This window comes from Ptychodera flava, chromosome 4 (assembly GCF_041260155.1).
Source record: "Ptychodera flava strain L36383 chromosome 4, AS_Pfla_20210202, whole genome shotgun sequence".
Taxonomy (NCBI): Eukaryota; Metazoa; Hemichordata; class Enteropneusta; family Ptychoderidae; genus Ptychodera; species Ptychodera flava.
In genome coordinates this window covers 35200060-35344238 of record NC_091931.1, presented here as the reverse complement: position 1 = coordinate 35344238, position 144179 = coordinate 35200060, and the positions used below count along the sequence as shown (strand labels likewise).

The 144179-nt window shown below is 37.4% G+C and overlaps 6 protein-coding genes and 1 long non-coding RNA gene across 10 annotated transcripts in view; 1 reads left to right on the top strand and 6 right to left on the bottom strand.

Annotated features, from left to right (window-relative positions):
• Positions 1-1426, bottom strand: part of LOC139131573 (dual serine/threonine and tyrosine protein kinase-like) — a 6343-nt gene extending 4917 nt beyond the window's left edge. The window contains exon 1 of one of the 4 annotated variants that reach the window (XR_011552156.1): positions 550-1426. The gene's annotated coding sequence lies outside the window, so the exon portion shown is untranslated. The remainder of the gene's footprint in view (positions 1-549) is intronic. The other 3 variants (XR_011552155.1, XR_011552154.1, XM_070697682.1) reach the window with 3 other exon arrangements.
• Positions 1427-5607: 4181 nt separating this feature from the next.
• Positions 5608-16648, bottom strand: LOC139131569 (dual serine/threonine and tyrosine protein kinase-like). Its single transcript, XM_070697679.1, has 5 exons — positions 16431-16648; positions 15281-15918; positions 13221-14572; positions 7998-8265; positions 5608-7535 (listed from the first exon to the last, which is right to left on the bottom strand). Exons 3-5 carry the CDS (start codon positions 14195-14197, stop codon positions 7053-7055), a joined length of 1728 nt encoding a protein of 575 aa, XP_070553780.1. The 5' UTR covers positions 14198-14572; positions 15281-15918; positions 16431-16648; the 3' UTR covers positions 5608-7052.
• Positions 16649-33397: 16749 nt separating this feature from the next.
• Positions 33398-36401, bottom strand: LOC139131568 (beta-1,4 N-acetylgalactosaminyltransferase 1-like). The gene is made up of 2 exons (XM_070697678.1): positions 34733-36401; positions 33398-34591 (listed from the first exon to the last, which is right to left on the bottom strand). The coding sequence occupies exon 1, from the start codon at positions 36322-36324 to the stop codon at positions 34798-34800; it is 1527 nt and encodes a 508-aa protein (XP_070553779.1). The 5' UTR covers positions 36325-36401; the 3' UTR covers positions 33398-34591; positions 34733-34797.
• Positions 36402-39856: 3455 nt separating this feature from the next.
• On the bottom strand, positions 39857-42625 carry LOC139131567 (beta-1,4 N-acetylgalactosaminyltransferase 1-like). The gene has a single exon (XM_070697677.1). It carries the CDS (start codon positions 41948-41950, stop codon positions 40877-40879), a length of 1074 nt encoding a protein of 357 aa, XP_070553778.1. The 5' UTR covers positions 41951-42625; the 3' UTR covers positions 39857-40876.
• Positions 42626-64025: 21400 nt separating this feature from the next.
• LOC139131566 (uncharacterized) lies at positions 64026-118660 on the top strand. Its single transcript, XR_011552152.1, has 3 exons — positions 64026-64183; positions 117067-117120; positions 117802-118660. It is a non-coding gene; the product is annotated as an uncharacterized lncRNA (long non-coding RNA).
• On the bottom strand, positions 84526-87566 carry LOC139130500 (beta-1,4 N-acetylgalactosaminyltransferase 1-like). Its single transcript, XM_070696279.1, has one exon. It carries the CDS (start codon positions 87445-87447, stop codon positions 85990-85992), a length of 1458 nt encoding a protein of 485 aa, XP_070552380.1. The 5' UTR covers positions 87448-87566; the 3' UTR covers positions 84526-85989.
• On the bottom strand, positions 112392-115538 carry LOC139131565 (beta-1,4 N-acetylgalactosaminyltransferase 1-like). The gene has a single exon (XM_070697676.1). The coding sequence runs from the start codon at positions 115512-115514 to the stop codon at positions 114015-114017; it is 1500 nt and encodes a 499-aa protein (XP_070553777.1). The 5' UTR covers positions 115515-115538; the 3' UTR covers positions 112392-114014.
• Positions 118661-144179: the final 25519 nt, after the last annotated feature.

The window sequence follows — 144179 nt, the reverse complement described above, 5'->3', positions numbered from 1 at the left end:
TCCATTACAAGGACATATTATCTCTCATACACACATGCTGTAATAATTAGTCAACACAACTAATTATGCTAATCCGTGGACTTATCAGGGATTTTACGGGTTGGTCAACATCGCGAAAGATAGGAATGGTTACTAAAACTCCTTTTTCATTAACATCACTATCTTTCCGATGTTGACCAACCTCTGATAAGTCCACGGATTAGCATAATTAGTTGTGTTGACTAATTAATTACAGCATGTGTGTATGAGAGATATACGTCCTTGTAATGGAGTGTAAAATAAATAAAGAGTCACAGAGGCTAGGTTAGGTTATATAAACCATTTATTTTATTTATTCCGATCATTCAGAGCATGAAGAAAGAAGAGAAAATGATAGAGAAAACAGTGTGAAAAACTCAGAACTTATTGGGTCGCCTATGGTTGCATTGGACATCTATTCTATGAAATGGCTCTGTTGATCATAATTGAGTGTTCTGGACAAGAGTATCAGATGGTCGTTGAGGGAAATACTGGGATGTAAAAATGATTGCATGTACTAAAAGTACCTACCTGCTCAGTGAACTGATTTTTTCCGTCAAGGACATACACGACGAATGGTACACTATTGGTTAACTCGTTCTGAACAAGCTCATCAAGTTTTTCATTTTCCTGTAGCCCTGGTGAATCTACTATTTCTATCCCACTGGCGAGGAATTCGTTGTCTAATTCTGCGACCACATAACTTCCTATCATTTTCGGATTTCTTCGCTGTTCATCAGTGAGTTCAACCAGTTCTCTTGGTATTGTCTTCTTCTTCAGTTCCTTTACTTCTAAATTCCGCCCATCTGGTGTCTTCACCATTACACGCTGTGGCTTACCATATTTAACTTTGACTAATCGAGCAGTACACGGTATTTGCCTCATGGCAAGTACACTGCCACGTAGAAGCTCATTAATGAGGGAACTCTTTCCTGAGTTAGTTTGCCCTATGACGACGAGATTTGGCTTCTGCCGAACTTTGTCAATCTTAGATTGGTCTTCGCCGCTCAGAAGATTGACCTTGTACTCGTTAAGTGTCTTTTTGAGTGAACCAGAAAGGGACTGCCTCATGGACGTGTATTCTGAAATGGTTTTATCCTTCAGCTGTAAAATTCCTTTTGAATCGCGAGAATATGCTGCGAATTCATCTTTTAGCGATTTTAGATTCACTTCAGGGTTGTTTGCAACAGCAATCGGCAATTCGTCAGGTTCTAGGCTCTTCCAGGAACTCGGTATGGTTGAGGTAGCCATATTGTGATCCTTGTATGATTTCACCTCTGCCTTTGTAAACACCAAACCCTCGATGTGTTAGTGGTGTACTGACTCCGTCAAAAATGGTAGAAAATCGTGCGATCTATCTGACAACAAACTATGGCAACTAGTACTCCCAGGTCACTTCGAGGAAATCATTTGCATGTCACCTGATAAAGGTTGTAGTTCAATTCATTTGCATGGCTTCCAGACATGACTAACTAGGTCGTGTTATTGCAAACAGATCCACACGAAAACGAAAATGCTCATCCCAATTCAAATTTAATCAAGTGAATCGAAAACAACATTCAGAAATGCATATGTCCAAGTCCAAACACTGAAGCAGGAGGTTTTACTCTTTACCAGATACAAATGTATCTGCTTTAGTATACAGTTAATACTTGGCTGGCGGGGTCAGTATGTCTGGGTACTGTGTTTTGGGTCTATAAAATATGGAGTGACAATGTTGGAGTTGACCGATGAAGTAAATCATGATTGCGCCTTATTTTACTATGCAATTTACTGGTATAAATTTAAATTCTAATGTGTCTTAAAATTTTTAATATATGCTTATGATCATGATTAATGTATAAGTAGTACTTGTTTCAACTGAAACACACTTTAATAAAAAGAGCAAAAATAAAAAACAAAAAACAAAACACCGAGAACACTGTTTGGATGCTTGATATAATGCCATCGCTATCAATAAGACGTATCTATAATCTTGGTTAAACAAGTTGACATACGCAGTGTTTTCTCTGCATGTTCAGTGAAGGTGCAATTTCTGCCCCATTCATCAAAATTAGGGGGACTGACTTGCCATTTTAGAAACAGAAACAACAGCAAAATTCACAAGTCTCTACACCACGCGCTTGGGTCACCATCACATGGGCGTATTTGCTTGCTGTGTTCTGTGCGCGATTTTCGCTGTCAGTAACTTTTAAGGGCAGAAAATGGCTGAAATGCGCAATTTACGCAATTACACAGTCGAGAGAAAACCTGCACAATTTGGCATGGTTTGTGCATTATGGAAATCCCTGTATTTCGTGCATTTAGTTTATATTGCCGAGCGATAGCCCTTATTGTCTGATAAAAAAATTAATTTATAATACTAAAAGATGAAAAGGGTTTAGGGCACATTTTAAATTTACACTCTCCTTTTGTCGATTTACAATCAATGGCACCTGAGAAAAGGGAAAGTCTTATCTCTCTTCATTTTCATTGTGAGGGCTAATTCATTTTTGTCGGCATTTAGTAATCGGCGCAATCTGCGCAATACACAACTTTGCGCCAACGAACTCAATACCTTTTGCTACGTGCCACGGCGCCAAACCGAGTTGGGAGATACTATGAATGATGCGGTTGGCAGCTTGATAGAAAAAGTGTGATGGAGGCTTAATGTTAAATAAGTTCATAGTATTAATAGAAATGGAAATTATGAAATCGAATTTAGGACGATTGGTGTTTTTTTTAAGTCTCTGTATGTAAAGTAAACCATTCCTGGTCTGCCCTGTGTTCAGTGATTACCGAGAAGCAACATCGGAAAATCTCAGTCCTGTGCACCCGCAACCTTCGAGAGTATACTCTTTACAAATCAAAGTAAATTGCTCTAAACTAAATACATCGTTATCATTGTACATTATACCACAGCAGGGCTCGAATTAATTTTTTCCTCTAGTAGTCCACTTGGGTTACCATTTTCTGAAGTTGGTAGCCCAGTGACAATGGCTGGTAGCCCATGCATATTTTAGTTCAGGGATATCTTTTTTCATTCACCAGACAAGAAAAGGTTGTTTTCAAGATTCTGCTGATGAAGTAAATATTCCAGTCATTTGATTGAATATTGCACGCCTTTAATACCCAAGGAAACAGGTATAGTGGACGATAGTGATACTCAAAAGGTTTGTGATCTATTTGACAACCCGTTTCACTCTGAGTTGTATGCAAATTTTGGACGTCATCACAACGACACGACCTTCTCAGCACTGAGACATACTGTAGCAGGGCTATATTAGACCAGGGCTTTCTGTAGGGAGGAGGCATAATTTCCGTGTAATTGTGATTGATAAATTATTATTATCAAAATGCAACGAAAATGCGTTTTCATTGGCTATTATTTCGTGCCTGTCATTTAAGTCCGTCAGTTCAAATATTAAAATTTTGTTTTTTTGCAAAGTTCCACCGCATGGCTGGTCGTCTTCGTAATTTGCATAACAAAGTCATAGTATGGCCTATCTATGTTCAGCTGACTTGGGGTTTGCCTGCATTTTGCTCGTCCTAAAATGACATGGCATGCCGATTACTGACTGAATTTCAGGTCCTAGGCTTTAAGGCTTTGGTAGTCCATGTGGGCTACCTCTTAATGGATTTTGGTAGCCCAAGAGAAAAGTTGGTAGTCTGTGGACGCCACAGGTTTCAGGAATTGTCAGTTTAGAATGCATAGAAAGAAGGGGAAGGTTTGACACGACTTCAAAATCCACGTATATCAACGCATGCAGTAAAAAACTACCGTCCTTCGATAGATAAATACCCTTGACGTTCAATGTCTACCTGAGACGCGCTTATCGTTATTAAGTTCCACTTTTGGCCCCAAACTCCTGGTCACGTACATTATCAGGGTCTTACGTACGTCAGACATTTTGAATGGGGCAAATTACCCATTACCCATAGTTAAACGCGGATTAATTGGTGTTTTATTTGAACTCGTGACATTTACTTAAATATTTTCTAAAATACTTACCAACTAACAATGGTAAACTTTTCCATGACTTGGGTTTGTTCGAAACGCAAATCTGGACGTTGTACACCAGTATGTAGCCCGTTTGATAGCCAATTTAAATTTAGCGGTTGTGGGGTCACGGGTTCATGTGGAATGCTAATGAAACCGCGATGCTGCTGTACGTGTAAGAGCCTGATGACCGACCGGGGTGACCAGAGAGTTTCGGGCCGATATTGAGACTACATGTTTGTTTGCCAACTTGCGTTAAAGGCAAGAGGCATTTCGCTATCGGCGGAGACCTTTATTTGACTCTGAACTCCATATTTTACTGGATTCACGGTCGGGAAGGCAAAGTCGTGTCAAACCTTCCCCTTCTCTATATACTACACGGCAACACCAGGCATCTGTGGTGGACGCGGGACTACAGCTAATTTCGAGCCCTGCACAGGCGTTTTGTGAACTGGGTAGTTTTAATAGCATGAATAGTGTAGAGTTTACATGCTACGTTCCGAAGTTCTGATACGTAGACTACATACCAGAACGTCGGAACATAGCATATAAACTCTGAACTACCCAGTTCACATCACGTCTGTGGCATAATGTACATGTACAATGATAACGATATATTTAGTTTAGAGCGATAGACTTTGCTTTGTAAAGGGTATACTCCTGAAGGTCAATAAAAGTTGCAGGTAAACAGGACTGAGATTATCCGATGTTGCTTCTCGGTAATCTGGGCAGACCAGGAATTGTTAACTCTAGAACGGAGACCTCCAAGCACCGATCGTCTTAAATTCGATTTCATAAACTTAATTTCTATTCATAATTGAACTTATTTAATATTTAGCTTACATCACACTTTTTTTCTGTCAAGTTGACAAGTGATTTGGTTGTTATTCTGTGCTACATTGAAAAATACGCCATGGGACAGCCAAATTGCCAACCCCATCATTCATAGTATCTCCAACTCCGTTTGGCGCCGTGGCACGTAGCAAAATTATTGTGTCCGTAATGTTGCGTATTGTGCATGTTGTGCCGATTACTAAATGCCTTTTCTATCAGACTAAATCACGGACGTTTTGTATGTGATGGAGTCCCCTGTTGCGTAATTGGCTTCTGACCCAGAATCAGATTTGAAAAATGATATGCATAGAATCAGATCATTAAAATAATCTCATACCATGGAAAATGTTGGTCTTGTCATTCAAAAATTAAGCTTACTTTCCAACGTACTGAATTAGTATATGTAAACCGATATTTTCCCACCAAAAATCATGCATTCTTAAAACCTCAATATTCCAGTAACTTAGCTCATATCTCAAGATGTGAACAAATTTATTTTTTTTAATATACAGGAATGTACTTTGGCTAAATTTTACATATCTAAAAGCAGAACTTTCCTGGAAATAACATCCAAATTAGATTACAATGCCAATGTCCTAGAGACATGCCTTAACGTATATAGGATTTTTTGCTCTGTGAACAGATCATAAAAATGTCATAATTTTTAAATGGCAATTGAAAAAAGACAAACATTAACCAATTTGATCTGCAACGACAATGTCAATCAATCTTTTTATTAATAAATTTAAAACGAGGGAATGAGAACATGTTCAGGTAACTAGATTTTAATTTCATTGGTTTGAAAAAAATGGTTTCTGGAAAGCTTATTTAGCAAAAGAGTCGATACATTAATCACCTCAATGATTCAAGTTATGTAGTTAATAATTTGAACAAATATTAATAAGGTCATTACAAGCTATGACGATTGGAATACAAAGACTATACGTCAAGCAGTTTCAAAAAGGATTGTTCATTAACACTTAAAAATATCCAGAATATTATTTGAAACTATAACAAAATGTGGTTTGGAAAAGCTGAACAAGATTGATTTGACAATTGACAAATACAATTTTTAATACTACATGCGTCATCATTTTTCATTGAGGCAATTTTATGAAAAAATGACAGAAACAGTGTAAAATATGATATTGTTAATTGAGTTCTAATTCACAAAATTTACATCTGATCTACTCACTACCGAAAATAGACTTGCAACCTGTTGTCACACTAGTTTTTTTCCAAAGACGATATGACTAGAACTATCTTTGTATTCTGGTCATGGACAAAAAATACCTCACACAAGCGATTGGATCAGCAGTTTCTGAGGAAACAATGCTTTTAACACAGATGAGGGAAATCCCAGAAACTTCAAGTACGTCATTTTCACTCTGATTCCATCTTCCGATAGCACAATTGCATTCAGTCGTTTAGCTTTGAGATTAATGGATATTTTGACAATATTTGGGGGAATAAAATTCTTTTACAAGAAGTTAAATTTTCAAAAATAAGAAATGACATGCATTAAAACAATGCTTTGTCCGTTGCAATTCAAACTAAAATATAAAAAGCTATAGGGATACAATAATAAGACAACACCCTGTTGAGACAATGATATCGTGATCTGCAAAGAATGAAATACATTTCTAAAATATTGCCATGAAATTATGAAAATTTACAATGATAAGTGGAGATGTATCAAGTTGAAAAGCTTAGGCAAGTGAATTTGTTTAATGATCAGACTATTTGCGAGTTGTTAATTAATAGGTTGTTTTTAGTCGTTCCTTTTGAGTACCTAAGGCACATATTGAAATTAGAAAATTACAATGATAAGTGTCCAACGTCGTCCTTACCGACAGAGCTGCAAGTTCTTCTTGTGTAGCTATGTTTCTCTTTTTCAGTCGAAAAAAGGAATTGTGTTACACGCTTCTCTGATCATGTTTTTGTCGACAATGAACTCTTTAATTTCGTGGCCACAATTCGCCCACAAGGGGTTACTGCAACTAGCGGTTGGGAGGTGTCACCACTAGCAATATTTACAGTACGGAAGTGCAATCTATAGAATTTAGCTTTTCAACTGGACGATGTTATTGACCTATCAATATTATTTGACTTAGATACTTTCCTTCACAAGGAGACAGCATGTAAAACAACAAATGTCGGTTTTGAAAGTCGACTAAACAAAAATTTCTTGGTCATTACACATTTTCTTTTCCCTGCTGTGTTAAGGAAGACCTTTCTGTGGTGAAGGGTTTACATGTGGCTTACATGAGCTGCGGGTTAAATCTTGAATTATGTCATCCCAAGACGGTCGCTCTGATTTGTCATACGACAAGCATTTAACGATCAGCTTTTCATATTTTTCACTGATATTAGCTTTGAAATTTTGAATTTCAGCGCGAACTATTTTAATTGTCTCCGCATGTTCATCTTCTTTGGGACCCTTTCCCCGCTGTGGATGTGGAAGCTGCACGATCTTGCCGACAAGAAGCAGCCAAAGCAAAACACCAAAGGCATAGACTGTGCTACAATTATTTTCACTTCGGTAGCACATGTTATCGCATTGCTGATTGGAGTCAGTGTAGTCCTCAGGAGGAATATGAAACGGTGGTATGTTGTCGGGGTACGGGATGCTGTCGTTACGTGGCTTCAAAGTGTTGACAACTGCCCGCCATTTGGTACCGTGATCACTGCAACGTTGCTCGATCTAGAAACGAAAATGTGAATACTGTATCAGGCCAAGTATGTATACCGTTCATAAGTTCATGTATGATCGGTTGAATACTGGGCGACTTTGCAATAAACGCCCACTTCATGAGTAATTGTGGTTACCACTGGCCAGTGGACGTTTTGTACACATTAGGTTCGAGTTGTACTCGGCATATTTATCTTATTTTTGTGGCGGTTTAACCTAAAACTGCCTGCCTCTTCTTCCTGCTACCCTTCCATTCCTAAGGTTATTGCCTCCTGCAAGATATGTTTGATGGCGTCGGCTTCTTTGTGTCGCCCGTTGAAGAAAATCAGATCAATATCATTGAGGCTCAGTTAATTATATCATTATACGCCCTACTATTTTTTTGTGTGCAAAGGGATTTAAATTACAGAGGTTATGCTACATGTACACCGTAACATTGTATTTATAAAAGGGAGTTAAAGACGAGAGACTTACCAGAATATTTGTGACACGGAGGTCTTGAACAGCAAGACCAGAAAGTGAGAGTGTTTTACAAGTCACTGCTATTTCCAACCCGAAAGCCAACCTCTCATCAATGCTCAGACATATGTCCCTATCCTTCAATTCAGTCCATAGATCACTGTACTTCTGTGGAACTTCGCAAGCACTACTCAGGCTCATGGTATTATCGTTGTTATGAATCTCCACCGTTACGAGAGCGGTCGCCTGTAGAATATTTGCTTGCACAGGCAAGGTCAGTACTCTGCAAGTTAAGAATTAAAAGCTTGGAACAAATAATAATCTATGCAATCAACACTTAAAACCATTCGGGCCGTTAAATTATGTGTTAACTTAATAAATTGCATTGAGATGTTGCCTGTGTTGATTGATCTGAGTAAACGTTTTACAGGTTTGTGAATAACTATGTTAACAACTAGCCCACTGATTGACCAGCTAACCAACTAACCATCTACTTAATAGCAGCTAGTCAACCAATATATTAATACTTAACCAATTAATTAATTATTAACCAACCAACCATTTAACGATGCGGACTCAGGTTCGAAGGTCAATTTTAGCAATTTTTTTTTTTATTTCAAATTTCGAAACACTGACACGTGGCCTTTCTTTTGGGGAAAGGTGTTGGGTCACATCGTACCGGGAAATTGCTGAAATATTACTAAAATGGCAAACTATCAGCTACACCGCGTGCCATTATCTCCCTTTTGTCTTAACGGTCGCGAATTACCGACCACGATATCTTTGATAAACACGCAGAGATTATGTATAGGCTTGGCGGTATAGTGCGCATGCGCTATCTTCAAAGTTATGCTCAGCGTTTTGAACTCAGCATGTATCGGTACGGCAAACACGTCGAGCAGACAAAAGCCGGCGCTCGCGCTCAGTACCGTCGAAAAGTAAGCGAGGTCCACAAAAGCGGACCTGAAAAAGACGGCAACGTGCGCAAAGGTCGATTTAAATGTAAAACAGTCCGACTTTGGCTCATACTCCCTGCAATAACCGATCAAGAATGCAGTGAAGAGTCAGATTTGGCCGATCCGAGGACGCAGACGTTAACGGAGACGTGCTCAGTTCAACAACTATGAAAGTATTTGACACACTGCTTTTCGAACATATTAGGCTATGCTGATTACATACCCGAGTCCAAAAATTAGCCTGAGCGAGATGAAACTTCTGTTAGTTGCGATAATTTTATCACTCTTGCTGTACATGCTTGGTGTTAGTATCGTGTTCTTTTATATTTTTAAACTCGAAGTTTCATCTTTCTATCGTGCAGCCTTTTCGTGTCTGCTGAGAAACCTTGAACAACACCGTACCCGACAACACGCGACATTTATGTCAAGGAGTTTCCCAAGCGAGTGCAAGAGTTCATACACACATTATGCAGATTCACAAGAGCAAGTTCACCGATCTGCTAATTTTTCGAAACGAAATGCAAATATTTTTTATTTCATGCCTTTTCTTTTTTTAAATATAACCCAAAAATTAAATTACATCGAACGTGGATTGCGAGGTTCACAGACTCCACAGCTGCTAGCTGGACCTCAACACTGAACGTAAAACAAACCCGGCTCAACTTCTAGAAGTGCTGAAACTAGCAATTTTTGCTATATGAGGTCAGTCATCAAAAGTTTGATTAAAAGTAAAAATCTCCGAAATAATTATTTGTGCGCTGGTATTGCGCAAGTCGAGTGACTCCACTGCAGACAAGTCGATACTCTGTGTCTCGGAATACGCTGTCGATGACAGCCTGCACTGTTCTACACGCTACGGCGTGATTATTATTAGTTTGATAAAATCGGTACAAGAACACATATAAATAAAGTTTGAAAAAATAACACGAGTCAATCTCTCCCGTCGTAACGAAGGGCGACAAGTTTGCAGTGCGGTGCAAAAGCTAAGAAAATACAACAGACATTTTATGTTGTCAAGAGTTACATGTGTTCGTCTCATCTTGAGGTAGGAAAACTAGCAACTGACGTCCCGTTTTTCACAAAGAACATGCATAAATTGCCGATCGCGAGACAGGAAGTAGACAACTTGAGTCAAGAACAAGTGAATGCCCGACGCGATCGCGCGACAACAGCACACAGGTCTCGATCGGATAGACTTTTACACAAGTTTCGACGTCTCAGTTCGTCTTGACTGTGAACACTGGTAACCAGATTGTAACCGTTGAGACAACAGTATACAGTTAATCTACTAGTTAAACGTTCCAAAAATGGATTAAATCGCTAATTACCCCTCAGTGTTTGTTGTGTAAATATCACCCACTGCTGGCACTAAGCATTTGCCAGTTCAGTGTATAATTTCTTTCTATTTTCACACGATCTGCAATCCTAAACATATTCTAAATTCCCAAAACTTACTCTAAATATTTCAACTTAGTCCTGGTGTAAGAAAATTCGCAAAAAATGGTGCGCGACTCGGACTTCTTGGCCACAATGTGTGACGCATAGGTCGTTTACACAAATCGTCGATTTTCTCAGTTCCGTTTTTGGCAGTGCGTACATTATTCAAATAAGTATAAGTCGGCGGCGCCTGGACAGATTAGCCTGATTTTTCACCTGTGGACAGTGAATGAATATATCTGAAAGACAGTGTCTCAGATTTCCGATAAAAGGCCTGGAAGTGAAGATATCCTGACAAACGTGAACAAAGGCCGATAATTTATGCAAAAAACGTCAAGTTGACACTTTGAAGGCGCATTGTGCGAAAACAAAAGCGAATTTCAAAAATCCGGGACACGGTTTTTTGCCCAGTATACCCAGCCGTCGATTGCCGTAAACAGATCACCAGGGTCGATTGGAGATTTGTACTTACACTTTTTTGAGTAAAAAACTAAAAACACGTGTTTTTGAGTAAAACAGCCGTATGCGCTCTGTTTTTGAAAACTAACAAATTTTCTGAACTCTTCGGTGACCGAGCAGATAAAAAAAGTACCACATGTCGGGTGTGTGACCACTTCTTCTTTGTGGAAATGAGGATTGAAAATAGTGACAATGAACCTGAGTCGCTACCTTCACTAACCATCAAACTAACCAGCTGGCCAACTAACTAAAATCATATATAGTGGAATCTACTTAAGCTTTATAGTAAAAATGCGAAAGATGATACCACCAGTTGACTTTAGACGGAAGCACGTCAGGCGTGAATTTCTCGCTTTAAAAATAAAGGTTTCTTAAAGAGGCACTCCCACTTGGTAACAGTTTTAAAACACATTTTTAATGCCAACGGTCGGTATTTGACGTCGCAACTGCGCGCTGATCGCGAGATATTGATGAAAACATGTCCTCAAAAAAGTATTTTTCACATCCCGAAGTTTTACGATCGTTTCTGATTATGACCCGAAACCCCCCGAAAGTTTGTCATCGTGCTGATTGACGATATTCTAGGGAGTCCATAATAAATTCGAACGACGCAATTTTACCTTCCACTGCGAAGACTTTAGGCCTATATACGTTTACAGCATTATGCCTTCACTTCAGGTATTTTTTTTAGCTTCTCCTTAGTTTTTGTCGTTTTCATTATTCTTAGTCAGTGCTATTATATTTTTAACAATACCACATAGATATCAGTTTTTACGTCTAAAATATTAGCCGCCTCTGATCAGTTCGTGTACACTCTAAATTAGGAGACGTTTAAAATATATCCCCAAACCCCCATGTGACTAAAATAAACCAATCACCGTGTCGATAACGTCATGCGGAACACCGCAGCCATCGTTGAGACGTACGTCTGTGGTCTGACACATGCGCATATCGGGACTGCTCAAACTCCGCCTATCGAGGAAATCAAAGTTCTTGCCATGGACGGACGGAAGACACTTTCACATCGTCTTCCAAACGTTTTAGCTGAGGACTCACAATTGATGTAACCATCGGATAGCCAGTCATTTCATGTCTTCCTCCACGGTCCGGACCGTGCTTCGTCGTTCCGGCCGTTAATGATCGGCATCGTGTCGTGACCAAAATGAAAAAGAACGCACCAGGGCCACGGCTGGAATACACTTCTGTACTAGTCAGCGACTGGCGATCAACAATGCTTCCCGTTTTCAAAACCGCGCACCGTTGCGCACCTTTCCGTGGCACCCACGTGTTAGGCAGCGTTAGAAAGCTGGTTTTCTGCCCCTTCCAATGATATAAGAAATAACTAAGTAAACTAGAACTACGATCGTAACACGCCGGCAAAATGAGTCAATTGTCAACCTTAAAATCGCGGACAAGTGTAATGGCGATTTGCGTATGTCAATGACTAACCACAAAATGATGTAACGAGAAAAATCTCGCACACGCTGCCCTCCAAAGCTGCCATTTTAAATTGTAGATCATTTTGGAGATATTTTCATCCGAAAGACACCGAATATCTGTCAACTAGGGTTAAACATGGAGGTAGTCTCTCTACTACCTCCATGGGTTAAAAAAACCCGCCGAAAGTTGCCAATGGGCTCGTTCCCGCAAAATCGTACGTTCACTTCCGCATTCACAATTTAAATATTCATGAAACATGCCCGTCTGCGATTGGCCAATACAAAGGTCATGACTTCAGCAAACGTCTCCTATTTTAGAGTGTACACGAACTGGTGATGACTACATTTTGTCATCTGCCACACAGTTACGCGTGGTTCGATACATAGCGGCCACCGCGTGGTATGCGTCCATACCACGCGGCGGCCGCTATGTATCAACCATACCTATCTGTGCTAGTCACCTATGTGAATTTTAGTGGAATCAGCAAACTTTGTTTTCCGTTTTTTCTCCTAGTCAGTAAGACTCGGCTTTCCCCCACAGGGCATGACCGATCACCGACGCAAGTGGTACGTGGCGTCACGGTCCCTCCATGGAGGGACCATGGTGGCCTACAGCAGCGTTAGCGTACACTCTTACTCTATAGCTTAGTTGACAATGGCCTCTGTGCCGAACGTTCGATGTTCGGAAGCTGAATTAGGTGGGCCACCGGAATTCAAACTTTTTCTTTTCTTTAGGACATGTTTTTATCGATATCTCGTGATCCGCGCGCAGTCGCCACGTCAATATCGACCGGTGGCATTAAACAATGTGTTTTAAAAATGTTACCAAGTGGGAGTGCCACTTTAAATGCATTGTAAGCGCATAAGACTTTTCTCTTTTTGATTGAGCAACGGACATACTCCCTTTCATTTATGAGAGCGATAGTTTCAAAACTATTCACATTTACCTTACTAATGCGATTAAAACTTCGGCGGTGCTATCATTCGGCTCGCGTTGTTTCTTTACCCTCAGAAAGGTGTTAGTTCCATCCCTGATGTACACGTCAGTGCGTTCACCACTTTTAAATAGGTGCGTTTTCCTATTCAGTTTCACCTTTTCTCGCTTGACGTAATCAAGCAGCGCATCAGTACGGCAGAGACTCCCACAGATAACCGGTACAATTTGTGAAATATCGGCGTCTTGGCTATTTGTTTTGAATCCTGCAAGGTCGTCCAAGCATCGAATGAATGTTCGGATCTCCTCTGCGTATTCTTGAACTTTCAGTCGTATTTCATCGCAGACTATCTGCATTACCATTTGCGGGGTTACATGGTTTAGCACCTCCTTTGCGATCCCTTCTCGCCACTTCGCATCGACCGTTACTGTGCTGAAGTAATGTCTTACTTTCTTATAGATATGTTGAATGTTCAAAGTCATCACGCGTTTACTAATACCCCATCTGATTTCTTCCTGGAGACTCGTAAAGTCGATCTCCATGGTGAATGTTTGCAGACCTGCGACGTCCAAATCATCCATTATTTTTGCGATTTTGTCGTAGAGCTCCTTTATTCGAAACTTGTTAATGAGGTGGTATTTGATGTGTCGTGTCAGTTTCATCGCGACTACACTACGGACCTGGTCAGCAAGTTGCAGAGTCATTTCATCTCTGCGGACAACGTCTCCAATTTCAATCGGGCTGTACTCCATCTCTCTGACAGTTGTGATAACATCTTGTTTAATGTCTTCGATTGCCTTCGCAATTGACTTCTTCATTTCACTTCTACGACAGTTAATCAAAATGTCAACCTTTTCAACGTTTCCAACAAGTCTGTCTCTATCGAACTTTGATTCCATTCCTCCATGTTTTTCTGACAGTCTTTGCAAGCTGGGGACGAGTATTGACTTGCAACAGAGCACTTGTGCACTGTACAGGAGCCAACACATTTAACCGTGTGTTTCTTAAGCGTTTCGCCTGCGGTGGCAGTGAAACATTTCATAAATCTTCCAAATTCCATAGTGCTGTTGATAGTGTCTTTCTGGTGTTTGTCTCTTCCATGGCGAAGTTCCCTAACAGAAATTCCAAAGTATGGCTTTCCTTCCATTGTACCCTCTTCACCTAAGAAACCAAATTTGACCAGTGATTGGTATGTCCGCAGTTTTTTATCCATTGAACTGCCGTCATCACGTTCATTTTCCTCGCCGCTTTCATCAGAAGCCTGGTCCATTGTACAGCCTGAAAATCTACATCAATCTTGTTACAAACATAGATGATCTTCAGTTGTGGGGATAACGTGTAGAGAGTGGACACCAATCCTGGTCCTTTGTGAATATGACAGAAAATAAAATAAAATAGTTATAAAAATATAAGATACATGCATTAATAACCCATGATGCGTTACATTGAGTCTGCAAAAACAAACAACTAAAGAAATACGACTTTACGACTGGAAAGAAACACTGCATTCTAGAGAGGTACCTAGTGTCAATGCCAGATCATAAAATTTTATTCCTAGCACAGTAAAGCTGTTTGGTCACTACACTTTTGTGCACGGGTGTAAAATTCAAAATGGTAATTTACGAATTAAAAGATTTTGTGCATCGGTGTAAAATTGCAAATGGTGATTTAAGAAGGTTGGTTTTTACCCATTATATAGCTTATCACTGCTGACAATAGCACCCTTCAAACAATTATCACTCTGCTCTGCACTACACTAGACTACACTAGACTACACACACAATCGACGAAATCAACATTACCAAGATGATGATGATGATGATGGCGATGATGACCATCATCATCATCATCACCATAACTACCGCCACCATCAAGCTTCCACCATCACGATCGACACATTTCCATCAGCGGCATCGAACAAGATCACCATCAGCGTCACCAATAAACCAGATGGGAACAACACACAAATCCCAAAAGTGGGTGACCATTGCGTACATAATCACTTTCCTAATTAATCCGACCTTAGCTCAGCTGCAGGCAGCAATGTATCTATACTGCAAGGCTCCACTTACCCTTAGTCGAAACCCATAGTTTCCATCCACGACATACAATAACAGTGGCATCACGCTGTCGACGCATTCACGCTTAACCATGTCAACTATACGTTCCTTCGCGAAGAATGGAACGTCGAATAATTCCACACCACTTTTCAACAAAGGGTGGGGGAGACCGATTTCGACAGACGCGGTAATATCTTCACTCTCGGATGACTCTTCCTTTGATATCGTTATGTACTTAGACGAAACCGTTGCACCTTTCTCAAAGATCCCCCTTTTAAGTGTTTTATTATTGGCATCGATTATGTTGATGTATCGCTTCCCGTTGTACTTGATTTTCACCACTCTGCTCGCCGTTGTTGAATCTGACGTTGGAAGAAGCTGACACTCCAGTAATTCGTTTATGAAAGACGTCTTACCGGAGTTATTTTGCCCCAAGACCAACACATTAGGAACATTATCTTCTCGAAGAAAATCTTCCAGTGGTTTTCTATACTGCAGGAGAGCTGCTTTGATTTTGTGTTTCGAATTTGGAGTGCTCAATTTGACAATTTGATCGAAATGCGGCACTGTTTCTTTAAAAGCTTGCCCTAAAGTTGACTTCCAATACTTGAATTCGTTGAATACCTCCACAAGGGAACTCGTCGCTGTTGCTAAAACGGAGGAAGAGAGGATGTGAAGATAAATAACCAAGACAGCTAAAAGGCCTTAATCTGTATGTCCTTTCTTTATGCACTCAGAGCAACGTTCAAACGAAACCTATTAATTACGACTTGATTTAGTTGGGCTTGAAGTACATGTGTTTACATGTCACAACTCTACCACTTACAAGCAAACCCTGCGTACGCTGCTGTGTGTTCTCGGCGTTGTACGGCCTCTCGTACAAAGCGTACAACGCCAGGAACACATAGCATCGTACAGAGGGCTACCTACAAACCACCATCGCTCATTGGTTGGTTGTCCTTATGGTGCATTGATCTCACGTTGTCTTTCAACCCACATTACATGCACAAGAAAGCGTTGGTTTTATGTTACTGACATCTTCGTTGATTGTTACTTTTTTCAAAAGTGATGATAAAAACATGTAGTACATCATGTCTGGGCTAAACTGTACAGCGTTGTGGACGGAAACAAGAAAAGGTGGTGTTTGTAAAGTAATACTAACCTGAATGAGAAGGACAATCCTTGGCAGCCATGTTGGTGTTCATCAAAACACGGACGAAACGCCTCAGTTTATGGCCTCACGTGCGACCAATCAGCCTAGAAGAGGGCAAGAAATCTTTGCCTCTGTTTTGTATCGTGGTCAGACTCGACCCCGGAGTACCGCTTCCTGGACACCTCGCTGTACTACGCAGGCACAAAAACTAGTTTCATGACATGAACTATGAACCCTTGCCACCAGCTTGTTCCACTACTCAGGCAGGTAGGTAGCATGGTTAAAACGCAAGAAAAACGAATCCTAAAAATCCTTGTTAGGTTTGAACTTATTTTCCCCACATGGTGAAATTGCACGACATTTAATAAAATGGACCATAATTTACTTGGTAACAAAGTGACAAGTTTCTGCTGTCGAAATATCTGTTGTCTCTATGCAAAAACGTTTTCAATAGCTCCCATAGATGGCGCTGTGTTCAAGTTTACGTTGGTAAGAGAGTCATATAATAAGGTTGGAACTAAAATTTGCAAATTGGTGAGAGTTGGTGCTAGGATATCACAGGAAATAAATGTCAGAGCTTTGATTATGCACATTATTGCAACCTGTACTTCAGGAAACCCTTAATTTTCATGTAAATGCCCCATGCAATAGCTGCGAATTTTATGCATTATTTTCTTGATTTCAAACCAAAGTTGGTTCGTGTAAATGTGCTAACTGAAGGACATGTATAGAAGTGTCACTGCTCGCTACGCGTCTTAACAGGTTGAAAAATGAGCGGGTTCCACACTCATAAAATGGCGCCCAGCGGAAAGTACAAGAAATGCAGCATTTCTTGCACATGCACATCATGATCATAAAGGAAACAAGCATGATGCCATTTATTGAATGCAAAACACACGAAGGCCAACATTTTCTTGTTGTAATCTTTATTGTCTCTGTCACATGCTTAGTTTTGAAAATGGCAGGAAATCTAAAATCAAGTTAAAACGTTTGAAATTACATGCCATTTCGACAATTATGACAGTGTTATACACTTATTCAGCCCTTAATGGGTCTATTCAGAGAAAACTCTTGAAAAACAGGTTACTTTGAGATCACTTTATTTCACATTTGCAGTTATTGGGGCTTTAATGTATTGTAGGCAAGTGTTATTGTTTGTTTGCATTGCATTCAAATATTAGGAATATTCACTAGTAAGGGTGATCTGTTACGGTTGTGTCATGTCGATGAGCTATGTCAAGGACATTTGCGATTTTTGATCGATTACACTTGACTTTGGTGCTTTGATCAACAAGCTACAAAATTTTGCAGTTCTTGACTTTACATTGTGAAGGAAAGTTGTCTGTGTGATATATGATGATGTGGTTCGCACGGATAAATATTCGATCTTGAAGCTATGAAAGTCAATGAGCAAGAAATTCTGCTTTGTCTCCAACATTAAGATATCTCGTTTTGGTAAAGCCTCAAAGAAAATTTCAGTGCGTTTAGCTGTAATAAAAGCAGATATGAATTGAAAATGGTCACGTGTTTCAGCATATGTTGCAGTTGTCTGTAAATTTCAACTTTTGCCACATGTTTGCCACATGAAGGTGGTATGATCAACATCATGAACAATATTCATCACAAATTAATTCCAAAGGTCATTGCATATACAAATATGTAATAAGTTGGAATAAAGATGCTTAATTTCTTTGAATGCTGTCATTTTGATTTCACGCAGGAAAGAAAACTAAAAGACAAGTAAAATCAGATGAAAACACCTTCAGCAACTTTCAATAAAGTCACTGTAGCTTAACAATTCATTGACAGGACACTTGTTAATATTTCTCAGTATAGGCCAGATATCTGTCACTTTCATATATGCAGCAAGTGTAATCAGATCTGGTACAGTAATTTTTAATCATATCACTACTTACAAAAGGTCATTAAATATGCAAATCAGTCATTAATTGACACGGCTAAACGCTTAACAGAAGATTAAGATATCTGTAAGATCAATATCTGCAACAGCTTCCATCGAGTTTGGTAAAATCGTTTTGGAGTCAAATTACTAATCAAAAAATTCATGACATATGCAAATGATACATTTCTCAATGTGACACTGCTCAGTGCTTCACAGTTCAATCAGACATCTACCAGATCAATATCTGTAGCAACTTTCATCAAATTTTGTGTTGTCATTTCGTAGGTATATGCAAAGGAATTATGAATTAAGTTGACACTGCTAAATGCTTCACAGAACAGTCGATATCTGTAGCAGGTTTAATCTTATTTGGTGCTTTAATTTCGGAGGTATATTACTAAATACAAAGTTTATCATATATGCAAAGAGCCATTAACACTGCTAATTGCTTCACAGAACAATCAGATATCTATCAGATCAATATCTGTAGCAGGTTTCATCAACTTTCGCAAAGTACTTTCGGAGTTAAATCACTAATTACAAAACTTAATTTAGTATGCAAATGAGCTGCTTCATGGGACAATTGGATATTTATCAGAGCAACATCTGTAGCAAGTTTCATCAAATTTAATGTTAAATCACTACTGACATAGTGAATTAAATATGCAAATGAACCCTTAATTAACTTGACACTGCTCAATGCTTCACGCGACAAGTATATCTTTATCAGAGCAATATCTGTAGCAGGTTTTACCAAATTTGTGCCATAATGTCAGTGTTATATCATTTATCAAAAAGTTCATTAAATATGCAAATGAACTCCTAATTAACTTCAAACTACCACATGCTTCGCAACACAGTCAGATATCTATCGGACCAGAATCTGCAGAGGATTTCATTAAATTTGGTGTAGCTTTTTCGAAGTTATATAACTAATTACAAAACTTTACTTAATATGCAAATTGAATGTTAACTTGACACTGTTCAATGCGCCTTAATGCAATTAGATATCTATCAGATCAATATTTGTAGCAGTTATAAAATTTGTATGAATTGTAGAGTTATACCGCGACTACAAAAGTTCATTAATTATGCAAATGAGCAGACAATTGACATGACACTCACGGTATTATCATTACGTTCTGAGATTGTCATCAATGAAAACTTTCGAGAAATTTTGTGCAGTATTTCTTGATATATGTCGAAACTGTCATTACTGTCTGCATAGGAAAACATTATATGAAAAAAGAATTATATAACTTCATTAATCTGAAAGTCACACTAACCAAAATCTAATCAGTTCTTGCCATTGGCATATTGTACTTTTCTACTAATCTGACTGGATACCGTCTAGGCGTTCTTGATTTATCGTGTAGACAAACAGACAGACAGACAGACAGACAGACAGACGCGCACACACAAATCTGTACGATATCAGCTCACGTGCATGAACATGTGAGTTAACCAGATATGAAACAAAAATGCTCACGTGTTCCATTTTATATTGCAATAGTGAGTAAATTTAAACTTTTGCCACATTTTGCAACTTCAATGAAAGTGTTATGATCAACATCATAAACAATATTCACAACAGATTAATGCTAAGGGTCATTAATTATACAAATGTGTAATTAGCTGAAATAAAAATACTAAATTTCTTTGACTGCTGTTATTGTATCTCCACTTTATATAGCAAGTGTAATTGCCTTTGTTAAAGTCCTTCAAGCTATATATGCCTAACTGTGAAAACCAATTCGATTTGCAAATTAGGCATTGGCTGCAGTAAAATGCTTAATGACTTTCAATAATGTTGTATCATAGCATCTTAAACGTACATAGCAAGTTTCATAAATAAAATTTTGGTCAAGTCGCCTCAGATATATATTCCTTATTAGGAAAGTTCATTATATATGCAAATTACTACCAAGTTTCGTTAATTTTTATGACATCAATTCAGATATATGCCTAATTAGGAAAGTTCATCAAATATGCACATTAGCAATTTACTTTCATGTCACCCATTTATGTCTGTCATGGCGGATAAACCCTTGTGTGATCAACATTTGTAGCAAATCTCATCCAATTTTGTGCAGCCGTTCTCAATGTATGTCTGTTTTTTCTAAAATCAAACATTGTGCAAATGAGCATAAAATATGCAAGCCACACTCATCAAAAAACTAACAGTTCTTGCCATTCTCAAACAAATTTATGTACCAAATCTGACTTGAATCCGTTCAGGCGTTCTTGAGATGTTGTGTAAACAGACAAGCAGACAGACAGAAACTCTCGTCTGTGAACACTAAAAATGACATCTGAAAATGCAATGATTGTTTTACGGCCATACTGAACTGAGGGCTTTTTGATTTGTGGAAGTTCACTAGGTCTAAGGTTGCATTCAAACAAACGTCTGGAGAGGGCGAAAATTGACGAGGGGTTGACAATATCAAGGGTACGTTGGAGCTTTTGAAGATTGGGGACTTAAAGGGGGACAAGAAACGAAACTGTTTCTGGTTGATATGAAATATGTTTTGGGTTGTCTCTTAAATTAAAAGTCATAAAAGTAAATTGTATGGGAAAAACATTATCTGTAGTGTACACAAGCATACAGGTACTTTGTCACATAATCATAGACACCAATCCAGATCACATAGAATTGCTCTAGCCTCTTTGGTCTATGTGTCAACAGAAGCAGTAATTATTAGATCTGAACTAAATGTGCTCACGTGTTTTAGTACAGGTTTATTAATAGTAGTACGCTTCACAGAACAATCAGATATCTGTTATATCATTATATGTAGCATATTTCATTAACTTTCGCACAGTACTCTCAGAACTAAATCACTAATTATAAAACTTTATTTAATATTCAAATGAGCTGTTTATTAGCCTGACACTGCTCAATGCTTCATGGGACAATTAGATATCTATCAGATCAACATATGTATCATGTTTCATCAAATTAAATGCTGCATGTTTGGAGTAATATCATAATAAAAAAGTTCATAAAATATGCAAATGAACTCTTAATTAACTTGACAATGCTCAATGTTTCATAGCACAATTAAATATTTATCAGATCAATATCCGTAGCAGGTTTCACCAAATTTGGTGCCGTAATTTTAGAGTCATATACCTAATTACAAAGTTCATTAAATATGTAAATGAACCTTAATTAACTTTACACGTCTAAAGGCTTTACAACACAGTTAGATATCTGTCGGATCAGTATCTGCAGCAAATTTCATCAAATTTGGTGCATTTATTTCGGAGTTATGTGACTAATTACCAAACTTCATAAAATATGTAAATGAGCTTTTTTTAAATATGACACTGCCAAATGTTTCTCAGTACAATAAGTTATTTATCAGAAGAATATCTGTCGCAATTTTCACCGAATTGGGTGCCATAATTTCAGAGTTATATACCTAATTACAAAGCTCATTTAATATGCAAATGGCCCCTTCATTAACTTCACACTACTAAATGCTCTACACCACAGTTAGATATCGGTCAGATCAGTATCTGCAGCCAATTTCATCAAATTGGGTGCAGTTATTTCGGACTTATATGACTAATTACAAAACTTCATAAAATATGCAAATGAACTATTTATCAACTTGACACTGCCCAATGCTTCTAAGTACAATTAGATATATATCATATCAACATTTGTTGCAGGTAACATCAAATTTGGTGCAGTAATTTCAGAGTTATGCCACTAATTACAAAAGTTCATTAAATATGCTAATGAGCAGATAATTAACATGACACTCACAGTACCATCATAATGTTCTGAGATTGTCATCTGTGAAAAGTTTCATGAAATTGTGTACAAGTATTTATACAATTTAAATGTTATGCCTAACTGTTTTTGAACTGTTTTGATCCTGTAAGTGAAAGTATCATATTGGGACCATTACGCATTAATGTGGCACTCCCACTTGGTAACGTTTTTAAAACACATTTTTTTAATGCCAACGGTCGATATTTGAGGTGGCGACTGCGCGCGGATCTCGAGATATCGATAAAAACATGTCCTAAAAAAAGTAAAAGTTTAAATTCCGGTGGCCCACCTAAACTCAACTTCCGAACATCGAACGTTTGGCACTGGGGCCATTGTCAGCAAAGCTATGGAGTACGAGTCTAAGCTAACGCTGCTGTACGCAACAGTATCACTGGCGTCGGTGATCGGTCATGCCCTGTGGGGGAAAGCCGAGTCTTACTGACTCGGAGAAAAAAAGGAAAACAAAGTTTGCTGATTCCACCAGAATTCACATCGGTGACTAGTACAGATACGTGCGGTTGATAAATAGGGGCCACCGCGTGGTATTCACGCATACAACGCGGCAGCCGCTATGTATCGAACCACGCGTAACCGTGTGGCAGACGACAAAATGTAGTCATCAGAGGCGGCTAATATTTTACACGTAAAAACTGATATCTATGTGGTATTGGTCCAAAATATAATAGAACTGACTGAGAATAATGAAAATGACAAAAACTAAGGAAAAGTTAAAAAAGCTTACCTGAAGTGAAGGCATAATGCTGTATATAAAGTCTTCGCAGTGAGAGGTATAATTGCGTCCTTCGAATTTATTATGGACTCCCTAGAATATCGTCAATCAGCACAACAACAAACCTTCGGTGGATTTCGCGTCATAATCAGAAACAATCGTACAACTTCGGGATGTGGAAAATACGCTCGGGAAATGACATGTTTTTATCGATATCTCGCGATCCGCGCGCAGTCGCCACGTCAAATATCGACCGTTGGCATTAAAAAATGTGTTTAAAAAATGTTACCAAGTGGGAATGCCTCTTTAATATACAATTTCCATTGATGATGCCGAGCCAGATCATTTTGTTTGTGCATTGTTTTTGTTTGGGGGGATTGGGTGTTTAAAATAATATGATTTTACGAAAATGTTGAAAATTACATTGAATGGGAAATACATTCATTTTTTCCACATGTAAATTCATTTTCTTGTTATGCAGTCGTCATTTGTAAACAGGTGATGTATGCAATGTCTCTCATTTATTTCAGTTCAAACAAAAACCTCCCGCTGCACCCATAATCGTAGAATTGAAATCGTAGAATTGCATTTGCAAATGACATTGACCTGTTCGGCACTACTCTTCAGAATCATCGTTGTCTTAAAACATTCGTGCCAAATTTTCCTTATACCTGGTTTTTGTACCCAAACAAGAAAAACATTTGGTTTAGGTTGTACAGGGCTTATGTACCAAGGGTGATGATGTAGGTCTCAGAGGAACTCACAGTCCTGAAAAAACGTTGGGGCTCGCTTATGCAGATATCAAATATTAAGGTCATGTTACCACTTGGCAACTATCAATCTGTATAATCTTTGCAAAACACGGTAAAAACTCCCCTGTCCTTTAGTTTCGAACCGTAGTTCATTTTGCCGCTTGATTAATCATAAGGATGTGATACTAGTTTTGTTAAGCCAGTTTTTCAACATTTTAAAAAGAACCCTTAAAACTATCGAAAAGTAAACCGATTTTAATGCAAAGGGGGAACTGAAACTGTTTAAACGATGTCAAACTGGTCACAAAGTGTCATTGAAACAAAGTAAAGTTTTGATCCTTGCATGAATCACCCTTCATTTGAAAACCGTAATGGAGGAGCAGTCTACATTCATAAGCGTGTTGAGTTTTCACTTTCCCTATCAAATATGATTTTGTTGTTTCTGAAATTATCTATGGCCTGATGTTTAAGCTAGACAATACATGGTTTCATTTACTGTTACGTATAATTATAATTGCATGAAGCTGAAAGCATACAATACAACAACAAACAAAACAAACACAAGACCAAACAAACATATGTTCATGCTTTGGTGCAAACTTTATTTCCTACAGCGTAAGTACATTTGACACAGACTCGTCAATTGCATCCCGCCTCCATATTTATAAGTGGGCTTGTTTAAGTTTTTGACGGTTTTTATATGTTTTCCCGGTCAATAGTACGAAGAGGAAATGGAAATTCCATCTGCGATGTGCTTGTAGTGCCATGTTCGTGGCCAATATTGTAGACACATTACGGACAGATGAGAAGACACTACCCAAAAAGGGGTCTCATACTTCCACGTTAGTTTTGTCGATTGAAAATCAAGCTCCTTGTATCCCGATGTAATATCACTGTGACACTATGTTTGGAAATATATAGTTGTCACAAGTTATAAAAGTGACAAAGAGACTGATAAATTCTACAACTCGTATCAAAAATGTTTTCCGACCTTTCGTAAGGTAAAAAGTGGAATAGAGCCGACTTGATCGGGAGATATAGTGAGGCCAGCCATTAATGACGTTGTGCAGAGTGACGGCACTGATTGAAATGTGCTGGTGCTAATTGCCGAGTTTTCTGATGGCTTACATGTTTTCTTTTAAGAGGCAACTTCCTTAAAATGGAAAACTGATATTATAGTTTATGATGAACAATGCGAGGGTATTCATAGAAAACTAAAGGTCCCTTCGTGTAGAGGCAGAGGTAGTTTGTTAAGGACACCATTTGTGGAAAAATATGTGAGTCTCTTATAATATTATCCTAACACATATTTCCTGCATGTAAGCTTAAAGTGTTTAGAGATCCAGCCTTTCCATATTTACGGAAGCTGTATACATAGTACTGTTTCATATTCCCACATTTCCCATTTTATACCGACAGGACATTAGTCGGGTCGGAAGGTAGGGTTCCCATGCACCCCATGGATATATTTTTTTTTACCCTAACCTACATTTATATAATCCTTAGGGTCTATATTTAATGAATTTTGATGTTCCCAAAGTCAAATATTGTCCCATGGGGTTCATTTGGCGCCATCTTGGCCGCCATCTTGGATTTCAACAATGGGTAGGGGTCACATATTTACCGCTCGACGGAAACAGAAACAATAAAATACTATAAACGTTACATTTTTAGAAAGCCCAGATCATGGCCTTTTCATTGATATATAACTTAATGGGGATAAATTAATATTCGAACGTCGATTAGACTTTATATCGGCCATTGACCGTAAATCGTAAAATTTGCTAAATTTCACACCCAATAATTAAGTTCCCGTTCCTCCAAACAATTTTTCATAAGGTATTTATATATTTTTTGGAAGAACTCTGTGCAATAACAACAAAAACAACATTAAAAGTATGTGTCTTGAGATTTAGTGGGTGTATGAGCTTGTTTTCTTAATACGCGGCAAGCCATATATTCGTGTGGAACATAAGGGGTAGGGGTAATGTTTCCCTTTCTGTTTCGAATCATGAATCTTGAAACCATAAAAATGTTACATTTTTTGAAAGTGCTGCATCAGGCCTTTCTAAAAATATATACTATTTAGATTTATGGGGTAAAGTTGCATATTTGAAAGTTACAAAGCTTAAACTTTTCAGTTTGTGTCGATTTTAAGTGATTTTTTAAAAACAAAATTATAATATATGGGGTAGGGGTAATGTTTCCCTTTGTGCCTCGAACCATGAATGATGAAACCATATAAATGTCATACTGTTTAAAAGCTCTGAAAAGGGCCTTTTCAAACATGTAGTTTTATTGGGAAAAGTTGTATATTTTAAAGTTACAAAGCTTATGCCTTTCAGTTTGTGTCGATTTTAATTGATTTTTGAAAAACAAAATGGTAATATAATAAGTATGTGTCTTGAGATTTAGTGGGTGCATGAGCTTGTTTTCTTAATAAGTGGTATGGCATATATCCGTGTGTAACATAAGGGGTAGGGGTAATGTTCCCCTTTCTGTTTCGAATCATGAATGATGAAACCATAAAAATGTTACATTTTTTGAAAGTGCTGCATCAGGCCTTTCTAAAAATATATAGATTTATGGGGTAAAGTTGCATATTTGAAAGTTACAAAGCTTAAACCTTTCAGTTTGTGTCGATTTTAAGTGATTTTTTAAAAACAAAATTATAATATATGGGGTAGGGGTAATGTTTCCCTTTGTGCCTCGAACCATGAATGATGAAACCATATAAATGTTATACTGTTCAAAAGCTCTGAAAGGGTGATGAAACTATATAAATGTTATACTGTTCAAAAGCTCTGAAAAGGGCCTTTTCAAACATGTATAGTTTTATTTGGAAAATTTGTATATTTTAAAGTTACAAAGCTTATGCCTCTCAGTTTATGTCAATTTTAAGTGATTTTTTAAACAAAATTATAAAATATGGCGTAGGGGTAGTGTTTCCCTTTCTGCCTCGAACCATGAATTATGAAACCTTACGAATGTTATACTGTTTGAAAGATCTGAAAAGGGCCTTTCTAAAGATGTATAGTTTTATTGGGAAAAGCTGTATATTTTAAAGTTACAAAACTGAAGCCTTTCAGTTTGTGTCAATTTTAAGTGATTTTTTTAACAATATGCACAAAACAGTTAGTCCGTTGGCCAGGTATCGAAATCATCCCCTCTTAGGCATTTTACCCACTATGATTTTCTGTTAGCTAGTATTCTCAGCTGTCATAATCTGTTTATTTGCCATTTAACTGATGGTGTGTAAGAGTGTAACGACTTGTTTTGTAGGGGGCTGTCACGCCCTCACTAGTAAAATAGGAATGGGTTAGGGGTAACATATTTACCGCTAGTCGGAAACAAAAACAACAATTTGAAAGTACCATAAACAATACATTCTTAGAAAGCCAAGATAATTCCCTTACCATTGGTATACAACTTAACGGAGATAAATCAATATTCAAACATCGATTAGGTTTTATATCGGCCATGAAATGTAAATTGTAAAATTTGCTAAATTTAAAACCCAATAATTTAGTTCTTTTTCCTCCAAACAATTTTACAAGGTATTTTATGTTGTTTTAAAAAAACATAAAGCAATAAAGAAGAAAAATAATGTTGAAAGAGTGTATCTTGGGATTTAGAAGCATGCATAACATGTAGTACGTCACATACCTCTCTGTAATAGACTTATGGTTTGCCTTGCGTTGAGGAAGAAAATGCTAACAAGAGTTAACCATAGCTTCTAGCTAATTTTTGTCTTGTGCTTCCTGTGTTGTTTGTGGAGTCCCTGTCGACTTGTGTTTGAATTTTTTTTCTGAGTTTTCTGAGTATTATGTATCGGAGTCTCATTCCCATTATGAATTCATTTGTGTCTTCTAGGAGATTGATTCTGTTTGGACCTTTTGGTGTTGGAATTAATTTCAAGCCTTTGCAAAGAGCGTTCATTTCTATAATTGTTAGATTTGTGTGAAGAAAGATTCTTAGTAAATCCATGTTTTTTGTTGGTCACTGTGTTTCGTTTATGTTTGGTATGTTGTAATATTGTGTTTGAGATATTTTGTTTGTCATTTTGTGCAGTTAGTTTTGCTTTTTTAGTTTTATTACGCTTTCTGTTTCTGAGTTTTTAACACAATGTCGTGTGTGATCATGTTTTGCCATTGTGTTACGGTAGTGCTATTTAAACCGGTGTGTGGCTATAAAAGGCCCCAATTCATTGAAAATTCAGTAATGGCGCTTGAGTGACAACTGGCAACAGCTAGGTAGACCGCTCCGTTATAATCAGCCTAAACGATTCTCAAACACAAATTATTAGCAAACACCTAGGCCATACAGGTATCCGCAAAGTTTCACAAAGTTTTCTAAAACTACTACGACTTTGGGAGAAATCGCTTCTGAACAAAGGGAATGGCCCTCAAAAGACAGTTTTTCCATGATTCAAACAATTGTCAATCATTCGGTGACGCGCAGAGGTGTAAACTGGTCAAACATTTGCTGTGCATACGAGAACAATTACGATGTAAACAAACCGTAAGTATACTTAGAGTTATATCAGCGGGCAAAAGATGCGAAAAGCGCGTCAACTTTTAAAAACAAAACTGTAGGCAGAGTCTGTAGTTTGCACCGACAATGCATCGAAAAACCCTCAAAACATGATGGTATAGCCTCCATGATCAATTTAATTATAGTCAGTCGAAGAGATCCACGTTTTGAACAACTTCCAAATCTACGGTCGAACTTGACGTTACCGAACAGTTGTTTTGGATATATATGCTGGCCACGAAAACGGCCGTTTTTACACGTGGAAATGTCGTGTCCGGAGGCTGGTAAGGTTTTGACATACCAGTTTCTACGAAAATAAACATAACTCGTGATGAGTTGTCGATGTCACCCGCCAAGCAACCGAGCAGCCGACCGTTATCGCTATTACAGGTATCGTGGTACACGAGATTCAAGGAAGTATCGACCCGTACGTGATGTTTTGAACTTCTTGTATTTTCTGATTTTAAAGAGGCACTCCCATTTTGTAACATTTTTAAAACACTTAAATCATGTCATTTCCCGAGCGTATTTTTCACATCCCGAAGTTTTACGATTGTGTCTGATTTTGACCCGAAATCCCCCGAAGGTTTGTTATTGTGCTGATTGATGATATTCTAGGGAGTCTATAATAAGTTCGAACGACGCAATGAATTCACTTCCCACTGCAAATACTTTATATACAGCATTATGCCTTTACCCCAGGTAATTAAATTCTCCTTAGTTTTTGTCGTTTTCATTATTCTAAATCAGTTGTATTATATTTTTAACCAATACCACATAAACATAAGTTTTTACGTGTTAAATATTAGCCGCCTCGACTACATTTTGTCGTCTGCCACACAGTTACGCGTGGTTCGATACATAGCGGCCGCCGCGCGTGGTATGCGCATACCACGCGGTGGCCGCTATGTATCAACCGCACGTATGTGCTTGTCACCCATGCGAAATCTGGTGGAATAAGCAAACTTTGTTTTCCGTTTTGTTTTGTTTTGTTTTGTTTTTCTCCGAGTCAGTAAGACTCGACTTTGCCCCACGGGGCATAACCGATCACCGATATGGACCTGGTACTTTGGCGTACTGCAGCGTGAGCGTAGACTCGTACTCCATAGCTTAGTTGACAACGGCCCCAGTGCCGAACGTTCGATGTTCGGAAGCTGAATTTAGGTGGGCCACCGGAATTCAAACTTTTACTTTTTTGAGGACATGTTTTTATCTATATCTCGCGATCCGCGCGCAGTCGCCACGTCAAACATCGACCGTTGACATTAAAAAATTACGTTTTAAAAATGTTACCAAGAGAAAGAGCCTCTTTAATAGCGATCGGTCATGACGTCGCCTATTTCTTATTTCCTACCATTTTCCTGACATGTTCCTCCTTCCATGTTCAGATGGATACAGTTTAGTCAACATTCATCGGTAATTCACCATACGAAATTGCCAATTTCGGGTTATTTGTAATTTTTCTATAAGTTTATTACTTTTTTGATAATTATTCGACTTTGTACGGCGCCAATATTCCGTATGTACATGGCGGTCAGTAGCCAAATCATTCGCATAATGAACGTTGATATGGCCTGAAAACAGTATAATATTTATTTGGTTTCATAATTCATGGTTCGAGGCTGAAAGGGAAACATTACCCCTACCCCATATATTATTATTTTGCTTTTCAAAAATCACTTAAGATCGACACAAACTGAAAGGCATAAGCTTTGTAACTTTAAAATATACAACTTTTCCCGATAAAACTATACATGTTTGAAAAGGCCCTTTTCAGAGCTTTCAAACAGTATAACATTTATATGGTTTCATCATTCATGGTTCGAGGCACAAAGGGAAACATTACCCCTACCCCATATATTATAATTTTGGTTTTAGAAAATCACTTAAAATCGACACAAACTGAAAGGTTTAAGCTTTGTAATTTTCAAATATGCAACTTTACCCCATAAATCTAAATAGTGTACATTTTTAGAAAGGCCTGATGCAGCACTTTCAAAAAAATAACATTTTATGGTTTCAAGATTCATGATTCGAAACAGAAAGGGAAACATTACCCCTACCCCTTATGTTCCACACGGATATATGGCTTGCCGCGTATTAAGAAAACAAGCTCGTACACCCACTAAATCTCAAGACGCATACTTTTAATGTTGTTTTTGTTGTTATTGCACAGAGTTCTTCCAAAAAATATATAAATACCTTATGAAAAATTGTTTGGAGGAACGGGAACTTGTTTATTGGGTGTGAAATTTAGCAAATTTTACGATTTACGGTCAATGGCCGATATAAAGTCTAATCGACGTTCGAATATTAATTTATCCCCATTAAGTTATATATCAATGAAAAGGCCATGATCTGGGCTTTCTAAAAATGTAACGTTTATAGTATTTTATTGTTTCTGTTTCCGTCGAGCGGTAAATATGTGATCCCTACCCCATTGTTGAAATCCAAGATGGCGGCCAAGATGGCGCCAAATGAACCCCATGGGACAATATTTGATTTTGGGAACATCAAAATTCATTATACTTTTCATATGTGTCATATATCCGATCAATTTGTTCTGACGAGGTAATGTTCCATATCACTTTAAGTTTCCTGAACATCAGTAAGAAGGATTTGCTGTAACACTCAGAAGTGAGTTATGATAGCCTGAAATAATTTCAGTGGTCTAGCATTTTAAACTAGAACATCACATGTTGTAACATAGGTTTACAAAACTGTTTATGTTATCCATGGATCTGCTAAGACCCGGTGAATTAAGACAAAAGAAAGTTTCAGAGCCTATCATTTTCCTGAACATTGATAAACTAATTTGAAATGACACTTAACAAGTGACTTGATGATAGATAAGTCTAAAATAGTCTTTAATAGTCATGTAATATACAAAGACAATGTGTGGTAACAGTTTGTTTGTAATTGCAAGCATTTATTTGCTGCTCTGCAAACAAGCAACCGGACGGGGTGAATTTGTCAATCGAGTGTAAATTTTGTAATTTGCGTTTGCTTTTAAATGTTATCAGTAGGCCTCGCTTGCAAAAAAAGACATACCATCTTATTCAATAGGTCTATTAAAGAGGGGATTTTTCCTGATATCTGGAAACGTGCAAACATTATCCCTATTTTCAAATTAGGAAGTCGTTCAAAAGTTGAACATTACCGGCCGATTTCCATTTTACCAAGTCTGTCTAAAATCTTTGAAAAGATAGTTCACAGACAACTCTCACATCATGTTCCCAATTCCATATCTACTAATCAGCATGGCTTTGTTTCAGGTAGATCTTGTATCACTAATTTATCTATTCTTATGAAAGATCTCCTCTCAGCAGTTAACAGCAAATCACAATGTGATATCATTTATACCGATTTTGCTAAAGCATTCGATAGTATAAATCATAAACTATTACTTCATAAGTTGACTTCTTTTGGTGTCCAGGGCACTTATCTGAAATGGTTTAATTCATATCTTGATAACAGGCTACACAGAGTGATTATAAAAAATGCTTTTTCTGAGTGGACTCCCGTCCTTTCGGGCGTTCCTCAGGGTTCTCACCTTGGTCCACTTTTATTTATTCTTTTCATGAATGACATCTCTGATAATCTTGTGCCGGATTCGTTACTTTTTGCCGATGACATGAAGATTTATCGTATCATTGATTCGGATAATGACTCTTTTTATTGCTGCAATCTGATATCGATAGAATTGTCAGCTGGTCCGAAACTTGGTTATTGAATCTTAATCCTACTAAATGTAAAGTTCTTACTGTTTCATTGAAAAGAAATGTTCATATTTTCCCTTACAATTTCGACACTCATACATTGAGTAGAGTCAGTAGCATGAGAGATCTCGGTGTTATTATTGACCAAAGATTAAATTTTTGTGACCATGTAAATTACATGATTCAAGGTGCTAGAAAAGCTCTCGTTTTATTATGAGGAATAGCCATTGTATTAACAGTGTGCACGTTTTAAAATTATTGTATTTTACCTTGGTAAGGTCTAAGCTTGAATATGCTTCTGTTATTTGGAACAGTATTAGTAAACACCAGTCTGATAGAATTGAAAGAGTACAGCAGAAATTTTTAACATTTCTTCATAAATGAATTACTGGTTTTTACAGTGATGACATTGACTGGTTGTGCAATATTTACAATTTACAGTCATTAAAATCAAGGAGGACTATTTTTGATTATATATTTTTATACAAATGCATAAATGCAAAGTTTAATGTTAATGCTTTAGCTTCATTTTTTAGTCTTCATGTACCAAGGTTTTTACTTCAATGATGTGCTCTTGCCATATAAATCATATCAGTGGCTATTGGAATGTATTTGTTTTCTTTATTGGGCGACGATACTATTTGGTATTTTGCAAGACAGGCGTAAATGAAATTTTAGTATGCGATATCCAGTAGAATGAGTCCAAAACGACGATAGGAGGGCATGGTCATCGACCGCGTTTTGATGTGAGGTGCGTCAAGTACAGCTTTCCCATTGAAGTAAACATCATTTTAGTACCTTTCCTTGGTTTTAGGAAGGTGTTAGGGAACCCATTTTCAATTTGAATAAGTATGTATATATCGAAGAATATCGAAACGATGCATTTCATGCTATATAATTAAAATCACAGCAATATAAAGTTATTGGGGTTTGTTTACAATTGCTTTCACCAAAGGTAATTAAGCGTCTCTCAACGTAAATTCCACTCTGAACAATAATCTAATAATGCTTTAATGGTTAGTTATGACATTTATAGAAATATAATTTGAAGAAATACAGTCAGGTCAGCCATATTTCCTACTTTGTGATATTTATTAACAATTTGTATTCAAATCATCGTATTTAGTGTTGTTTTGTTTTAACCTATCAGAGACACAACTCAATTGATAATGGTATAGCCAGCAAAATAGTAGTTTATTTCTAAAACAGGTTAAATTTAGGGTATTGCCTTGAGACTATACCTCTTATAAGACAGCGCCTCTCATATAGTCTTAAGTATGTGGTTCAAAGTATCAGCTTGAAAACAGTCTATCTAGAACGTGTCTACATGTCTTTTTGTTAATTGGAATGAAATTCGAGGCCAGAATAATGATTATTACGCCCATTATATGTCGACTACATTTTTGTAAAGGCAAGGACAAATTTACAGCATTTATTCTCTGCAAAGGCCATGACCCTTGGCCCTACATCACTGTTGGTGATGCGGTGCCCCGGCCTGCTAAAAACACTAATAATAATGAGGAATACCCAAGTTCTGTCTTTATGGGTAAATAATATCCATATGTATGGTCAACTGCGGTGGTAAGGGGAGGGATTGGCATTTTACAAGCTCAGATGAGGTAGAGCGGCATGCAGGAATGGTAGTCGTGCTTGGAGGACTGTCTAGGGTAAAAGAGGATCAGTCACAGGTGGCGTTATATGAACATTTGCAGTCAGATCAAATGACTTACTTTATAACTCCTTTTATCCTCTGCAAACGCCATAACCCCTTGCCAAGGCCCCACATCACTGGTGACGATTCAGTGACTTGGCCAGCAGCAAACACTGATGAAAATAAGGAATACTCGATTCATGTCTTGTGGGTAAAAATGGACCACCAAATGGTTGACCGTTTAATGAAAAACTGTAACTGTGAAAATACATTATACAGGCCACACAATTCATGACAAATAAACTATAACCCAAACATATGTGCCCTTACAATAACTAACCTGCTCATGCCAGCATTAAAATTGTAATGGTCAAATACATCATGAAGGTCACAAAACTGGTGACTATTAAACTGTCGCACAAAACATTTTCCTACCAATGATAATCATGTTGATAACTGTAAAATACATGAAGTCGGCCACAAAATGGCTGACCAATTAATAGTCTAACAAAGAATTCACCTACATAGACAACTCATTTAATGTTGCCCCAAGACACACTTTGTGTCGGCCCCAAAAGACTATTTTCACTAAACACAATACAAGATAACGCACCCAATCGCGGTTTTCATATTTATCCTTCACTTGTGTGGACAGAAATGTCGTTTCCATAATTTTTCAATATTATCCCAAAACTTTTCTTTAATGTTCATGACTCTGTGTATTTATTACAATGGTTTCTTTTTATCAACGTGCAAAGTGAACTAAGGCTGGGAGAGAAAGTGCTTAAAGGAAGCGGAAATAATAACAATACAATCATATCAAAAATATTCGTTATCTTAGTCTCGAAAAAGTTTATAAAATGATAGAATACGTTGATGAAGGGCTTAAATCCGGCGCAGCCTAGAAATATTCATACTATAAATGTCTTTACGTCGCACATTTTTAAATAATATTTTCGATGATTCGCAGAAATCTATGCGTCACTGAGTTGCTAAAATAACAGGCAAAAGTGAGTATTATCACGTACATAAACAAGCGAAAAAGTAATTATAAGATAAAAGACCGACAACACTAAAACATATCAAGTTGTTTTGAATCTAAACAAAATGTATTAAAACATCTGAAGAGATCTACTGATAAAAGTGTGACCAAGGATTGAAATTTAGTGCACCCTACAAAGATCCATGTCTTAGAGATTCAATGCTGCACGATAGGTTTATAATTACACCCCACAGTACGAAACTAAGTGTGCAAATGTAAACATAGACAAAAATATATATAAAGGGCTATATAATAGACAAAACTAAATACATTTCAAATTGTTTTTGAATGAAATGTGCTCTAGCTTATATTTATCGGCACGGCGATTTATTTTTCTGAACTTGTTGTATTTGTGATTTGATCGACCGGATTTATGCACTATGTTGACATCTGTACACCCCATAATCCGCAGCTTTCCTAAGGTATCGATAATATATCCGGAATGCCCCGATCTTTCAAAGAATGGATCAAAACCAATTTTTCTCACAGAATTGGTTCTTGCCATGAAAAAGTTAGTGGTACCATCTGCCCAGAAACACTGTGGAAACTCTGACACCTGGTGATATTTTCTTTCTACCCTTATTGCAAGACAATCGCCTTCCTCATCGCCATATTGAAATTCTAGAACTCGACAACCCAAGCATTTTGATTTGCCACTCACTCTCCCAAATTCGTCTCCAAATGTTCCGCCAATGTGATCAACAGTCACATTAGGATGTTCAAACTTCTCGACAAACCTTTCAAGCCGAGTTCCATTGGTAAACACAAAATCGTCATCCACCCACAGAAAGTACTTTGTCCTGACTTGACTAACCAACAGGTTTCTGCCTGCAAACCACCCATCAGCAAATGGCATGATGTAGTGTTTCACATTAGGAAGTTGGATTTTCTCTGGAAATTCAGAATCATCAGCGATGAGAATCGTGATGCCCGGGTAAAACTTATGCACACTTGATATCAACCTCTTGACAGCCGAATAACGCTCAAAGATCTTTGTGATAACTGTTACTTTTGAATTAATGTTTCCAGACTCACCCGGGTCATACAACCATGGCCTCTGTGGTCGTTTAATATGCACATGGATGGAAGCAAGATGAGACATCCAGGCTACGTCGATGATTTCCCGGGACTCAATGTTATAAATTGTGCTCCGATAGCCTATTTCTGAAAGGATTGCATTCATTTTATCTACATCAGCAACCACGTTCAGAGTCAATTCTGCTGTGTTATTTCCGCTGAAGGTGCGAAGATAATCTGTTTTTGTGACATATAACACACCCTGAGAGTTGCGACAATGTAGTTGAATTTGACTCACATCGGACGAATTGCTTAGTATTTCAGAGGCAGCAGTGTTTAAAGACAATCCATACAATTTGGTATGTCCTAATGGTTGCACATTTATACCGCTACTGATGTACTGGAAAGGTGAAAATGCTGTGCATTGTACAAGTGGCTCATCTGAACTCGCATGTAATCGTTTCCAATCCTGCAGCTCCAGACTACGACGTCGATTGGCGGATTTATCCAGTGTTATCTCAGATTTTGGCCTGCACTGACAAGCGGTGCTAGACCTGTTCAGTTCCTCGGTTCCTCTCTGGATTGGCATCATATTGTACTCTGCTGGCGGGTTAGTGTTCAATGCAAGTGACGTAAAAGGGTTCTGGACATTCCTCTTCCAGGACATTGCCAGCAAATGTGTTGGCGATTCGATGAGATGAAGACCTAGAATAAGTGCAATGGCTGCAGCTGATAGCAGAAAACCTGCTACATATACACGGGTATGTTTCATGATAGTTTTAAATTAGCATTCCGTGTCTACGTGTTGCGTGTACGTCAAACAATCGAACCCATTCTAATTGCTTCAGTGCTTTCCCTGTCACGTTTTTTTTCGGGGAAGTTTGCAACAAAAATGGCTAACGAGACACAGTGAGTGTTTGGGGCGGGGCATACGTCATTCTTCCTCATTACAGTAAAGCTAATTGGATAATCAACCTCGCAAATGTCGATTTTGCTGACCCGAGACTCGAGAGGTAATACATTAACACGTGAAACTTTTCTGTGTTATGGGCTACTTAATTTGTAAAATACATAATTTTCATTTGTACATGTCGGAAACGAACAAAGTTACAGATACGAATGTATGTCGAGGTTTTTAAACCTGGCGAATAACAGTACAACTTAATCTCTAACGTCCGAAATCATCAGTAATTTCACTCCTTTACAATCCAATTAAACGATCTGAACGAGTGAAAACGTTTATAGTCGAGTCCGTTCTGATCACCATATACTGCAGAAATTTTGCAGCCTGTTGTTTCGACGGCTTTGACGTTATAAAATTAAATTTAAAATTCATGAATGTTTACTTGAAACTGCAAACGATTAACTATAACTTCAAGCATTTCCGAGACTAGAAACTGTCACAGAAAACACTTCAAAGCAATCCTTACACCCATATTATGTCATTTATACACACTCACATATTTAACTGCATCGTAACATATAAATTTCATTATGGTGGTAGCGTATCATTTACAGGTGTTCTGCCTTCAGTTGTAGTCCTTTTTTTCATTGATGGGATATTAGCTGTTTAAAATTCATGATGAACGAAAAGCATTTTACATGAATTATTCACTGTCCTGGCGTAGCTGTCTAAGACTGTGGTTTAAAACGTCACTGTAACATAAAAGGCTACAAAAGAATGTTCCCTCAACAGGTACCCTACAAAAAAAGGGCATTTCGTGGACTTTCAGTAGGACAGAGAGTTTCAATATAGTATTGCTGAAAACCAGACGACAATTACAGTAGTTTTTTCAATAACCACTATTTTACTATTTGATGTGGAAAGCTGGCGGGAAAGATGGACAAAATTTAATAGAGGGAGTGTTGTGATTGGTTAACCCGTATGTGCGAATGCTGTCCGGGAAAAAAATTCAGCTGCTGTAACATTCGTAGATTTTTTAACGATTGAGATGTCTTTTACAGTACAACATTGTCTACAAGCCAGCGAAATTCGAAATTCAGAGCTAAATTACTAGGATTTCTATATATTTACGCATGAAAGTGACTTTTAAACAAAGGAATTATGATAAAATAAAGGAATATTTTAAATACTCTCTTTGTTATCTCTCGAGTCCAGATGAACAAAATTACGGTTTTGGTTTTACGGTCACAAAATTGTTAATGTAGTGTTTAACATATCAGTTTACTTGGCTGTTGCGGCTTACTTACAGTATGTTCCTGTTTTTTTTATTCTGGAAATTCCATTCCGTTTGTGTTTACTTTGTTTTTGACTTTCGCTGTCATTACCATACCTCTTAGGATTTTACTCGCTCCTTCCATATGCTGTAATTGGTTTATCTTGAAATAGTGCGGCCAGGGTTTGGTAGCTTTCTATCGTTTTCCACAGTTTGGTTTCAATGTAGGTAATAAAAATCACGAGTTTCGTGATTACCACATTACCATTATCTTTGTTAGACAGGCATAGCTGGCGTTTTGTAAGATCAACTTCTCTAATGACACGATATATTACTGATTTTTTTTGTGATCTCATTTATTTAGTGTTTGGGAGAAGAATTTGATTTTTTGGTGACGGTCACATTATTGTAACACGTGCAAGCATATCTTATGAATCCGCCTTGAAAAAAAAAACATATTGTGTTTTCGGGTGTTGTTACAACAACTACTGTGTTTTCCCTCATATGCGCGACTGCTCAAAGTTATAGCAGGCATCTTGCACTAAACCACAAACCCTAACCATGTATTAAATGCAAGTAAACGCGTCTGTCCAAATATGTTACATGAATCAAAGTGTAATTACCTATGAATATCCTGTTGTTACTAGATAAAGTGATATCACTCCTTCACAATATCGCTTGCCATTCTGATTTGGTGACATATTTGAGATGGAGCGTACGCACGCAAATAGAGCAGCCGATAACGTCTTGTGGTTTGGTCTCCATTTACACTATAGGGAAGATCATTAAGTTTGAAAATTGCATGACAGTGTATGTTCCCTTTCCGATTTTGTTTAGGACATTCAATTCGTGTACATAACAAAGTATACAAAGATCAAAAGAATCGACTCATTTCTCTGTTTAGACAGAGCACACAGGAGAAGTGCCGAGTTGCGTATCAAATGGCATGGATGAGAATTAAATTTATCGCACCACTGCTGTCCTAATTTTTTGCAGAAACGACACAATTACATTAATGTGAGAACAATGTGGTGTCTACAATTACATGAATGTAAGAGAGGTCGTCGAAGGTTAAAAGCCACAAGTTTCTCATATTAGTGTCCAGCTTGTAGCTGAGTCATTCTCCTGTTGAAAGTCGTGGCTGTGGAGAGAAATAGCATGTGACGTTATCCCTCGCGGTCAGAAAAGCAAAAACGGGCCGAGAGGAAAATTGTACGCTCCAAGGAAAGCCTGACAGAAAGTCCGCATGGCTAAATGCCAGAGTGGGATTGAACACAGTCCGAGATTGTGGATATATAAAGACAACGAGAGTCGAAAAAAAGGAGTTGAAAAGCTGAAGCAATGAGATACATTTATCTTAGCAGAGACACATTACACAATATCTATCGTTAAGCATCCTAAGTGATTGAAAGAGGTTCCCATTTGTACGAAAGGTCAATATTAATTCTGGACACATAACGAAATTCTATCTTTAGCATTGCAAGCGCGTAGAAACTTGCAACATTTAGGCATTGAAAGTGATTAATATTTACAAAAAACTAGTGCAGGCTTAAGGCAGACCCTAATGGCGAAGGAAAATCGTCCATGTTGTTTTTCAGGATAGACTTACGAGTTACAAGCAACTATCACCTAAATTTGCTCAACTCAGATTTAGATTTAGACATTCTAATTCAGCTTTCTAAATTCAAACTAATTTTCTTAACCTGGATTTCAAATTTCGACAAATCTCAAGTATCTTTCTAAGCTTCCAGCTGAAAGTTTCTAAATTGAAAACACACAATGCCGCACCTTAATCTATATTAAGTGAGCCTTCATTTTGACTCACGTTGGAGAGGCTGTCAGTTTGGGTTTTAATAATGAGATTCGAAATAGAGTTGTATGCAGTGATTTACAATCGTAGTGAAGTGTGTGTACCAAGCTACAGCATATGCGGAAGTCACCGCGGGCCACACTTTCCGAACCAATTATTTTGCTTTTGTGTTAATGTTCATTACTTGCATAGAGTCGATCTTTGGCAGCACAATAAATTTGCAGCAAGCACAGTATTATGGGACAAGCTGTTGTCCCATACGCTGTCCACGTGCTAAAACATTACGAACTCCCAACATCAAGGCGTGGAGTCATTGGTACGAAATATCATTCTTTATTTGTAAAATCTATGAATAGCATTACGAAGCCTGGCAATGTGAAACTGAGTACATGCCGCAAACTAGCCCATTATACTGAAACAAACAAATCATAAATTGCGATTTATAAAGGTGTAAGAAAAATGATAACAACTTAAAGATAAGCAGCTGCAAAATAAATCATTAAAACTGTCATTAATTTTTTTCAAAAACAAACTTTTCTAACTATTAGTCGAGTACAAACATTTTAACAAATTGGCCAAAGGAAAAACAATAACTGACAAAATTCCCACGGGTAAAGTACACAAAAGTTAAGAGATGGGCATGGGTAGATCCATGACCACTTATGAAGACATAAGGGTGATTCGTTCCTGAAAATGAAAAAGTCGATGCAATTCCATGGTTGAAGACATATGGACTTTCATTGCTCATACAACCACCATTAAATTCCTGTGCCGATGCAAATGTTTGAATCGTAGAAAAGCACATTTTGAATACTTAGTGGTTGTCATTCTGTGTGTTATTTGTCTTCAACAAAATAACAGAAATACTGTAAAAATTATAGTCCTTTACAATCCCGAAACGTGAGTCCAAATGAACAGTTAAGAAACATAAGACTAATGTGGTATCAATGTAGATCTTCTCGAGTAAACTGTTGTATTATTTCTTAAGTGCAGCTCATCAAGGCTCATTTCTTGAGTATTTTTAGTCCTGTATTTGAGTATATTACAAGATGGTAACTTAGGTAGAGAGTAGATAAAGTCCATTCGACGAAGCATGAAGGATTAGATGGCTGAAATCTAAAACCAAAGAACATGTCTATACTGAAATTATATTTCGGTACTGTTGGTTCTGCCATACTGGATTACTTATTTTTAAACATTGACAACACCATAAAATTTAACGCTGCCTGCACTATTTAGAATGAGTTCACATTAGCCGTTAATGTTATGCTTAACGTGGCTGTGTCTGTCTTGGTTTTTGTTCCTGTTTGTTTATATGTGAAGGAATACGCCATCAACTAATATGAAAGACATCTCAAATTGTTTTTGAATGAAACATGCTTTAACTTTTCGGCTTCGGCATTGTTTCCCCTAAACTTGTTGTATTTTGGATTAGATCTATCCGACTTGTGCATTATGTTCACATCTGTACAACCCATCATCCGCATTGTCCCCAAGGAATCGATAAAGTATTCAAAATGTCCTACTCGTTCAAAGAATGGATCAAAACCGACTTTTCTTACAGAACTGGTTCTTGCCATGAAAAAGTTATCAGTACCGTCTGCCCAGAAGCACTGTGGAAATTCTGCAACCTGGTGATAATGCTTCCATTTTCTTATGGCAAGACAATCCCCCTCCTCGTCGCCTGGTTGGTATTCCAAACGTCGACAACCATAGCAATTCGATATCTGATTCGCTTTACCAAACTCATCTCCAAATGTTCCGCCAATGTAATCAACGGTTACGTTGGGGTGCTCGAACTTCTCCACAAAGGTTTCAAGCCGAGTTCCATTTGTAAACACAAAATCATCGTCAACCCACAAAAAGTATTTTGTCCTGACTTGACTCACCACTAGATTTCTGCCAGCAAACCAGCCTTCAGCAAATGGCATGATGTACTGTTTTACATTCGTCACTCGGATTTTCTCTGGAAACTCAGAATCATCAGCGACAAGAATAGTTATGTTAGGATAAAAATTATGAACACTTGATATCAACCTCTTGACAGCTGGGTAACGCTCAAATGTCTTCGTGACGACTGTTACCTTGGCATTTATGTCTCTAGACTCTCCTTGATCATACAAAAAGGGTCTCTCTGGTCGTTTAATATGTAAATGGATCGACACATTGTATGACATCCAGGTAATATCGATGATTTCCCGAGACTGAACATTATAAATCGTACTCCGATACCTTACCTCTGAAAGGACTTCATTAGTTTTATCAACTTCAGCATCTACATTTAGAGTCAAGTATCTTGTATTGTTTCCTGTACTGCTACGAAGATAATTTGTCTTACTAATATGCAACACACCAAGAGCATTGCGACAATACAGTTGAATTTGACTTACGTTGTGTACATCACTCAACATTTTGGAGGCAGCTCTGTTCAAAGCCAGTCCATATAGTTGGTAGATCCCAACGGTTGCACTGTAATACCACTACCAATATACTGAAAGGGTGAAAAAGATTTGCATTGTGCCAGTGGTTCTTCTGAACTTGCGTGCAATCTTCTCCAGTCTTGTAATTCAACATAGCGACGCTGTTTGGAGGATTTATCCAGAGTGATCTCAGATTTTGGCGTGCAGCCGCAGGTTTGGCTAGGTGTAGAGTTCCTCGAAGGCCGATGTATCAGCCAATGTGTCTTGAAAAGATGAAGCCATAGAATTAGTGCTATAGGTATGACTGAGAGAAGAAGGCCTGCTACAAATATACGACGAGGTTTCATGATCATTCATCCACTTTATTTGCCAGGCAGTTGAGTAAACGTTTAATGTTTGCAGCACTAAACGGAAGTTCTCATGCCCCGTTTGTTACTATGGTTACACAGTCAGCAACTGGAGCTGATGAAACATCTAGAAATTCAGAACCTGGCACGTACCAATTTTGATGTAACATTATATGTGAAAGGCAGAGTTGTGTTTTTCTGTGTTTTAACTTCCCTTGAGTTGCAATCAGTCTACTTCCTTAAAGTGGGCGGTTATATATACAGAACGAAACAAAGCTACCTACTTATTGAAACTTGCGATTAAAATAAAATTTATCTCTTGTCTCCAGTGAGCTTCCAGCAGATATGCTTCACCTCATTAAAGAGAAAAGAAAATTGAATTGAATTGTAAACCTTAGCTCTCTTTCTTTCAACACACTGAGCTCTCTTCTAATGTCATTCCATTCATTGGCAAGTGCATTGATTTTCAATGTACTTTTATGCCTTCCAGTTTGAAGTGGTTCATTGAGAGAACAGTAAGAAATTAAGATACAGCAGTGTTCTTATTATACATGTATAGTATACTAAAAGCAGATACTTCCTTACTCCAATAAAGGTTGATGAAATCACATGAAACAGATCCATCAACTTTGTTGCGTCAAAAGATTTGCTAGTTTAAAAACAGTACAAACACGCTGATCTAGTGACCCACACATCTACTGTAGAATGATCGGGAATTTATGTTCACAATCTTTACACAATTCTTAGACTCCGACAGGGATATGAAACCAAAGGCGTGTGTTAAGTTGCAAGACTGGTCCGCTCCTCCCTAATCCACACTGGATGTCACAGTAAATATAAGGTGAACAGTATTATACAGATATTGACAGGCCAGGGGTCATTAGCTGAACTTTTAGACTCCACTCGGCCTGAGTCATTTAAATCAATGCTCTTATTTACCGAATTTTTCTACGCTTGGTTGATAGCTTTGTTGGGGGAAAGAATTGTCCCTAGGCCGTTTTTCGCCAGTTAGGCGAAAAACGACAGGGACATGAAACCAAAGTTATTCGTTTCTTTGATAACGTTTGTGATCCATGCGGGCAGAGTGTGTGTGTGAGAGCGCCAGTGCTTCGTGAACTCTGCAGCGAGTGGAGGGGTCCCAGTCAGACCAGATATGAACTGAAAATGCTCACGTGTTTCATACAGTTATGTGTAAATTTGAACCTTTGCCACATGTTTGCAACTTCATTGAAAGTATTATGATCAACATAATGAACAATAATCACCGCTGATTAATTCTCAAAGGTCATGAAGTATACAAATATGTAATTAGCTGAAATAAAAATATTAAAGTTCTTTGACTGCTGTCATTTATATAGCAAGTGTAATTACCGTTGGCCAAGTCCTTCAAGCCATATATGCCGAGCTGTGAAAGCTCATTAGATATGCAAATTGTAAATTAGCTGACATGAAATGTGAAATGACTTTCGATATTGTTTTAACCAGGTATAATCATCAATGTTGTCATGTTTTGCCAACTTTGATCAAGTAAATCCCAGTATATATCCCTAATAAGCAAAGTTCATTAAATATGTAAATTAGGAATTGACTTAAGTAAAAATGCTTAATGATTGTCAATAATGTTGTATCATGGTATCTGCATATATGTAGCAAGTTTTGTCAACTTTGGTCAAGTCAATTCAGATATATATCTCTAATTAGGAAAGTTCATTAAACATGCAAATTAGGAATTTGCTGAAGAGAAAATGCTTAATGACTTTCAATAATATTGTATTACAGTGTCTGAAATGTACATAGCAAGTTACATCAATTTTGATCAAGTCAATTCAGATGAATATCCCTAAGTATGAAAATTCATTTAATATGCAAATTAGGAATTGGCTGAAGTAAAAATAGCGTCAATGACACTGTAGCTCCCATCCTGGACTATTTAGTGTTTGTTCTCTGGTCAGATATTTGAACATGTGTGAAAGGGATAAAGTGCATGAAGTGAAAATACTTAAATGAAATGTACTGGAGACAGTGAAATATGTTTAATGTAATTATTCAGAATATAAAATGGAAAAAATACAGAATTAGATATATCGAATACTGTGATACAACCATTAACTCAACAAGTCATTTACAATGACATAGTCCCCATTGGTAATAGGAGTACTAGTCTTGATTGGGCAGGAAAATGTGGTCATTAAGAAGTATCATTGGAGTGTATATGTTGAGATCTATGGGCACATAGGTTTATGTCGTTGTTCCCAATTTGAAACACATGAGGCATGTCTAAGTTACGGTTCTAAATCGGGAAAAAAGATCAGACCTCTAGCAGTATTGGCCAGCCAAGAAATACATATGCGCATTATAAATGAGGTACAAGATGTGACATCTTAAGGTCTAATATCCTATCAAAATTGGAGGGTATAGAACTTGTGGTTACTGAAATATGCATATATATGTATAATCAAGGTCAAAGGTCATCAAGGTCACATGACATTTTCAAAAAAAAAAAATTATATTCCTAATTAATCCCTATATGCCAAAAAATCAGATCTCTAGGACATAGCACTTGTGGTTACTTATTTATTGACATAAACATATATTTTAGGTAAAAGGTCATCGGGGTCACATGACATTTGGTCAAAAAATTTCTCTCCTATAGTTATCCCTATATACCAAAAATCAGACATCCAGCTCTATTGGCTCGCTCAGAATGAGATATGCGCATAATTACTGAGGTACAGTATGTGGCGTCATAACGTGTCCCATCATACCAAACATGAAGGGTGTAGCACTTGTGGTTACCGAGTTATGGAAAAATATGTATATTGGAGGTCGAAGGTCACCGAGGTCACGTGACATTTTGTCAAAAAATTGTATTGCTAAGTTATCCCTATATACCAAAAATCAGACCTCTAGCTCTATTGGCTCGCTCAAAATTAGATATGCGCATAATTAATGAGGTACAATATGTGGCGTCATAAGGTGTTTCATCATACCATACATGAAGGCTGTAGCACATGTGGTTACTGAGTTATGGACAAATATGTATATTTGAGGTCAAAGGTCACCGAGGTCACGTGACATTTTGTCAAAAAAAAATTGTATTGCTAAGTCATCCCTATATACCAAAAATCAGACCTCTAGCTCTATTGGCTCGCTCAGAATGAGATATGCGCATAATTAATGAGGTACAATATGTGGTGTCATAAGGTCTCCCATCATACCATACATGAAGGCTGTAGCACTTGTGGTTACTGAGTTATGGACAAATATGCATATTTGAGGTCAAAGGTCACCGAGGTCACGTGACATTTTGTCAAAAAAATTGTATTGCTAAGTTATCCCTATATACCAAAAATCAGACCTCTAGCTCTATTGGCGCGCTCAAAATTAGATATGCGCATAATTAATGAGGTGCAATATGTGGCGTCATAAGCTGTCCCATCATACCATACATGAAGGCTGTAGCACTTGTGGTTACTGAGTTATGGACAAATATGTATATTTGAGGTCAAAAGTCACCGAGGTCACGTGACATTTTGTCAAAAAAATTGTATTGCTAAATTATCCCTATATACCAAAAATCAGACCTCTAGCTCTATTGGCTGGCTCAGAATCAGATATGCGCATAATTAATGAGGTACAGGATGTGGTGTCATAAGGTCTCCTATCATACCAAATATGAAGGGTGTAGCACTTGGGGTTACTGAGTTATGGACATATACTCATATTTAAGGTCAAAGGTCATCGAGATCACATGACATTTTGTCAAAAAATTTGTATTGCTAAGTTATACGTGTTGAAAGGTCTCAGTCAGAATAATGTAACAACTTAGCCGGCTATTGAACCACTCTTTTTTGCTCACGTGTTCACACACGTGAGCATATGTCGCAGCGATGTCTGTCTGTCTGTCTGTCTGTCTGTCTGTCCGTCTGTGTGTCTGTCTGTCTGTGTGTCTGTCTGTCTGTTGGTCCATTTTCTCAAAAACGGCTGAACGTATTTCAGTCAAATTTGGTAGACATCTTCAGAATTCAAATGGCTAGAACTGAAAAGGTTTTGGTGGGCGTGGCTTACATATTAATGAAGTTATCACAGTTTTAATTTTTCTGATACATGGTAGTCTATGGGAAGCCGGTATCTGTGGTTTGAGGGCGCTATCCCCACGTTACACTCTGGCTAGACGATGCTGAAATTAGACTCGGTTTCGGATTCGGTTTCGGATTCGGTTTCGGATTCTAGAGACTGAAAGAAATTTATATTTTCAGCCAATTGTTACACTGTGGAAACTGGATTTTCCTTACTTTCCTGGACCCTTTTTTCAGCTAAAATAATATCTAATCACACTAAACAAAGTGAAAATAAGTATATAGGGATAACTTAGCAATACAAATTTTTTGACAAAATGTCATATGATCTCGATGACCTTTGACCTTAATATGAGTATATGTCCATAACTCAGTAACCACAAGTGCTACACCCTTCATATTTGGTATGATGGGAGACCTTATGACATCACATCCTGTACCTTATTAATTATGTGCATATCTAATTGTGAGCCAGCAAATAGAGCTAGAGGTCTGATTTTTGGTATATAGGTATAACTTAGCAATACAATTTTTTTGACAAAATGTCATGTGACCCCAATGACCTTTGACCTCAAATATACATATATGGCCATAACTAAGTAACCCCAAGTGCTACACCCTTCATATTTGGTATGATGGGAGACCTTATGACACCACATCCTGTACCTCATTAATTATGCGCATATCCTAATTCTGAGCCAGCCAATAGAGCTAGAGGTCTGATTTTTGGGATATAGGGATAATTTAGCAATACAATTTTTTTGACAAAATGTCATGTGACCTCGGTGACCTTTGACCTCAAATATACATATTTGTCCATAACTCAGTAACCACAAGTGCTACAGCCTTCATGTATGGTATTGCATTATGATGAAACACTTATGACGCCACATATTGTACCTCATTAATTATGCGCATATCAAATTTTGAGCGAGCCAATAGAGCTAGAGGTCTGATTTTTGGTATATAGGGATAACTTAGCAATACAATTTTTTTGACAAAATGTCACGTGACCTCGGTGACCTTTGACCTCAAATATACATATTTGTCCATAACTCAGTAACCACAAGTGCTACAGCCTTCATGTATGGTGTGATGAAACACCTTATGACGCCACACATTGTACCTCATTAATTATGCGCATATCAAATTTTGAGCGAGCCAATAGAGCTAGAGGTCTGATTTTTGGTATATAGGGATAACTTAGCAATACAATTTTTTTGACAAAATGTCACGTGACCTCGGTGACCTTCGACCTCCAATATACATATTTTTCCATAACTCGGTAACCACAAGTGCTACACCCTTCATGTTTGGTATGATGGGACACGTTATGACGCCACATACTGTACCTCAATAATTATGCACATATCTCATTCTGAGCGAGCCAATAGAGCTTGATGTCTGATTTTTGGTATATAGGGATAACTATAGGAGAGAAATTTTTTGACCAAATGTCATGTGACCTCGATGAACTTTTACCTAAAATATATGTTTATGTCAATAAATAAGTAACCACAAGTGCTATGTCCTTTGTATTTAGTAGGATGGGAGACCTTATGACAACACACGCTTTACCTCATTAATTATGTACACATCTAATTCTGGGCAAGCGAATAGAGCTAGAGATCTGATTTTTTGGCATATAGGGATTAATTAGGAATATAATTTTTTTTGAAAATGTCATGTGACCTTGATGACCTTTGACCTTGATTATACTTATATATGCATATTTCAGTAACCACAAGTTCTATACCCTCCAATTTTGATAGGATATTAGACCTTAAGATGTCACATCTTGTACCTCATTTATAATGCGCATATGTATTTCTTGGCTGGCCAATACTGCTAGAGGTCTGATCTTTTTTCCCGATTTAGAACCGTAACTTAGACATGCCTCATGTGTTTCAAATTGGGAACAACGACATAGACCTATGTGCCCATAGATCTCAACATATACACTCCAATGATACTTCTTAATGACCACATTTTCCTGCCCCATCAAGACTAGTACTCCTATTACAAGTGGGGACTATGTCATTGTAAATGACTTGTTGAGTTAATGGTTGTATCACAGTATTCGATATATCTAATTCTGTATTTTTTCCATTTTATATTCTGAATAATTACATTAAACATATTTCACTGTCTCCAGTACATTTCATTTAAGTATTTTCACTTCATGCACTTTATCCCTTTCACACATGTTCAAATATCTGACCAGAGAACAAACACTAAATAGTCCAGGATGGGAGCTACAGTGTCATTGACGCTATTTTTACTTCAGCCAATTCCTAATTTGCATATTAAATGAATTTTCATACTTAGGGATATTCATCTGAATTGACTTGATCAAAATTGATGTAACTTGCTATGTACATTTCAGACACTGTAATACAATATTATTGAAAGTCATTAAGCATTTTCTCTTCAGCCAATTCCTAATTTGCATGTTTAATGAACTTTCCTAATTAGAGATATATATCTGAATTGACTTGACCAAAGTTGACAAAACTTGCTACATATATTGCAGATACCATGATACAACATTATTGACAATCATTAAGCATTTTTACTTAAGTCAATTCCTAATTTACATATTTAATGAACTTTGCTTATTAGGGATATATACTGGGATTTACTTGATCAAAGTTGGCAAAACATGACAACATTGATGATTATACCTGGTTAAAACAATATCGAAAGTCATTTCACATTTTCATGTCAGCTAATTTACAATTTGCATATCTAATGAGCTTTCACAGCTCGGCATATATGGCTTGAAGGACTTGGCCAACGGTAATTACACTTGCTATATAAATGACAGCAGTCAAAGAACTTTAATATTTTTATTTCAGCTAATTACATATTTGTATACTTCATGACCTTTGAGAATTAATCAGCGGTGATTATTGTTCATTATGTTGATCATAATACTTTCAATGAAGTTGCAAACATGTGGCAAAGGTTCAAATTTACACATAACTGTATGAAACACGTGAGCATTTTCAGTTCATATCTGGTTTGGGAGTGGAGATTTAGCCGACTGGTTCTGTCTCAGGCCTCTCAGCTAGGCGACTGATGCCGTATGTTGTGGGTTCGAATCCGATTGAAAACTATCCGTATTTTCTATCCTGGGTCGGTAACACTGCTGGTGGACATAATTGTCCCCGAGGTTATCGTTCGCCCAGTTAAAGCGTTGAAATTCGTTTCTTCGCTTCGATAAAGTGTGTATGTGCGATGTATGATAGTGAGCATGCGTGCGTGAGTTCTTCACGAATTCTACAACGTGTTGAAAGGTCTCAGTCAGAATAATGTAACAACTTAGCCGGCTATTGAACCACTCTTTTTTGGGAGTGGAGATTTAGCCGACTGGTTCTGTCTCAGGCCTCTCAGCTAGGCGACTGATGCCGTATGTTGTGGGTTCGAATCCGATTGAAAACTATCCGTATTATCCCTATATACTTATTTGCTCACGTGTTCACACACGTGGGCATATGTCGCAGTGATGTCTGTCTGTCTGTGTGTCTGTCTGTCTGTTGGTCCATTTTCTCAAAAACGGCTGAACGTATTTCAGTCAAATTTGGTAGACATCTTCAGAATTCAAATGGCTAGAACTGAAAAGGTTTTGGTGGGCGTGGCTTGCATATTAATGAAATTATCACACTTTTAATTTTTCTGATATATGGTAGTCTATGGGAAGCCGGTATCTGTGGTTTGAGGGCGCTATCCCCACGTTACACTCTGGCTAGACGATGCTGAAATTAGACTCGGTTTCGGATTCGGTTTCGGATTCGGTTTCGGATTCTAGAGACTGAAAGAAATTTTATATTTTCAGCCAATTGTTACACTGTGGAATACTGGATTTTCCTTACTTTCCCTGGACCCTTTTTTCAGCTAAAATAATATCTAATCACACTAAACAAAGTGAAAATAAGTGTATAGGGATAACTTAGCAATACAAATTTTTTGACAAAATGTCATGTGATCTCAATGACCTTTGACCTTAAATATGAGTATATGTCCATAACTCAGTAACCACAAGTGCTACACCCTTCATATTTGGTATGATGGGAGACCTTATGACATCACATCCTGTACCTTATTAATTATGTGCATATCTAATTGTGAGCCAGCAAATAGAGCTAGAGGTCTGATTTTTGGTATATAGGTATAACTTAGCAATACAATTTTTTTGACAAAATGTCATGTGACCCCAATGACCTTTGACCTCAAATATACATATATGGCCATAACTCAGTAACCACAAGTGCTACAGCCTTCATGTATGGTATGATGGGACAGCTTATGACGCCACATATTGCACCTCATTAATTATGCGCATATCTAATTTTGAGCGCGCCAATAGAGCTAGAGGTCTGAGTTTTGGTATATAGGGATAACTTAGCAATACAATTTTTTTGACAAAATGTCACGTGACCTCGGTGACCTTTGACCTCAAATATACATATTTGTCCATAACTCAGTAACCACAAGTGCTACAGCCTTCATGTATGGTATGATGAAACACCTTATGACGCCACATATTGTACCTCATTAATTATACGCATATCTAATTTTGAGCGAGCCAATAGAGCTAGAGGTCTGATTTTTGGTATATAGGGATAACTTAGCAATACAATTTTTTTTGACAAAATGTCACGTGACCTCGGTGACCTTTGACCTCAAATATACATATTTGTCCATAACTCAGTAACCACAAGTGCTACAGCCTTCATGTATGGTATGATGGGACACCTTATGACGCCACATATTGTACCTCATTAATTATGCGCATATCTCATTCTGAGCGAGCCAATAGAGCTAGAGGTCTGATTTTTGGTATATAGGGATAACTTAGCAATACAATTTTTTTGACAAAATGTCACGTGACCTCGGTGACCTATGACCTCAAATATACATATTTGTCCATAACTCAGTAACCACAAGTGCTACAGCCTTCATGTATGGTATGATGAAACACCTTATGACGCCACATATTGTACCTCATTAATTATGTGCATATCAAATTTTGAGCGAGCCAATAGAGCTAGAGGTCTGATTTTTGGTATATAGGGATAACTTAGCAATACAAATTTTTTGACAAAATGTCACGTGACCTCGGTGACCTTTGACCTCCAATATACATATTTTTCCATAACTCGGTAACCACAAGTGCTACACCCTTCATGTTTGGTATGATGGGACACGTTATGACGCCACATACTGTACCTCAATAATTATGCGCATATCTCATTCTGAGCGAGCCAATAGAGCTGGATGTCTGATTTTTGGTATATAGTGATAACTATAGGAGAGAAACTTTTTGACCAAATGTCGTGTGACCTCGATGACCTTTTACCTAAAATATATGTTTATGTCAATAAATAAGTAACCACAAGTGCTATGTCCTTTGTATTTAGTAGGATGGGAGACCTTATGACAGCACACGCTTTACCTCATTAATTATGTACACATCTAATTCTGGGCAAGCGAATAGAGCTAGAGATCTGATTTTTTGGCATATAGGGATTAATTAGGAATATAATTTTTTTTTTGAAAATGTCATGTGACCTTGATGACCTTTGACCTTGATTATACATATATATGCATATTTCAGTAACCACAAGTTCTATACCCTCCAATTTTGATAGGATATTAGACCTTAGGATGTCACATCTTGTACCTCATTTATAATGCGCATATGTATTTCTTGGCTGGCCATACTGCTAGAGGTCTGATCTTTTTTCCCGATTTAGAACCGTAACTTAGACATGCCTCATGTGTTTCAAATTGGGAACAACGACATAGACCTATGTGCCCATAGATCTCAACATATACACTCCAATGATACTTCTTAATGACCACATTTTCCTGCCCCATCAAGACTAGTACTCCTATTACAAGTGGGGACTATGTCATTGTAAATGACTTGTTGAGTTAATGGTTGTATCACAGTATTCGATATATCTAATTCTGTATTTTTTCCATTTTATATTCTGAATAATTACATTAAACATATTTCACTGTCTCCAGTACATTTCATTTAAGTATTTTCACTTCATGCACTTTATCCCTTTCACACATGTTCAAATATCTGACCAGAGAACAAACACTAAATAGTCCAGGATGGGAGCTACAGTGTCATTGACGCTATTTTTACTTCAGCCAATTCCTAATTTGCATATTAAATGAATTTTCATACTTAGGGATATTCATCTGAATTGACTTGATCAAAATTGATGTAACTTGCTATGTACATTTCAGACACTGTAATACAATATTATTGAAAGTCATTAATCATTTTCTCTTCAGCAAATTCCTAATTTGCATGTTTAATGAATTTTCCTAATTAGAGATATATATCTGAATTGACTTGACCAAAGTTGACAAAACTTGCTACATATATTGCAGATACCATGATACAACATTATTGACAATCATTAAGCATTTTTACTTAAGTCAATTCCTAATTTACATATTTAATGAACTTTGCTTATTAGGGATATATACTGGGATTTACTTGATCAAAGTTGGCAAAACATGACAACATTGATGATTATACCTGGTTAAAACAATATCGAAAGTCATTTCACATTTTCATGTCAGCTAATTTACAATTTGCATATCTAATGAGCTTTCACAGCTCGGCATATATGGCTTGAAGGACTTGGCCAACGGTAATTACACTTGCTATATAAATGACAGCAGTCAAAGAACTTTAATATTTTTATTTCAGCTAATTACATATTTGTATACTTCATGACCTTTGAGAAACAAGTCATCGTTGATGACACAGTCCCCACTTGTTAATGGGTACTTTGATTACAATATGTCCTCAGAGAGGATAGAGTCCTCTTTATTAATTAGGTCTGTGATAAAAATACTTTGATACAGATGGCGCTCAATGGCCAAGAATGAGTTCCATGGTGATGAAAATATAAAACCAATGTAGGCAACCATCCTAAAGTTCATAAAATGAGTTAACTAGGAATTAATCAACAGGATGTTGCAAAACATTTTTGCATACAATTCTAACACTTAACAGATTATCACTGATACCATATTTCATAAAGTTTGATGCAGTATTTACAACACTATGAGATCAACATCTGTATCAAGTTTCATCAAATTTGACGTTGTATTAATTTGTGGCTATATCACCCTAATTAGGAAAGTTCATTACTTATGCAATTACAAATTAATAAACATAGGGCCAAAGTCCCTGAAGCTACTATATAGACATGGATACAAAATTAAGTATTTCCTGACTGTATGAAATTATCTCACTAAGGTCATCCTAGGGACATGTAAACCAAATATTAAAGCTGTCTGACCAGCAGTTTTGAAAAAACAAGCGACTCAACAGTTGACAGAGCTCTGCTGTGTTATGTAGAGAATAACCTTTTGTGACACATGTATTGATGAAGAAGGTGGATATCTTTGATAGCTCATTTCAGGATGGCCTGACCAAAAATGGAAAAAAATTCCGTAAAAATACAGATTTGCATATTTCATCAGACTATATTAGTCTATAATAGCAAATAAACAAGAGTTAATTACATTCTAATTAAAGTAAACAAGACTTGCTTAAATCAAGATTTACGTCATAAAAAAACAGCATATCTGTCAGGTTATAAAGAATCTTGAGCTGGTTATCTTTTAATATCAGTATATTCATCCTATTAACCAAGCACATTTTAACTTTCAAATTAACATTGTAAGTAAGTTCTGTTGAATAAGTTGAGACTGTACCTACTCAGAGAAAGCACACTGAAGAGACAAATGTTTGAAACTTAAGAAGTTCAAGGTCATCAAAAGCATTATAAGGAATCATGTTACACTTTCATTGCACTGTTTACACAGATTGCATAATTGCTGTAAATAGCATATGAGGAATCTTACAGCCCAGCTTTACCATAAAAACCCTATCACTTTGACCACTCTTTTAATTGACCACTCTATTTTTTTCCTCGAAAAGTAATTTTATTTTATCCTTACCAAGTCAACCATAAATGGAAATTAGAACTTTCTCTATCTCTATTTATTTGACCACCCTATCATGACAAACTATTATAAGCAATTTCTTTTAGATAACATAAATGGTGGTTCAGAATATATCAAAGTTGGGATTCAGGAAAGTTGCTTTTACATGTTTTAATCCTCAATTCACTATGAACTGTCAAAAATAGTTGAACTTTCTGATAATTCCACACTAAAATTATTTTGGCTTTGATGATTTCCTAATTAATTCAATTATTTAAAATCATATTAATTATTTTTTTCTGGGTGCATTGATAGGGTTTATACAGTACAAGAATTACATACAATGTAAGTCAAACTTTGACCAAAAATGAAAAAATTCCTAAAAAATACACATTGGCATATTTCATTACAATTTGAACAAATCTAAGTTGGGTTATCCCTAGGGACCTGTATACCAAATAACAAAGCTGTCTGACCAGCGGTTATGAAGAAGAAGATTTTTTACCAAAAACACCTTTTTTGGCATTAATTTGCCTATTTTTAACAATATCAAAAATTTAAAAAAAACAGTTTCTCAAAATCATATTTTTCATCTACACAACAAATATCAAATCAGTAAGTACTGCGGTTCTCAAGATATTTGAGTGGACGGACGCCTCACAAACGGACATACATACATACATACATACATACATACAGACTGACGACGGACGACGGACGGATACCCATCCCAATAGCTTCTAAGACTATAGTCTATAGTAGCTAAAAATGACACTGATAAATGTCTGTTTCAATGTTAAAGCAATGTGAGCTTAACATCAGTTAACATCTGTATAAAGTTTCATGAATTTGATGCAGTCCGTATTTCTTGACATATCAGCCTACTTACGAAACTTCAATAATTGACATGTTACTGCTACATGACGTGAAACAAATTGACGAGCATATGTATTAAATAGGTCAATGTCCTTGTACCAACTTTGAATGATACTGGTGGAAATATGTCTGATTATGGCTATGTACATTTGAAAATTGTAACAAAATCACCGCCATGCAGCGATATTTGATCTTACTGTTTAAAAAATCAACATGTATATGTATGACGTATGTCAATGTACATGTACCAACTTTGAATAAGATCAGTTGAGACTTGCCAGAGTTATGGCTCTCGGCATGAAACAACCATAACAAAATTGCTACCATGTGGCCATATTGGACCATCTCGTGAAACCAATCGACATACATATGTATAAATAAGTCAATGTCCTTGTACCAACTTTGAATAAATTTGCTTGATACATGGCTGAGTTATGGTTCTGGACATGAAAAAATTGGAAAAAAATGGCCGCAAGGCAGCCATAATGGATCATATCACATAACAAACTGACATGCATATCTATGATATTAGTCAATCTCAATCGTACTTTGAATAAAATCGGTTGAAACATGTCTTAGTTATGGCTCTGTACATGAAAACATCGTAATAAAATGGCTGCCTAGCGGCCATATTGAATCGTATCACATAACAAATTGACGTACATATGTATGACATAGGTCAATGTCCTTGGAACAACTTTGAATAAAATCGGTTGAGATATGCCTGAGTTATGCCTCTGTATATGAAAAAATCGTAACAAAATGGCCACACAGCAGCCATATTGGATCGTATGACAAAACAAATTGACGTGCATATCTATGAGACTGGTCAATGTCCTTGTACCAACATTGAATAAAATCGGTTGAAACATGTCTGAGTTATGGCTCTGTATATGAAAAAATCGTAATAAAATGGCCGCCTGGCGGCCATATTGGATTGTATCACAAAACAAATCGACGTGCATATCTATGAAATTGGTCAATGTCCTTGTACAAACATTGAATAAAATCGGTTGAAACATGTCTGAGTTATGGCTCTGTACATGAAAAAATCACAATAATATGGCCACCTGGCAGCCATATTGGATCGTATCCCAAAACAAATTGACGTGCACATCTATGACATTGGTCAATGTTCTTGTACCAACTTTGAGTAAAATCGGTTGAAACATGTCTGAGTTATGGCTCTCTACATGAAAAAATTGTAATAAAATGGCTGCCTGGCGCCCATATTGGATCGTATCCCAAAGCAAATCGACGTGCATCTGTATGACATATGAAGTAATCCTTGTACTAAGTTTGAATGAAATCGGTTCTTGCATCTCTGAGATATCTGCGTGAACGGACGGACGGACGGACGCACGCACACACGCACGCACGCACGCACACACGCACGGACATGACCAAACCTATAAGTCCCCCCGGACGGTGTCCGTGGGGACTAATAATCAGCGGTGATTATTGTTCATTATGTTGATCATAATACTTTCAATGAAGTTGCAAATATGTGGCAAAGGTTCAAATTTACACATAACTGTATAAAACACGTGAGCATTTTCAGTTCATATCTGGTTTTCACTTTGTTTAGTGTGATTAGATATTATTTTAGCTGAAAAAAGGGTCCAGGGAAAGTAAGGAAAATCCAGCATTCCACAGTGTAACAATTGGCTGAAAATATAAAATTTCTTTCAGTCTCTAGAATCCGAAACCGAATCCGAAACCGAATCCGAAACCGAGTCTAATTTCAGCATCGTCTAGCCAGAGTGTAACGTGGGGATAGCGCCCTCAAACCACAGATACCGGCTTCCCATAGACTACCATGTATCAGAAAAATTAAAACTGTGATAACTTCACTAATATGCAAGCCACGCCCACCAAAACCTTTTCAGTTCTAGCCATTTGAATTCTGAAGATGTCTACCAAATTTGACTGAAATACGTTCAGCCGTTTTTGAGAAAATGGACCAACAGACAGACAGACAGACAGACAGACAGACATCGCTGCGACATATGCCCACGTGTGTGAACACGTGAGCAAAAAATCAGACCTCTAGCTCTATTGGCTCGCTCAGAATGAGAAATGCGCATAATTATTGAGGTACAGTATGTGGCGTCATAACGTGTCCCATCATACCAAACATGAAGGGTGTAGCACTTGTGGTTACCGAGTTATGGAAAAATATGTATATTTGAGGTCAAAGGTCACCGAGGTCACGTGACATTTTGTCAAAAAAATTGTATTGCTAAGTTATCCCTATATACCAAAAATCAGACCTCTAGCTCTATTGGCTCGCTGAAAATTCGATATGCGCATAATTAATGAGGTACAATATGTGGCATCATAAGGTGTTTCATCATACCATACATGAAGGCTGTAGCACTTGTGGTTACTGAGTTATGGACAAATATGTATATTTGAGGTCAATGGTCACCGAGGTCACGTGACATTTTGTCAAAAAATTGTATTGCTAAGTTATCCCTATATACCAAAAATCAGACCTCTAGCTCTATTGGCTGGCTCAGAATTAGATATGCGCATAATTAATGAGGTACAGGATGTGGTGTCATAAGGTCTCCTATCATACCAAATATGAAGGGTGTAGCACTTGGTGTTACTTAGTTATGGCCATATATGTATATTTGAGGTCAAAGGTCATTGGGGTCACATGACATTTGGTCAAAAAAATTGTATTGCTAAGTTGTACCTATATACCAAAAATCAGACCTCTAGCTCTATTTGCTGGCTCACAATTAGATATGCACATAATTAATAAGGTACAGGATGTGATGTCATAAGGTCTCCCATCATACCAAATATGAAGGGTGTAGCACTTGTGGTTACTGAGTTATGGACATATACTCATATTTAAGGTCAAAGGTCATCGAGATCACATGACATTTTGTCAAAAAATTTGTATTGCTAAGTTATCCCTATATACTTATTTTCACTTTGTTTAGTGTGATTAGATATTATTTTAGCTGAAAAAAGGGTACAGGGAAAGTAAGGAAAATCCAGTATTCCACAGTGTAACAATTGGCTGAAAATATAAAATTTCTTTCAGTCTCTAGAATCCGAAACCGAATCCGAAACCGAATCCGAAACCGAGTCTAATTTCAGCATCGTCTAGCCAGAGTGTAACGTGGGGATAGCGCCCTCAAACCACAGATACCGGCTTCCCATAGACTACCATGTATCAGAAAAATTAAAACTGTGATAACTTCATTAATATGCAAGCCACGCCCACCAAAACCTTTTCAGTTCTAGCCATTTGAATTCTGAAGATGTCTACCAAATTTGACTGAAATACGTTCAGCCGTTTTTGAGAAAATGGACCAACAGACAGACAGACAGACAGACAGACACACAGACAGACAGACAGACAGACATCGCTGCGACATATGCCCACGTGTATGAACACGTGAGCAAAAAAATTCAGTTGTTACAATTATAGCTCGGTTATTAAACCACTCTTCAAGCTTGGGGATTTAGACGAGCACTTTTTTGCTCACATGTTCACACACGTGAGCATATATGTCGCAGTGATGTCCGTTTGTGCGCGTGTGTGTGTGTGTCCGTCTGTCTGTCTGTCCGTCTGTCTGTTGGTCCGATATCTCAAAAACGGCTCATCAGATCAGAATCAAATCTGGTACATAGATTCAATTTGCAAATGGCAGGAACTGATTAGTTTTTGCGGGTGTGGCTGGCTTACTTTTTTCTCATTTGCATAATTAATGATTTAAGAAAAAAAGGGATACACATTGAGAATGACTGATTTGCTACAAATGTTGATCACACCAAAATGTATCAGTCGTAAAAGATATTAAAGGGTTGACATGGAAGATATTTGCTAATTTGGGTATTTAATGAACTTTCCTAATTAGGGATATATATCTGAATTGGCTAGATTAAAATTGACGAAACTTGGTATGTATATTAAAGATACTATGATATTAACATTATCGAAAGTCATTAAGCATTTTCACTTCAGCCAATTCCTAATATGCAAATTTAATGAACTTTTCTAATAGGGGATATATATATATGAATTGACTCGACCGAAGTTGATGAAACTTGCTACATATATTGAAGATACTATAATACAATATTCTTGAAAGTCATTCAGCATTATTGCTTCATCCAACTCCTAATTTGGATATTAAATAATCTTTTGAAATTAGGGATTTATATTTGAATTGACTTGATCAAAATAAATGAAACTTGCTATGTACATTATAGATACTATGATATAACATTATTAAAAGTCATTAAACGTTTTAATGCAGCTAATTTCTTATTTGCATATTTTATGAACTTTCCTAATTAGATATATATATCTGAATTGACTAGACTAAAGTTCTTGAAACTTGCTATGTACATTGAAGATACTATGATATAACATTATTGAAAGTCATTATTTAATTTTACTTCAGCCAATTCCTTGTTTGTATATGTAATGAACGTTTCAAATTAGGGATATATATCTGAATTGACTGATCAAAGTTGATGAATCTTGCTACATATACTTAAGATACCATTGTACAACAGTATTGAGAGTTTAGGCATTTTTACTTCAGTCAATTTCTAATTTGTATATTTGATGAACTTTCTTAATAAGGGATATTTATCTGTATTTACTTGACCAAAGTTGACGAACCTCTCTATGTACATTAAAGATACTACGATACAACATTATTAAAAGTCATGTAACATTTTTATTTCAGCCAATTCCTAATTTGCATATTTAATGAGAACATTTCAGTCAACTCCTAATTTGTATATTTAATGAATTTCTAATTAGGGATATATACTGGGATACACTTAATCAAAGTTGGCAAGATATGCTATGTAAATTGATGATTATACCAGCTGAGAACAATTCATCAGTCATTTCGCAATTTCATCGCAGATAATGTATAATTTGCATATCTCATGAGCTTTCACAGTTTGGCATATATTGCTTGAAGTACGTGCTAAATTAATGGTGATACAATGACAATACTCCAATAAATTAATTATTTTTCTTTCAGATAATTACATTTTTGAATACTTAACGAACTTTAGAATTGATCTGTGGTGAATATTATTCATTATTCTGATGATAACACTTTCAATGAAGTTGCAAACATGTGGCAAAGGTTAAAATTTGTACATAACTGCAATATATAATGCAACACTTTAGCATTTTCAGTCCATATCTGGTAACTGTTATGTCTTCTGTAGTTGACTGGGTTCCGTACTGAGTTTGAATCCCATCGGAAATTTACCGAATCGTATATAGATGGTGTCAAGAAACAGATACTTTTTGTGCATATTACCTTGTGACACAGGCCATAGGCGAACGAAAGGGTGTAATGTTACTGCCTGTTATAACTGCCATCACTTAAATTTTGCAGGCTACTTTTCGAGGTAGTTTCATAACTGCTTATAATGTAGCTAGTGTCTTCCTGTTTTGCCAATCTAGACTACGCAACAGCCAGAGATCCTAGGAAAAAGGAAGTTTCCTGGGTTTTATGGACTGAAGTACACGTGAAGTTGTTTGGTAAGTGTCCTTCGGCCATTCTGGAACGTCTGGAGTAAAGTTTGTTATGATTATAGCCTGGATCTTTATGACTATATTCGTCAATACAAGCAAACGAGCTGTCTTTTCAAATCTTTAAGCTTCAGGTATAAAATTTCATCCAAACATGTTAAAAGTTTCAAAACGTTTCTCACTCAGAGAAAGGGTATCACCCTCCTAACCACCCTCCACTCAGTAGCAAGCTAGCAGTGTTTTGTCTCCTAATAACAATATTTTAACATTTAAATACCATCTTTGCTATAGTTGTAACATATGATCAATTAAAGTTGTTTTGAAAGGTGTGGACAAGTAAGACAGTTTCAATTTGCTTCCCATGATGAGATTTGCTCTTTTCATAAGAAAGGGTGACACGTGTTTTGCCCTGAGCAAAATTGAAATGTGCAACCCGCCACCACGTCTGTAACGCTTCTGGATGTCTTATTCTTCCAAAGAAATGATCAAAACCTGTTTTCCTACACGAAATTTTTTCTTGGCCATAAAACAAATGATCGGTACCGTTCGCTCTCTCACGATCCTTCGTTCACTACGCAGCCCTGATCTTCTACTGCGCCCTCAACTGTCTTCAAAGAGAGCGAGGTTTCGTGAGCCGGGCTTCACTCGACTCAACTGTTCAGGGCAATAGGCTAGGGGCAGGGCTGGCATAGGATCTACTCTGTCGTCTGCCCAAAAGCACTGTGGAACCTCCCTTTATTATCGTAAGTAAGACAGTCCCCCTCCTTCTAGCCAAATTGGAATTCTAAATGTCGACAACCACAGCAATTTGATTTTTGATTGGCTTTCCCGAACCCAATTCCAAATGTTCCACCAACATAATCAATGGTCACATGAAAGTCGGGTGTCACCGGTAAACATGAAGTTATCGTCCGTGCATAGAGTATTTGGTTGTACCTTGACTGAAAACGAGATTACTACCCGAAAACCATCCTTCAGCAAAAACAGTGATATGTAGTGTTGTACTTTTTTATCTGGAAATTCAGAATCATTGGTGAAAAGAATTGTGAAGGTCTAGTAAAACTTATGGACAGGTGATATACACATATGTACAGGTGGGCAACGCTCAAATATCTTCTTTGTAAATGCTATCTTTGATTTCATGTTTCTGGACTCAACAGGATCACACAACAATGACATCTTTGTATTTTAATATGCACATTCATGGCCTTATGAAAGTACACGAATTGATATCAATGACGTCCTGAGATATAGAATTATTAACGTTTCTTCCGTAACCTATATTTGACAGTATTGCGTTGGTTGTTTCGACCTCGGCATTGCCCAGTAAAGTCAAAGCAGCTGCGGTGATTAAAGTAAAGTTTTGAAAATGGTCAATGCGCGTAATATACAATACGCCGAAAACATTCAACAATTCAGTTGATTATCAGATAAAGGGCCAATGACTGAATGAAGACAGTCCTGCTTAAAGTCCTAACAGCTGCGAATGTTTAATAAACCGATGTAACAATATCCTCAGTTTTCCAATAGGTTTCTATGAATAAGACCAATTAAAGACCGAATAGGTTTATAACACTGTCATAAGTGTCGAAAGTGGCATGTAAATTCAAATATTTTAACATCATTTTAGATTTCCCGCCATCTTTAAAAACTAACTATGTGTCAGAGGGAATAAAGATTACAACAACAAAATGTGGCCATCGTGTGTTGTGCATTCAAGTAAATGGCATAATGTTTGTTTCCATTATGATCACGATATATATTATGTATAATATGTACGTGCAGGAAATACTGCATGTTTTGTACTTATCCGTAGGGGCGCCATTTTATGAGTGCGGAGCCCGTTTATTATTTAACCTGTTATGACGAGTAGGCATGGTCCAGCGGAGCATTGATTCTTCTATACGTGTCCTTCAGTTAGCACATTTACTCAAATCAACTTTGGTTGAAAATAAAATGAAAATAATGCATAAATTGTGCAGTTGTTGGGGCTTTGACGCAATTTCAAGTCAGTGAATTTCTGTCGACTCTAATCGTTCAACATCAGCAATGAACCGAAGTGGCGACAGCACTGGACGTAAAATGCAAATTTTCGAATCTTCCATGTTAACACGACGACATTACTCGCTGGGTTTATTCATTTGTCGTTTAGACTAGCTGGCTTCAACAGTGCTGTAATTTAGTTGTCCAGTATTGTTATCCTAGCATGAATAGCTGTCAAGCTTGATCGAGGATAAGTTAGTATTTCTACTGTGCATAGCAAAATTTCTCTGTAAATTGTTCGACTCACGACGTACATCCCAATCAGCAATACATTGACGAAAGTTGATGACATGACTCAACGCTGCCAGGTTACTGTTGATTGCTGCGATCATGAGTATCAGAAGTCATGGTATCGATACGCGTGAAAACGCTGACTTGTGAACAGGTTTCATAGATTATAGGTCATATGTTAAAGGTGATAGGTTTCTGTTATTTAGTAGTTCTCCTCCAAATAGGTTAACACCTTGCTCACAAATATCGCAACATATCTCCAGTATATCATTTAGATGAGCTTGTGTTTCTTCCTGCTTTCATCGGTAGGATCGTTTAGGTGAAAGGGCAATGCTTATAATGGTTAAAGGTAAATTCTTGGGCGAGAGGTTCACCAGGTTGCACAGGCTGCATGGTATTACCAATCATTTTATGAGGAAACTTAGAAGGATGAATTATGTTTTGCTGAAAACTTCGAATTCAGTGTTGTAGCCAAGAATTTTACACCAGGGACCATTCTTTTCCCCCCATCGTTTATTTTTAGGGACATTTTGCACATTTTGGGGACAACATGCATCAGTTGTTAATCAATCGTATTTTGTAAAAATATTGTTTCACAAAACCAAATTCAAGCTACCTGGGCCAATTCACTATGCTTGAATTTCTAGCAAGTACTTACATTAATTGTACCAGATAGTAAACCATATCTGCCGCGCCGCCAATTAGAGCGCTCAGTCGGACTTGTAGTCCGACAAATTATAACATAAAGTGCAGCGTTTTAATTACTTCTAATCACAGATCGGGAAGTACGAAAATAAAACCCTTAAAATTATCACGCAAAACAAAGGTTATCGTCAGTATATTACTCACAGACAACACTCGAAACTATCGACTCGTGAGTGTGTCCAAGGTGACCTGCAATACGCGAAAATGTGGGACAACGGGTTCAAATTTTGAGAAATTGCTGCAACACTGCTACTCTGGACAGATGAACACGTGGCTCATGAGCAACACGGCACATCTCAAGCACCTCGAACAACGTCGCAAAATGACGATCTTTCTACTTAATTGAAGGGATTCTGGTTGTGAACGGGCGTAGAAAGATTTGATGGTGAAATTTATGGTCAAGACCAGCATTAATCAACTCAGGAAGGTTAGTAAGTGCAGTTCTCTATGAGATTGAGACATGATGATAAGCACAATGTGGTCTACGAGTACAAGTAGGCTTCAAACTTTGCAACGACGTTATGTCTGTGTAACATGTCAGGAATGCCAGGCTTGGGTTTTACGGTTATGGTAACACGAGAGACATCCACTGAGTAACAAGTATATAACCTGGTTTGAGACCAGTAATGAAGAGCGCTCATTTGGGGTAAATTTGTTATAACAAAAAGTCAAAATCAGATCGCAAGAACAAAAGTCTTGCTGAGACATTTCAATTCCGCGTTCTGTACACCGTGTGTACATATAGTTATCCGTTCAACCGATTATTAAAGCCCTCGTCTTGTTTTGACTCGACGAACATGACGATACCAATGTGTACACCTGGAAGATATCAGAATAGACGGTCATACGGTCTTCTCGATCTGCAGGCGCCCTTAAGCTATACAGGGTATTTAAAACTTTAAAACCTCTGATTTACTAGTAACACTATTGGAACTAATTTGAGACAATTGGATCTTTATATTTTCAAATTCCTCAAAAGTGTTAGGTGCCTTGTAGCTGAATGTTGCGAAATTACAAATAAGTCATGAAAACAAGTGTGTAACTTAAAAAGAAAAGCAGATGAGGTTACATTTGCAGATGAAATCGGCATTACTTTGTAATCAAATTATCCCAGTTCCGATCGTGTTTGATTACTTTTCGAATGCGGTAGGATGAAGCTTTACGCCTCTATGTTAAATCTGGTCGTGTCAGAAAAAAAAACACATTTTGTAGAACACAGAGCTGTAATAGTTTTGGACAACGTGGCGCAAAGCGCCAAAGCTGTCCTATGTCGCTGCAATATATCTGTGTGTTCATCTGTCTGTCTGTCCGTCTATCTGTCTGCCCGTCCGTTCGTAGACGTATTTTTCCACTCATAACTTATGAACCGTTGGGTCAAATGTCATATTATTTGCTATTTGGCATTGCCATGATTAGATCTAGATCTTGACGGGCATGGCTTTCAAATTAATTGCTCATCAGCATATTTTGAGGAATTTTATAATTAGGCCATATCTCAAGAAGTACTCAACCGAATTTGGTGTGACTTTGTATATAATTCGATTACCCTAACGCATTAATATGCCGAAATTTAAGTGGGTTTGTCTTGATTAATTTTCAGTTGAATATTAAATGAATTTTTGTAAGAAGGCTATATTCAAGAATTTCTCAAAGTGACATACATTGAGAACGGCTGCACAGAATTGGATGAGATTTGCTACAAATGTTGATCACACAAGGGTTTATCCGCCATGAAAGACCTAAAGGTGTGACATGAAAGTTAATTGCTAATTTGCATATTTGATGAACTTTCCTAATGAGGGATATATCTGAAAGACCTAAAGGTGTGACATGAAAGTTAATTGCTAATTTGCATATTTGATGAACTTTCCTAATGAGGGATATATCTGAATTTACTCGATCAAAATTGTCAAAACTTGGTATGTACATTGAAGATACTATGATGTAACATTATAGGAAGTCATTAAGCATTTTAACTTAAGCCGATCCCTAATTAGCCTATTTGATGAATTTCCTAATGTGGGATATATACCTGGATTCACCTCATCAAGCTTTGCGAAACATGATATTTACATTGATGATACTAGGTTAAAACAATATGATATATAGCATTTTCACTTTATCTTATAACTAATTTGCATTTTGAAAGAATTTTCACGAATACGGATATATCTGGATTAGCATGATCAAAGTAGATGAGACTTGCTGTTTATATTTGAGATACACTGATATAACAATCGCGAAAGTTGTTTTAGCAGAATTAGATAAATTTGTTACAAATTTGCATACTGAAATTACTTTCCTAATTAGGGATATGTATCTGAATTGACTCGATCAAAGTTTAAATACTTGTGATAGATACAAAAAACATTATTGCAAGTCATTAAGCACTTTTACTTCAGCTAATTACTAATTTGCATATTTAACGAACTTGCCTTATTAGGGATATATATCTTAATTGACATGATCAAGGTTGCAAAACTTGCAATGCTTCAGCTAATTACTAATTTGCATATTAACAAGCTTTCCTGATTAGCGATAAATATCTGGATTGACGTGATCAAAATTTACGAAACTTGTTTTGTACATTGACAGAACTAGAATGTCCAAAAGTCGGTTTATCGTTTTAAGGACTTTGCGAAGATTATGAGAGTGTATGGTACTGAAGAACACGAACTATTTCTGGTAATTTTAGTCAAATACGAGTAAGGTGGCCAGTGCTAGATGCTCCCCCTCATGTCTGCAGGTATTGGGACTGTTTGGAAACAAGTACTTGTTCTGGTACAATAATCAACGCAGCGTGTTCAAATTCATTATCCCACGCATCCTATGGGATATACTGATCCACCTATAGCATGATTTATTACACTGAAGCAAGCAGATATAACGCCTTTGAATTCATTTTTATTTCTTGTTATGCACAAAAATACCAATAACCTGTAAAACAGTCACAACTGTATAAATGCGCGTACATGCACACTGCCTGTAAAATTTCTTATTTATAAGTAAACATTTTCTTTCAAAATAGAGATTTTCATTACTCCTCAGAAGTCGATAGTTATTCTCTTTCAGTGTGTTGTACTATGTTTATTTGTCGCAATGATTGCTCTTTATGAACATGTCCGTTCACAAAGGCAGGTAGGCAATGCGCTTTTAAAAATGAACATAATAGCCTCACAAAACCATAAATTTCCTTCACCTCAAATCTAAACAAAATGTTTGAAAACACCATATTAATAAATGTGTGACCAAAGATTGAAATTTAGTGCAACCAACAAATATCTATGTCTTAGAGTTTTATTGTTGCACGATATTTTATAATCACACCCTTCAGTACGAAACTACGTTTGCAAATGTAAACATAGACAAATATATAAGAGAAAATGCATTCGACAAAACTAAAAACATTTCAAATTATTTTTGAATGAAATGTGCTCTAGCTTATATGCACTGCGATTTAATTTTCTGAACTTGTTGTATTTAGGATTTGATCGATCGGATTTATGAACTATGTTGACATCTGTACACCCCATTACCCGCAGCTTTCCTAAGGTATCGATAATATATTCGGAATGCCCCGATCTTTCAAAGAATGGATCAAAACCAATTTTTCTTACAGAATTTGTTCTGGCCATAAAAAAGTTAGTCGTACCGTCTGCCCAGAAACACTGTGGAAACTCATGCACCTGGTGATATTTTCTTTCTACCTTTATTGCAAGACAATCTCCTTCCACATCGCCATGTTGGAATTCTAAAACTCGGCAACCCCAGCATTTGGATTTGCCACTCGCTCTTCCTAATTCGTCTCCAAATGTTCCGCCAACGTGATCAACTGTCACATTAGAATGTTCAAATTTCTCAACAAACCTTTCAAGCCGAGTTCCACTGGTAAACACAAAATCATCGTCAACCCACAGAAAGTATTTTGTCCTGACTTGACTCACCAACAGGTTTCTGCCTGCAAACCACCCATCAGCAAATGGCATGATGTAGTGTTTAACATTAGGAAGTTGGATTTTCTCTGGAAATTCAGAATCATCAGCGATGAGAATCGTGATGCCCGGGTAAAACTTATGCACACTTGATATCAACCTCTTGACAGCTGGGTAACGCTCAAATGTCTTTGTGATAACTGTTACTTTGGAGTTAATGTTTCCAGACTCACCTGGGTCATACAACCATGGCCTCTCTGGTCGTTTAATATGCACATGGATGGAAGCAAGATGAGACATCCAGGTTATGTCGATGATTTCCCGGGACTCAATGTTATAAATTGTGCTCCGATAGCCTATTTCTGAAAGGATTGCATTCATTTTATCTACATCAGCAACCACATTCAGAGTCAATTCTGCTGTGTTATTTCCGCTGAAACTGCGAAGATTATCTGTTTTTGTGACATATAACACACCCTGAGAGTTGCGACAATGTAGTTGAAGTTGATTCACGTCGGACGAATTGCCTATTATTTCAGAGGCAGCAGTGTTTAAAGACAATCCATACAATTTGGTATGTCCTAATGGTTGCACATTTATACCGCTACTGATGTACTGGAAAGGTGAAAATGCTGTGCATTGTACAAGTGGCTCATCTGAACTCGCATGTAATCGTTTCCAATCCTGTAGTTCCAAGCTACGACGTTGCTTGGGGGATTTATCCAGTGTGATCTCAGATTTAGGCCTACACTGACAAGCTTTGCTAGACCTATCCAGTTCCGCGATTCTTCTCTGGATTGGAAACTTGCTGTACTCGGACGGGTTAGTGTTCAATGCAATTGACGCGGCAAGGGGGTTTTCGACATTCTTTTTCCTGGACATTGCCAGCATATGAGTTGGGGATTCGATGAAATGAAGACATAGAACAATTGCAATGGATGCAGCTGATAGCAGCAAGCCTGCTACATATACACGGGAAAGTTTCATGATCGTTTCAATTCACTCACTGTATCATCGGCTCGATTGAACTTAAAGTGATCAGATCAACACTATACACTTTATCTTACTATTACGGAACTTTCCGCATCACGATTGTCAGAAACATCATGCACAACGTTTTTAGGACGGGGCATATGTCAGCGTTAAGCAATAAATTATGTCAAGTATTGTATGTTTACTCGACAACTGAGATATAATAAATACCAGACATGACGGTTTAGTCACAACCAGCTGACTCCTATATAAAGTGTAAAGACAGGTACCGCTTATGCTAATTGGGTTGAGCGAGTAGAATATGAAACCAGATAGAGAAAAATAATGAAAAACAAACATAAAAGCTGCGGCTGCTTAATTGTTTGAATAAGCACTCAATAGGTTTCTGTGTTTTCGTCTAATTACAAAGGGAACATTCCTTTTTTGTTTGTAGTCTCCGGTGACATGTCACGCAGCATGCATTGCAATGAAAATGGCGAGTATGAATTGTAAAAAGCTTTCGATTGCCATATCTGTTGCTTTGCAAGAAAATGTGAAGAACAATATGTTTGTGCCTGGCCTTCCTAATTGCCTTTAGCGCTTTGGTAAGCTTATGATAACGCGGAAGACATAATGCCTGCAATCCTCTTGATTTCAAACAGTGTTTCACTTGCTGTGAACACGACTTGTAAAGACTCTTTCGGGGAGCAAAATAAGGCGACCTAGTAAATTCTACAAATTCATAGCAAAATATAGAGTAAACAAGCTCGTACTCTGAGGTTTACGAAATTAAGTTATACAGTGTTTATTTGAACTGTACAGTTTATGGCTGTACGCTTTAGAATATAGTAGAATATGAAACCAGATAGAGAAAAATAATGAAAAACAAACATAAAAGCTGCGGCTGCTTAAATATTTGAATAAGCACCCAATAGGTTTCTGTGTTTTCGTCTAATTACAAACAGAACATTCCTTTTTTGTTTGTAGTCTCCGGTGACATGTCACGCAGCATGCATTGCAATGAAAATGGCGAGTATGAATTGTAAAAAGCTTTCGATTGTCATATCTGTTGCTTTGCAAGAAAATGTGAAGAACAATATGTTTGTGCCTGGCCTTCCTAATTGCCTTTAGCGCTTTGCTAAGCTTATGATAACGCGGAAGACATAATGCCAGCAATCCTCTTGATTTCTAACAGTGGTTCACGTGCTGTGAACACGACTTGTAATGACTCTTTCGGGGAGCAAAATAAGGCGACCAAGTAAATTTTACAAATTCATAGCAAAATATAGAGTAAGCAAGCTCGTACTCGGAGGTTTACGAAATTAAGTTATACAGTGTTTATTTGAACTGTACAGTTTATGGCTGTACACTTTAAAAAAACTTCAGGATCTACACAACTATAGACTTGAGAGCCATCTCCATGTTAATCCCAAATATTTCGGTACTTTCCATGTGACCTTCATCAGACGTAATTCTGAAACGTCTACGCACGCCATACGATGTTCCATTATTTTAACTGTAATTTTAAGTTGTATATATATCTAGGAAAGGACTCTTCACAATTTGAAAATGAATACAATAGTGTGCAAATGTAAACATAAACAAATATATAGGAGAAAATGCATTCGACATAACTAAATACATTTCAAATTATTTTTGAATGAAATGTGCTGTAGCTTATCGGCACGACCATTTACTCTTCTGAACTTGTTGTATTTCGGATTTGATCGATCGGATTTATGCACTATATTGACATCTGTACACCCCATTACCCGCAGCTTTCCTAAGGTATCGATAATATATTCGGAATGCCCCGATCTTTCAAAGAATGGATCAAAACCAATTTTTCTCACAGAATTTGTTCTGGCCATAAAAAAGTTAGTAGTACCGTCTGCCCAGAAACACTGTGGAAACTCATGCACCTGGTGATATTTTCTTTCTACCCTTATTGCAAGACAATCTCCTTCCTCATCGCCATGTTGGAATTCTAAAACTCGGCAACCCCAGCATTTTGATTTGCCACTCGCTCTTCCTAATTCGTCTCCAAATGTTCCGCCAACGTGATCAACTGTCACATTAGGATGTTCAAATTTCTCAACAAACCTTTCAAGCCTAGTTCCGTTGGTAAACACAAAATCATCGTCAACCCACAGAAAGTATTTGGTCCTGACTTGACTCACCAACAGGTTTCTGCCTGCAAACCACCCATCAGCAAAAGGCATGATGTAGTGTTTTACATTAGGAAGTTGGATTTTCTCTGGAAATTCAGAATCATCAGCGATGAGAATTGTGATGCCCGGGTAAAACTTATGCACACTTGATATCAACCTCTTGACAGCTGGGTAACGCTCAAATGTCTTTGTGATAACTGTTACTTTGGAGTTAATGTTTCCAGACTCACCCGGGTCATACAACCATGGTCTCTCTTGTCGTTTAATATGCACATGGATGGAAGCAAGATGAGACATCCAGGTTACGTCGATGATTTCGCGGGACTCAATGTTATAAATTGTGCTCTGATAGCCTATTTCTGAAAGGACTGCATTCATTTTATCTACATCAGCAACCACATTCAGAGTCAATTCTGCTGTGTTATTTCCGCTGAAGCTGCGAAGATAATCTGTTTTTGTGACATATAACACACCCTGAGAGTTGCGACAATGTAGTTGAATTTGACTCACGTCGGACGAATTTCCTAGTATTTCAGAGGCAGCAGTGTTTAAAGACAATCCATACAATTTGGTATGTCCTAATGGTTGCACATTTATACCGCTACTGATGTACTGGAAAGGTGAAAATGCTGTGCATTGTACAAGTGGCTCATCTGAACTCGCATGTAATCGTTTCCAATCCTGTAGTTCCAAGCTACGACGTTGCTTGGCGGATTTATCCGATGTGATCTCAGATTTAGGCCTACACTGACAAGCTGTGCTAGACCTATCCAGTTCCGCGATTCTTCTCTGGATTGGAAACTTGCTGTACTCGGACGGGTTAGTGTTCAATGCAATTGACGCGGCAAAGGGGTTTTCGACATTCTTTTTCCAGGACATTGCCAGCATATGTGTTGGGGATTCGATGAAATGAAGACATAGAACAAGTGCAATAGATGCAACTGATAGCAGAAAGCCTGCTACATATACACGGGAAAGTTTCATGATCGTTTCAATTCACTCACTGTATCATCGGCTAGAGTGGACTTACGGTGATCAGATCAACACTATACACTATATCTTACTATTACAGAACTTCCCGCATCACGATTGTCAGAAACATCATGCACAAGTTTTTAGGGCGGGGCATATGCCAGCGTTAAGCAATAAATTATGTCAAGTATTGTATGTTTGCTCGATAACTGAGATTAATAAATAACAGACATGACGGTTTTGTCACAACCAGCCGACTCATATGTAAAGTGTAAAGACAGGTACCGCTTTTGGATAGCAAATTGATACCTGGCCCTATTTTAGGAATGACTAGAAATATGCTATCCAAGATCACAGCCCTCCATTTTAACTAATATGCTAATTGGGTTGAGCGAGTAGAATATGAAACCAGATAGAGAAAAATAATGAAAAACAAACATCAAAAGCTGCGACTGCTTAATGCTTTGAATGAACACTCCATAGGTTTCTGTGTTTTCGTTTACTTACAAAGGGAACATTCCTTTTTTGTTTGTAATCGCCGGCGACATGTCATGCAACATGCATTGCAAAGAAAATAGCGAGTATGAATTGTAAAAAGCTTTCGATTGCCAGATCTGTTGCTTCGGCAGAAAATGCGTAGATCAATATTATTATTATTATTAACATTATTATTATTAAAAATTGTTTAAAATGCACTACACATACGTCTCAGCGCATTGTACATAGCTTGATAAAATAATTGAAAAAGTACAACCACACAAGAAAATTGAAACAGAAAATTACACATAAAACTGAGTAAAAAGGTAGGTTTTCAAATTGCCCTTAAAACTATCTACACTTATTGCGGTCTAAATTTCAAATGGCAAATCATTCCATAGTAAGGGTGCACATACTGAAAACGCTCACTGTTCATACGTCTTGTTGAAGTTGCCACGGGGTTGGGTTAAACATAATTTGTCACTCGATCGCAGGTCTCTGGCTGGTACATATAAATCTAATTAATCTCTCAGATAAATAGGTGCATTTCCATGGATAATTTTGAATGTTAGTAGCAGAATTTTAAATCTTATGTGGGCCTCTACCGGTAACCGATGTAAATCTTTGAGTACGGGTGTGACATGATCGAATTTGCGCGTACGAGAAACTGACCTCGCCGCAGCAGTCTGTAGAGACTAGTCGAGCAACTTGTCGTCTAGGGATACCAAATAAAGGACTATTACAATAGTCTAAATGGGACGTCACAAACGCATGGACTAGTTTTTCAGTAGCAGATCTGTCAAGGAGTTTACGAATCTTAGCTATTCTATGCAAAGAGAAGAAACCATTTCTGCACAACGTAGTGATATGGTCAGACATGCTACCATCCCGACTTAAAGTAATGCCAAGATTTCTGACTGAAACTGAAGGGATTATGTCGCATTGACCAATTCTCACACTGCCTAGCTTTGTCACATCAGATTTTAGACGTGATGAGAAGTGAATAACTTAAGTTTTGTTGTCATTCAGTACAAGCATTTTAGATTTCATTCACCTGCGGACGTCGTCGACACACATTTCAATGTTATTCCGAATATCGTCAGGTCTATTGCAGATGACATAAATTTGCGTATCGTCCTCGTATATCATGCAATCAATCCTATGGTGTACGAAGATGTCTTCCAGAGGTGCAGTGTAGAGTGTAAACAAGAGAGGGCCTAGAATAGATCCTTGCGGAACACCGTATTTCATGCAAGAGATTGGGGATGATGCAGATCCAACCTTGACGCATTGCTGGCGATCAACGAGGTACAAACGAAACCAAGATAGAGATTTGCCCGTTCTACCGAAACGAAATTGTAATCTCTGAAGCATAATTTCATGATCAATTGTGTCGAACGCCGCTGATAGATCTAACATGATGAGAATAACATCGTGTTCGCTATTCAAAGCAAGTATTATGTCATTTTGAACACTGAGAAGAGCAGTTTCTGTGCTATGGTTAGCACAGTAAGCGCTTTGAAACTTTGTGAAAAGACTAAATTTGGTGAGGCGATGGTTCAATTGCTGAACAACAGCCTGCTCGAGGACGTTCGATAAGAAAGGGAGGTTTGAAACCGACCTGTAGTTCTTCAGAATTTTCTGATCAAGATCGACTTTGTTTAACAATGGACGAATTGTCGCCGACGTGAAATGACTCAGAACGATGCCAGTTGTGAACGAATTGCTGAATAGATCCGCAAGGAAAGGTGCCAAGATGTGTATACAATTCTTCAAAACTCCATGTGGTAGAATATAATGTCGAGCTCACAAGATTTCGGGTGATGACTGTTTCATGAACACGATTATATCCCCAGGTGACACCGGGTCAAATTCAGCTAAAGTACGGGTCGGCATAACATTGTGAACATCAATCTCACAGCAGTACGTTTGTAGACCAATCTTGTCACGAAGTTGTAACACCTTGTTTTCAAAATAATTCATGAATACTGATGGAATCTCTTTCATTGGGATGTAGTTTGGCATGGCGTGAGATGAAGCTGTTCTCGAATCAGATAGTTCTGCAACAATGGCAAACAATTTCTTGTTATCTGCGTCTTCAATTCTAGTCCGATGATAGGCTGATTTTACTGCATCACAGCGGCGTGAATATTCCCCGCGCTTTAATATGAACATTTGACGATCGATTTCTAACTGTGATTTGCACCAATTTATTTTCAGTCGACGAACCTCTCTTCTCAAAGTCAGTAGATCCCCAGAGAACCATGGTGCACGCACTTTATTTAACACCGATTTGCTTTTGACAGGGGCGACTGTATCAAGAGCATCGGTAACAACATCATGGAAATAAACATACAAATCCTCTGGGTTGGTATCGCGTGGACGACCATTGTGGATGGATTGGATTTTGGACGGCTCATTTTGGATGAAATAATATCAATCATGTTTTTGCCTGGCCTTTCTGGTTGCCTTTAGTACTTTGGTAAGCTTATGATCACACGGAAGACATAATGTCAGCAATCCTCTTGATTTCTATAAGTGTTTTACGTGCTGTGAACACGACTTGTAACGAAACTTTCGGGGAGCGATATAAGGCGAGCTAGTAAATTCTACAAATCCGTAGCATGATGCAGTAAGCACGCTCGTGCACGGAGGTTTACGGAGTTAAGTTATACAGTGTTTACTTGAGCTGTACGGTTTATGGCTGTACTCTTTAACAAAACTTCAGAATTAGACAACTATAGACTTGAGAGCCATCTCCATGTTAATCCCAAATATTTCGGTACTTTGCTTGTGACCTTGATCAGATGTAATTCTAAAACGACTACGCACGCAATATACGGTTTGTTCCATTATTTTAACTGCAGTTTTAAGTTGTATTTATCAGCTGGGAAATGAGTCTTCAAAATTTGAAAATGAATAAAATAGCTAATTTGAGTTCATACCATGTTCTTGGTCCCGTTTAAACAGATCCTGTGTCTGTCAATTCTTTTGTCTCTCAAACGAGGTAACAGTAAAGCAAACATACCCTAATTTGTCAACATTCGCCTTTCGATAAAGTCACTCTTAAACAAAACAATCTCATATAACAAACATCGAATTATAAATTATGAGGATGTTTGTCTGATAAGAATTCCTGCATGTCGGTTGTAAGCAATAACGATTATGTCATGAATTTAATACCGTCTGAAATTTGAAACCGGTAGCCATAGCTAAACGCCCGTGTATGAACAACTTCGTGATTTGTGTCGAAATAATGAAATTCAAGATAAATATCACTTTATCATTACATGCCCTAAAGAACAAATTAGGATCCATTTATTTGCAGCAGCGGAAAAGCTCTGCACTAATTTCAAGTCTTTGACAAATAAGTTTAAATTTATTATGGAAAAGGAGACCGTGGGAATCAATTTGGCCAAATATATGTTATTATGCAAGTTACGGAAATAACATAATAAGAATGGTCACTGACTGTATTCTTGATCTCTTTTTTATGTAGTGTCTCCCTTAAGATTTTTTCCTCGTATTTTCAGTGCGATTTCTGAGGTACTGTGTATTTTTATCTTTTCTTGGTGGTTTTCAGTAACCCTTTTCATCCCTGCCATAGGATGATGTGTGTTACCTGTGTTTAAATCTGACCGCTGTAAGTTCTATTCATCTTTAGGTTGATACATTGGAACAGTTGGTACCTCCACGATTGGAAAAATATTACCACAAAATTGCCCGTGCATTTTATATTTTGTCTATTTTGTCCATGAACAATGACAGTATACCCCGGTTTCGGATACGCATCCGCCATAAACTCGAACAGGCCACTATTTTTAAACTTGGTACTTGTTTTTAACGCGTTTGATCGTTCCCTTGTTTGATTGGCTGTTTTTCTTTCTTTTGTTTTCACGTTTCTCTAGCGAGTTTTAGTACTGACGAAGGGTTGCACCCGAAACGTCTGCGCATTTTAGTCTCTGCTTTGCAATTGTTTAATTTCCCGCTGTTCGGTTAGTATTTTACTGTATTTGTTTACACTTTGAAGTCTTTATGTTAACGAGTATTGTATTTCCCGCTAGTCGGCCAATTTTTGACATGCACATGTACTTGCACATGTTATTTGTTTCGCAGCTTATTTGACTCATCGTATTGTTTGCACGGTCCCTCTTTTTGCGAAAATAGACAAATGCTTTATTTATATTTTATTGAGTGATTAAATGTTAAATAGATTGATTGATACATTTATTTATTTTTTACAAATTAAACATTCGAATCACGGCAAGTGTCAATCTGTTATATCACTCCATTGTTACCGCTGATTTGTTTTACTTTCGATCATGGAAGGGAATAGTTTCGGCCAAGACAACCATATGCATATGAATTATATTTTTTACTATAACCCAAACGGGATTCGAACCCCCACACACTCACGGCAACATCGCCTAGCTGCTGGGCCTCATACAAAAACCAGTCGGCTACCGTTTCCAACCCCAAAAAGAGTTGGTCACAGCAACCGACTTACATGTCACAATCCTGTGCGCGACCGAGCAACACAGTGTGCATGGAGCAGACGACACACAGACACAGTACAAACACACACATATAGTAATCGGAAAAGCACGAAAGCTTTTTACTGAGCTATCAGACAGACTCGGGGACAAGTAAATATCCACCAGCAGAAAGTGTCCACTCAGGTGTATTTTACATATATATATATATATATATATATATATATATATATATATATATATAATATATATATATATATATATATATATATATATATATATATATATATATATATATATATATATATATATATTATATATTTCGTATGATTTGTCATTTCAAATTAAGCTTCTTTGGCTTTTCATCATTGATCCTCATTACCAATAACCGATTCCTAAGTTGGTTACTGTGTGCGAGACTCTCTTGAATCCTGCAGGATCCTTAGGCTGAAAGGTTAGGTGATGAGTTTAGTCGTCTTACTCACCATCCATGCACGATAGAATGAAGAGCCCCATCTAAGATACAGGACCGCCCACATTGTGCCAACTGATCCATTAGCTCAGTTCGTAGAGCAACCAAAATATATTCTGGGTGTGGGTTCGAGTCCCGCGGGTTCGGGTCACTTTTCATTCGTCAGTGTATATATATATATATATATATATATATATATATATATATATATATATATATATATATATATATATATATATATATATATATATATATATATATATATATATATATATATATATATGGTAATTTAAGCAATTATGAAAAGTTAGGAAAATTACATAAGGTTAACAAACGACTATATACGCATATCTATTAGACCTGTCGATCATATTTTAAGTTACGCTCAATCACAAGCAGATGAAAAAGTTTCATATATATGGCCTTAGTCGACTCATTCGTACATTAGTTGACCCTAGCACGTGTGCATCAAGCTCTGAGGGAAATGCAGTCTACACTGACTACTCCAGGGGAGAGCCACCAGACAAGTAAGCCTCGGATGGATAACTGCTACTTGGGACTTTGCCCTCCGTCACTCGACAAATTTTAATGTTCAACTTTAGTTAATGTTATTGAAACGTAGCGTGGTTTAGTGGAGGGGAAGCTATGGGTTGTTTTGATACGTACACTCTGGGGGTGGCACGTTGGAGTAGAAGAGCCGGCAACAGGTACGCAGAAATACTCTAAGTCGTCGTGTTTCATTAGCTGAGTAACACACAAGATACACTGTAAAAATCTATGACTATGCTTGTCTAACAATAGTCATCAGGTCATGATCGTCTGTCGTCTGGGGCGTTTTCAAATCGATCTCCCAAAGTTCTCCTATAAAGTTCTCCAAATCGGTCTCCGGTGTTCTCTGTCTAACACAGTAAAATGCACAGTTTATATCGAGTGAGAATTCACATTCTGTCATGACTTTGGTATGCGACTATACTTAACTAAAGACAGTCGGCAAAGTGAAAGGCAGGAAGGTCGCTTCCTTTAGAGTGCACCTGTCAATACAAGTAGCAATCAACGTAACGTCCGGTTAATGTTGAAACAATAATCGGCTACTTCAAAGGTCACGAAAATAATCAAGGGAGATCATTCTCACTAAGCACCACGTGCAGGAGGGTTACTGTCGGACACAGTTCATTGTCAGTGGTTACAAAATATATATAAATTCAAGGGTAAAAGTCTAAGCAATCGTCGGGCTTTATCACACCTCAAACCAAGATCGAAAGGCGTCCTCGCTCAATCGCTCAATCAAAGTCGAAAACCAATAAACATCAAACAAATCAAATCAGATATTATACTAAAAATTATATAGAAAAATAATGCAAAGTTCTAAGTGCACTAGTCTAGAGTTCGTTCATGTCCGAGATTCATAATCAGTTTGATTATCAGGCGGTTCCCACATGTCATGTTTCAGGTGCCGTCAACGAACAATGCACTTTTAAAGGGGTCCCTATCATGATAAGATACATTGTGCAGGACAAGTAATGTGAACTGACAAATTTTAAGTCCCTAGGGTAATTAATCAGCTTTTCATAATTTACTCTCCAACTGAAAATTTTTCGACTTACCTTCCCGCACCACTCAAACTTCATTTTACCCACTCCCCACACTTTGCCTGTTCCCCTCCTAAAAAACGAAGATTTCTCCTGCCCTAGAAAAAATTTCCCCTTAAAATTTTATCATTCCCTGCAGACATAAAACTCCCCTGCTTCATATGAAAGAACCTGTCGATTTCCCCTCATTTTTTGCTCGATCCCGGTCCCCAGGCCTATCAACCGATAACTAACCTGCCCGATTAAAAAAAACTAAAATCTGCTCCCTGCCAGCTAACAATATGTCCACAGTCCAAGCAAAATTAAAATTTCCCCACCCTCAAAAATTGCTTTGTCGAAGAATAGCGCCGTGAGCTGCACGTGATCATTTGGGGCGGAACCTTTCCATCATAGAGGGGTTTCATGGCGACCATCCGAATTAGTTATTCAGTTCGGTGGTCGACAATTCTCAAGGCATGGTAAACATCATCATTACTGCTGTCATCATCATTATTTCCTTTAGTATCAAGTGTGGGATTATCACTAACATTATCCGCTGTCAACAATGTTATTTGTGTCCTTTATAGTGTTATTAAAGCCCCAATAGCTGCGAATGTTTACTAAAACCGATCTCAAAATATCCTTAGTTTTCCAAGAATTTTCTTTTAATAGACCTATTAGAGACTGAAAAAGTGTATAACCCTGCCAGGAGTGTCCAAAGTGGCATGTACATTCAAAGGTTTAACGTCATTTTAGATTTCCCGCCATTTTCAAAAATTAATCATATGACAGAGAAACTAAAAATTACAACAACAAAATGTTGGCCATCATGTGTTGTGCATTCAGGTAAATCGCATCATGCTTGTTTCTGGTATGATCATGATGTGTATGTGCAGGAAATACTGTTTTTTGTAAATTCCCGCGGCGGGGGCACCATTTTACAGGTGCGGCACCCGTTTATTTATTAAGCCTGTTAACGTCTAGGCATCATCGCTCAAACTGGTTTTCACTATTCTGCCTCGAATTTATGGAATCAATTACCATGTAATATACGGCTGACTTCATCAAACAATGTTTTTAAACGCTTGTTGAAGAGAATTTTTATAGTGTACTTGACCTTTAGATTGATTTTGTATATCCATTTTTACCTTGTATGTTTACAATTGGATGTTTGTTATTACCGATCTTTTGTCGTTGTTGTTTGTGTGTCTTAAACCGGCAGCAGGATTGCTCTTTTTATTCGAACCGTTTTCCGCATTTTGTCTTTTCACTTAATTTTGAATTCTTTGTCATCTTTTATATTTATATTTATTGTGTAGTCTTCTTTTCATGGACCACAGTGGAAATAAGTCTTCGGACTTTTCTGTGCTATCCATGCACAAATAACTGCGTTGTCTCCTTTGGTGTTGTAAATTGTTATATTCTGTACTATTTTCTTATTAATTTGGTTATTTGTGCTAAATAAATAAATAAAAAAAAAAAAATAACGTCTAGGCAAACGTCTAGGCATCATCCAAATCAGTGAGCAGAGATACTTCAATACACGTCCTTCAGTTACCACATTTACTCGAACCAACTTTGGTTTGAAAATAAAATAATGAAAATAATGCATAAAGTTAGCAGCTATTGGCCCGAGCTTTAATATCCGTTGGGTCAATTACAGAGTCATGACGACTTTTGGAGTTGAGCTCTGATCGTTGTTTAGCAGGCTGGACTTGTCAGCACTGATGAAAAACAGTTTTTCTGTCAAACAAAGGTCCATCGTCTTCGTCGGGTAGTTCTTGCAGACGATCGTTAGGGTCCGTCTATGGTTTCATTCGATTCACATGCACAACTTGTTGTTTGCGTCGCGTATCACAAGGTGGCCACGCCATGGGCAATCGTCGGGCTATATTATATTACATTCATAAATTGTGAGCAGACTTTCAGATCAATTCGACTGTAATGAATTTCTTTTCCTGGATATATTGCGTTCTTAACGATTTCTGACACTTTTTAATTCTACGAGCGCAGGAGCAAAACATCTAAAATCCCGTGTGTCTTCGTCATTGCGCAAACGGTCAACACTTCGTTTGAAATTTCCCTGGTCGAGTCTCCCACGCTTTATTGCCTTGCCATATTTACAGTGCTCTTGACAAAGTATATTTTTAACCCCACTGTACGGTTAACCGGCCAGTGAAAAAGTTACCTCACTTGATTGAATTGGCTGATATAGAGAATTTTGTTTGTTCCATGTAAATGTTAAATTGGCGTCAAAATAGATCGCAAAAGAGATGAATGATGAAGAGTATGTACAAATACAGCTCACCTGGGGACATGTCAATACAAGATAAATTATGAAGTTTAATCATCAAACTGTGCACAAGCGGGATGTCGATCGACATCGCCTATTGGCGGTGAGAAAATAGCATTGCAGGAGCTAATTGTAAGATTCCCACAGGTTAGAACTAGATATTGTTGATTGATAGTTACAATGACATGCTATTTTCCATGATCTAGCCTTTTATACCTTTAAACTGTAGGTTTGGCCGTTTCTACGCCTAAAGGCCAAAAGCACCATATATTTATGGCCACCTCTGCGTGTACACTTGAACGAGTTCCGAGGGACCAATTTCGAGCGCTGCACTTCGGTATGCTGGACTTCGGTTTTGTTATGATATAACATGTACAAATAAATGGTGAAAAGACGATAAAACGTATTGACAGATTTTGTGATTACATACTTTTACTGTATTATGGTCAGACTAACATAACGGTGATTGATTACCCAATCTGTATTGCTTAAAACGAGGAATTTTATCAAAGAAACACCGTCGTAACGATTTCTATGGTTGTGCTATAAGCTGCTATAAATTTGGAAAGGGTCGTCCAACGGTGAAAGGTTGAAGAAATGGGGAAGTTTTTGCATTTATATCATCTGGTTTAGGAGGCAAAATATTTGACAGCCAAGTACTACAAGATGTTTAACGGGTCGAACAACATTATATGAAGTTCAAATTGGCTGTTGTATTCAATTTTTGAATAATCTCATTTATAACTTATAATACAATTACAGTTTGAGTGATGGAACAAGCCGTGGCTTTAGAGTTACATTATGGATTCATGCGCAGCTGTCTCGAGTAATCGCACCTTTACTATTACCTGTAATCACATTTGTCAACTTGAGAATGCCTCAGAATTATTTACCATATCTTAGGTTAACAACCATGTCTGTCAATACCATTAGGTGTTTGAGTGCCAGTGTATGATAATTTGTAAAGATTTGTAGTCAATGATTCGACCAGCCCACTTTGTCGATGTACGCTGGCAACTTTAATGTCTGGCTTATCAACACATTCTGTGTGTACTTTAGAAGAAAATGTGTGTGATGAACGCGCAAGTGTAAACGGTCAACCAGAAAGACCTGCAAGTACTTTCTGAGCAAGCTATGGTTAAAAATAATAAACATACTGCACTTGATGACATAATTTGCTTGACTGCAGTTAGTCTGAGCTCTGATTGGAGGCAGGTACGATATACTGCTACAATTGCCTGAAATTCAAGCATAGCGACGCTTGTATTTTGTTCAGTGAAACTAATTTGTTACAAAATTATACAAAGTTTGATTGACAACTGATGCATGTTGTCTTCAAAATTTACAAAATGTCCTCAACAATAAACAGTAGTGAGACAGTGTCCCGTGATTGGAAAATTCCTGGTTGCAACACTAAACATCGGCAATTCCAAGCACTCGTGACTCATGGCAGGTAGACGGTATCTTGCAAAGTGAATTGGCGAGTGGTATTATTCAGTAAACAACACTGTCCGTCGGCAGTAACGAATAGCTTACCCCTTTTGTGACTTCAACTCCATTTATTTACTGATTCGTGATAAGAAACTGACTTTGTGCATCCTCTTAGAATTTCACTGATATTGTATACCAGCCCTGTATATCCATTCTTGTTGACGAATGACGGATTGCTAAGAATTTGATGAGGAGGATGTTTTACTTTGCATAACATAGCACGTTTTGAGGAAGGAAACTAACTTTAGAGTGACATGTGGAGTTTCAGTGGGAAGAAAACGTTTGAGATGAGAACGTTTTGAATCATATTTTAAAACCTTTTTTTACATTTCATGCATACAGTGTACTGTACTTCTACAACAATGCATCGACACGAGCCTTTTTCAAGCAGGATTCAGTGGGCTAGGCTTCGCTTGGTTCTGCGGCAATAACTTTGAACGTTTCACTTTACTGATGAATCAACATTTGAATTGTCGTCACACGTTTTATTGAGCGACGTCATTTTTCTCTTTACCTCAATCCTCCCCTCGCGCTTTTGTCATCAACGTAATTAGAGTACTCAAAAATGTAGACACCATAATTCAACACAGGCTGTCACTTTCCAGACAAAGCAAAACATTGGGCATACCTAATGTCCCCGTCCATCATACTTGTCCCAGAGAATAAACAAAAAGGCGATGCATATTTAACCTTATTGACACTGTTGCTACAAACATTCGATAGAGTTGTAGTACACTAGGATACAAGCTGCTTAGCTGCTGCTACGCAGACTGAAAAACGCAGTTTTGCTGATGGTTGACTCACGCTGAAGCCGATAGTCGTGGGCTTATGACAGCCAGATCTCAAATCCATGGAACCGAGTGCACACTTTGCTCGGTGTAAAATACAGAAGAAAATATTGTGTAAAGTACAGTAGAATAATGTGCATGATCGGGGCATATGATCAAAACCTGGGTGTTCAATTCGACTGAACTGTTTGATTATACTTCACATACGATAAATTCGTTTTTATATTACTTCTCAGATAATCAGGTTTGTAAGGATAGAATTGTCGATCCAGGTTTGTTATTATTCATTGCTCTCTGTCATAAATCTTAATAAACTGTTGAAAATCTGCTGCAATGCTGCTTAAATCATACGTAAACCTGTAAACCGTAAACTGGCCATTACCAATGATTACCAGGACTGGCAAAAACAGTTTCTTTTCACCACTGATTGGGAGAAAATATCACATTTACATTTCTCTGTATCGTTGCAACTTTAGATCAACATGCCGGCGTGACAACTTAAGACATCACGTTCGTTAGTAGTATTTGCTTTCTGTTGAATTCGTTTACACTTGTCAGCGCCGTTGGCGACACATTTTTGGATATTGGTTCTACTAACTTTTTAAGTTAATAATTAACCATTGTCATCGTTACCACTGTCTGCTTGTTTTCCAGCCCATGATGACGCTCAAAATATATATATATATGTATATATATATATATATATATATATATATATATATATATATATATATATATTACTTCACGTCTCTTGCATGTATTACCATCACGATGTCAGCAGCCTATTAACATTGCTTAAAGGTATACTGTCACCTGTTCGAATTTTGCTACAGTTGCCATGGAAAGAGAAAATCTAACCAATCATAGATTTTAAGCGGGTGGCCGCTTTTAAAAACCAACGCCCTCACATGGGCATTTTGAATACCAAGGAACACCCCTTTGACCATATATGGGCATATTTAGATTACAAGTGACTGTATACCTTTAAGGTGACAATCAGGGATCAGAGACTACACCACTTCTGTTTTTCTCACTGAAAAATGTTAGACAATTTGTACACTGAAAAATATTAGACAATTTGTACAATCTACAGACATTTAATAAAATAAGTACTGCATAAATACATGGCTATGCGGGTCCTTGAGGCAGCAGACCATTTTAACTTCTGGCCATCTGACTGATCGCTACATGTTATTGGGACCAAAATCAGTACATTCAGGAAGTAATGCACAGTATAGTAGATTAGTTGGCGTTGGCGTAGATTTAATCGTTAGATACCAAACGGAAATACACTAGGATTATGTTTCAGTAACATAAATTCTTAGAGAAATGTGTGTCTAAAACTGCAACATACACGGAAGTCATCCTGGTTCACACCTTCCTATTTGTGCTTAAGTGGATCGCATATGGCACAACTATCATTCTAGATCTTTTCCATCGATCATATTCGTATTGGATTCGCTTGTGTATCATTTGCTGCCCAACCGCTAAAACACGACGGACTCGGCGTGGCGTCAGCGGTACAATATATCTGTATTTGTAGAAATCATGTATGGTATGCTACACACTGATATTGAGTACATGCGGCTGGAACTCTCTTTATACACCAATAAGCAGCTAAAAGGGGAAATTGTAAAACTTGTTGATTTTGCTGAAAGCGGCGTATTCAATCATTCTCTTCGAAATAGGGCTATCTTAAATGATATCGAAAACAATCTCAAATATACCCTCGTGTTGTGTATACGACAGTCAAGGGAAAGAGTTTACACACTCGTGAGTAGAGCCATGACACCACGGATGCAAAATAAGCTGGGTAAAACGTATCCGAAATATGAAAAAGGAACTTATTCCATTCCTAGCTAAAGGAAAATTTACACCATTCCTTATGATAACAAAGCGTTAAAATCTCGGGACGATGCAGGTTCCAATACAAGAAGTACACAAAATTCAGCGGACTGTTTTTATTGTTCGATGGCTGTCATTTTCTGTGTTATTTATTATAAATTGACAACACTATAAAACTAAATTTTCTCTTAAATTTCAAGTGATTATTACACAGCCATCAAGAATGATAACGTTTATTACAGTATAAATTTGTGATTTCAAGTCACGCTATTTCTAAAAGCGTGCGTAGCCAATCGCGCAGGATCTATTGAAAATGTCTGTAATCCTAAAAATTTTTGAACACTTTCAAGATAATGCTTTAGGCAATGCAGCGACGGATAGAATAAACACGATTGGAACTAATTTGGGATAATTGGATGCTGAAGTAATGTCTATTTGATCTGCTAATGTAAGCTCATCTGCTTTTCTTTTTCAGTTACACACTTGTTTTTATGAGTAATTTGTAATATCGCAACATTCAGCTACAGGGCACCTAACATTTTTGAGAAATTTGAAAAATATTAAAATCTAATTATCCAAAATTAGTTCCAATCGTGTTAATAGCTAACATCTCAACATTTTTTGAGAAATTTGAAAAATATGAAAATCCAATTATCCAAAATTAGTTCCAATCGTGTTAATAGCTCACATCTCAAACCTATGCCAATTATATGCTGTTACTGAAACTGTCTTTATATATGTGAAGAAACACGCCACCAACTAAAATGTAAGACACCTAAGATTATTTTTGAAGGAAATATGTTTTAACTTTGCGGTTTTGGCATTATTTTTCCTGAACTTGTTGTATTTTGGATTAGATCTATCCGACTTATGCATTATGTTCACATCTGTACAGCCCATCATCCGCATTGTCCCCAACGAATCGATAAAGTATTCAAAATGTCCTACTCGTTCAAAGAATGGATCAAAACCGACTTTTCTCACAGAACTGGTTCTTGCCATGAAAAAGTTATCAGTACCGTCTGCCCAGAAGCACTGTGGAAACTCTGCAACCTGATGATATTTTCTTTCCTTCCTTACCGCAAGACAATCCCCCTCCTCATCGCCATATTGGAATTCTAAACGACGACAACCGTAGCAATTCGATTTTCGACTCGCTTTCCCAAATTCGTCTCCAAACGTTCCGCCAACGTAATCAACACTTACATTTGGGTGTTCGAACTTCTCAACAAACCTTTCAAGCCTAGTTCCATTGGTAAACACGAAATCATCGTCAACCCACAGAAAGTATTTTGTCCTGACTTGACTCACCAACAGGTTTCTGCCTGCAAACCACCCATCAGCAAATGGCATGATGTAGTGTTTCACATTAGGAAGTTGGATTTTCTCTGGAAATTCAGAATCATCAGCGATGAGAATCGTGATGCCCGGGTAAAACTTATGCACACTTGATATCAATCTCTTGACTGCCGAATAACGCTCAAATGTCTTTGTGATAACTGTTACTGTGGAGTTAATGTTTCCAGACTCACCTGGATCATACAACCATGGCCTCTCTGGCCGTTTAATATGTACATGGATCGATACATTATAGGACATCAAGGTAACATCGATGATTTCCCGGGACTCAATGTTATAAATTGTGCTCCGATAGCCTATTTCTGAAAGGATTGCATTCATTTTTCCAACATCAGAAACCACACTCAGGGTCAGTTCTGCTGTGTTGTTTCCGGTGAAGTTACGAAGATAATCTGTTTTAGCGACATACAACACACCCAGAGAATTCCGACAGTGTAGTAGGACTTGAATGATGGCAGATGTGTTGGTTAATATATTTGAGGCAGCACTGTCTAAAGACAGCCCATACAATTTGGTAGATCCTAATGGCTGTACAGTAATGCCACTACCAATGTACTTAAACGGCGAATAGGCTGGGCATTGTACCTGTGGCTCCCCTGAAGTAGCATGTAACCGTTTCCAGTCTTCTAGTTCAATACGACGACGCTGTTTGGAAGATTTATCAAGCGAGATCTCAAATTTAGATGTACAGCTACAGGCTTGGCTTGGCATACGGTTCTGAATATTTTTCTTCGAAGATGTTTTCGAAAGTGATTTTGGCAAATTTTTCTCTGATTTCATGAGATGTAGGTGTATAATGAGCACTGTGCTTACGACCGAGAGAAGAAATCCTACTGCAAATATGTGGCAAGGCTTCATGATTATTCATTTACTGTATCTTCCTAGCATTATACCGATAATGCCAACCGTTTACCTTTGAGTTGCAGAACTAAACTTTACTTCCCGTATCACTATTTGTGAGAACTTTGCCACCTTTCAGTTGCAGACCGAAAAGTTCACTTCTTCAGTTTGTGTGGCTAATAAAAGACCTGGGCAGTGTGGGGGGTGTGGCGAATATAAATTTATTGTATGGCTATAAACTCTATTACCGAATAAAGGAGACTTAAAACTTAAATATTTCAGAAAAGCAGTTTGAACTTTGTCTCCATCGTCAATTATAATATGCTTTGGTCACCTAATTTGCCGAAGCTAGGGTTTTTATATTAAACAAGAAGACCTGCGTAACATTTGGAAGCTCGCACACATATCGAAATTCTAGGGTGAAAGCTCAACGCACCATAATGTCTGACAGGTCTACGGCTTAAAGCAGATTTTGATTGTCAAATTTTAGTCTGGTTCAACTCGATGAACTCACCAATGAAGAGTTTGTACAAGCAGTGAGGGCGATCGAACGACGACAACTATATTTTAAAAAAAATTGCTGTTGATTTCTTTTCAAGCAAACTTCTTTGAGATCGATGATTTTAATCAAAGCGTAGCGTTACCTTATTGTATGAAATCCACTATGCATGCGCGCGCATTGCTCTACTGACATGTTCTTTCAGAGTTGTTCCTGAACACTCGTCCCTATTCAGAAATAATAACATCGTCAATTTGTATTTCAGTTTATCACATTATAGAGAGGTAATAAATGGTGCGCTTGCGTATTTGGTGGCGTATAGGGTGAAAATCGACATATTTAGGCGAAATAATGACCAAGCGAAGCGAGGTGACTATTTCCCGCCACTTATGTTAATTTGTACCCCAGAGGTCTTATATCAACCACCAAATACCCTCGCTTGCCGTTTATAACTTCTATGCCATTGAGTAATGCTCAAATCTACTTCTTACGAAAAGAAACTTACAGGAAGAGCAATGCTTCACAGGTAGAAAATGCATGACATGATTGATTAATCAGACCAATTAATTCAAACCAATTGAATGACAAGTCAGCGACTATGATCACACTCAGGTCTCTGAACACAGACACTCTAACACTCTTCTATCTACTGAATATTCTTATGAAATCACATTCCTTTCGTTGCTGAAGGTTTACAATTACATTTAGAAACGTTGAGATTTAACTTTGGCAAAATGCAGCTGTTTGAAACGCTACTCAAGTCCTCCTGCAAAGGAACACTTTCGACCACACCACTTGGTGGCAAACTATTCCATACTAATTTCGTAAGGTCAATTTGAAGATTTAATTAAGATACTATTAATTTAGAATATTTCTTGGAAATTTGTCAGTGAGCAGATTGACCATAATTCATCTCAGAAGGGCACACAGATACACGACGTAAAATGCTACTGACCGAATATAACCTGGATCTGCTACCTATTTTGGCGATTAGTTTTGGTGATAATAATGTTTTGACAAAATGATAACATTAGTTCCTAAAAATACTTATGCAAATTTGTTCATTTTTGTGAATTATCGGGAGAGATCATCACTAGAAACCTTGAAACCAAATTCTGCAGTTGTCAAACGATTTGATATGGAGTAAAGCCCTTCCTGGAAATAAACCTACAAAGTGTGAAAATTACGGGACAATCGGTCACAGATAAACTTATTTTTGACCTTAAAAAGAAATAAGCCTAAATAATACATACGCAAAATTTGACAAAAATCTGAGTAAATCTGAATGTGCTCATAATTTGGTACAAAGTAAGCACATTCATCATTGGATAGTGTATGACTGCTACATTCTTAAACCTCGAATCAGCCAATTAATCAAACAACCATCGACTTACAGACCGCCATTAATCTGAATAATGATCAGGTCGCAAAATCGACTGAGATGGTACTTGTATTTTGTCCGTAAATTATTTTATCTTCCCCTCATGACAGAAAGAGAGATATATTTATGACAATGAAATGAATGCAGTGGGAGAATAATACAGCTAAACTGAAAGGGGACAGAAGGTTTTGAGAGTATATAGTTCATAAAGTACTCTGCCGTTATGAGCAGTCAACTCGAACTTTCGCAGAATGCTTGATTTGGGATTGTTAATACTGGACATGAACAAACATGTTGTTGCAATCTGTCCCTTATATCTTTATTGCATAGGTGTTACAAACTACCTAAGAGATCTTGAAACTTTGCGGCTAGTATTCAGGAACCAGTTTTAAGGGTCTACGATGATTGATTTGTTATTGAATAGCAAGTTAAAATTGCACGTAGGCTGGCACACATTGAAAATATCAACAGCCTTCATAGACAAAGTAAATCAAACTTTTAGCTTCATTTAGTACGTCATGACACGACACGAACACCTTGATTTTCTTTCAATGATCAAAGGCCAAACATTTGAGCTATTCTAAACAGAACATTGAATTCCGCCAAAATGTCTAAATTTTTCTGTTACTAAGCTGTAAGATGTAGCCAACGGCGTTACTTGTCAACACAAAAAGGTAAAATCTATGGCCCAACAAAATGTCTTGATTTGTTTAAGGGTCAAATGGCTTGATTTGGTATCCGGATCAGAGAGCTTGCTCCTTGATGTTGAAGGTCGACTAAATGGTTACATTTCTGTCATTCACTGTAAATCACTATGGTCCATACCTCAGTGAACATTGTATCTGCCCGCGTGAGATACTCAGTGTTACTCACCTGAGCTGATCGCTACGAGCATAATTCTTCTCGTCATTCTCTACCGATCTCATCTTTATGTCTGACCACAAGCGATATACAAAAGCTGGCGGACTTTTATGGAGGACAATTCTGGTCAAAATTATGTTACATTAATTTTAATGTGTTAAAAATTAATTTTATGTAGTCTCGTATTAATTTACTAGTACTGGCAATTAATTTTGTATATTTACTTGAATTAATAAAATATATTTTAAATTAATCTTACATTCTGGAATTAATATTATATAGCATAGAATTAATTTTTACTACTATTTTGAATTAATTCTCTATTTTCTTGTAACTAATTTATACTCAGTATACTCAGCTTCATTGGCTACCGATTAACTTGAAACTCCGTTTCAACCGTATGGCCCAAATTTACAGAGCAACTCAAAATCTAACTCCGGACCATACAACTAGTATACTCAATAATTATATCCCTTTCAGATCAGTGCATTCTTCCAATCAGAACCTCCTTAAAGTTCCCAAAGCACGTAAAATTCTTAATCAAAACACCTTGTCTGTTGCGGGTGTTGATGAATATAACAATCTCCCCAAATCCATCAGGGACTCCGAGTCACTGACTAGTTTTAAGAAATCTTGTAATAACTTTCTGTATTCTATTTACTTGTCGGATGCCTCTTCATAGTTTTATTTCTTGCTATTTGTACTTCTGTGTTTATTTTTGTTTTCAAGTTTTTTGTGCTGTTATATAATTTTCTTTTACCTATTCGACTTCCATGAAAAGAGGTTTTTCACCTATGGAGTTATCGAGTTTAATTAAAGATTAATAATAATAATAATAATTAATATTATAATAAGTATTACATAGAAAAAATAACGCGAATAATAATAGGTTCAATTTCCGTGAAAATTTCACCATAAGGGTATTTTGGGTCGAAAAGACCAGATATGATATCGATTTCACAGCCCCATGTTTCCATGGTAACCATTTTATGGGTTGAAAATTTCAGTTTTTCTAATATCCAATGAAAAGTTACTTTGATTGATATGAAAATTATCTAGTGGGGGAAGTTCGGGTCAGAGAACACAAAAACCAGACTTATTTTTATGTTTTCAGTTGCCATGGTAACTAATCTGGGATTGAAAATGTTATTTTTTCCCTAATTCCTATTAAAGAACTATTGATTGATGTAAAAATTGATAATAAGGGTTTTTCTGGTTAGCACACCAAAAAACATCACACTCATTTTAATGTGAGATGTTTCCATGGCAACCATTCAGGAGCAAAAATTACCAGTTTTTTAAAGATTCCATCTTAAATCCAGGAATCAACAGAATGTGTTATATCAAAGGGATATTTTGGGTTAAAAAGACCAAATATTCAGTGTAAAAATCCAGTAATCAACAGAAATATTATAAAGGGTTATTTCGGGTTAGAAAGACAAAATATGATATCCATATTTACTGCCCTGTGTTTCAATAGTAACCTATTTGCGTTTTAAATTCCACTTTTTTTCCTAAGTCCTTTAAAAGTAATCCCAGTTACTATGCAAATGCTCTCCTAAGTGTATTTATAACAGCCATGAACTCCATGTTCATTTTTGTTACTTTTTCCCTAATTCCTATTAAAGAACTATTGATTGATGTAAAAATTGATAATAAGGGTTTCTCTGGTTAGCACACCAAAAAAAATCACACATAGACCCTCGAGAGGGTCTATGTTAAAACATAATTCACTTTTTTTATTTATTTTATGGATTTCTAAGTAACAACTTTTAACATTTGTTCTATAATAATAATAATAATAATAATAATAATAATAATAATAATAATTGTAATTTTTTGCCTTCATTCTGGAAACAATAATAAAGATAATGTATATTGGGGCCATTTTGGTCAAAATTATGTTTTCCATTATTTAGTGTGTTAGAATTAATTTTACACACATAGACCAGAGATAATTTTTCAAGCATTTTTAATTGTGTTTCATGCAGTCATCCCAAATAAGTGTTATATAGTATATTGCTAACTTATTATGCATTTATCGAATGAAGTTTATGCCTTCAAATTAATTTTATGTCCTGAAATTAAATCTACTAGTATCCGAACCCAATACTCCTTATCACCCAATGTACCATTATATTTATCACAAGTAGTAACATTAGCGCACAGTTTTTTTTTGTTTTATTTAAAACATAATTTACTGGTACTTATTTTTTTTTTATTCGTCCATCATCCAATTGGCGTTAGCCCAATTACAGGATGAGGTACGCATAACCCACTAACCCCCTAATGGAGCAATGAGGAGTAAAGTGCCTTGCTCAAGGGCACTACACCGTGCTAGAGTCTTGAACCCACCGTCCTCCGACAGTGAGTCCATTACTCTGGTCATTCCGGGTCATGAACCAGGTCTCGAACCCACCATCCTCTGATAGTGAGTCGGTTGCCCTACCCACTGGTCCACGGTGCCTCCTTAATCTTATTTTATGGATTTATAATTAACGACGTATAATAATGTTCATTTTATAATAATTTATTTTGATTTCTTTGCCTCATTCCAGGAAGAATAATGAAGACAAATTATATATTTCTGATTGTTTAACTAAAGTAAAATTATGGCCATGTAGTGGTGCATTATTTTTTGTGTGACCTGGCGTGACCCCATAAACTCTGTGATTCTGATGATTAGCTAGATCTCCCCTTTCCATGGTAGCAATGGCTAAATTAGAACATGATCCCTGTATACCTTTAAACACTTTTTTTAAGTTAAATGTGTCATGTTTAATATTGCCCAGGGCTCGAAATTAACTTTTTTTCCCTGGTAGTCCACTTGGGCAACCATATTCTGAAGTTGGTAGCCCGGTGACACTTGCTGGTAGCGCATGCATATTTTAGATCAGGGGTATCTTTTTTTCGTTAACCAGACAAGAAAGGGCTATTTTACAAGGTTCTGCCATGAAGTGAATTTTCTAGTCTTTTGATGTGTATACTTGCACACCTTTAATGCCCAAGGAAACAGGTGTAATGGACGATCGCGACAGTGGGACTCAAAAGTTTTGTGACCTATAAACACCCCGTTTCACTATCACAGTTGTATGCAAATTTTAAAAGTCGCCATGACAACATGACAACAATATGGCCTTTTCAGCACTGAGACATACTGTAGCAGGGCTAAAAATAGACCATGGCTCTTCTGTTGGGAGGAGGCATAATTTCCGTGTCATTTAGATTAATACATTATTATCAATATTCAACGAGAATGCGTTTTTATTGGCCATCGTTTCCTGTGCCTGTCCTTCAAGTACGTCAGTTCAGATATGGAAACTTTGTTGCAAAGTTCCACCGCACGGCCGGTCGTCTCCAGAACAAAGTCATACTATGGCAAATTTCTATGCACAGCTTGGTTTGACTGTATTTATCTAGCTCGTCCCAAAGTGACCGACGCATCTTTCAACCTTTCAGCTTGGTGAAAAACCCATTTATTGATTCGCTAAGGGCCTATGGACTCGCTTAGGGACTGGCCAGTTTCTTCAGCCTGGGGGGGGGGGCGGTGGATTATTTTTTGCCGACGTCAAAAAGTGGCTGACCCCCCATTCCAAATTTTGAAAACAGGGTGACCCCCCCAGCGCGCGACATATACATTATACATTTTACATATATATTTATATTTTAAATAGTCATTCTAAGTTTTAATGAAATTGTTACACGTCAGTTGTAAGATAGGAATTTCAAAGTGTCAATCTTAAAGTTTGAATACAGTACATTTTGAATGAGCTGTATTTTGAATGAGCTGTGAATGTATTTCACACTTTCTATGCTTAACCAGATGTCCTGAACAGTTGTACAGAAATGGATGTCAATCATTAATATCAAAGAGGAAAAAGCAGTGAATCAAAAACTTTGATGGGTGTTAAGACTTGCCAACCATCCAATTAAATCTCCTGAGGAGCCATAGAGAGTTTTTTTAGCCAAATCTGATGTGTACAGTGTCTGAGAGGACCTTTTCTTGTAACATTGAAACCATAAAAGCACAGCTAATAATGACAAAAACTGCCTTTTTTAACTGTTATTTTGTTCATAAAAAAGCATCTTTTAACAGAAAACCTGTGACACAAAGGAAAATAATTGCATTAATGAGAAGGAAAGATATCTTGTCATTTTTCTATCTCTAAAATAAGTCACTGTATCAAATATATATTGTGAAATATTTTGCATGTTGCTTTCTCATACTGAATTCTCATAGAGAAAACAGAAAAGCATCAGGAATTTGTCATCCTTTTCATATGAAATGCAGATTTCATAGTGTACACTTTCACTTTGCAAACATTAAGATATCTCTGATTTATTAAAGTCTGATATATATGCCTTGTATATTGAAGTCATGCACCTGAAGGGCATGCTGAAAAATGTCTGATATATTAAAGTAATGAGCTTGAAGAGCACGCTAAAAAATATTGAACATACAGATATCTCTCATGTATGTATGCTTGATATGTTAAAGTTGGGCGTGCTAAAAAATATGACTGATTATTAAAGTTACGCGCCCGAAAGGCGCGCCGAAAAATACAACTGAATGATGAAATTTGTGGCTGACACTAGCATTTTAGGCAATGATGAGCCTGAGTCAAAATTCAAAAACACACTGACCCCCCCCATTGGGTATTTCAAAAACATGGTGACCCCCCCTATCACCAAAGTCAAAAACAGGGTGAACCCCCCCCCCCCCCCATGAATCTACCGGCCCCCCAGGCTGAAGAAACTGACCAGTCCCTTATTTTTGCACAAGTGCTACATGGACATAGGAAAAAGTTGTTGAATACTCACTGTTTCAGTGAATCCGCCTTGATGAGAGTAAAAAATGTTGCCGAGCTCGAATACAAATGTCTTCAACGTCATTGTTATACAAGAGTTAGCATTCCAAAGTCTGTCACCCTGATTTTTTTTCAAAGTTTGGAGAAGGCTGACATTTCCATCTGAATGATTGAACGACGTGAAACACAAAATTCCATCGCATATTACCTGGCAATATGTACAGTAGAAATACTGTATACCGTCACTCCAGGTACGTATAAGCTTATACTCCACAAAATTGCCACAGGCGGCGTGAACTTTCTGAAAGGATTTCCTAAACGTCCTACTTGTTACCTTAGGGACTCACTTGTGATGTCCTGAAAAGTATTCTCTGCAGCAATTCCAGTTTCTGTCAACATGCAAAGCTCAACGACAAGATTATAACACGAGACGTAGTGTACAGACTACACAGTCACGGCAGGTAAACATAATTGCGCATGCTTATCTTGGCAGACTACACTGGCAAACGAGTGCGCATGCGTGAAGGTAGATTTGCAGCAAATACACTGGCATAAACTCTCCACAATCGCTGTGCCTTGTTTTGTGCGCGCCCACGACTGCAACGATAGGCCTTCATTTGGACACCTCTTTTTCAGAATTCCCACAGCTTCAATGAACTGTTATTAGATTTCTATATAATACTTATAGCCCTTAAACTTGTAATAATAATAATAATAATAATAATAATAATAATATTTAATCTGTTAAAATTAATTTTATGTTGTAATTAATTATGCGTAGTCTAGAATTAATCTTATTAGTATATCGAAATAATTTTCCATTTTCTATTTCATTTAACATGCTGAAAAAATTTTATGAAGTCTAGAATTAATTTTACTAGCTACTTCGAATTAACCTTACATGGTGGCAGAACTAATTTTGTGTGATCGTAGAATTTAACGGCTAATCTCACAGTCCCTTGTGCATGCTTCTTATCAGTCCCAACTGACACTGTCCGGGGGACTTATAGGTTTGGTCATGTCCATGTGTGCGTGTGTCCGTCCATCCGTTCACGCAGATATTTCAGAGATGCCTGGAGCGATTTCATTCAAACTTGGTACAACGATTACTCTTTATGTCGTACATATGCACGTTGATTTGTTTTGCGATCTAATCCAATATGGCCGTGTGACGGCCATTTTATTGAAAAAGCGGGGACTATGTCATTAACAATGACCTATTGAAAAAGAGCTTTGTTCCTGGAGCAACTGCACTAAATTTCATGAATCTTTGTAAAGATGTTCATACACAGCTCTGATAGCACACTATGACATATGTCAGTATTGCATCACTTAATTGCTAGTTTGCATATTTGATGAATTTTTGTAATTAGGGTGATATATATATATAAAATACTACAGCAAAGTTGATGAAACTTGGTACAGATCTTTAGCACACAGTCTCATATAAGTTTACAAAGACAGCTAGCAGTGTGATGCGAACTAATTGCTAATTTGCATATTTAATGAATTTTCATAACTAGTATGATATGTTTAGAAATGGTGTATCAAATTTGATGAAACATGGTACAGATGCTTTTTCGGTACTGTTTTACCCTGTTAAGACATTAAGCAGTATCATGTCAATTGATTGCTAATTTGCATATTTAATGAACTGTCATAATTAGTATGATATGTCTAGAAATGCTGTAACAAATTTGATGAAACGTGGTACAGATGTTTATCTTCCAGAAGTGTTATGGAATGCAACAATATGTAGTAGTATCATGTCAATCAACTGCTGATTTATATATTTAATGAATTTTCGTAATTAGGCTGAGATGGCATTCTTTAATTTTCATGAAACTTGGTACAGATGTTGAGCTCACATTGCCTTAACAATTGATAAAGACACAGTGCCATGTTAATAATATTTAATTTACATATGTAATGAACTTTCCTAATTAGAATGAAATGTCCAACAACACTTCAACGAATTTGATGAAAAATTGTACAGATGTTGATCTCACAGTGTTGTAATACAATGCATTGGCTCTTGGCGGTATTTTTTATGAAATGTGGTACAATGAGAATCTGTCAAGGTTATAATAGAATGCAAAAATGTTTAGCAACATCCTGTCGATCAACTACTATTTGACTTATTTAATGACCTTTTGTAATTAGGGTGGCAGCCCACATTTGTTTTACGTTTTCACCACCATGGAACTCATCTTTAATCACAGACCTAATTAATGAACAGGACTCTATCCTCTCCAAGGACTTGTAATCAAAGTACCCATTGACAAGTGGGGACAGTGTCATCAAGGATGATTATATAAGACAATGGCGGACTCGGCTTCCAAGGATGCAGCCAATATTTCAGCTTGTGCAACCAGTCCAGATAAGGCAAATGTCCTAAACGTAAACGTGATACTATTATTCTGGGCAATGGCGATGCCATAGCCTCTACAAACAGTAGTCATGCTAGAGACTCTATGGGAAGTGACGTCAGAGCTGGTGGAGATACGGCGGCCATTTTGAATTTTCTGAAGGAGATAAAGGACAATCAGGGTAAGCTCACTGCTCTGCCCATATGGACAAACTTGAGAATGATTGTTATTATGAAAGTGGTGACAATAAAATTGCTGATGACACTGGAAATGAGATTATCGAACCACCTGTAAAAGTCAAACGCTCTTCTTCGGACGCGTCCGAGGAATCTGCTTCAGCTGCCGACGCCTCGCTGAGTGACGTCAACAAGTCTAGATTGTTCAAAGACATCGATAGTAAGTTTCTCGTGAAAGCGATGTGATGATCCTATTGATGATGATTTTGCCAAGATCATTAATGCTCTTTTCAGAGATGGAATCTCTGATGATAAATATAATGATACAATATATATATATATATATATATTGTATACTGTAGACTAACTATAATAAAAACACACAACACAGTGTTGCAGTAAAACACGGGTCATCTGGGGTGCAGGGAATAAGATTCCCAACTCCAGACGCCGGGTAGGGTGGGCGGGTTTTATTGATAACGCACAAACTTCTAAAGCTGAACAAGACTCACGCCGTGCAGGCAAACAGATACAAATCACGTGACCAACTATAAAACGTGATTATGAATAATCAGGCTCATTATAATATTATAAGCAGGCTTATACTACTCATAATGTTCCAGCTAAGGCCCAACATGTGGCAATTAGAAATCTAGACTAACTATAATAAAAACACACAACACAGTGTTGCAGTAAAACACTGGTCATCTGGGGTGCAGGGAATAAGATTCCCAACTCCAGACGCCAAGGAAAAACCCCGGGAAAAAGGGGGAGAAAAGGGAAGGAAAAAACAAACAAACAAACTAACAACAACACCAACTACTACAATCAAAATCTCGGTAAAAGGGTCTAATATTGTTTGGCTACACTTCTGTAAAATTACTCAAGCCATGAGACACCATTTTGGCGACTTGTGTACGTTGACTAAAAGGTCTAGCAAGATAAACTAGTGCTGCCATTGAAGACCAGTCACCTTGTAACTGAATCATTTCAAGAGAGGCTTCACACTGATGAGCAAAGGTAGCCCCTCCACGGCGAAGACTGTGACCCGAATTCTGTGATGCATTGTGACCTGTGAGGTTGACCCAATCTTTAAGGGTCTTGGCAAACATAGCATGGCTGATGGGCTGTGTCTTTTGGCCCACTGTAGTAAGAAAAGCTGGGGAATGCACATCAGTTTGGAATTGCCTGAAATGATGCTCTACGGCTGCAACTGCACACAAGGGTGAACCTGGTGTACGTACTACAGGTACAAGCAAAGTACGTTCGCCAAATTGAATAGTCTTGGTCCATTTGGCTTTAATAACCATGCCCCACTCGAAAATGAAGACATCCCCCCTGGATAGGTGACAATCAACACTGAATTTAGCCCCTGAAGGTGGTACGAGATTTGACTTTCTGAAAAAGGTTTGAAAGCCAGTTAAAATGGCGGCCCAATAACCGGAGTTGACTGGCAATAGAACATTCACTTTAGAAAACACTTGCATAAGCATGCTAGGGGTAATCGCTAGTTTTCTTGATGGCTCGTCGCCTAAAAGACGGCGATTACCCTTCAGTGTACATTTGACAATATAAGAATCATGAAAATGTGGATCTGGGTAACCAAGTTCAAGGTGCAGCTTGCGAACTGCACTCAAGCACAGAGAAACATATAGACAGAGTGGCAACACTTGTATGCCTTTTGTTCCATGGTCGTCTCGGTAGACTATTGGCTTTTCATATTAAAATGAGCTTCAAAGGTGTTAAACGTTTTGGAGGCTTTGCTTGTGGTTGATAATTACACGAGATTATGTGAAAAATACGACGAGATGGCATCGTGCTGCCAGTCGCGTAGCAACCATAGTTACTTTGTGAGCTCTAAGGCCAGAAACACTGCTTCACGCCAATCAAAACATAACACGCCAGCAGTTTCATAAACATGTCCTTCCTTGACGCACGTGTAAAAGACGGTATGAATGACCGTAAACCATTGAGTAAAACCAGACAGTATCGATAAAAGACTTTCAAATTTGGTTCAAATACACTCATTATATATTCATAAAAATATGAGAGGAATTTTTAAAACGGTAAAACTCATTTTCCTGAAGCTCAAAACACTCCCGTTTTCGCCAGCACGTCAATTCTGCTCAGCACCACACGACAACAACAACACAAACTTTGCCGAACATACTTTCGCTTAACAATTGGCGAAAATCCGAAAATTACCGAAGGATTCATGGTCGGCACTCTTCGGAAAAGAGAGGCGAGAGCAACCTGAGGCGAGGCGAACATGGATGGGTTACGTAACCGCTTCACGCCATAAACAATACCCGTTGCCACTCTATCTATCTTTCTCTATGACCCAAGTAATTAACTATCGATGAGTACTTCTTGTCCCTCGCAAGGTACACTAAATACAAACAAATAAGTTCTGTTGAAGCTGGGAGTGGGTCCTGTTTTAGTTTCATACAAAACAGCAAGAAGGACTTCCACTGGGACTTACGAGTCGAGGTAGTTGCAGTAGCATCAGTGTTCTGCCTGAAGACACTCCACTCCTGGTATAGCTCTTGACGAAAACTCTCTGAAAGAAAAAGTCATTATTGTGGCATGGTGAGCGTCTGAAAACGTTGCCACTGATTTGGTTCACACAGGCGAGATAGTGCATCAGCAATATTGTTGTCGGCACCTTTGATATGACGGGCGGTAATATGAAAATTGTTAGTAGCTGACAACCAGAACAATTTACGTAGCCAGTCCATAGCAATGACATTGTGACATGTTCCCTTATTGATAAAGGCGATTGTTTGCGTATTGTCTGAGTAAATAACAACATGTTGATTTTCCCACTCGCTAGACCATTTCCTTGCCGCAAGCAACATGGGAAACAGCTCTAAATAATTGATATTACTTGAAACTTCAGTCGGAACATGAACTCGGTTCCACCAAGGCAATTCTCTGATCTCACTTGGTTGAGGGACAGCATCAGGATGCCACGCCCCTGCTACCCAGTTACCCTGGAAATATACCCCATAACCTGAAAATGAGGCATCAGTCTGTAAAACACACTGTGGTAATGGTTCATTACGGATGATTTTTGCTTTGCCATTGAAGTTTGCAGCAAAGTCTTACCACCACTGTAAGTCTTTGCGAAACTCTTTATTAATTCTTATCTTGTGATGAGGACGTTTGAGTTTGTTCATCAAATCAATGATACGTCTCGTAAATGTACGACCACCTTTGACAACGGTAGCGGCAAATGACAAAATACCGACAAGCGATTGCAAATGTCTTTTAGTTAGCTTGCGTTTTGAAGACACAATAGTTAACTCTGACTTCAGTCTGGCTAGCTTATCTTGAGGTAGCCTAACTTCCATTGCAATTGAGTCTAGTTCGATACCTAAAAATGTAATAATCTGTGCAGGTCCGCGCACCTTGGACCAACTGATATAGAAACCCAGATAACGTAAAAGACGAATCAGTGTACGTTGTGCTTGTAAGCAATCATCGTACGATTTGCTGATGAGAAGGAAATCGTCTAAATAGTTCACAATTGTAAAACCACGTTTTCTCATCATACGTGCGATGGAGTTCGAGACGCGAGTGAAAATATTAGGTGCACAGGAGAGACCAAAGCAATGACAATTGTCAATGTAATATAGGTATTGCTTAGCATCATGAGGTCCGAACATCCATTTGAAGCCTTGCGAAGTGCGGTGCTTGGGGTGTACAGGTATAGACGTATACGCCTTTGAAATATCAACAATAGCAAAATAACAATTTTTTGACATACTGTCCATCACATTGTCGATCGAGCTGTAGCTGGTTTTTGGTGGAGACATGTGATCGTTGATTGATTTGCCTAATGGTCGTAAGCAGTCTGTTATAGGCCTATAATCATCAGAGTCTTTTTTTGGGACAGCCCCATAGGCGTGCACACAATGGGGTTTCTGTGACCCCTGACATGTAATTTTCCCTTGTTCAAGTTCGGACAAAAAGAGTTTATCCAGTTTAGGTTTGACTTCTGCATTGATGGCTGATTTGTAATTGTCACACTCGTAGCTTTCAATGTGATTGGTATCATCCACTATCTTAAAGCCATGCCGAATGCCGTCAAGTAAAAAGTCTTTGTCTGGGTCGTCGGCTAGTTCATTTTCCCAAGCGTGGGTATTCAGATAAAGGCGATTGTTTGCGTATTGTCTGAATAAATAACAACTTGTTGATTTTCCCACTCGCTAGACCATTTCCTTGCCGCAAGCAACATGGAAAACAGCTCTAAATAATTGATATTACTTGAAACTTCAGTCGGAACATGAACTCGGTTCCACCAAGGCAATTCTCTGATCTCACTTGGTTGAGGGACAGCATCAGGATGCCACGCCCCTGCTACCCAGTTACCCTGGAAATATACCCCATAACCTGAAAATGAGGCATCAGTCTGTAAAACACACTGTGGGTAACGCACAAACTTCTAAAGCTGAACAAGACTCACGCCGTGCAGGCAAACAGATACAAATCACGTGACCAACTATAAAACGTCATCATGAATAATCAGGCTCATTATAATATTATAAGCAGGCTTATACTACTCATATATATAATGTTTGTAAAGTACAAAGATTACATCGCTTGCTTATGTTAGAAAGATACTATCAATAATTGACCAAGAGATGTCAAATACTTGCTTCTCTTCTTTTAAGGATCAGAAAAACTTTGAGAGCTCTGTACAGTGCCGATATTTTTCGTTACAGATTGAACGATTGCAATAAGCGGTAGTCCCGCGTCCACAGACTACCAACTTTTCTCTTTCGCTACCGAAATCCATGAAATGGTAGCTCACACGGAATATCAAAGCCTGAGACCTGAAATTCAGTCAGTACTTGGCATGCCATGCCCGGTCAGTCACTTTGGGATGCAGTCAAACCCAGCTAGACACAGATAGGCCAGACTTTGTTATACTACTTACTCTAAAGACGGCCGGTCGTGCGGTGGAACAAAGTTTCAATATCTGAATTGCAGTACTTGAATTACAGGCACAGGAAATGGTGGCCAACGAAAACGCATTTTCGTTGCATTTTGATCATAATGTATCAATCACTAGCTGTGGGTCAATGGCTTGGGTGTTTTTGGACGGGATTTCTGCATTTTACGTTCTTGTTTTGAGTTGAATGTTTTAACCCCGTCATCGCACAGGGTTAAAAACATTCATGTCAAAACCAGCCCGTAACAGGCAGAAATCCCGTCCAAAAACACCCCGGCTATGGACCCACAGCTATATCAATCACAATTGTACGGAAATTATGCCTCCTCCCCACAGAAAGGCCCATGCTCTACTTTTAGCCCAGCTACAGTATGTCTCAGTGCTGAGAAGGTCGTGTCGTTGTCATGACGACTATCAAAATTTGCATAAAACTCTGAGAGTAAAACGGATTGTCAATAGGTCACCAAAATTTGAGTATCACTATCATCCATTATACCTGTTTCCTGGTATTAAAAGTGTGAAATATTCACATCAAATGACTAGAAAATTCACTTTATGGGTAGAATCTAGACAAGTGAGGCAGATGTACACCTTCTCCAACGCGTGTTGTCATCGGAAAAACTAAAGTGAAAGGGAAAGTGGTTATGACATTCACATTGTAAGCAGATAAAACTTGGATAACACTATGCAAAATGAAATATTGTCCTGACTTTTAATAAAAATATGCAAGTATGAAATATTATCCTGCCGCTTAACGGACTTATGTTAGTCGAACAAGGTGGGGGCTTTATGTACAATGCAATATATACAAGTACTAGCCCCATAATAAGGGGGCCTATAACTATCACTGGGGAATATGATATTCACTGTGTTAGTAGATAACACTTTGATAACAATATGTAAAAATGAAAAATAGTCCTTACGGTTAAGGTAATTATGTTATTAGACGAAGGGAGAGGGCTTCGTGTACAGTGCAATATAAACAAGCACTAGCATCATACTGATCGGGGGCCCATAACTATCACTGCTGCCATAAAGGGAGATATGGTTTTCACAGTGATAGAAGCACACACTTTGAGAAAAATATACAAAAATGAGATATTGTTATTACGCTTATGGAACTTAAGTCGCCATGGCTAATAAACATTTTACAGAAAACAGCCAAACAAGATATATACTTACAATATACACAATATCATACACAAAACGCAAACAACTCAGGTATAACGATGTGTGGAGTTGATTTCCCTTTTCTACTTTCAGTATGGCCCTAGTGCCTGTATATTATACATTCTACACAAAGCCACCCATTCGTCCTATAACATAAGTCCCTTAAGCCTGAGAACAACAATTCACTTTTGCAACTTGTGTTCTCTACTGACACTGTCAATATCATATCCCCGTCATGGCATCGGTGATAGTTATAGACCCTGCTTTCATTATGGTGCTAGTGCGTGTATATTATGCATTGTACACAAAACCCTCCCCTTCGTCCTATATCATAAGTCACTTAAGCTTGATGACAATATTTCACTTTTGCATCTTGTTGTCAAAGTGTTCTCTACTTTAACTGTGAATATCATGTCCCCCTTCATGGCACCAGTGATAGTTATAGGCCCTGCCTTCAGTATGGCCCTAGTGCCTGTATATAATACATTGTACACAAAACCCTCCCCTTCATCCCAAAACGTAAGTCCCTTAAGTGTGATGACAATATTTCGTTTTTGCATCTCATTATCAAAGAGTTCTCTACTGACACTGTGAATGTCATGTTGCCCTTCATGGCACCAGTGATAGTTATAGGCTCTGCCTTCAGTATGGCCCTAGTGCCTGTATATAATATATTATATACAGAGCCCTCCCCTTCATCCTAAAACGTAAGTTCCTTAAGTCTGATGACAATATTTCGTTTTTGCATCTTATTATCAAAGTGTTCTCTACTGACACTGTGAATATCATGTGCATATCCCTTCATAGCATCAGTGATAGTTACAGGCCCCACTTTTAGTATGGCGCTTATGTCATAGTATACATTAGAACAAAAAGCCCTCCCTTTTCGCCTTGTAACATAAGTCTCTTAATCTCTCTTATTCTCTCTTTATAGACTTGATACATCACTGAACAGTAAAAAAGATAAAGTCAAACAAATGAAGTCCTGCGCAAACTTTGTATCCCAGAACAAGAAATGCTGCGACTGACGCTTGAGTTGCTATCAACTACTCCAAGTTATCATAAACAAGAGAAGTAATGCTAGTGGAGAAAACTGCCATCAGCAACTACATGACATGTTTCAACGTGATTAAAATTGGTCTATATTTAGTATAGAGCTCTCAACATCATCACATCCATCTCTGTCTTCAGTAGAGAAAGAGGCAGCTACTGATTGCAATTAACACGATTGGAACTAATTTGGGATATTTGGATTTCCATATTTTTTTAAATTTCTCAAAAGTGTAAGGTGCTCTTTAGCTGATTGTTGCAATATTACAAATTACCCATAAAAACAAATGTGTAACTTAAAAAACAAAAGCAGATGAGCTTGCATTTGCAGATCAAACAAACATTATCACCATCCAATTATCCCAAATTATATCCATCGTGTTAATTCTTCAACTGCAGTGAAGTAGAGTGGCAAATATTAAGAGCCATAGATAATAAACTAGCAAACTTGGACGAATGAGAGCAATGCATCGGAAAAAAGAAAATATAGATACGGCCAGGGCAAGGTGATAAAGATAATAATGAGAACATTTTCGCGAATAATCACTCAAATGATAACACACAAAATCATACTGCACATCACAGGACAGGGCAGCTTTATTGTCAGTAGATCGCCATACTAGAGTCGAATTTGTTCACCGGAGACCCACTGCAGTATATCCGATGGAATATTAGCTTTAAGGGTCTTATTTGAAGCAAAGGTATCACAGCAGCGCGAAAATGTACTTTTTTGAGAGGCATGAGGGTGGTGCAGCACAGAAAGCAGTGGGAGGAGTTTTCAACAGTAGCTCGGAGGAACCATACACAGCTGCAGCATGGAACTTGCTGGAAGAAAGACATTGCCACATTTTAAAGGTCCAGAAAGCTGCCCGAGATTAGGTTTCCAAATTGCAGAACATTGGCCCCTAAGATTATACTTGTCTTCAAGACTTTGCAGATTTCCTAAGGGCCTGCAGGGATGCAATGCGACACGTAGGCTACTGCGATAAAGATTTTAATCAACGGTGAAGAAAATCAGTGAACATTAATGAGGGCTACTTCACAATGGAATCACGAGTTGACACAAACATTGGATACTTCTGGACAGTATCCAAACTTTGAGAACTTCGTCATGTTGTGGGAAACGCAGATTGTATCGCGTGCTATCCAATTTCTTCATTGCATAGCATGGAGGCATCACGTTTCCCAGAAAACAATACATAGAATATAATGACAACCGAAGAAGGGTTAGTCGACACAACGGTACCACATTCACAAAAGAGTTAAAAGAGGTCAATAAAGAATCATCTGATGTGAAACAAAATCATGCATTTTTTGTCATAAGTCTGATCATCAACTCAGCTTATAATCAGAATATAAGGTACAAGAGAAAACAACTACATACACGAATACAGAAGATGCTTCAGTTGTCTTAAAGGACGACAAAATTCATAAAACTGTTAACTAATGTAAAAAAGCGAAAGGTAAACGAAAAGACACCCGGGCCTCCATGATGATTCCAAGTACCGAAAACTTCCAAATGAAATCAAAGTACCGAAAACTTCAAAATGAAATCACAGGAACTTTAGACATATCAGCGGTGCCATGCATGGCTGAGTTGTATGGCACCATTTAGTTCCAGTTTGAGTGTCTGATGAAAAATCTTTCTGCAAGGAGGTCCTCACAGATGCATCATTGAACACACAAATTGACTCAACTTTAACACTCGATACTTTTAGAAATGTCAGTGAAGGAAACTGCTTCCATTCGACAGTTATTTTGTCTCTGAAATATATCCACATTTTACATAATTACAGCATTACATGTATCGAATGTATTTTGATTTGGACAATGAATTTGGCACAAAATGTATGTATTGTACCCGCATAACGCAACGCAGAAAATGATACTGCTTAAGCAAAGGCCACGTGCACAAGTAGGTTAATGCTGTTATAAATTCTATACTACAATACTGCCAAGCTAATTGTTTGAAAACAGTTACTTAAGCAGTAACTATGTAGCCGAGTTTTAGACGCTTTGCAAACAGCTGGGTTTACCGGCACGTCCCGCCATGTATTTACTTATATACTGAAGAGATTCGGATGTATGGCGTGCACAGCACATACTGGACATAATCATTAATTGATGAGTTGATGAAAAGGGGTTATTATCTTTGATCTGCAGCACCGGCGGATTTGAAAAATGTCTGAGAATAACAATGTGCCAACCTTGAACCTGGCAGTGTTCAGTATTTCAAGCTATAATCAGTATAATTAACTATTCTCAAGGATCCTTTTATATTAATATCGTTCAATACCTAAACACAGTTGCAAGTCTCAACACCTGTTGACCCACTATTAACTAACCGTTAAAAACCTTTGTCCTTTGACTTAGGGTCGGGGCGGTCGCTGGTCGAATAAATCATTATCGATTTTCTTATTTGTGGCGTCTAAACTAGCCGATACGATACAAAGAAAACACTGTGCCTACCACAAAAACTACTGCATGAGAAACTGATAGAAAATAAACTGCGCTCGTCTTAAATCAAATAATACGACTGATTAACACGTTTGCAGGTGAATGCATCGATACTGATACATTTTTACTCAGAACAAATTTTGAAAACATGATAATGAAGCTTCGTTTATTTTATCCTTAAGGTGACCTTATACTTAATGTTTCTCTTTTAAAGTTATGAACCGTTGTTACTGCATGTGATCTTCAATGAGGGAAAAATACATCGCGTTCGTTGATAGAAATGCAAATATGAAATTGCCGTCATATTTTGTTCCGACTCCTTACGGAAATTGAATCTCCGATTTTCAAACTATCAACAGTCTAGTCTGAATTGTCGCAACAATTTTCGAAAGTACTTAAGAATCTACTCAGCAGTCTGGTTAAATAATGTTTGAAAGTCGAAATGTGTAGTCCAAATGCGCTTTCTACCTCAAAGAGGTACGGATTTAAAGAATCGCTGAAAAACATGTTGCCTCTTTAAAGCAGTTTTCACACTAAGTTTCAAACTTCAAAGATATAATGTTCGTCCATTGCATTCCAAGGCAGTAACGATTTCCTCGTGTCAGTAGAGACGCGTTCTGAATTAAGAAGGCTAATGGTACCAGTGTAGTGGCTGCGCATTGCTTCTGCTGATAGGAGCCCAATGGACCAGAACAATCATCTTCAAGGCATCTATGCTAAGAATCACAAACATTCGCGAAACAACGGTTTCTGAGAATCACTCCCGGCAACTATCTTAAGTTTTTGTTAGCCGCCAAAAATTTCAGGGTTGTCAATGACAATGTTAAGTGTTAGAAAATCTCAATTTCACAACAAAGGCAGCTAACAAATACGACTCTGTAAAGATGTATTTTCTGAAAACGCTGCGCGTTGGTTTCAGCTATTTTAACGAAAATAGAGTTAAACGTCACTTGTCACTGCATACGTGGGTACGCAGAATAGAGAAAACAGTCTGTAACCATGAAACTAAATACATTTCAAGTTATTTTTGAAGGACATATGCTTCAGTTTGTCAGCCTTTGCATTATGTCTCCTGAACTTGTTGTATTTCGGATTTGATCGATCCGACTTATGCATTATGTTGACATCTGTACATCCCATTATCCTCAGTTTCCCCAAAGTGTCGATAAAGTACTCGGAATGTCCTACTCGTTCAAAGAATGGGTCAAACCCAATTTTTTTCACGGAGCTGGTTCTTGCCATGAAAAAATTAGTGGTACCGTCTGCCCAGAAGCACTGTGGAAACTCTGCAACCTTGTGATACTGTTTCCACCTGTATATCGCTAGACAATCCCCCTCGTCATCGCCGCCATATTGGAATTCTAAACGTCGACATCCGTAGCAAACAGATTTTCTCATTGGTTTCCCGAATTCGTTTCCAAATGTTCCACCAACGTGATCAACATTCACGTTTGGGTGTTCGAACTTCTCAACAAACCTTTCAAGAATGGTTCCGTTGGTAAAAATGTAGTCATCGTCAACCCACAGAAAATATTTGGTCCTGACTTGACTCACCAACAGGTTTCTGCCTGCAAACCACCCTTCGGCAAACGGCATGGTGTAGTGTTTCACATTAGGAAGTTGAATTTTCTCCGGAAATTCAGAATCGTCAGCGATGAGAATTGTAATGCCCGGGTAAAAATTATGGACACTTGATATCAACCTCTTGACAGCTGGGTAACGCTCAAATGTCTTCGTTATAACTGTTACTTTGGAATTAATGTTTCCAGACACACCTGGGTCATACAAAAATGGCCTCTCTGGTCGTTTAATATGTACATGGATGGACACACGAAAGGACAGCCAGGTAACATCGATGATTTCCCGAGACTCGATACTATATATGGTACTCTGATACTTTACTTCTGAAAGGATTTTATTAATTTTGTCAACTGCAAAATCGACGTTCAAAGTCAACTTGTCTGTGTTGTTGCCTATGTAGCCGTGAAATTGATCCCCGTTTGAGATGTACAACACACCCAGAGAATTGCGACTACGTAGGTACATTTGACTCACGTCTGACGTGTTGCTCATTATTTCGAAGACAGCTCTGTTCAAAGCCAGTCCATATAGCTTGGTAGATCCTAACGGTTGCACTGTAATACCACTACCAATATACTGAAACGGTGAAAAAGATTTGCATTCTGCCAGCGGTTCTTCTGAACTTGCGTACAACCTTTTCCAGTCTTGTAATTCAACATAGCGACGCTGCTGGGACGATTTGTCCAGAGCGATCTCAGGTCTTGTCCCACAGCTGCACGATGTGCCAGTCTTGTAAGGTTCCAGTATTCCGGTCTCATTATTCTCAGGTAGGCTGAGCCTAATTATGGCCGACCTGACAGGATTCTGCACCTTCCTCTTCGAATAGATTCCCGTCCAATTTGTTCGGGATTCATATAAATGAAACGCTAAAATAAGAGCTGTAGTCACGGCTGATAACAGAAGACCTGCTACAAATACACGGACAGTTTTCATGATCACACATATCCACTTCTACCAGCTTAAGAGAAGTGGACTTAAAGCCACCAGACTAACATAACACCTGCACAGTGCTAAAATAAACTTTGCTTCGTTTATCACGCCTTGTGATAACCTGCTCGACTTCAAAGCTAATGGTGGGGGGGTCTTATGAACTTTCGGTATTAAAATAAACCTTGGCCAAAATTAATTTTACGAACATGAAAATAGGACGCCTGTTGTAGTGCTATTGATTCAAAGAGGTTTGATTTACACATGAATTTGCGGGATGCGACAAGTAGCATAATTAAAAATAAGTGAGATAAATTGCTAACACTGTGAACGCCCTCGTTTTCTCCCTGAAATGAACTGCTCTGAATGATAAGTGCGTGTATGCCTTGTGGTGGTGACTGATTAAAGCAGTTATTGTCTGTTTAAGACACCTTGTTCACACCAGTCGCTATCTATATTTACCTCTTTCCCGAGTAAGAGGGGGTGTCTCAAAATGTATGGTTATTTAACAAATATGTGTGGTCAGATTTTTCTTTATCAATATAATCAAGCGTTAAAGGCAGGTGCTGTTGCTAAAGTGTCTTTATACCAGGCTTTACTTTTAAGGGGAATCATTCTTACAACAAAATTAGCCAGTTAGTGGAAATTGCATTTTAGATTCAAAGCACGTGCATTATGCTGGCATTATTCAAAACGTGTATGCTTGTACGCGGAACATATGGCACTTGGCGCAGCTAACCCTTGTGTGTTGGGGGTTTGGTGATATGCATATTAAAATCTATCAAATTTGGTTCTCTTGGCACAAAATTAAACTCATTTGCATGTCCACAACGTGGTGCGGTCTATTGTCAGCCTGTGGGTATCTATTTCACAAGGTAACATATTGATTCAAAGAACTTTTGTTTTTGAATTTTAATCTCTTCGGTTTTACCATAATTGACATGATAATACAGCATTTAACCATTAACGATACGAATAGATCACTATGACTCGACCAGATGACTTTTGACATATAAACGCCATCACGGCGTTTTATGGAGTGACTATTCAAATGACATCACTGTTTGATTAGAACACAGTCCCTCTATCCATAGAGTGGATAGAGGGACTGTGGTTAGAACCATCGAGAGTCAGGTGGATGAAACAGGATGGTTGAGATAAGAACCGGTCGTGTTGAACGAACACACTTCTTCTCATAATGAAAACATAGGGACGCCATATTGTACAGCACGCATTACGTAGAAGAGCTACCTAACTAAATTTCTACAGAACATAACAAAGGCTGTTCGCACGCAATTTTCAGCAGATAGCTGATGGATAAGAAAATAGTACACACAGAGTGGATTTAGTCGGTGAGAAAGCATAATTAAATGATGTCAAACGAATCATAACCTGTTCTCGAACATAGAGGCGGTTTTTCCTGTGTTTAGAAAATGTTTTAATATGGCTAGTTGTGTTTTGCGACCGCTGAGTGCATTTGTTTGGCAGCTTTTAAAAGTGTCTTCCCGAGAGAAATGACTCTCTCTGAGGTTTGGGAGGCCATTTGGGAATCGTGGTGTTGTTTCGAGAGCAGATTAGGGAAGAAACTTGTGTGAGTAGCAGATGGACGGCAACGGGAATCGTGCAGTCAGTGGGAGGAATGCTCATTGCACAGGATCAACCTTTCACCTGATGAATGTTGAACACGTTATTCAAAGTGTGGCTTTGTTTAGCACACCGATTGGGGAATTTTTCATAATAAATTGTCTCGTCGCCAGGATGCCTCAATTAATCCGTAATCTTAACAAGAACCTATGATACGCATTACAAACCATAGTCTGACATTCATACACTCTCTGTCAAATTAACTGGACTTGATGCGAAAACAAAGGTGTATGCTTACAGCACAAACATTCAATTCGAGACTGGTTTTCTCGATGAGTGAAGCTCCTGTAAGTTTGTGATATCTGATGATAGTGTGAACTCAGGATGCCGTTGCTCGATATTATTATTATTATTATTATTATTATTATTATTTATTTATTTATTTATTTAAACTCGATAACTCATTAGGTGAAACACCTCTTTTCATGGAGGTCGAATAGATAAAAGATAGTTATATAACAGCACAAAAAAACTTGAAAACACAAAAAACACAGAAGTACAAATAGCAAGAAATAAAACTACGAGGAACCGAATCCGACAAGTAAATAAAATACAAAAAGTTATTACAAGATTTCTTAAAACTAGTCAGTGACTCGGAGTCCCTGATGGCTTACGGGAGATAGTTATATTCATCCACAACCGCAACAGACAAGGTGTTTTGATAAAGAATTGTACGTGCTTTGGGAACTTTAAGGAGGTTCAGATAGGAAGAACGCAGTGATCTGGAAATGCTCAATAACAGGGGGTGGGGAGGGGGGTGAGTGTGTTTTTGAATTCAGACACAGGCTCATAACCTTATAGTGTACATGATTCAAGCCTTAACTACATCATTTAGTTTTATATATATATATATATATATATATATATATATATATATATATATATATATATATATATATATATATATATATATATATATATATATATATATATATATATATATATATATATATATAAGACTTCTTGATGTTCGCAAATCGAAAAAAAACTTTTGTAAAATGTACTCATCACTATAAATTGTGCAATTTCTATATAAAGCATAAAAGACCGGAGCTTTGACTATTTTCTCTATGAGAAATCTGTATGAGAAAACAGCATGCGCTTATATTTCACAATACACTGAAACAATGACAAACGTTACAAAGGGTAAAATGGCAAGAAAAATATACACATATGTATATGTATACAAACTGATGAGAAAAATCACACAACTATATCTGACTGTCTCTACACTGCAAATGTTGGGGGCTTGAAAAAATAACTCATGTAGGACTTGAACCCACATCCCCCGAATTCAGTTTGGATGTTTAAGCTGTGAAGCACAGTAACTAAAATCGATTTTTCCTGCCAGCTCAGGACGCGACATCTAATACATTAAGTGGATCCTTCTGAAGGAATCTTTATTGCGGTCAAAATTACTTGAAGTTATGTAAAAACGCCATATGCTGGCTTACTGAAAAACCCAACCTCACCCGAGTCGACCCGAGACGAATTTCGACAACTTGACCTCCTAAAGTCAACATTTGTAAGTCCAATTTTGACACATGCCGCGCCGCTTCCTGTTGTGATTGCAAGTCTGATGTCAGATCACAGCGGAAGACTGTCCAAAGCAAAATGTCAAAGAACTTGATATTGCTACATTAAGAAAGTTGCTAAACGTTTCTTTTGGTTGTATTCAGAGTTCCTGTTGTACTTGTCTCCAACATTTAAATTATCTTTCTTGACATTGACCATAGTGTGAGGGGTCTTAAACATTATTTTGGATTCTCTGCCACTTCTGCTGAGACCCCACCTGCTTCTTCTGAGCCAAACTTGTGGAATTTATAGAACTGCTTCTATACTAGCTGGTATTCTCTGTCGCTTTCAATTTCATGTAAACCAAAGAAAATACTTCAGCTCGATTTAATGTTGACAAAAGCTGAAAATTACCTATCCACTTCTACACTTGCCTGGCGTGAAATTCAACCCTTCTCGGACGCTCACATCTTCGCTTGGCAAGGCCTCTTGTCAGGGCTGCTGGATGCTCCCCGAAATTAGTGGGAAGTAACGGAGCCGTGCGAGCGATCGATGGGACGGACACAGCCTCGACCTCTTCTATATGCGATAACCACATCACAGACTGACCAGCTCAGAGTACTATGCATACTCCAGATGCACATAATGCAGGTTTGCTGTAATAATTGTAGCCCACGCGCAATGCTCTAGTTTTTTTGTAGTGTTGGCTGTGTAGCCGGCCCATGCTTTTCCAGGTAGTTATCTGGTAAGCTGTTTGGCATGCACTATTGTTTGATACAGTCTTTTGAACATATTATGTCGTATGATACAATGTTAGTGCAAAGGACTAAACGCCTTTTCTACACTGTTTTTTTATGAATGTGGAACCCCGCCCTGAGGGGGCAAAGCGAGATTTTCCAATCATTACCACAAGGGGCCTCGGTCGTCTCGGGTCGTCTCGTCCCAGGTCGGGTTTTCCTGTAAGCCCTATATGGTCACGATATTTGTAATCAATAAATACTCTAGCTGTGGGTCCATAGCTGTGGTGTTTGATGGCTTTTACCCCTCCAAGTCGTAAAAGTCAAAATCAACCCGTGAAAGGCAGTGATCCGGCCTGAAAACACCACAGCTATGGACCCACATCTATAAATACTCATTGCACAGATTTCGCCTCCTAGTAGCTGAAAGTGTCAAGTCAAATGATTAGTATTTTACAAATACTCAATACATTTCAAATTGTTTTTGAAGGAAAGGTGCTTTTTCTTTTCGTCTTTACGATCAATTTTCCTGAATTTGTTATATTCCGGATTGGATCGATAGGGTTTGTGCAATATATTCACATCAGTACATCCCATAACCCGTACTTTCCCCAAGGAATCAACAAAATATTCGGGATGTCCCGTTCTTCTAAAGTATGGATCAAAGCCAGTTTTCCTTGCAGAGCTGGTTCTCGACATGAAAAAGTTCGTCGTTCCGTCTGCCCAGAAACACTGTGGAAATTGGTAAACTTTGTGATACTGTGTCCACGTTCTTATCATAAGACAGCCACCCTCATCGTCGCCATATTGGAATTCTAAGCGTCGACAGCCGTAGCAATTTGATTTAACATCGGCTGTCCCAAATTCGTCTCCAAATGTTCCACTAACATGATCAACAGTTACATTTGGGTGTTCAAACTTCTCAACAAACCTTTCAAGTCGAGTTCCATCGGTGAATACAAAATCATCGTCCACCCACAGAAAATACTTGGTTCTGACTTGACTTAGCAACAGATTTCTACCGGCAAACCATCCTTCAGCGAATGGCATGATGTATTGTTTCACGTTCGGAATTTTGATCTTCTCCGGATATTCAGAATCATCAGCGATGAGAATCGTGATGCCCGGGTAAAACTTACGGACACTTGATATCAGCCTCTTGACAGCTGGGTAACGCTCAAATGTCTTTGTGATAACTGTTACTTTGGAGTTAATGTTTCCAGACTCACCTGGATCATACAAAAATGGCCTCTCTGGTCGTTTAATATGCACATGGATCGACACAAGATAAGAATTCCAGGTAACATCGATGATTTCCCGAGACTCAATATCGTATATGTTACTCTGATATCGTATTTCAGAGAGGACAGTGTTAATTTTGTCCACATCAGCATCTACATCAAAAATCAATTCTCCCGTGTTGTTTTCTGTACACCCACGAAAATTGTCTTCGTTCGTGACGTACAAAACACCCAGAGAATTGCGAGATTTCAGTCGAACTTGACTTATATTTATACCATTTCTTAAGGTTATGGCTGCTCTGTTCAAAGCCAGTCCATATAGTTTGGTAGATCCCAACGGTTGCACTGTAATGCCACTACCAATATACTGAAAGGGTGAAAAAGATTTGCATTCTGCCAGTGGTTCTTCTGAACTTGCGTGCAGTCTTTTCCAGTCTTGTCTTTCAATAAAACGACGCTGTTTGGAGAATTTATCCAGTGTGACCTCAGATTTTGATCCACAAGTACAGGCTGTGCGATACTTCTCAGGTTCCATAATTGCGGTATCCATTCTGAACTCGTTATACTGCCATGGGTGCAGTTTCTGCCCGCTCTTCTTTCTAAAATTGTCAATTGATTTTGTATGGGATATAATAAACTGAAGCCCTAAAATAAGTGCTGTAGTCACAACTGATAGAAGCGAGACTGCTACGAATACACGGGAAATTTTCATGATCGCAAACAACTAAAATACCAGTCTCTGTAGGTGGAGCGGACTTTGAACACATCGATAAATCGCCGAACTCAACTTCTTGTCATGTCGCGCACTCATTTATGAACCAAGGAAACGCGTGTTAGATTTTCAAGTTCAGGATAAAACTTTGCTGAAAAATTCGTGTTACAAATGTAGTGTTCATGGGATGCTCGACTTAATACTATTCCCTCGTCTGACGATATTGTTTGAGAATAATTTGTGGTAAATACTTTTTGTTCGTTGTCTTATCTAATTTATGGGAGGGAAACTGCATAGGGAACCGCTAAAGTTCAAACCTTTACCATTGATTTGGCGTGCATAACGGTCGATTCACACAATTGGCATGGGATACGAACTGCAGTGTAATGTGGAAAAAATAGCAATTCGTTTGTTTTTTGTTTCTGTGTTTGAAGACCTATATTCCGACACGAGTCTCACCAACCAAACTCATGGTGTCATGGAAAAGCAAACTGTTTGGTATGCTTATTTACTTCAGAGTGGACTGTTACATATAAACTTTTCATCGGGTTAAACGGTGTGATACATCGTAATTTGTGATATCTGAGTTCCACGTGACATACACATCGACAGATTGTCATGGAAGGTTAAAGGGTGTAAAAATGATCTAAGACATATTCCCCCTTGGTGTTTAAAACGCTGCTCCACTCAAAATCGTACTTGTAATGAGAACATAAACAAATACGAATTGTTATAACTAGTTAATTGTTCATTATTTTTACAAGAGGTCAATTTTCACTTTCTGCCCAAAAATAATTACAGTAAACGATACCTCCCAACCCCACGGGCCTTTATGTAACTTTGAAAAGAGTACATCAACAAAAGGAAAAACAGGACATACAATAGCAAAGTTAAGACAACATCAAAAATAACAGATAGATCATGCTAGCGCGTTTATTGGTAAATTTAGTAATTTCAATCTTGCTAAAATAATAGCTTTAATTTGTCAGTATCTGGAACATTACCAGCTGAAACGTCAGTGACACATTTTAAATAAGCTGTTTGTAAATCATCATAAATGTAGAATACAGACGAAAGAGAATTTCGCCGTGAATTCAATTACTTTGACAAATATTCATTAAATACGGCAGATAATCAAGTGACACGCTTATTAAAATTTCAGCACAAATTAATCGGACAATGTTTGACCGGTTTGATAAAACGTCTTCTTATCTGAAACCACGTACACTTTGAAGTTTGGTTTATAGTCATTGACATTTCTGAAGACATATTCTTTTAGATTTTTTTCATTTTTATGATGTAATAATCAATTCAACCTGTTGCATTTCTAGTTGTTTGTCCTTATAAAGTTTGTCATATTTAGGCAGTAACAAATCATTAAAATGTCCTTTGCACAGAATACAAGAGCTTACCGGTTGAGTTCGTAATTTTGAAATCTGCCTGTTCACTATAGGTAGCAATGACTGTTGGTAAGAAATCAGCAAACCCTGTCAGCAATGATTCAGAATATACTCATAAACGTTAATACGTATTGGGGTTTATTATTTTGCAGTTGCAGGTAAACGATGCTGTGAGAAAACCAAGGGGAGGAAAAAAACAAGATAGGGTATGTATGTTGCAGCACACAGGCAAATCATTCAAACCGGACGCGGAGCGAGGTGCTTTTATTGATTGGCGTCTTCTTTGAAATCTGTACGGCCATCAGGGTCCTCGCTGACCGACACTCTTTGGTTACGTGTCCGAAAGCACACGGAGAGACTCAGAGCAGTCCTTTCTCAGTTCGACAAGCTAAGTAGAGAGGCAAGAATATTGATCTTACTGTCGTCGGGCAACAAAAAAGACAGCCTTGTTATCAAGATCTCAAAAGTTGAACATGTTCTACAATATGTCGATACAATCATAAGGGTAATGTAGGGCATAGCAGAGTTGTATTTTTCTTCGATGAAGCCCAAACAGCTAACATGCCCGTAAATCGTCATCAAAAAGATCACAACGACCTTCTGATCACGAGTCTCTGCCATGTCTTTCAAGTTCCATACTGAGAAAATGATCGTGATTCATGGGACCATGAGGTTCTCCAAAGTGCCACAATTTCCTTGTCAGGCCTCCTGCTAGTGTCCCATGATAAATTATGATGGCATAGTTAGGTAGACAACATTAACTAGAGAGAGGCTCCTTAACATTTCGATATTTCGTTGTGTACTTAAAAGTCAACTTTGTTTATTTTGCTGAAATAATTACATATTAACAGACTGCTTATCTTTTACTGTTATTCTCGAACTTACAGGTTCCTTCTATGCCGATCTCCGCCTGATACTCGTATAAAGGGAACCGTTGCCTGCCCTTACAGAATTATCTGACGGTACTACCAAGCGTTACTTCGAGTCACCATTTCTTTTCGTGACCAGCTATATAGTATCACTGGTTACATGAGCGTAGATGTAACAAACTTCCGCTCTCGTTAGGGAATAGACAGAAATTACAGGGTGGTGTTTGTCAAAGTGACGCCGCACGAAAAATATTGAACCACAAGACGTGTTTTGCATGAAAAATGGTGATCCTCCCCTGCGTATCACAGTCCATATCAATAATGACCTGCAATTTCTCGTTTGAACTTTGACCTCTCAAAAGATACTTTTAACCTTTATGCAAGGTTTCAATAGCATGAAAAAGAGAAAATATTTAACAAATAAACAATTTTATAAACTAATTGAAATAAAGTTGGTTATTCAAAATTAAAAGGTACAATCGATATAATGTTTACCTTTAATTTATAGTTTGGTTTACAGTTGTATGGAGGACACTATTTTGGCCAGTAAAATCCTCATTACTGCCTTAAAGTCAATATTTAACAATATATACACATACAGTGCAAAGATATAGCAAGTTTTGTAGGGAAGTGTTTTCAGTCGCTGCGAAAGACAAATGGCACGGGCGATAGATGTGAACAAATCGTCTCCACTATAGTTGAAGCATTGTTATTCATTTTCCGTTTCATATTGTAAAAAGGCCTTGCAGTTTAGTAATAAGAGCGCCATCATTTCACACATGTGTCGAAGCAATATGCCAGAACTTTCATGGCTTTTCCTAGTTGTAAGAGATTATGGATTTTATGAGATTAAAAAGCTTGTCTTGCAAACAACTGCAGATTTTCCTTGTCTACCTATTTGATATTTCTAGAAAACTGTTGATGTATACTCTCCTTTTTTTAACAAGGTTCCCTTACAACTGGCTACATAATTCGCTGTGGCTAATCAGTTCTGCACACAAAAGCGTCAAACATAAAATACACTTAACACTAAACACAAACAACCAAGATATGAACGATGTGGAGTTGCTTTCCTCTTCATATCACACTAGCGCATATATATATATATATATATATATATATATATATATATATATATATATATATATATATATATATATATATATATATATATTTGACACTGATGAAGCTGGGCCGTGAGACTAGTTTAAAAAACATCGCCCCTCCCCTTGAAATTTATGTCCAGTCCCTTATCTTCAGATCCTCCTCATTTCTGAAGCAATACCAACAGGAAGTGATGATCAAATCACCAATTGCACCCTATTCCCCTGAAAAGTTCAAACATTCATCTGCCTTTAAAGGGATCGAACGGGGTATGATCACAGTTTCCCATCTACGAACAGTTTAAATCTTCAGTATCATACGAAACTTCGGTGCTCTTTTGACAAGACAATCCCGAAAACACCAAAAACGTGCAAGCGCAAGTTCGGTCGAAAGACGTGTTCCCGTGTTATAGTTGGACGTGACCTAATAATTCCAGCACATCACCATGATGTCGTTATTAAATAAAAAAATGAATGTGCACATATAGCGCTATTTTTGATTACGGATATTACTTTCAAACTCAACAACTATAGGTACAAGTAAAAATATGAAAGGCAAGGGCGAAATGTACAGCCTTTTGACTTTTGGCTACCCATAGGGAAGGATCTTATTGATGCATAGCAGGATAAAGTCACTCGTGCGAATCCCTTTAAGCGCTCATGAATAAATGGACAAGTCGACAAGTCATTCACCGATCAAAGTGAGTGATAATTTACAGCGGGCAGTATTAAAAACAAGTATACTTTCACAGTTGTTAAAAAAGCTGTAGACGAAAAATATACGTTTACCCAACTTTGATTTTCATAAACAAGAAATCCGAACGAAGTTATCCATGGAAATCTAACAACCAAATTTGATAGCTACAAGGCAAGTGGTTTAAGATGGTGGACAAAAACAACAAAGACGGTAAATGGTAAATGCAAATCAGGTAAATCAATTATTGATTGCATGAACTTGAATGATGCAGTCCTACGGAACCAAAAAAAGTACACTTTTAAGCTACTATGATCGGACAAGCAGTTTTCAAGAAGTAGATTTTTAAGTGCTCTTTAATGAAAACAATTCCCATGTATGGCCTATGTACCTTCACAAAAGTATTAAAGTGACACAAAACAGACAAATACAGTAGTACAAACATACATACATACATACATACATACATACATACATACATACATACATACATACATACTATGACTTGCATATGGTACTTTACATTCACAGCAAAAAATTGTGGTATTTTATCTAACTGCAACATAAATATTATCATTTTCTGTCTGAGTGACGGGACCAGCACACTTGTACCTGATAGTTCATGACTACCGGTAACTTTTCATTAGGTAAAAGACCAAGCGCACATATAAAAATACTGATATCTCTGAGTTCCAATCTGAGAAGGGTCTGTACAATTGTATAGAATACTGTGAGATATTGGTGATATTTTGCCATGTACAGGGAATTTCATCAGGACTTGTGGAGCAATTTTTGACAGTGCCGAGCTGTACCGCATCAGTGATGCACTGAATGCAGGGAAATGAGTCGAGTGCAGCCTCTTGTGGCATGTGTTAGGTGGTAGTTGCAGTTAAAAAATGTGTCTTCTTGGAACACACAGTACTCTATCTGAACTTGACTTCGCCATAAGAGAAAGCTGAACTTGTTCATAGAATATGGGTCTTGCAATTATCTTTACTGAAGTAAGATTCTTCATTGACATTCAGAAAAGTTCAGCATTAAATAATAGTCCTTCTCAAAAAAGCATGCCATGTTTTTCAGGTAGAATGTGCCTCAAGAACAGTTATTTGGATTCTCAAACTTTTATAATTCTTTAATGATCCACCACTTGTGGGGTTCATTTTAACATTTTAAAGCTCTTGGTATAAGTAAAGTTTTCACTGTCTTAGTTTTTCGAAAATTGAGAGTGTTATTTTTCTACATACAGTTAACACAGGGATGGCAGCCATTTTAAATTTCACAAATAGGTAAATCTTGGGTAATTTGTTTTCTAGTACCAAAGTTTGTACAGTGACCCTCAATGTTTATTCTTGATTTTGAAAGAGAATGGTTTAAATATTCATCGAGGAAAGTTTAAGCGAAAGCTTATAGGTCTTTAACTTTCGAGGGAGGCACAACCTGAAGTAAAATAGAGTTTCCAATAATGCCCTTTATATACTGGTGGCATATTTTTAGTGTGACCAATGCAATGCATACAAACCAAACAGGCTATGCACTCAATATACACTATCTGCTCTGGAGGAGAAATGCCAGACCTATTGTTTCTCTCTTGAGATTTCTATTCTGAGTTATAATGTTTCCAAGAGAATAAGTAAATGGCATGCTCATAATAACACGATTGGAACTAATTTGGGATAGTTAAATGGTGAAGTAATTTTGATTTAATCTACAAATGTAATCTCATCTGCTTTTCTTTTTATATAACACACTTGTTTTTATGAGTAGTATACAATATTGCAACATTCAGCTATATGGCACCTTACACTTTTGAGAAATTTAAAAAATAAGAAAATTCAATTATCCCAAATTAGTTCAAATCGTGTTTAATACAAGACAAGTATATCAAAAGAAACAGTCTGTCACTAGTGTAGTGTTGCTATACTTAGTGGTAACATAAATGCAGTGAGAAAACCACAGTCTGAGAAGTATTGTGTCAAAAGTTTTTGAGGATGATTTTCCTGGATAATTCAGTAGGAAATCTTCAATCAAAACATATGACTTCCATTGGTCCGCTGGCAGGATTTTATTAGTCTGTCTTTCCTGAATGTGCCATTGGTGCTATGACTTCAGCTGAAGTACTGCCTGAAAGATAATATAAAGTAATTGGACATTCGGTTTTGTATCCAAATCAGAACTAACCTGGCAGTTATAAATGAATCATTCCATCATCAAAAGAAACTTTACGATTTGAGTTCTTTTTATGGAACCAGGTTTTCATGCTAAAGGAAATTAAGAATAATTTCAAATAATGCTGATATGATTGTTGACATATGTACATGTAGCCAGGCTGTACTACCTGTTGAGTTTTACAGCCTTTAGGTAATTGCTCCCTCTTTCAGGAAGATACAAGAATGTTTCACAACTTTCTCTGCTTGTTCCGTGTTTTGTCAGGACTCAATGTGTGTTTTGCCGGCCACTCTTTATGCATTTTCCACAATGCCTAGAAATGTAACTGATTATCTGAAATTATGTCTGATTGGCAAACATAGCACTCAAAGCCAGTGGCTCATCCCATTAAATGTTTTACTTAATTTCCCCCTCAAAGGGTCGAAGTTAACAAATACAGGACGCAAAACTTGCTTTCTAAAAGGTGTGTGAGGAGAACAATGAGAACAGGGGCTGGATCATAGTGAGCCAGGGGGCTGAATCAGTTTTTTGGGAAATATATCCTCCAAACTATAGGGATACATGTATGCCATTCATCAAACTAAAAGCACATTTCATTTTGACAAGATCCCCCTGTGAAGAATTGTGTTATATTGTGTTACATTCTATTGTAATTAATCTTTTTCTAGTCAGATTCATCTTCCTTTAGCAGATCAAGTTTGTCGAAACCAGTCAAGCATACCATAATTCTCACTCAGGATTACAACTTTTAACACATTTCACCATTTTAAGATTCTTAACAACAGCACCTTAACATGATTTTTACTGACTTGCTTTGCTGTAATAATATTACCATGTTTATTTTTTTGGTTTCACCCAATGGAGATAGTGATAGCAGATGATCTTCTGACTAGATCATTTCATTATTTTCAATGACTTCATGGGGAAAAATAGTAGCTAGAATTATAATTCCACTACTAATGAACCATTTTTAATTTTAACAAAATTTAGCAGAATCTGGTAAAGTATTGTGATGCCAGAATAAAACAAGGACATATCTGAAAGAAGCTTGACACCTTGCCATAGGGGGCGTCCGATCATTTCTTTTTACAGTCAGTCAGGACTCTAGATTGGGGGTAATTGATGTGTATGCCTCCTTTCTGTAGGCACTAAGTGACCTAATTTTAATCAGTATTAACATAAGAGGACTCTGTGAAAAGCAAAAAGTCAAGAGACTGTGGTCCTGTGTTCCTAAGTAACAGGATCCACTGCTACCTTAGAATCTGAGTTATTTATGAATCCAGGGACTTGTGGGCATTGAAGGACCAGTAGCTGTTATTTATGATTTGTTACTACTATTTTAATTGTTTTCAATTTTTATGACCAAGGTAATCAGAGTTTTGTACTACTACCCATAGCATACTGAGATACACAATAGTAAGCTTGTCAACTCAGCCTGTACATGTAGAAAATATTACATTTTTTTTTGTCGACAAGTGAATTCTGGTATAGACTAGAATTAAAATGTCAACAATAACAGTGCATTTAACAAGAAGAGACACTATGTTGACAAGATGGTCATAAATTACAGGGGGTGGGCCGGTGTTTTTCGTGGTTGGGTCGCCATTTTTCGCGCAAGCATTTTTGACGGGTCAAAAATTTTATGCAAACCTATGGGGGAGGGGCACTTTTTTTCATGCATCATAGTTTAACGTGCATGTGCACGTATTGAAGAAAATGGAATACTGAAAATAAGAAAAATACCTTCTGGCAGTTTCATTTTCTGCCATTTCCATTTTCGGTGCGCCCTTCGGGCGCAAGTTTTAGGGTATGTTCAACAGTTTATTGATGATCCAAGCAGCCACATTGAGGCAAAAGATTTAGGTTGTCCTGATTTCTACTTACCCAACTCCTCTGTTGTGCATAACTTTCCCTTTTAATGACTAAAAGTTTCAACTTAGCCTTTCAATAACAATTTGGGAGATAACTTATATGATATCATTCTCCCATTGGCAATATCGGGTATAGGTCAATGTCATACGTTCATGTCACTGTGTGTACATTCTTATTTTTTAGGAATTTGACAGAATAAAAACTATTCAGAATAGTGCATAGTGTCAACAATAACAACTAGACGCTTCAGGTTAAACAACCTTTGAATAACAATTTGGGAGCAGATAACCTATGTGTTATTTGTAGTTTCCTAATAGCCTAAAATGTATAGTGAATCAACATTTCGGTGAAATTCCAAAATCCAATTTCTTGCACACACATGCACTTGTAACCTCCTTAGTCAAATCAAGTACATTACTATCAATAATCAAGCATACATAAATACACAGATTTGCCAAGTTTTGTATTTAAAAAAACTATTCATAGTTTCCTCATAGACTACAATGTATAGTGGATCAACATTTCGGTGAAATTCCAAAATCATATTCCTTGCATACACATGGACTTGAAACCGCCTTAGTCTAACAAGTACATTAATTTCAATAACCAGGCATACATAATTACGCAGATTTAGCTAGTTTTGCATTTTAAAAATCATTATTCATCGTTTCCTCATAGACTACAATGTCTAGTGGATCAGTATTTTACGCGAAATTCCAAAATCAAATTTCTTGTTCACCAATGCACGTGTAACCACTCTCTTCTAATCAAGTACATTAATATCAATAATCAAGCATACATAATTACACAGATTTATCGAGTTTTGTATTTCAAAAAATGTTCATAGTTTTCTCATAGAATATAATGTAAAGTGGATCAACATTTTAGGCGAAATTCTAAAATCAAATTTCTTGTACACAAATGCACATGAAATAACTTTCTTCTAATCAAGTAGATTATGTTATTTATTCAGGGTCCATATATGCAGAAATAGTGCATGTTTTTAATTGGGAAAAAATTGTTTACAGTTTTGTCATAGACTCCTATGTATATTTGTCATAGACTCCTATGTATAGTAGATCAACATTTTCAGTAAAATTCCAAAATCAAATTTCTTGTTTACATGTGCACTTGTAAACAACCCATGCTAATCAAATACATTTATATCAGTTATTAAACGTCTATAGATGAACAGATATTGCTAGTTCTATATTGGAAAATACACATTCATAGTTTTCTCATAGACTACCATGTATGGTGAATCATCATTACTGATGAAATCTAAAAATTACATTTTTGTACACGAATGCACTTTATACCTGCCACTTCAAGCAAAATACATTTACATGAATTATCATACATATATGATTTGATATTTTTTGGACAAAAGCATAATAGCAGCCATATTTTGCCTTCCTTTTGGGAGGGGGACTTCATAGCAAATCAGAAGAGAGTGATTTATTTTCATGCACGTATAAGGGGGAGGGTCACTAATTTTTGTGCAAGAACTAATGAACGGTCACTATTTTTGATGCAGCGATGTTTCGAAAAACACCCGCCCACCCTCCCCTGTAATTTATGTCCAGTCCCTAAATAGTTGGGTGTTTCAACATGCTTGAAGAAGTTGAACAAGAACTGTCAATTGAAATAAAAACAATTAAACAACAGTGAAACGAGTCATCAAAAGTTACGGCTAATAGCCCTGTAAACTGATGCTGTTTTCCCAATGGGCTAACGTAAATCTGACGGGCTGTGAAGGAGTCTGATCATATGCACTTCACACTTGGGTCACTGGTGCTTTATGAAGGAGACTGCATATACATGTGCCACTACATGTTTTGCAAATATCTACGCAATTGTCAAACTAAATATAGATCGTAGAATAAAAGATGTTTCCTTGGGTCTATGTACTGAAGTACTGGTGCACATGATATTGTTTATTAAGTCTCCCTCGGCCATTTTTAGCTCATGTGTTCACACATGTCAGCGTATGTCATACCGATGTCTGCATGTCTGTGTATAAGTCTGTGTCTGTCTGTCTGCCTGTTTGCACGATAACTGAGGAACGCCTGACCAGATTCAAATTAGATTTGGTAGACAGGTACCATATGCTAATGGCAATATGACATTAAACTGGTCCAATAATCATTTCCATTCAAGAAAATACCTTACCAGGTCCATGGGACATTTGAGATTTACAAATTTACGAAGGACCATCCTGAACCACTGATAGTTAGTGGTGGTACCAGGTGTCCGGAATGGGTAAGCGTACCCTGCAAGCATGCTACACCCATCAGGATTGGTCCCACAATTGTCTAAATGAACTGAACTGAATTGATTTTGGTTAGTGTGGCTTGCATATTTCATGCTGATTTGCATAATTATGACTTTAGAAAAGCAGGCATATAATGAGAATGGCTGCACAGAATTGGATGGATTTACAAAAAAATGTTGATCACACAAGGATTTATCCGCCATGAAAGACATAAAGGTGTGACATGAAATTAATTGCTAATTTGCATATTTGACGATTTTTCTTAATTAGGGATATAAATCTGAATTGACTGAATCAAAATTGACGAATTTTGGTACGTTTATAGAAGATACCATAATTTAACATTGCTGGAAGTGATTACGCATTTTTACTTCAGGCAATTCCTTATTTGCATATTTAATGAACTTTTCTAATTAGGGTCATTGATCTTGATTGACTCAAGGAAAATAAATTTTCAATGTACATGGAAGATACTACAATGCAATATAATTGAAAGTCATCTAACATCTTTAGTAAAGCCAATTCCTAATTTGCATATTTAATGAACTTTCCTCATTAGCATATATCTGAATTGACATGACCAAAGTTGACGAAACTTGCTATGTACATCGAAGATATTACAATACAACATTACTGAAAGTTGTTCAGCATTTTTACTTCAGCAAATTCCTAAGTTAAATGTTGTATGAACTTTCTTAGTTAGGGTTATCTTGATTGACTCGACCAAAGTTGACGAAACTTCCTATGTACATTAAAGATACTATGATACAACATTTTTATTTCAGCCAATTCCTAATTTGCATTTAAAATGGACTTTCCTAATCAGGGATAATTATCTTGATTGACTAAATAAAAATCGACAAAACTTACTCTGTTCATTGAAGAAACTATAATAACCAAAAGTCGTTTATATTTTTCAGAACATCTAATTACTAATTTGCATATTCAACACACTTTCCTAATTAGAGATATATATCTGGATTGGTTCAATCAAAGTTGAAAAAACGTACTATGTACCTTAAAGATACTACAATACAACATTATTGAAGTCATTTAGCGTTTTTAGTTTAGCTATTTACTAATTTTGCGTACTCAATGAACTTTCCTAATGCGGGATGTATCTGGACTGACTTTACCAAAGTTAATGAAATTTGCTATGTATATGGTATACTATGATGCAACATTATGGAAAGTCGTTAAGCATTTTTTGCTCACGTGTTCACAAACGTGAGCATATGTCGCAGTGATGTCTGTCTGTCTGTCTGTCTGTCTGTCTGTCTGTCTGTCTGTGTGCTCTATATCTCAAAAACCGCTCATCAGATCAGAATCAAATCTGGTACATAGATTCAGTATGCAAATGGCAAGAACTGATCAGTTTTTGGCAGATGTGGATTGCTTACTTTTTGCTCATTTGCATAATTTATGGTTTTAGAAAAAACGGATGTACATTGAAAATGACTGAACACATTCTGATAAGTTTTGCTACAAATGTAGATCAAACCAAAATGTATCAGCCGTGAAAGATATTAAGGGTTGACATGAAAGATAATTGCTAATATGCATATTGAATAAACTTTCCTAATTAGGGATATATATCTGAATTTGCTACATTAAAATTGACGAAACTTGGTATGTATATTAAAGATACTATGATATTAACATTATTGAAAGACAAGTATTTTTACTTCAGCCAATTTCTAATATGCATATTTCATGAACTTTCCTAATAAGGGATATATATCTGAATTGATTTGACCAAAGTTGATGAAACTTGCTATTTTTATTGAAGGTACTATGATACAATATTCTTGAAAGTCGTTTAGCATTTTTACTTCATCCAACTCCCAATTTGCAAACTTTTGAAATTAGGGGTTTATATTTGAATTGACTCGACCAAAATAAATGAAATTTGCTATGTACATTAAAGATACTATGATATAACATTATTGAAAGTCATTAAGCATTTTACTGCAGCCAATTGCTTATTTGCATATTAAATGAACTTTCGTAATTAGTTATAATGTCTGAATTGACTCGACCAAAGATGATGAAACGTGCTATGTACATTGAAGATACTATGGTATAACATTATTGAAAGTCATTAATTAGTTTTACTTCAGCCTATTCCTTGTTTGCATATGTAATGAACGTTCAAATTAGAGATATATATCTGAATTGACGACCAAAGTTATGAATCTCGCTACATATATTTAGTTACTATAATACAACATATTTGAAAGTCGTTAAGCATTTTTACTTTAGCCAATTTCTGATTTGCATATTTGAACTTTCTTAATAAGGGATATTTATCTGTATTGATGAGGCCAAAATTGACGAAACTTGCTGTGTACATTAAAGATACTATGATACAACATTATTGAAAGTCATTTAACATTTTTATTTCAGCCAATTCCTTATTTGCATATTCAATGAGAACATTCAGTCAATTCCTAATTTGCATATTTAATGAACTTTCCTAATTAGGGATATATACTGGGACTTACTTGATCAAAGTTGGCAAAACATGCTATGTACATTGATTATTATACCAGGTTAAAACAATATTAAAAATCGTTTCACATTTTCATGTCAGCTGATTTATAATTTTCATATCTAATGAGCTTTCAAAGTTTGGCATATATAGCTTGAAGGAATTGACCAAAGGCAATTAAATGTGCTATATTAAGTGGTGATACAATGACAATACTCAAAGGAATTAATAGTTTTATTTCAGCTTATTACATATTTGAATGCTTAATGACCTTTAAAATTGATCTGTGGTGAATATTTTTCATAATGTTGATTATAACACTTTCAATGAAGTTGCAAACATGTGGCAAAGGTTCAAATTTGCACATAAATGCAATATATAATGAGACACATGAGCATTTTCATTTCATATCTGGTTACATAAGCCAATAACTATTTTCCATATTTAGTGAACTTTCCTAATTAGGGTTATTTTACTTGATTGACTTGACCAAAGTTTACGAAACTTGCTATGTAATTAGAAGATACTACACTACAACGCAATTCAAAGTTTTTAAGCATTTAGCTCATTACTAATTTGCGGATTAAACGACCTTTCCTCATTAGTGATGTATATCTGGATTGACTCGAGCAAAGTTGAAAAAACTTGCTATGTATATAGTAGATACTATGATATAATATTACCAAAAGTCGGTTTTGATTTTGTGCAACATCTTATTACTAATTTACATATTCAACGAACTTTTCTAATTGGGGATATATCTTATTTGACTTCATCAAAGTCGATGAAACCTTATATGCACATTACAGAAATGTGATAAAATATCAATGAAAGTTGTTTAGCATTTTTACATCAGCGATTTATTAATTGGCATATGTAACGAACTTTCCCACTTAGAGATATAAGACCGGAAGGACTCTAAAAAGTGTATGAAACTTGATATGTATATTGATCAGACAATTATGTTGTATAAGTGAAAGATATGTTGCATTTTCATGTCAGCTAATGTAAAATTAGGATATCTAATGAGCTTTCACAGTTTGACATATATAGCATGAAGGACTTGACCAAAGGCAAATACACTTGCTATATAAAATGGGGATACAATGACAGCAGTTAAAAGAAATTTAGTATTTTTATTTCAGCTAATTACATATTTGTATCTTTAATGACCTTTGGAATTAATCTGTGGTGAATATTGTTCATAATGTTGATCATAACACTTTCAATGAAGTTGAAAACATGTGGCGAAAGTTTGAATTCTGAGGCAAATGCGATGCATACTGAAACAACTGAGAATTTTCAGTTCATATCTTATTACTGTACAGTCTTCGCTAGTTGACAGGGTTCCGTACGTAGTGAGTTCGAATCCTATCGAGAATTTGCCGAATCTTATATTGACGGTCTCAAGAAATAGATGTTACCCTGTGACACAGGCTACAGGCGAACGGTACGTTATATTGTTACTCCCAGATATGACTGCCATCAATTAAATTTTGCAGGCTACTTTTCGAGGTTGTTTCACATTCGCATATAATGTTGCTAGTGTCTTCATGTTTTGCAAATCTCTACGCAATTGTCAAACTGAACATAGATCCTTGAAAAGGGACGTTTCCTAGGGTCTATGTACTGAAGTAACAGTACACATGATATTGTTTACAACAATATCATGTGTACTAGTACCCAGCTCTACAACATCGGAGGTTTCTCAACATATCCACAATGAATCACCAGACCAATTCGTGGACTTGGAAAATGTACAAATATCTTGATAGGGATCCCAGATACTTCGAAAGGGGTGTCAAGGAGACGATATATATCCGTGTTATCAACCACCCCTTAACAGAGACAGTGGAAGGTATAAATTACTAAAAGTCTATAACCCGATTTCGATGTCACGTGTTCGAAAGGTCACGACATTGAAATTTCAGTAACTTAAAATCTAGCGTGTTGAGATCAAAAGTTCAATTGACAGTAATCAGCAACCAAAACAGATGAATTTCCATGCAAAAATGATATTGTTTATTAAGTCTCCTTCGGCCATTTTTAGCTCACGTGTTCACACACGTGAGCCTATGTCGTACTAATGTCTGTCTGTGTGTTTGTCTGTCTGTCTGTCTGTTTGTTTACACGATAACTCAAGAACGCCTGACCAGATTCAAATCAGATTTTGTAGACAGGTACCGTATGCTAATGGCAAGAACTGATTAGATTTTGGTTAGTATGGCTTGCATATTAATGAAGTTATGAAATATCATTCTTTTCATATAATGGTTTCTTATGGAGACAGAAATGACAGTTCGACATTTATCAAGAAATACTGCACAAAATTTCATGAAACTTTTCACTGGTGTCAATATCAGAACAGTGTGATGATACTAAGAGTATCATGTTTATTGTCTGCTTATTTGCATATTAAATGAACATTTGTCATTAATGATATAACTCCGAAATTCTTACACTAAATTTGATGATACCTGCTACAGATATTGATCTAAGAAGCTTTGAGCAGTCTCAAGTTAATAAACAGCTCATTTGCATATTTAATAAAATTTTTAATTAGTCATATAACTCCGAAAAAGCTGCACCCCAATGTGTCGAACTATCTGCTGCAGATACTGATCCAACAGATATCTGACAGCGTTGTGAATGATTTAGTAATGTAAAGTTAGTTTTAAGGTTCATTTGCACATTTCATGAACTTTGTAATTAGTGATATAACTCTGTGTGATATTTTTAATTCATTAGATATAGAGGATATTCATCAATGTTACATTGAAAGTGTTAAAGAAAAAATGCAAGCTGAATGTACAAGTCATTGGTATGATTTTGTAACAAACAAACCAAAATTACCCACATATGCAAAGTTGAAATCTAATTTTTGGCAGGAAAAATTAAACCTATCGAGAGCAGAAAGGTCCTTTCTTGCAAGGTTACGTTTTGGTATTCTCCTGTGCACTTCGTACTGAGACTGGGCGATTAATAATAACTACTGTATGTATATTATACTAATGTTATACTATCAGTTGATTTTTATTCCATCGAGCAACCCTCATTCTAAAGTTCCAATAATGCAGTGACTTATAAGCCCACTGGGCTGGGTGACCACTCACCGTTGAATTGCATCATTATTTAAACGTAAATATTAAGTCATGTCACATGCCACTCTAATAAATATATCTACTACTACTACTACTACTATCGTCTGCCACGAAGCACTTTGGAAACTCTTTTTATCATCGTATGTACGACAGCCCCCGCCTTCACGTTTGAATTCTAAATGTCGACGACCATTGCAATTTGGTTTTTGATTCGCTTTCCCAAACTCGTGTCCAAATGTTACAGCAACGTCATCAATAGGCACACTGGAATTTTCGAACAAATATTGAAAGTCGGGTTCACTGGTAAACATTAAGTTATTGTCCGCGCACAGAGTATTTTGTCTTGCCTTGACTCAAGCCCAGATTTCTACCTGAAATTAAAACCATCCTTCTGAATCTCAAATTTATCTGGAAATTCAGAATCATCGGTTAAAAGAGTCGTGAAGGTCTGGTAAAACTTATGGACAGGTGATGTTCACATATGTACAGATGGGCAACGCTCAATTGCCTTCCCCTGGAGTAACTGCTACCTTTGATTTCATGTTTCTAGACTCACCAGGGTCACACAACAATGGTATCTTTGTCTTTAATATTCACATTCATGGCCACTTGAAAGTACATCGAATTTATATCAATAACGTCTTGAGATTCAAAACTGTACACTACTTTTCCCGTAACATACATAAGAAAGTATTGCATTGGTTGTTTCGACCTCGGCATTGCTCAGTAAAGTCAAATCAGCTGTGTTGATTCCAACAAAGTTTTGAAGATGGTCCTTGCGCGTAATATACAATACGCAAAGAACGTAACAGCAATTCAGTTCAATATCAGATACCTCCAACGACTCGATCGAGACAGTCCTGCTTAACGCAATTGCAAGTCAGTGAATTTTCGTTGACTCAAGTGCACGTGGTTCAACTGAAATACCACCGGCAATGAACCGAAGTGGCGACAGCACTGGACGTTAAGGGGGTGCTGCACCAAACACAGCATGTTTTGCTCAAAAATCACTTTTTTGCAAATATTCATTCAATTTTAATTAATTTGTTAACCCAAGATTAAAATATTTGATGGGTTCACATTTCAGCTTGTCAAGCAGTCGTAAGTTGCGTGATAAAAAAATATATGCAAATCACCCGATTTCCTGGCTTCTTTTTTCTCCTGATTGTAAGATTTCCAAAGAATTTAACTCCACACTAGCTGGGTCAAATTTTCTGAAAATATTCACATTATGTTCTTTAAACGCTAAAACAAAGACTATTTTGATTGGCAATAAAGTTCTCACAGTTTGAATAAGAGGCATTTTAATTTTGCTAATCATGATTTTAATCACTTTTTTTAGTTTCAGTCTTTCAACCCACGCCATTTTAGAATGAAGATAGATAATGCAAAATAAATAGTCATCTTTTTTAGTCCCCACGGACACCGTCCGGGGGGACTTATAGGTTTGGTCATGTCCGTCCGTGCGTGCGTGCGTGCGTGCGTCCGTCCGTCCGTCCGTCCGTTCACGCAGATATCTCAGACATGCGCTGCCCAGGTCAATTTCTTTCAAACTTTGCACAAGGATAGTACCCTACCTCATACAGATGCACGTCGATTTGTTTCACAATGCGATCAAATTTGGCCGTGTTAGAGGACTTTTTAGTTTTCACCTCCATAGACTCCCATTTATCAGGCAGTCTCCATAGACTCCCATGTATAAGGCAGTCCATAGACTCCCATGTATAAGGCAGTCCATAGACTCCCATGTATAAGGCAGTCCATAGACTCCCATGTATAAGGCCAAGAAAAATAAAAATTTACTTTCTCATCGTATTCATATTGCAAAAAGGATGCAGTGACACAGTTTTTAGTCCCCACGCATGAAGTCCAGGGGGCTTATAGATTGGGTCATGTCCGTCCGTGAGTCCATCGGTGAGTCCATCCGTTCCCGCAGATATCTTTGCTATTTTGACAAAATGTCACGTGACCTTGGTGACCTTTGACCTCATATAGATATATATGTCCATAACTCGGTAACCACACGTGCTACACCCTTCATATATGGTATGATGGGACAGCTTATGACGCCACATATTGTACCTCATGAATTATGCGCATATCTAATTTTGAGCGAGCCAATAGAGCTAGAGGCATAGGGGAAAGAAATCAGTCCCCTGGGGTGGGGAGGGAGTTTTTTTGTGCAACGGTTTACCTTATTTTATTTTATTAATTTTGACTGTGATATTTCAAATAAAGTTCAAGTCCAAACCGTCTGACTGCTTTCTTTATTACTACAAGTAATTTTATTAATTTTGACTGTGGTATTTCAAATACAGATTTCGACTCCACACCGTCTGACTGCTTTATATATTACCGAGAAGTCCTTATCTCCTCTCCAACTTGTGTATACGCCACTGCTCCGAAAACATTGCCAACTTGCTAATCCGCTGTCGGTATCAGCCGATTAAGTGATTGAATCAACACCACAGCCGTCCCACACGCATTAATCTTTATTTCACTACGTGTGGGACGGCTGTAGTGTTGATTTAATAAGCTAATCCGCTGATACGCTCAGTCATTAACAAGTTGGCAATGTTTGCGCAACAATTAGAGTGGTATGTGCACTGGTTGAAGAGGAGATAAGGAATTGGAAACACAGTCAGACAGTTTGGAGTCGAAAGCTTTATTTGAAATATCTCAGTTAAAATTAATAAAATCAAATATTAAAGGTAAACCGTTGCACAAAGGAAACCTCCTCCCCACCCCAGGGGACTTTCATCTGCCCCCTGTGCTAGTGGTCGAATTTTTGGTATATAGGGATAACTTAGCAATACCAAAATGTCACGTGACCTCGGTGACCTTTGACCTCAAATATACATATTTGTCCATAACTCAGTTACCACAAGTGCTTCTACCTTCATGTATAGTATGATGGGACACTTTTATGACGCCACATATTGTACATCATTAATTATGCGCATATCTAATTTTGAGCGAGCCAATAGAGCTAGAGGTCTGATTTTTGGTATATAGGGATAACTTAGCAATACAATTTTTTTGACAAAATGTCATGTGACCTTGGTGACCTTCGACCTAAAATATACATATTTGTCCATAACTCAGTAACCACAAGTGCTACACCTTTCATATATGGTATGATGGGACAGCTTATGACGCCACATATTGTACCTCATTAATTATGCGCATATCTAATTTTGAGCGAGCCAATAGAGCTAGAGGTCTGATTTTTGGTATATAGGGATAACTTAGCAATTCAATTTTTTTGACAAAATGTCATGTGACCTCGGCGACCTTTGACTTCAAATATACATATTTGTCCATAACTCAGTAACCACAAGTGCTACACCCTTCATATAATTATGGTATGATGGGACACCTTATGACGCCACATATTGTACCTCATTAATTATGTGCATATCTAATTTTGAGCGAGTCAATAGAGCTAGAGGTCTGATTTTTGGTATATAGCGAGAACTTAGCAATACAATTATTTTGACAAAATGTCACATGACCTCGATGACCTTTAACCTCAAATATACATATTTTTCCATAACTCAGTAACCACAAGTGGTACACCCTTCATATATGGTATGATGGGAGACCTTATGATGCTTCATACTGTACCTAATTAATTATGCGTATATCTAATTCTGAGCAAACCCATAGAGCTGGATGTCTGATTTTTGGTATATAGGGATAACTATAGGATAGAAATTTTTTGACCAAATGTCATGTGACCTCGATGACCTTTGATCTGAAATATACGTTTATGTCGATAAATACGTAACCACAAGTGCTATGTCCTTTATATTTAGTAGGATGGGAGACCTTATGACAACACACGCTTTACCTCATTAATTATGCACACATCTAATTCTGGGCAAGGGAATAGAGGTAGAGGTCTGATTTTTGGCATATAGGGATTAATTAGCAATACAATTTTTTTTTCAAAATGTCACGTGACCTTATGACCTTTGACCCTGATTATACATATATATGCATAACTCAGTAACCACAAGTTCTATACCCTCCAATTCTGATAGGATATTAGACCTTAAGATGTCACATCTTGTACCTCATTATTATGCGCATATGTATTTCTTGGCTGGCCAATACAGCTAGAGGTCTGATCTTTTTTCGCGATTTAGAACCATAACTTAGACATGCCTCATGTATTTGAAATTGGGAACAACGACATAGACCTATGTGCCCATAGATCTCAACATATACACTCCAGTGATACTTCTTAATGACCACATTTTCCTGCCCCATCAAGTCTAATACTCCTATTACAAGTGGGGACTATGTCATTGTCAATGACTTGTCTACATATACTCTTCTTTCAAGTGAAAGATTACATTTCACGAAATAGCGTCGTTTTTTACTTAAATTATTTTTTATCATTAATACCAAAATTGAGGTTTTTTACCCCAAATATACACCCATTTCATCCCTCAAGTAAAGCGCTGCTACCAAACTAAACTTTAGAGTCTCTACTTTTCGAAAATATATAGTATGAGGGGATTTCCTTGTCATCATTGATGAGAAATATTCCCTTGAAAACAATTTACAACATGCAGCTCTTCCGTGTCAACACGACGATGTTACTCGCCTGGTATCTATTTGTTGTTCCGACTCGCTGGTTTCAAAAGTACAGTCATTTAGTTGTTCGGTCTTGTGATCCTAGCATGAACAATTGTCAAGCAAGCTTGATGATTTTGATCGAGGATAAGTTAGTATTTCTGCTGTGCATTGCAAAATTTCTCTGTAAATTGTTGGATATACGGTGGTAACCCTAATCAATAATACATTGCCGAAAGTTGATGGCGTGACAGACGCTACCAGTTTACGGTTGATGCTATGGTCACCACTGAGAAGTCACGGTATCGATTTTTAAAAACTCTGACTTGTGCAACAGGTTTCATAGCTTGTGGGTCATAAGTTCAAGGTGATAGGTTTCTATAATTTGTAGGTTCTCCTAGAAAGAGGTTAACACCTTGCTCACAAATATCGCAACAATCTCCAGCATATCATTAAGAAGAGCTAATATTTCTTCCTACTTTCATCTATAGGATCGTTTTGATGAAAGGGCCATGCTTATAATGGTTAAAGGGAAATTCTTCGGCGACAGGTTCATCAGGGCTGGTACTACACATCATTTATTGAGGAAACTTTGAAGGACTAATTATGTTTTACCGACTACTGTACAGAGATAAACACGTGGCTCATGAGCACCACTGCACGTCTCAAGCACATCCAAGAAAGTCGCAAAATGAGGATCTTTCTACCTAATTGAAGGGGTTCTGGTTGTAAAAGGGCGTAGAAAGATTTAATGGCTAAATTTATGGTCAAGACCAGCGTTAATCAGCTCAGGAAGGTAAGTAAGTCCGCTTCTGCTATGAGATTGGGGCATGATGATTAGCACATTTGGGCGATTGAGGTCAGCAGTACCAGAATAGGGTCTTATATAGCATTATAGTAACACGAGAAACATCCACATAGTGACAAGCAGTGTGTGAAATTCACGCAAAATCTCGACTGGCCAAGCGGGCCGGAAACTTTGAAAAATCACTGGGCCTGAAGGAAATCAACTGGTCCGATCCTCAGGTACGTCAAATCCAAATATAATGCAGATTTTTTACCCGCATTCAGTGTAGGGGCCTAGAACATTTGATGGGAAAAAAACAAAAAGACACTTCTTCAACATCCTAACATCAAACTGTTTTTGTGCTTTTTATTTTTTTTTAAGGAAAGCAAATGAAGATGACTATCAAAACCATAAGTTATGGCAACTGATCTCTGTGCCAAAAGACATATGAAATCAACAAAAGTTAAAAAACAAATACATAGAACGTTTTATTTCTTAAAACAGCTTTTCACAAAAAATATTTCTAAAATTGAGAAAAGGAGCACGAGCGTGGGCTTGAAATATATGCCAACACGGAAAAGCTAAGCGCCCAGAGCTCCTGTCAGGGATGGGAAAGTTTTAGCACCACAAACACCGGATCACACACAAATGGAGTCAATACAACAGTTGACTCTTTCAACAACGATTCTTGCTTCTCCTCTTGATGGAAGATGACTATCCTCAAACCCAAAGAAGGGAATACAAAAAATTAGGGCAACTGATGAAGATAAAAGAGACGAATCACAAAAATGTAATCTTTACAGGTGACCAAGGAAAATGGCCATCAAGGTCAAATCACTACGAAGGCGCGATTTTGCACAATGTTTAAATATGTAACATTTATCTTGAACATATTTCCGTCACTACGAAGGCGCGATTTTGCACAATGTTTAAATATGTAACATTTATCTTGAACATATTTCCGTCATACCTATACAGTGGGTCTAATATACAAACGATACTAGAATAACTTGCCTTGTGTCGCGGCACACAGGGTCTGCAAAATTGCCGATATTTTACCTCAGGCTGATACATATCGGTGATTTTGGGATATATATATATCGGAGATTTTACCGCCTCACAGATGTTGCCAAGCCCGATTTCCTCAATCTGACTCTTACTTCGATACTAGACAATACCATACTTGTCAAATCGCGGGTAAATATCCGATGTAACCCGGGATTTCACTACTTTGTGGACCTGGCCCACGGTTTGGCCAAGACAGACTTCCATAGTCCCATTCTAATTCGATACTAAACGATACTAGTCTTGTCAAAATAGATGGGTAAATATCCTATATCAGAGGTTTCACCATCTCATATTTCTGACCAAACAATTCTAATTTCGATACTGTCTAGAAGCTGTAAAATATCCGATATCATATAAAAGTGCAATGTCACAGTGTCCTCAAATTCGTCTCATGCACTCACACGTTCGATACGCTAAAAATGACGCTTTATGACGCTTTTTCTCGAACCTAAACATGCTTAACAAATGGAGAATATAATGAATGGCGCCACTACTCTCGCGAGAAAACGCGAGGTAAAACCTTTTGTCTTGATGCAGTACCGATCAGTCTGTTCAGGTTTTATATACGAATTTCACGTGTTGCAAATCTCTTGAAAGAATAAAATTCGTATCTTTGAATTATTTGTCAAATAATTACCTTAGCAAAACGTTCGGGTAAACTTCTTTACATAATAGTGAAAGTTATACTGGCCCGCGTCTTTAGGAACCACAGGACATCTTTCATCTTTCATGAGTTACTGGTTAGGCATGAACATAGCTGGTCTCGGGCCATCGGGTTAGCTTGAATTTCGCACGCTGGTGACAAGTGTTAAACCTGTTTTAAGACCGCTAATGAAGAGCACTCACGTCGGGTAAATTGTAACAAAATATCAGAAAGTTATAACAAAACCCTCACTGAGACATTTCAATTCAGCGTTCTTAAAACACCATGTACATAGCAATCCTTTCAACCGATGTTACCCTTGTCTTGTCTTGACTCAGCCGACGAACATAACGATATCAATGTGTGAACCTGGAAGATTTCAGCATAGACGTGCCATGAATCACTCACACTGTCTTCTCGATCAACAAGCGCCCTCAAGCTATATAGGGTATTGTTTCAATATATAAAAAACTTCAAAAAGCCTCCGACTTACCGGTTACTTTTCGAATGTTTATCACTATGGTAGGATGACCCTTTACACCTCTTTGTTAAACATTGCAGTGTCTGCAAAAACATTTTGTGGAAAAAAGCTGCAATATTTTTCTTACTTTGTATCGATATAATAGAGCTGCAATTTGCAATCGAAGTTGCGCAAATTGTAGCTGAACATGTGATAATTTATAAATTATAAAAATAGTGACGGGATTCCGACTTGTTCTCCAGGTAAATTTGAGTGTATCACTGGTCCCGCGAATTTAAACCCTCGTTTTGGCATCGAATCGTTGCTTATATTGTTTAGAAGCTTGGCAAACTGGATCAGTCGTATCGCTTCTTGTTTTCTATCCGGGGACTTTGCATCATGCCCTCACTTTCTTTAGCGCTTTCGTAATGATCGGTCTTTATCATCAACCTCACTCCCAGCAACTTCACAGGCACACATTCACAGCTACCTGTGTGTACATGACGAGTTTGCATTTCAACTGTATGTAAACAACCTCTTCAATTTACAAAGATTGTACGTAGTAGGTGTCTTTACAAACAAGAGTATTCAAGAGTATGGACAACACCTAGAAGGATGTAGAATCTTTGTTCAAGAAATAAACGGTCGTAACTTTGAAAACTCTGAGCTTCTACACTGTTTCTGTATCCAGATGTCCTCTCGCATAGCTATTTCTCGAAGGAAGAAAGTGAGGCGGTAATACTACACACACTGCTTCAGGCAAAAGCCACTAAACCTCGGATGACTGCTTCCTGGGCTCTCCATCACTCGACAATTTTCAATGTTGACTTTTCAGCCCAACTTAAGTTAATGTTTTATTCATATATTGTGAGAAGATTTTCTGATCAATTCAAGTTATTTTAAATTTGTAGTAGCTAAGAGTTTGATTTCATTTCCATTTACATAGTGCCTTCTTAACGATTTACAGACATTTATTGAATTGAACAAGCGCGGGAGCAAAACATCTCAAGAATGTCACTTTTTTGTGTGTCTTCGTACTTGCACAGACGTTCAATATTTCGATAGATATTTACGTGGTTGAAAATTACCATCATGTTTTCGGTAATTAAAGAATGTCTTATCTACTTCAATCAAAACTTTGATAAAACGCAGATGATGATTTTACATAGTAGCATTCTTAAGGTTCCAAGACAACTAATTGACCTTTGTAAGTTAACAATTCTCCAGTGTTTAATAAGCTCAGGACCCCCATAAATTCTATATTTTCGAAAGTCTAGATATAGGGAAGCAATTTGGTTACCTTAGTGTCACCATTGTTTACATAGCTATCACGTGACAGGTAATTTGCATAATCTTTCAAAAATCGGTTTTCCCTATGTTTTGTTTCAATGCTTTGAGATATGTGGCTGAAATTTGTGTGAGTGCTAGCTGGCCTAAGGATCTTCTAAAGTGTGTCTCAGAATATTTTTAAACGTTCTAAAACAACTTTTTGCAAAAAAACTTCTAGAGCGTTGAATTTAACCCTAGTTGATTTCTTTAAAATTGTGCTCCAAAAAAATAAGAAAGATATAAAAAATATGAGACATACTTTGGAAGAGTGTTGTGACAGCTTGCATTCCAGCAAGTTTGAGTCATATATTTTGAAGTATTGAATCAAAACATAGGGAAAACCGATTTTTGAAAGGTTATGCAAATTACCTGTCACGTGATAGTTATGTAAACAATGGTGAGACTGTGGTCATCAAACTGTTTCCGTTTATCTAAGCTTTCAGAAAATGTATAATTTATGGGGGGGTTGAAGCTTATTAACCACCAGAGAATTGTTAGATTAAAAGGTCAATTACTTGTCTAGGAACCTTAAAGTTTATCGCGACACACTTTAAGCCGGACGCCCTTCATCTCACCATGCGTTATTGTCTTACTATATTTACAATGTTCTTGACAATGTCTATTTTTCACCCCACTGTACGGTTAACCGGTCGATGAAAAGGTTACCGTAGTTGATTAAAACTGATTGAAATAGAGAATTTTTTTCTTTCATGTAAATGTTGAAATGGCGTCGATATAGATTGCACAACAGATATGACAGATGATGAGTGCATACAAATACAGCCCACATAAGTGGGATGCCAAAAACAAGATAGATTGCCGTGTTGAAAACCAGACAGATAGTGATCCAGTGTGATGTCGATCGACATCGCCAATTACTGGTGAAAAAAACGACATTGCGGAAGCTCATTGTAAGATTCCCATAAGTTAGAACTAGATAGTGATTGGTTTATAGTCATCGTTACTTAGGGATTTTGGGCGTCAACTCATCTAAAGGTCCTGGACTAAAAACTTTAAACGTAGGTTTGGCCGTTTCTACGTCATGGCTTGAGGCACCATGCATTGATGGCCATCTCTGTGCGTACACTTGAAAGAGTTTCAAAGGACCAAATATTCGTCCCAAGCGACGTCTAACCGTGGATTTTTCATAAAATTAAATGGAATAAAACGATCAAACGTACGAATAGTTTTGTTGTGATATACTTTTACTGTATACACCTTAATATGGAGAGACCTCATAGTGGTCAGACTAACATAAGGTTAATAATACACAATATTAAATTTATCAGAGAAACACCGTCGTTGAGATTTCGGTGGCTGTGCAATGAGCTGTTATAATTTGGGAGAGGATCATCGAACGATGAAAGGTAAAAAAATTGAAAAAGTTTTTACTTTTACATTATCTGGTTTAGGTAGCAAAACATTTTACATACACAGGAGAAGGTTAACTGGTCCAACAACATAATATGAAGTTAAAATTGGTTGTGGTATTCAATTTGCGAAAACTCTCCTTTAAAGCTGATATAAAATATATTAGTGAAAATCACAGTTCGAGTGGTGGAACAAGATGTGGCCTCGTCACTTTAGAATGATATTATGGGATCATGCACAGCTGTCTCTCGTTCTCGCACCTCTCCTATTACCTCTTTCATCTTTGCCGACTTGAGAAAGAGTATCACAGTGTACTGCCTCAGAATTTACCATATGTTACGTCAACAACCATGTCTCTTCATACCATTTGGTGTTCGAATGCCAGTGTGTGATAATATGCCATGAAGACAATATTGCCACTAGTGTGTGATGAAATCACTGTTTACTGGAACGGATTTTCATGGTAAAGAGTTATAGTCAATGATCTGACGAGCCCACTTTGTCGATATACGCCGCTTAGGCGATTGTCTATATTGTCGATGTTTGTTACTGTGCATGTTGAGATTGTCTATGTGGAAGCAGTGCTCAAAACCAAGCGAAGATATCGTCGGTTTGCTGATAACATTTGCGACTCGACATAAAATTACATCAACATGTAATCAGTGACTTCCTAAAGAAATGAATACAGGTATCAGTGTGCCAGTATCCACCTGGTGTATAAATAAAGATTTATCATTGTGGGTGGAGAAACTTGTGGACTGTGGCGACATTTTCAAAAATATCAAGTGCTCGGATGTCATAGTATCATTAGTTAGATATCGCTGGAGATACTTTTCAGTGCTAGTATGATTAAAGTTGACAGTTGTTTTTAGGGTCAAACTCGAGAAGAAATAATTTCTTTACAATAGCTGCAGTGACACTGGATATGGCTGAGTCAGGAACCGTGGCTGAGTCAAGGGCCGATGCCTTCGGCACTCGCGGTCATGCCCTCCGAGGCCTTCGGCGCTACGTTGCGAACAGCCCCCCGCCCGCACCGTATATGGGAGAGACTATACCAATAAAAATGAAAAAGCTGAAGGGACTGTCGACAGTCTATGAAGGGGCAAATGTAGAGGATCTGCTCGGGCCCCCGGAGTGCTCAGTGTAGAGTAACGTAAAAGACACATTTTTTTGGCAATTCCAAGCACCTGTGACTCGCGGCAGTTAGAAGGAATCTTGCAAAGTGACTTGGCGAGTGGAATTATTCAGTAGAAACATTGTCGGTCGACAATGACGAATAATTAACCCCGTTTATGAATTCAAACTGCATTTATTTACTGATTCGTCATATGAAACCGATTTTGTTCATCCTTTTATAATTTAACTGATATCGTATAACAGCCCTGTATATTAATCCTTGTTGAAAAAGTGACCGATTGCAAAGCATTTGACAATGAGGATGTTTTCCTGGGCACAAGAACACTTACATTAGAGTGACATGTAGAGTGATAGTGGGAAGAAAACGTTTGGGATACAAGATGAGAGGGTTTTGAATCAAATTTTGACACGTTTTAATTATGTCATACATTGCGCTGTGCTTCTATAATAATGCATTAACACGAACGTTTAAAAGGTAAATTAAATGGGCTAGGCTTCGCATGTTCTGCGTCAAAGCCTTTGAATGTTTCGCTTTACTAATGAATCAACATTTGAAATGTCTTTACATATATTTTGTCGGGCGGCGACTTATTTTTCTTTACTTCGAGGCCACCCCTCCGCACTTTGGTCATCAGCCTAATCAGAATAGGCAAAATGTAAGCATCATACCTGCAACACAAGCTGTTATTTTCCAAGCAAGACAAATCTCATAAAACAAGTCCCACTTAAAAATGCTCTAGGGTTATAGAATACTTGAATACAAGCTGCTCATTTTGCGCCTGCTGCTACACAATTTAATACTGTTTTGCTAAAGGCATACTCACGCTAAAGCTGGCAGTCGTGGGCTTGTGACAGCCGGATCGAAAATCCATGGAACTGCACCCACACTTTGCTCGTAAAATACAGTGTAAATATTGTGTAAAGTACTGTTGAAAATATTCATGAACAGTACAAGCCCGACGACGACGATCACACATTATTCGAAAGAGGACGGCCGCGTTAAGTCATTTATTATGTAAATTAAACGAGTGAGCTACATGCAGACAAATACGCGACATTTTACAGCCATCAGTCATCAAGTGTGCCTGACCATCGTGTTTCTTTTTGTTTTGGTGTGTTCGTGTTCAAATCTTTCGTTGGGCGAGAGATCTGTCGTCATTGTACTGCATATCTAAATGAAGACGCCAGGTTCACATATCTTTAGGAAAATTAAATTTGCCGTCATGGATGGTTACCTTTTCACCACTAATTCGGAGAAAATGCCACATTTACATTTCTCGTGTTTCGTTGCAGTTTAGGTCAACATGGCAACGTA

Coding starts and splice junctions, on each gene's coding strand:
- LOC139131569 (XM_070697679.1), bottom strand. CDS start 14,197: ATGTGTTGGCTCCTGTACAGTGCACAAGTGCTCTGTTGCAAGTCAATA. Junction 8,266..13,220: donor GTTTTAATCGCATTAGTAAG/GTAAATGTGAAT, acceptor CTTAACTTGCAG/AGTACTGACCTTGCCTGTGC. Junction 7,536..7,997: donor TCCGTGTCACAAATATTCTG/GTAAGTCTCTCG, acceptor TTTCGTTTCTAG/ATCGAGCAACGTTGCAGTGA.
- LOC139131568 (XM_070697678.1), bottom strand. CDS start 36,324: ATGAAACATACCCGTGTATATGTAGCAGGTTTTCTGCTATCAGCTGCA.
- LOC139131567 (XM_070697677.1), bottom strand. CDS start 41,950: ATGTTGAGTGATGTACACAACGTAAGTCAAATTCAACTGTATTGTCGC.
- LOC139130500 (XM_070696279.1), bottom strand. CDS start 87,447: ATGAAGCCTTGCCACATATTTGCAGTAGGATTTCTTCTCTCGGTCGTA.
- LOC139131565 (XM_070697676.1), bottom strand. CDS start 115,514: ATGAAAATTTCCCGTGTATTCGTAGCAGTCTCGCTTCTATCAGTTGTG.